The sequence below is a fragment of the Balaenoptera musculus genome, chromosome 2, assembly GCF_009873245.2.
Source record: "Balaenoptera musculus isolate JJ_BM4_2016_0621 chromosome 2, mBalMus1.pri.v3, whole genome shotgun sequence".
Lineage (NCBI taxonomy): Eukaryota > Metazoa > Chordata > Mammalia > Artiodactyla > Balaenopteridae > Balaenoptera > Balaenoptera musculus.
This window is the reverse complement of record NC_045786.1, coordinates 82,020,899-82,150,242: the sequence shown is the minus strand read 5'-3', so window position 1 is coordinate 82,150,242 and position 129,344 is coordinate 82,020,899. Positions and strand designations below refer to the sequence as shown.

Here is a 129,344-nt window from a genome sequence, read left to right as displayed (position 1 = left end):
CAATTGGACAAGTATTGACATATTTATACACCCATGAAATCGTCACACTCAAGACAGTGAACGTATTCATTATCTCACACTTTCCTTCTGCCCTTTATAATTCTTCCATCCTGTCCCTCCCCATCTCCATCCCTTAGCAACTACTGATCTGTTTTCAGTCACTATAGATTAGTTTGCATATTCTAAAGTTTTATGTAGTGGAATTATACCATATGTACTTTTTTGGGGAAAGGGAGAGGAGGTCTGGCTTCTTTCACTCAGCATAGCTATAACCTTGTAAACCTTTTAAAACACAATTCACTGAAGTAGGATCTTGTCTTCAACAAAACGGATCCACCCATTTTCCCTAACAAGCTTTAGCCATACTTGTGAACAATCTTCAATTACAGACATACCCTGGAGATATTTCAAGTTCCATTTTAGACCACTGCAATAAAGTGAATATTGCACTAAACTGTGTCACATAAATGTTTTGGTTTCCCACTGCATATAAAAGTTATGTTTACACTATACTGAGGTCTGTTAAGTGTACAAGAGCATTATGTCTAAAAAAAACTACATACCTTAATTTAAAAATACTTTATTGCTTTAAGAATAGTATCTTTGAAGAGCAATAAAGTGAAGTGCAATAAAACAAGGTACGCCTGTATTGTATATTCCTTCCCCATCTGGCAGGTCCAGCAAGACCAAGGTTAAAAAAATGGGTTTTTTTGTTTTCTTTTTTTTTATTTTTGGCGGTATTGGGTCTTTGTTGCTGAGCGCAGGCTTTTCTCTAATTATGGAGAGTGGGGGCTACTCTTTGCTGCCGTACGTGGGCTTCTCATTGCAGTGGCTTCACTTGTTGCGGAGCACAGGCTCTAGGCACTCAGGCTTCAGTAGTTGTGGCACGCAGGCTCAGTAGTTGTGGCGCCCTTAGTTGCTCCGCGGCATGTGGGATCTTCCCGGACCAGGGGTTGAACCCGTGTCCCCTGCATTGGCAGGCGGATTCTTAACCACTGCGCCACCAGGGAAGTCCTAAAAAAATGTTTTAAAACACGTGTCATACCCTTTCTACTAGATTCAGCCCCTTGGGGCAGGGATCTAAATGTTTATTTTCTAGATGTCAGCTGGGCCTACGCACTTCCTGCCTTTAGGGAGTTTATAATCTAGAAAGTGGAAACAAACCAGAAAATCAGAATAAAATGAGATAAGAGTGCTTTGTTCTCCTTGGTCTTTGTGTCTCTGGCCTTTTTGTACCCACAAGTCCCCTTGCTTGCATGGTGTAGAAAGGAAACAAGAATAGCTCCATGATAGTTGGTCTCCAGAAATTTTTGGTAAATTGGAGCATTTAGTTTAGAGTTAGAAATGTTGCTTGCCATTTCAGTAAACAGCAAATGTTGCCCATGATCAAGCCATCAGCCACTACCACTTTGTGCTCTGAGGGGAATTCAGGATAGAGAAAGACAAGATACTGGCTCTAGATAGTTAAGATGCATATCAAAGGAATAATTTCAGTGAGCCCAGACCCTTATTTATTTACTTATTTGGCTGCATCGGGTCTTAGTTGCAGCATGCGGGATCTTTCGTTGCGGCACACAGGCTTCTCTCTAGTTGCGGCGCTCAGGCTCAGTAGTTGTGTCATGTGGGCTCTAGAGCGCTCAGGCTTAGTTGCCCTGCGGCATGTGGGATCTTATTCCCCCGCCAGGGATTGAACTGGCATCTCCTGCATTGGAAGGCGGATTCTCAACCACTGGACCACCAGGGAAGTTCCTCAATGAGCCCAGACTCTTGCATCTTCCCATACATAGAAAAGCCCTAACATCATTAACTTGAGATGTCTGTTTTTTTGTAATCAGCAGTAATGTTTTGATGTTCGACTACATGTCTTTTTCTAGCAAAAACTCCTACATAATCTGGCTCCTCCCTTACCTCTTTGAAACAGTTTCTCAAAGCTATCTGAGACTCTGTTTCCAGGCTATAGTACTCAGTAATGTTCTTGAATAAAACATAATTCTCAACTTTTAGGTTGTGCATTTTTTCCCACTGACACCTTAATTGAACTACTGAAAATAAATTCTTTAATTTACAGGTGATCAGACAGCCCTGAAGTTCACATATGCCGACGTTCAGTGAGCAATCAATTCTGGAGGATGAATATATTCATTCAAAAAAAAGTGTTGGGACTTCCCTTGTGGTCCAGTGGGTAAGACTCCGCGTTCCCAATGCAGGGGATCCGGGTTCGATCCCTGGTGGGGGAATTAGACCCCACATGCATGCCGCAACTAAGACTCGCCACAGCCAAAGTAAATAAATATTTTTTAAAAAGACACTCAAACAGCCTCTGAAGAGGTACATGTGGCAAGGGGCTGAGACCTCCCAACAGCCAATACCAAGTTACTGGCAAGAAAGTGGAGCAACAGGAACTCTCATTCATTGCTTGTGGGAATACAAAATAGTACTGACACTTTGGAAGATAGTACGACAAAAACTAAACATACTCTTTTGATAGGATCCAGCAAGTGTGCTCTTTGGTATTTACCCAAATGAGGTAAAAACTTTTGTCCACATAAAAACGTGCAAACGGCTGTTAATAGCAGCCTTATTTATAATTGCCAAATATTCAGAGCAATCAAGATGTCCTTCAGTAAGTGGATAGATAAACAACTGTGGTACATCCACAGAATGGAAGATTATTCTGTGATAAAAGAAATGAATTATCATGCCATGAAAAGACATGTAGGAAACTTAAATAAATATTTCTAAGTGAAAGAAGCCAATCTGAAAGGCTACAAACTGTATGATTCCAACTATGTGACACTCTGGAAAAGGCAAAACTATGGAGACATTTAAAAGATCCGTGGTTGCCAGAGGTTTGAGAGGAGGGAGGAAGGGAGGGATGTATAGGTAGAGGACAGGGCGTTTTTAGGGCAGTGAAACTACACTGTATGACACTGTAATGTGGATACATGTCATTATACATTTGTCAAAACCTGTAGAATGTACAACGCAAAGAGTGAATCCCAATGTAAATTATGAACTTTAACTAATAATAAGGTATCAATATTTGCTTATCAATTGTAACTAATGTACCACACTAATGCAAGATGTTAATAATAGGGGAAACTGGGGGGAGGGGGGAGGGTTGTGAAAGGGGTATACGAGAACTTTCTATACTTTCTCACTCAATTTTTCTGTAAATATAAAACTGCTCTAAAAATAAAGTGTATTAATTTTTAAAAAAGCATATGGGCAAAGTAGAATAGAAACACAAGTTAAGGACAAAAAAAGAATAATGCAAAATTTCCTATTCTTGAGAAGTTTACCTTTCTTAAATGAAATGATGGGTATCAAATCATATTTAAAATCTAAGTGATAAAATTTACATTTTAAAATCTCTAAATTTTTAATATTCTCTTAATTACATTTATTGCAAATATTATAAATTATGATAAAATATACAAGAGTTACATAGTGTTTTTTACATTGATACATATTTTATTGAGATATAATTGACATATTAGTTTTAGGTGTACATCATAATGATTTAATATATGTATATATTGCAGAATGTTCACCAAAATAAGTCTGGTTAATATCCATCCATCCATAGTAGTTTCTCAAAATTATTTTAAGTGCTTTGTAAACAAAAATATTTGAAGACCATCACTCCAAGTCTCTTTCATTATTTTGGAAGAAGATAGATACAGCCATAGTGTTTTAGACTTCAAGTTTCATAAGGACATTTAAAAAAGTAAGATTAAGAACCATGAGAAAAGAAATGGATTATATAACTCCCAAACTGTAGAGAGGAGAAATGGATTAAAACAAAAACAAAAACTCAGTCAATCTAAAAAATGTCAGTGATTAGCCCACAATTTCCTCTTGGTTTTTGTAATTTAAATTTGTTAAGAAAAATATACAATACTTGGTGTTGTATTTACATTTAGAATGTTTCAGAAGCACATTTTGCTGTTTTAAACACATCAACAGCTGCGGTAGGGATGTGTCAATTATAAAACAACCATTTTAAACATTAGCAGATTCTTTGTGGTTTTAGGGTATTTAATAATAAAGAGGCTAAATTTTAACCTAGGAAAAGTATTTTTAGAATGCTGCAAGTTTATTGTAATTTATATCTAAAGTGACCAATAAGTAGTACAGTTTATGAGTGATGACTATCTCTGACACTAGCCAAGTTTTATGACTTCCCACAATTATTTAAAACATGTTTCACCTTGATGCCCACACAAATGTGTATAGAGGTTTACATTCAGGTAAGTAAAAGCAGGTTCCATAGTAAAACAGTTGGAAAGCATCAGAGTCCTTACTTCCTAACACTGAAGAGCAAGCATTTATTGAATGGTTTCTCCCTGCCAGGTATTATTCTAGTCACTCAACATGTATTAACTTAAGTCCTCTGAACTCTATGAGCTACATACTATTATTATCATCCCTATTGTACAGAGGAGGAAACTGAGGCACAGGGCAGAACCATGGTTTCAACCAAGGCAGCCTAATTCCAGAGTTTATGGCCTTAACCCTTCTGCTATATTACCTCTTGTGACAGTAAAACACACTGAGAAAGCTGTCACTAATAATAGAGAACAGATTATATGATTCAGCCTTTCACAAAATCTTTTCTTCAAACTATTTAATCAGCTAATCAAGATTCTTTATTTACTTCACTAGGTCCAAATATTTGGCTTATATGATTGTTTTCACATTAATCATGCTCTAACTTCTCCCTAAACGGATTTGCCACCAGCGTTAAGTCCCTGAGCAACCTGAGAAGGGGACACTGTGTCTCAAAACTGAAGAACACTGGCAACATTAAAACAATTAAAATTGATTAAAGCATCAAAACAATTAAAAAGAGAGCCAATATATGAAGTATCTGTTTTATGTACAATTTCCCTGTCACTTAAAATTAGACCCTCATAAATGTTTGGCAAATCCTTTGTTTGTATAAGCAGAGCGATTAAACCAGTTCCAAGAAATTTTGCAGTAATTTGGATTGAGGATTAATGGATTTTCTTTCTTAGGCATTCTTTCAAAAGAATTAACCTGTTTTGTAAGAGGAAAGCTAATAAAATGGCACCAAAAATACCTGGAATGTTTCAAATATATTTTTTTAATTAATTTATTTAGTTTTGGCTGCGTTGGGTCTTCGTTGCTGCGCGCAGGCTTTCTCTAGCTGGCGGTGAGCTGGGGCTACTCTTCGCCGTGGTATGCGGGCTTCTCATTGCGGTGGCTTCTCTTGTTGCAGAGCACGGGCTCTAGGGCACGTGGGCTCAGTAGTTGTGGCACACTGGCTTAGTTGCTCCGCGGCACGTGGGATCTTCCCAGACCAGGGCTCGAACCCGTGTCCCTTGCATTGGCAGGCGGATTTGTAACCACTGCGCCACCAGGGAAGACCCTGAACTATTAACCTCTAACCCCAATAGTTTAGTACAGTGCCTGGCATATCATAGGTATTCAATAAATAGTTCTTGAATGCTTGAGAGGATGAAAATCAGGCTTCTTGAATTAGAGTGTATGCAAATATGTTACTTATTTATGCAATATACAAGTAATAAACATTTTTTATAACTGTTTTCTTTGGCCCTAGTTTATTTTTAAAGGAAAAAAATTTCTTCCTAAAGTTTTAAAACTCTACTCCAAGTGACTAGATTTGGGTAAACGCTGGAACAAATTACCAGTAAACATAGAGAGAAATTTCCCTTTGAATTTAGCAAAACCTTTGTGTTGATAAAGAATGTTATTTTGGGGACTACAAGAACTTCTCTGAAGCATATGTGAGTGTACAATGAATGGATTACTTTGGTTGAACAGGAAATTTAAAGGGGTCTAAGACTAAATGCATTAAACTGTGATAAACAATGATAATTTCCTAAAACTAATTTAGATGGTGTAGTTAGCCCTAAATCATTTGACTCCACTTCCCCAGAAAGTGGAAAAAAAAAATAATGAAGTTTATGTAAAAAACTAATCTTTAAATTTCAGTCTGAGGCAGAGACTTAAGCACATGAAACTGGGGGATGAACAATTAAGTTGTACATAAAAGTGATTTTGAATCTTAGGGATCATGAGTCTGTGCTATATATTTTAATTTTCATGCTCAGTTTTTAAATTATTAATTGATGGTTCTAGTTGTGAATTCTTATTCATTTCCACTGGTACATCAATATTTTTAAGCAAATTCAGGTAAGATACATAAAAAGGTAAGTCTGTTTAAAGTTGATTATCTAGGGACTTCCCTGGTGGTCCAGTGGGTAAGACTCCAAGCTCCCAGTGCAGCGGCCTGAGTTCAATCCCTGGTTGGGGAACTAGATCCCACATGCTGCAATTAACAAGTCTTCATGCCACAACTAAAGACCTTGCCTGCTGCAAGGAAGATCCCGTGGGCCACAACTAAGACACAGTGCAACCAAAATAAATAAATAAATATAGTTTTTTAAAAAACTTGATTATCTAGTTTGACACTTAAGCTGTTTGCTTTGATAATTATTTTGGATCGCAAAAAACAAAGTTTTCTTTAAATAGGATATTGGTAACAGTTGAAAAAAGGGATCTCAAAAAAGATCTGATTTTCTGATACTGGATACCATTATTTCTACTATGTATTAGCATTGCTAATATGTATCTCCTAACTTAATACTGATTTATTAACATTTTAACATTATAAGGTTATCTAAGGAAGATCCTAAAATGCAAGTTAAATGGCATTAAAATGGAATTACTATAAGTATATATATTTTTTATGTGTATGAGTATGTATATACTTGCCTCACAATTAAGAGATTTTCATCTTGTTTCATGAAGATCTCAAAGGGGTAACTTTCAGGTAGCTAATCTTAACCTAATATACTTTAAGATCATAAAAGCCAATTACAGTATACCTAACACTCTGAGGAAAACTAAAACGTGTAAACATAAAATAACCAAGCAACCAGGTATTAATTGGATTAATTGGCTCTGTGCTTTGAATACTATTGAAATACAATATAGGTGCTTAACACCAAATTATTACAAATATATAGCTGAAGAAAAGAGTTTAAACATAAGGAGAGCTGCACGTGAAAGGTGATGAATTAACACTCATCTAATTTGGCTCCCTTGTGAAAAACTCCATAAAACAACATTTTTCAAAGATATTTAATTAACGCTTTCATACATATACAAGAGTAGAAACAAGCACCCACCCCCTAGATTCAGTGATTATCAAGATTTTACTGCAATTTACTTTATCTGGTTTTCTTTTGAATTTTATTTTATTTATTTTTTTACACAGCAGGTCCTTATTAGTCATCAATTTTATACACATCAGTGTATACATGTCAATCCCAATCGCCCAATTCATCACACCACCACCCCCAACACCCGTCACTTCCCCCCCTTGGTGTCCATACGTTTGTTCTCTACATCTGTGTCTCAATTTCTGCCCTGCAAACCGGTTCATCTGTACCAATTTTCTAGATTCCACATACATGCGTTAATATACGATATTTGTTTTTCTCTTTCTGACATAGTTCACTCTGTATGACAGTCTCTAGATGCATCCACGTCTCAACAAATGACTCATTTTCGTTCCTTTTTATGGCTGAGTAATATTCCATTGTATATATGTACCACATCTTTATCCATTCATCTGTCGATGTGCATTTAGGTTGCTTCCATGACCTGGCTATTGTAAATAGTGCCGCAATGAACATTGGGGTGAATGTGTCTTTTTGAATTATGGTTTTCTCTGGGTATATGCCCAGTAGTGGGATTGCTGGACCATATGGTAATTCTATTTTTAGTTTTTTAAGGAACCTCCATACTGTTCTCCATAGTGGCTGTATCAATTTACATTCCCACCAACAGTGCAAGGGGGTTCCCTTTTCTCCACACCCTCTCCAGCATTTGTTGTTTGTACATTTTCTGATGATGCCCATTCTAATTGGTGTGAGGTGATACCTCATTGTAGTTTTGATTTGCTTTTCTCTAATAATTAGTGATGTTGAGCAGCTTTTCATGTGCTTCTTGGCCATCTGTATGTCTTCTTTGGAGAAATGTCTATTTAAGTCTTCTGCCCATTTTTGGATTGGGTTGTTTGTTTCTTTAATATTGAGCTGCATGAGCTGTTTATATATTTTGTAGACTAATCCTTTGTCTATTGATTTGTTTGCAAATATTTTCTCCCATTCTGAGGGTTGTCTTTTCGTCTTGTTTCTGGTTTCCTTTGCTGTGCAAAAGCTTTGAAGTTTCATTAGGTCCCATTTGTTTATTTTTGTTTTTATTTCCATTACTCTAGGAGGTGGATCAAAAAACATCTTGCTGTGATTTATGTCAAAGAGTGTTCTTCCTATGTTTTCCTCTAGGAGTTTTATAGTGTCCGGTCTTATATTTAGGTCTCGAATCCATTTTGAGTTTATTTTTGTGTATGGTATTAGGGAGTGTTCTAATTTCATTCTTTTACATGTAGCTGTCCAGTTTTCCCAGCACCATTTATTGAGGAGACTGTCTTTTCTCCATTGTATATCCTTGCCTACTTTGTCATAGATTAGTTGACAATAAGTGCGTAGGTTTATCTCTGGGCTTTCTATCTTGTTCCATTGATCTATGTTTCTGTTTTTGAGCCAGTACCATATTGTCTTGATTACTGTAGCTTTGTAGTATAGTGTGAAGTCAGGAAGTCTGATTCCTCCAGCTCCGTTTTTTTCCCCTCAAGACTGCTTTGACTATTCGGGGTCTTTTGTGTCTCCATAAAAATTTTAAGATTTTTTGTTCTAGTTCTGTAAAAAATGCCATTGGTAATTTGATAGGGATTGCATTGAATCTGTAGATTGCTTTGGGTAGTATCGTCATTTTCACAATATTGATCCTTCCAATCCAGGAACATGGTATATCTCTCCATCTGTTGGTATCATTTTTAATTTCTTTCATCAGTGTCTTATAGTTTTCTGCATACAGTTCTTTTGTCTCCCTAGGTAGGTTTATTCCTAGGTATTTTATTCTTTTTGTTGCAATGGTAAATGGGAATGTTTCCGTAATTTCTCTTTCAGATTTTTCATCATTAGTGTACAGGAATGCAAGAGATTTCTGTGCATTAATTTTGTATCCTGCAACTTTACCAAATTCATTGATTAGCTCTAGTAGTTTTCTGGTGGCATTTTTAGGATTCTCTATGTATAGTATGATGTCATCTGCAAACAATGACAGTTTTACTTCTTCTTTTCCAATTTGTATTCCTTTTATTTCTTTTTCTTCTCTGATTGCCGTGGCTAGGACTTCCAAAACTATGTTGAATAATAGTGGTGCGAGAGGACATCCTTGTTTTGTTCCTGATCTTCGAGGAAATGCTTTCAGTTTTTCACCATTGAGAATGATGTTTGCTGTGGGTTTGTCGTATATGGCCTTTATTATGTTGAGGTAGGTTCCCTCTATGCCCACTTTCTGGAGAGTTTTTATCATAAATGGGTGTTGAATTTTGTCAAAAGCTTTTTCTGCATCTATTGAGATGATCATATGGTTTTTATTCTTCAATTTGTTAATATGGTGTATCACATTGATTGATTTGCGTATATTGAAGAATCCTTGCATCCCTGGGATAAATCCCACTTAATCGTGGTGTATGATCCTTTTAATGTGTTGTTGGATTCTGTTTGCTAGTATTTTGTTCAGCATTTTTGCATCTATGTTCATCAGTTATAAGTCTGTAATTTTCTTTTTTTGTAGTATGTTTGTCTGGTTTTGGCATCAGGGTGATGGTGGCCTCATAGAATGAGTTTGGGAGTGTTTCTTCCTCTGCAGTTTTTTGGAAGAGTTTGAGAAGGATGGGTGTTAGCTCTTCGCTAAATGTTTGATAGAATTCACCTGTGAAGCCATCTGGTCCTGGACTTTTGTTTGTTGGAAGATTTTTAATCACAGTTTCAATTTCATTACTTGTGGTTGGTCTGTTCATATTTTCTATTTCTTCCTCGTTCAGTCTTGGAAGGTTATACCTTTGTAAGAATTTGTCCATTTCTTCCAGGTTGTCCATTTTATTGGCATAGAGTTGCTTGTAGTAGTCTCTTAGGATGCTTTGTATTTCTGCAGCGTCTGTTGTAACTTCTTTTTCATTTCTAATTTTATTGATTTGAGTCCTCTCCCTCTTTTTCTTGATGAGTTTGGCTAATGGTTTATCAATTTTGTTTATCTTCTCAAAGAACCAGCTTTTAGTTTTATTGATCTTTGCTATTGTTTTCTTTTTTTCTATTTCATTTTTTTCTGCTCTGATCTTTATGATATGATTTCTTTCCTTCTGCTAACTTTGGGTTTTGTTTGTTCTTCTTTCTCTAGTTCCTTTAGGTGTAAGGTTAGATTGTTTACTTGAGATTTTTGTTGTTTCTTGAGGTAGGCTTGTATAGCTATAAACTTCCCTCTTAGAACTGCTTTTGCTGCATCCCATAAGTTTGGATTGTTGTGTTTTCATTGTCATTTGTCTCTAGGTATTTTTTGAATTCCTCTTTGATTTCTTCAGTGATCTCTTGGTTATTTAGTAACGTATTGTTTAGCCTCCATGTGTTTGTGTTTTTTATGTTTTTTTCCCTGTAATTCATTTCTAATCTCTCATAGCGTTGTGGTGAGAAAAGATGCTTGATATGACTTCAATTTTCTTAAATTTAGTGAGGATTTGTGACCCAAGATGTGATCTATCCTGGAGAATGTTCCGTGTGCACTTGAGAAGAAAGTGTAATTTGCTGTGTTTGGATGGAATGTCCTATAAATATCAATTAAATCTATGTGCTCTATTGTGTCATTTAAAGCTTCTGTTTCCTTATTTATTTTCATTTTGGATGATCTGTCCATTGGTGTAAGTGAGGTGTTAAAGTCCCCCCCTATTATTGTGTTACTGTCGATTTCCTCTTTTATAGCTGTTAGCAGTTGCCTTATGTATTGATGTGCTCCTATGTTGGGTGCATATATATTTATAATTGTTACATCTTCTTCTTGGATTGATCCTTTGGTCATTATGTAGTCTCCTTCCTTGTCTTTTGTAACATTCTTTATTTTAAAGTCTATTTTATCAGATATGAGTGTAGCTACTGCAGCTTTCTTTTGATTTCCATTTGCATGGAATATCTTTTTGCATCCCCTCACTTTCAGTCTGTATGTGTCCCTAGGTCTGAAGTGGGTCTCTTGTAGACAGCATATATATGGGTCTTTTTTTTGTATCCATTCAGCAAGCCTGTGTCTTTTGGTTGGAGCATTTAATCCATTCACGTTTAAGGTAATTATCAATATGTATGTTCCTATGACCATTTTCTTAATTGTTTTGGGTTTGTTTTTGTAGGTCCTTTTCTTCTCTTGTGTTTCCCACTTAGAGAAGTTCCTTCAGCATTTGTTGTAGAGCTGGTTTGGAGGTGCTGAATTCTCTTAGCTTTTGTTTGTCTGTATAGCTTTTGATTTCTCCATTGAGTCTGAATGAGATCCTTGCCGGGTAGAGTAATCTTGGTTGTAGGTTCTTCCCTTTCATCACTTTAGGTATATCATGGCTTGTAGATTTTCTGCTGAGAAATCATCTGTTAACCTTATGGGAGTTTCCTTGTATGTTATTTGTCGTTTTTCCCTTGGTGCTTTCAATAATTTTTCTTTGTCTTTAATTTTTCCCAATTTGATTACTATGTGTCTCGGTGTGTTTCTCCTTGGCTTTATCCTGTATGGGACTCGCTGTGCTTCCTGGACTTGGGTGGCTACTTCCTTTCCCATGTTAGGGAAGTTTTTGACTATAATCTCTTCAAATATTTTCTCGGGTCCTTTCTCTCTTCTCCTTCTGCGACCCCTATAATGCCAATGTTGTTGCGTTTAATGTTGTCCCAGAGTTCTCTTAGGCTGTCTTCATTTCTTCTCATTCTTTTTTCTTTATTCTGTTCCGCAGCAGTGAATTCCACCATTCTGTCTTCCAGGTCACTTATCCGTTCTTCTGCCTCAGTTATTCTGCTATTGATTCCTTCTAGTGTAGTTTTCATTTCAGTTAGTGTATTGTTCATCTCTGTTTGTTTGTTCTTTAATTCTTCTAGGTCTTTGTTAATCATTTCTTGCATCTTCTCGATCTTTGCCTCCATTCTTTTTCTGAGGTCCTGGATCATCTTCACTATCATTCTTCTGAATTCTTTTCTGGGAAGGTTACCTATCTCCACTTCATTTAGTTGTTTTTCTGGGGTTTTATCTTGTTCCTTCATCTGGTACATAGCCCTCTGCCTTTTCATCTTGTCTATCTTTCTGTGAATGTGTTTTTTGTTCCACAGGCTGCAGGATTGTAGTTCTTCTTGCTTCTGCTGTCTGCTCTCTCCTTATCTGTTTTTTTCCTTTTTTCTTATTTTCTTAGCTGAGGATGATTTATTTTAACATAAATAATAGGGCTTCCCTGGTGGCACGGTGGTTAAGAATCTGCCTGCCAGTGCTGGTCAGGGAAGATCCCACATGCTGCAGAGCAACTAAGCCTGTGAGCCACATACTGAGCCCGCGTGCCACAAGTACTGAAACCCGCATGCCTAGAGCCGGTGCTCTACAGCAAGAGAAGCCACCACAATGAGAAGCCTGCGCATCACAACAAAGAGTAACCCCTGTTCGCCGCAACTAGGGAAAGCCCATGCCCAGCAATGAAGACCCAACGCAGCCAAAAATAAATAAATAAAATTAATAAAATTATTTTAAAAATAAAATAAAATAAAATAAGTCATAGACATCATGTCATTTTGCTTCTCTATACTTCAAAATACATCTGTTTAAAAAAATGGACATGATGCCGTTATCACATCTAAAAAAAACAATAATTATTTGGTATTGTTTTATATCTGATTCATAACCAAATTTTCCCAGTTGGCTCACAAATATCTTGTTTAATTGGATTATTATATTGGGATCCAAACAGCGTCCACGCAAGTGATTTGGATGTCATGTCACAAAAGAGTCTTTTAATTTAGAGCAGCCCTTCCTTCCACACTTTTTCCCCCTATGGTATTGATTTATTACAAGAACCAATTTAGCTGTCTTTGAGAATGTTGCATATTCTGCATTTGTAATTTTGCTCCCTTGAGTGTCATTTAACTTCTCCCTTCATCCTCTATATTTCTCATAGTTGGAAGTTTGTGCTGTAGATTTGATTAGATTACAGGTTATCTTTTTTTTGAAGAATACTTCATGGTGCTTTGTGCTTCATACTATACCATGTTGAAAGGCCTACAATGTCTGGTTGTCCCACACTTAATAATGCTAAGATTAATCAATGATTTCAGGTGCTGACAGATTAAGCCCTCCTCTCATCTAATGGTTTTATACACTGATGATCATTGCCTAAACCAATTATTTCGTTTGGGATTACAAAATTGTTATTTTCTAATCCTATCATTCATGAAGAGCCACACATCTCCTCTTATACTTCATGTAGCTGGGCAAATTTTTTTCCCTGACTCTGGCAGAAAACTGGAGCTTTGTTCTTTGGAGAGAGTAAAACAGGGGTTTTACTGGCTGGGATGTTGCCAGTTACAATCGAGGGTGTGCATGGGTAACAGACTGAAAATTGTGTTTGAGTGAATGTTTGCATGTAGAATGCTGAGACCCTCAACACTTTCCCAACCACATGACTCCAAGAGATTGGGAGACATTTTTCTGAGGAATCTGATCAGCCCAAGAGAAAACATTTTAATATACTGGTATTGGGGTTTCCCAGCAGCAAAACCAGATCATCCTACAATGTACCTCACATTTAATAAGCCCATTTATGTGCTCAGAGTGTCCAACTGTATTTTTAGCCTCTCACTCTTAAACATGAGCAGAAATCTAAAGATTACCTTCTCTCTGAAGAAAGCTTCTAAGAAATAACACACAAAAATGGAATTGGAAGAAAACGGTGGTTATACACAGAGGACAATTTCAAAAACAAGCAAACAGAAACACTATGATTAATATTTTCAGAGTGTTAAGAGAATATATGGCATCAATGAAACAGCAATAGGATACAATAAAAAATAAAGTGTTAGAGAGCAAAAAGAGCTCTTGGAAAGTTTTAAATGTTAGCAGAAATAAATTCAATAAAAGGATTAGATAATGTTAAGGAAATCTTCCAGATAATGGGCAAAAAGACAAGAGGTGGAATATTTGAGAAAACAGGTAAGACAGGAGGTACAACATCAATATATTAGGGATTCCAGAAATAAAGAACAGAGAAAATGAAGGGGAGGAAATAACCAAATAATTTAAGAAAATATCCCAAAATTGAAGGACAGAGGTTACTAGGCTGAAGGGTCCCATTGTAAGATCAGCATAATGGATGAAAATAAACCCATTCTAAGTATACTTTGGAACATACTTATACTAAGAAGTATCCGTTGTCTATCTAAAATCCAAATTTAAATGGGCATCCTGTATTTGATCTGGGAAACCTTCATTGACCTTATCATTACCAGTAATGGCAATTCCTCATAATTTCCATTTCTAACAATCATCTTGGACCACCACTTTCCATCTATTGAACTTTTTCTACTATTCCAAACCCAACAATCATTCAATTCTATAGGTATCTATAATGCATTTATCCTAACACCTTTTCACTATCATTTACTGCCCCCCCCAAACCCTCATGTTCTTCTTTACCTAGATTAAATTTCATGGTTAATAAGTTATGTTCACTCCTTCACACACATCCTAAATTCCCTTGCTCCTCTTTTGCTTTTGAATTTGCTTGGCTAAGTCACAGCCCTGGTTCAAATCAATATTATACCTGTATAACTGAATGTGGCTGGGGAAACACACACATACATACACACACAAACAGAAAGTCCAATTTAAATTTAAGACCACGGACCTCATGATATGCCCCTGATGCAACTATATCATACTATATTTCCTTAGACCAGTAGTTTTCAAAGTGTGGTCTGCTGGCCAGCAGTACCAACTTCACTTGGGAACTTGTTAGAAATGGAAATTCTTGGTTGGGTCCCACCCCAGACTTGAATTAGAAAATCTGAGACTGGGACCCAGCTCCCTGTGGTTCAATAAGCCTTCCAAGTGAGTCTGATATGCCTGGTCTCAAATTTTAGCTTGTAAATGAATCACTTGTAAAGTTTGTTAAAAACCAGATTGCTGTACCCCACCCTTGGAGTTTCTGATTCAGGTCTGGGTGGGGACCAAAATTTTGCATATTTAACCAAGTGATGCAGTTGCTGAGCCAGGGACCACACTTTGAGAACCTGTCCCTATACCAATCATTCTTACTTTTGAAAGATTAACTTTTTTCTTTCTCTTCAAACTTCCTGCATCTGTTCCTGAAACTGACTCAGCTGATGACCCTGATTAGCACTTCATTGTCAGAATATAAAAGCAATCAGAATAGAACTTCCCATGCTCACACCTATCACATCTACCTCCCTATTATGCATTTATACTTACACTACCTTATCTCCAGTTACTCCATAACTGCTCCATATTTCTATTTAATGCAAGCCCTTCCACTTGGGCACTAGATCCCATCACCTCTGGCCTACTCAAGGAAATAAATTTAGTTAATTCTCCAATCTCTTTCCAACATCATCAAAATATCTCCTTTTATTGGATCTCCATTAACATTCAAAAATGCTGTTATTTCTTCCCTTGTCAATACCCTACCCCCATTCCAAACTTCTTTCTTTTTTAAAAAAATTTTTAATTTTTTTAAACTTTTAATTTTATATTGGAGTATAGTTGGTTAACAATGTTGTGACAGTTTCAGGTGTACAGCAAAGTGATTCAGTTATACATGTACATGTATCTATTCTTTTTCAAATTCTTTTCCCATTTACCAAACTTATTTCTTGAGCCCATTTCTCGTCTTCCTTTTTAATAAAACTCCATAAAGGAATTGTATTTGTTCTTTCCACATTTATCTCTTCCCATTCCAAACAGTGATACCTAAACTGAGATTTGAAGGGTCTATAGGGGATGGCTGGGTGTGGGAGGTGGGACTGTGTGCAGAAGAGCTTCCTAGGAAGAGTGTAAGGGGGCAGGAATGAAGGAGAGGAAAATAATGGGAGATTAAGTTGGAAAGAAACAGGGACTAGAAAAACCACATTAAGGTATCTAGACTATTCTTAAACAAATTTGGTGCTATTAAAGGTTTTTTTAAAGTGCTTGAATTGCATGATCAGATTTTCATCTTGGAAAGATCACTGGCTATGATATGGAAGGAGGATTGATAGTAAAATTAATATTTGGAAGACCAATTAAAAGTCTGTTACAGTACAGATGAATTAAATTGAGTTAGTGGCAGTGGGGATGGTGAGTACCAGGATTCTTTGAGAGACGTTTGGAAGAGTATGGAGAGGACTTGGCACTTGCATTTGTCTATTTTATTTCTCTGCACTGAAAGGGGCTGGAGTAGATTTTATAGAAAAAAATAATAATACGTGAGGCTTCAGTGTTCCAAACACATATAATAAATTTTTGGATGAAGCACTCTTCATTTGTAAAAAATTACTTGGCTTTCTATAGCTAGCAGAGCCTATTAACACGTAACTATTAATTAGAATCCAATTGATACCTTTCCCACTTATCTAAAGAAGTGACCCTATGATCTAAATTGGAAGGTTGTTTTTAACATAATGACATGCCAAACCATAGACTTTTATTTACAGCTAAGGTTAAGAACTATTTACAGTAAACTTTCAAGTTGTGAACTTTCAAAGATGCAAACCTGTGTTCACATGTCCAATCACGTAAGTTAGTTCACATGTCTGGCGTACATTGTCACGTGCATGCATTCTCTACACGTGGTTGTGCTTTTGTGTACTTACTTTGTGTAGCTTACTAATGAAGACCTGATGGAATTGGAGGCCCAGAGAAAGGACGAAGAGAGACAAGAGGAAGAAGTAACTGAATAACTAAAGAGATTCACTATGCAGGAAATGGCAAGGGGATTGTCTTTACTTGAGGAGGCACTATTAGTTCTTTTTTGTTTTTGTTTTTGTTTTAATTTATTTTTGGCTGTGTCGGGTCTTAGTTGCCGCACGTGGTATCTTTTGTTGCGGCACATGGGCTTCTCCCTAGTTGTGGTGCATGGGCTCAGTAGTTGTGGCGTGCCTGCTTAGTTGCCCTGCAACATGTGGGATCTTAGTTCCCTGACCAGGGATCGAACTCGCATCCCCTGCATTGGAAGGCAGATTCTCAACCACTGGACCACCAGGGAAGTCCCGAGGCACTGTTAGTTTTTGAGGCACAGGACCAGAACATAGAATGGTACACGAAGTTTGCAGCAGCCGTTCAGAATGCAATCCAGTGCTACTGTGTCATCTATGACGAGAAAAAATGAGCTACTACCCAGACATCACTGGGTCGTTTTTTCAAGAGGGTAGATAGAATTGAATCCAGCAAGGAAACAGAACCTGTGCCATCAACGTCAGGCATGAGTGAAATTGCAGCTTGCCCTCCTTGTCTCCTATTGCTGACGATCCTTCAGCTCTACCATCTCCCATCTCCTCTCTCTCCTCCAGTCAGTAACTCTTCTTGTCTGTTCACTCGATGCCAGCCCCTGTATGCCAGCTGTTGTGTTATACTACTGTACTTTTCAAGGTACTGTACTGTAAGATTAAAAATGTTTTATTTTTTGTGTTTGGTTTTTTAAAATGTATTATTTGTGTGAAAAGTATTATAAACCTATTACCCTATATAGCCGATAGTGTTAGTTGGGTACCTAGGCTTTGTTGGACTTACGAACAAATTGGACCTACGAACACGGTCTCAGAATGGAACTCATTCGTATGTAGGGGGCTTACTGTACCCATAACCTCCTAAGAGAGCTGTTAAGAATTAGTGCCTTACTGCAGTTTACAGAGCTCTCTCTCCAGAATTCTGCCGAGTCTGGCTATTGCTGCAAGTGCAAAGTGTCTATTCTAAGAGCTCGTATGCAGGTAGTTGAAATTTCCAAAACTTTTAGGAAGGATACTTTGTTATCATTAGTGTTGCCTGGAATTGGACATTGTTTTCCATTGTCAATGCTTTTCAGTGATTCATTATTTTTACTTTTGCCTTTTTTTTGGCCATGCCACACAGCTTGTGGGATCTTAGATCCTGGACCAGGGACTGAACCCTGGCTCCGGCAGTGAAAGCACTGTGTCCTAACCACTAGACCGCCAGGGAATTCCCACTTTTGCTTTATTTTTAATTTGTTGTGGGTCATTTGGTTAAGGGCCACAAAGAAATATTAAGTTGAGAACTTCTGATCTCAATTCTAGAGTCTTCATGGGATTATAGAAATGGGAATGAGCTTATAAAATTTAGTTCTACTCTTATTTTCTAGCAAAAAATGAATTTCAAGCTAATAAATTTGTACAGAACATAAATTTTAAGACAAAAAACATGACAAGTGGTTAAATATTTCTCCCTTTACTCCCACTATACATATTAGACTGTTTCCAAGGCTTACTATCTTAAGGAAAATATATGAGTAATTTATTAGTTAACCATCTGTTAGTATGAATACCTATTAAGAGGAAAATAATTCAATAGATTTTTATGATTTGTATTTTGAATCTTAATAGAAGTATATGATAGAAAATGTAAAAGGTACAAGAGTATACAGTGAAAAATAAGTCTCCCTCTCACTCCTGTGCTCAACCCATCTTATTCCCTCTCTTCTTAAAGAGAGCCTCTCTTTCCAGTTTCTTATGCATCTTTTCAGGTATATGGGCCTGTGGGATGAAACAAGGCTCCTCTGAACAGGACTCCTCAACATATGGTCAAGACAAAACCACTACAGAGGGGCTTCCCTGGTGGCGCAGTGGTTGAGAGTTTGCCTGCTAATGCAGGGGACACGGGTTCGAGCCCTGGTCTGGGAAGATCCCACATGCCGCGGAGCAACTAGGCCCGTGAGCCACAACTACTGAGCCTGCGCGTCTGGAGCCTGTGCTCCGCAACAAGAGAGGCCGCGATAGTGAGAGGCCCGCGCACCGCGATGAAGAGTGGCCCCCCCTTACCACAACTAGAGAAAGCCCTCGCACAGAAACGAAGACACAACACAGCCAAAAAAAAAAAAAAAAAATACATAAATAAACAGTAATTATCTTTAAAAAAAAAAAAAAAAAAAACCACTACAGATACATATCTGGGTCATCCACATCTAAGTTAAAAACAAAAAATTACCCCGTACAATGGCAGCAGGGATCTTAGTAATTTGTGAGAACATAAGCAAAGCTGCAAATGTCAGGGATGCTCATTACAACAGGTAGGATAGTTTCTTGGTAAAAAAAGTCTATAGATATATCAATTCAATAAATATTTATTAAGAGCTATTATGTATCAATATAAATTTCCAGTAAATGACACTTATGGAGTCTAGGTTTTATGGATAATTTGTCAGATTTAAAATAGCCACACAATTTCATAAGTGATTATTATCATTTTCACCTTATGTGAACATGATCTAGTAGCTTTTAGTTCATTTTCAATTATTTTTCACCATTCAAAATAAAACAAACTCAAATTTTATTTTAAAATAGAATTTATTGAATACCATAGTGAATTCAATACATTAAAAAAACCTGTTTTTCTTGTCAGTATTGGCACATAATGAAGAGTTTTAAAGCACTGCCAAATTAACACTTCAAAAAATTTTAAATCATGTTCTATAAAAAAATAAAGCCTAGTAGTGCTATAAAAGTACTAATTTACACTAACATATCAAAGTGTTAAAAGAAAAGAATTTCACACTCAAACCTCCATCTAAGAAGTAAAAATTCAATCATGTACTTTAAAAAAGGTTCTCATATGATCAAAAGACAACAGAAGGTATAAAACAAGCAAAACCCACCTAATTTACATTGACTTGTCTGATTGGGAAATCTCAAGGCTAACCAGATAAACTTTAGACACTGAAAAAAAATCCATATTCCAAAGGAAAATAAGTTGTTTACTTTTTATGCCTAACCAAAGAAACAAATAATGACATTAAATATTTCACATTTTTTTCTTTTAGTTGCCCCTTAATTGCAAATAATGTAGGACTATTCTAAAAAATTTAGCTAAAAAAATTTTCCCCAATGAACATTTTCTTAGATACAAAAGCTGTCCTTATGGAAACATTAAACAAGAAAATTTACATATATGATTTTCACTGTAATATGGCCTGAATATTACTCTTATAAATCATTTTGTTTACTCTGAAAATTCAGTAATCCAAATTGTGAGTACTACATAATTTCTTTCAAATTCCAAAAGGTTAAGTCATTTGATTCAGATCTCTTGAATTTATAGAGTATCTTTCTTCCAGAAAGCATAAACTGATTTTTATTCTGTATTTTGATTTTATTTTCATTACCCTCCCCTACCTCCTTTAGAACTACCTCTGAGGTAAATAGAGCACTGAAAATAAATTTTTTAAACTGTAAAACGGGTTGTTTGGCATAACAACTTTTTTCCTTGTTAATGGGAAAATATAAAGCCTTTCAAACTAGTACAATCCACTAGTCTGAAAAGCAATTCCTGTTTGTGAAGCCTCATTAGCTGAGATCAAGTTGACATTTTAGAGACCAAACTTAAATAAATTAGTTTTTGCTTATATCTAAGGCAGAAATTAAAAAAACAAAGGAAAACTGGAAAGCTCATTTGTATTTACTCTAAATGTACCATTTCATCAAAATCTCTATGAACATGTAACTAAAATCAATAAATGCCAACAGCAGATGGGTTAAAATTTTCTTCCTTCAAAAGAGAAATAAATTGCCGAGTCTACTAATAAGGTATTGCCAATCTAAAAAAAAAATCTACAAGCTAGAAGGAAACATAATGTAGTAAAATATCAAAGTCCTTTCCCACAAACCTCATATTTATCTTTGTCGAACTAAACTGAAGTAAAAATCATTGACTTTACAATTTGAGGTATTTAATAATTTCTGTTTGATAAACTACAAAAATGTACATAGGGAATTTCTCAGACTTTTTTTTTTTTTTGCAGTAAGTAATCTCCTACAATATATCTTATTGTTTTAAAGACATGTTTAGGAAATAAACAAACTTCTCTTCCCCTTAAAGTTATTGGTGATGGGAGGGCAAGAGAGGACGAAATGATACAGTCTTCTAAAGCCAAATTTCCATCTCCACTATCTTTTGCTTATATTTTGATTCCCCAAATAAAATATTTCTGCACTTTATTGTAATTTCTATAAATATTTTCAGTTCAGTTGCTAGAAGGACTAAGTATATAATATAAAGTTGATATTGAAGATGGAGAAACTTAAGAAGTTTCACTTTTTATGTTATTTCTATTTAATCTGTAAGATTTAAATAGCAAACTAGAACAAGGTTTTACCTTCTTGATAACTAACGGTTGGATAAAGTAGAATTTGCATCAAAGAATTAAGATTCCAGATTTCTAGATGTAAAATTTTCTCTTAACATTCTTCATAAAATGTGGTTGAGGCTTTTGAATATTCTAAAGCTGGGATAAGAGTGCAGATAATTTTACTTAAAAGAGCTGTATTTTGGCAAACATTTTATTGATATTATAAATGAAAATATAGTTGGAGCTTTAACATGGCACTTAATCTGTTCTCTCTATCAGAGTCTGCCAAATAAATTAAATTCTTTGGAAAAAATTCAAACTTTATATTATAGAGGCAAAATTAACATGAACTCTTACTTGTCAGATACTTATTTGTCATTTGCCATAAACCAAATGACCCATAAGTGCATTAAGTAGAAAGAAGGGCTGACTGTCAAGGGAGCTTCTACATCTATAAATTACTCAGCAACTTAACAATTAATCAAAAGCATCTAATTCCCTCAAATACTAAATTTAGTTCAAACATCAAAGGTCTGATCCATTTTTAAAGGCATTAGCTTTATCTTTTAATCAGTTAAACTGGCCTTAGGATGAAAAATCATGGATTTGTTCACATATCTTGTACATTACTCACAGAGAAATACAAAATCCTGCTGTCTTTGCAATCACTTTTCATTTGGGAATTTCTTAGAGAAAATAAAAGAAAATGGAAAGATAATGTGACCTATGACTCCCAGGATAATGTTCAAGTCCACATCTGAGATTTAGCAAAGAATGAGAAAGATTTTTTCAAGCTGGAAGATACCAAAGTGATTAGTTGGTCTAACATACTCATTTTGCAGATGAGAAAGCTGAGATACAGTTTTATTGAGCTAATAAAATTTACTCAAACTCTTGTAATTAAATTGAGACTAACACCCAGTCTCCTGTCTTCTGTCTCCAATTCTTTTCTCTGAAGCACACTTTGTATATTAGTAAACCATTCTCCATCCAAATTTTAAAAAGTTAACAGTGGTTTCCTATGGGGAAAGGAGTAGGGATCAGGGGAAAAAAAGGTAGGGGAGGGGATTATTAGGGATGTTAACACTCAAACAATGAGTCATATGTATTAATACATAATTTAATAAGAAAAATAATTTTTACAAAATATTATGTCTTAACATTAGCAGAACCAAACTTCAGAGATCAGAAATACCATAGTGGAATTAAATGTTAGTTTAGAAATTTAAGCTACATCTTCAAGGAAACAGCAGAACTGAAAACTGTGGATTTCAGTTTTTGTTTCCTTTTAATGACTAGTTCTATATATTATGTTTCTCTATATCTGGAAAAATATTCTAATATAATACATATGCAGTCTGAAGTAATTTAGGTTCTCAAGTTTAAAAAAGGATTGGGATTTTTTTAAACTTATGCTACAAAAATACACATTTATATATATTCCCAAATTATATATTTCTAACCTCTGCAGTGATAAAAGGTCTAAAATTCCATTGCTGAACTGCCTTCTTACATGGTCTTAAACAGTTATTTCTATAGAGCATAAAATTTGCATAATTCTTTACAGTAAAATCTGTTCAGAAACTCACTTTGACAAATACTTTTAACTATCATTAAAGTTGAAAGAAAGAGATTTCATAAGAAAAGTACAGGGGTGGATGAAGACTTTTTTTTTTAGAAAAATATACTGTATATATTACATCCTGAAAATTACACAGACCATATGCTTTTATTTAATGTGAAGGCACAACTTTAACAAAGTTAAAAGCAAATGTATTTTAATTACTTATCATGTAGTCGTCAGTACCAGCTCTTAAAAATACATATTTGCAAGCACATCATTGAAGTTTCTTTCAGATTGTCAATTCAAAAGCCAATTTAAAACGGCCAACTCTATTTGTAGAAAATCAATTGACACATTATTGCAAGTCCACATAATATTATTATTGGACAATCTGTTCACCAGCAGTCACAGGGTTTTCTTCATTTGTTGCATAGTCCAGATGGTCCATCATCTAGGCATAAATAAAAGATGTTAGGAAATGCAAATTTTCAACTTGCCCCCAGTATTCACTAATTTGGCAAAAGGAGTCCCAGTTTTTAAGAGACACAGAGTGCTCCATGGAACCGAGCACTCCTTTTGGAGCAATGTACTGTTTCAACATCCACACTCCTAAGGAAGGACATGCTCAGGGTGACAATGACTCTTTCAGGAAGCTTAATCATTAGACTAGGGCCAATCTGATAAGTGCTTTCTCTGGATCTTCCACTATTTCCGTCTCCCAATATGAATACTGCCCTGCATGGCAGTGGAAATATCCATCACAAGATATTCCTGATGCTTATTCCAGGACACTATTCCAAGCAGTGTCCACTCCTACAGGTGGAAAAACTAAAAATGGCACCACAAATCACTGTGAGAATACCTGCTGGTTCAGGGACAGTATAAACTGGTTGACACCTTGAATTGACCTTAGGATAATTTTTAAATGATACATGAAATATTAAAAAGACTGTATGACAAAAATTTCTACTAAGGGCAAAGAAATTAAAGGTACTTAAAAGTCAAATGATATCTGAAAACAAAAACAAGAATATACTTTCCATAGACTATTTTAGGGGAATTACCATGAACTTCTCTCAAATGATCACTTCAGTTCCTCCCATATTCTCATAAAAATCTTTGCATGTTTGGGAATGAAGGAAGAAACACTTAAATGTTTTCAGTGTTTTTACCCTGTTCTTCAGATAAAACTAATTAAAATTAGGAAAAAAGGGACTTCCCTGGTGATGCAGTGGTTAAAAATCCACCTGCCAACGCAGGGGACATGGGTTCGAGCCCCGGTCCATGATGATCCCACATGCCACGGAGCAACTAAGCCCGTGCACCACAAATACTGAGCCTGCGCTCTAGAGCCCATGAGCCACAACTACTGAGCCCATGTGCCGCAACTACTGTGCCTGTGCTCTAGAGCCTGCGAGCCACAACTACTGAGCCCACGAGCCGCAACTACTGAAGCCTGTGCACCAAGAGCCGGTGCTCCACAACAAAGAGAAGCCACCACAATGAGAAGCCCGCACACCACAACGAAGAGTAGCCCCTGCTCGCCGCAACTAGAGAAAGCCCACGTGCAGCAACAACCCAATGCAGCCAAAAATAAATAAATTAATTAATTTAAAAAAGTAAAGTGTGACCTATAAAAAAAATAGGAAAAGAAAAAGTACTTAATGTCTTTCTGAAGACTGTCAAAGATTTTTAGATTGGTGATTAAATTTAAGTATTGTGATGTAGTTTTTCCCTTCTCCTTTACTAAGAAGTAGAAGACAAGCAAGATAAATGTTCCCATTTTTATAAACTGATTCTAAAAGCTTTAGTGGTTTTTGGAAGAGGAAGCAGAGAGAGGAATAATTTCCAGATGGGGTCTCTGGACGTGCCAGACAAAGAAGACTATAAACATGAGCTGAGGCTTTCAGCTGACAACTGTCTCAAGTGATGGAGACAGCTTATAAAACCCAAACCTGCTGATACTCTATGAGTCATTTCAAGCCCCTAAACAATCAGTTTTGAGGTCCTCTATTTGCCAAAGATATCCCCTGGATTAATGTAGTTGCATATTTATAGCACTTCTGTGGCAGGTGGGGGGTGGCGCATAAATGCCAAATCAAGATAGGTAACACAAAAGACGAAGTTGTTGAAGAGCTGATTTTAGTCACAATTTAAATGAGAGAGGGAAAGAAGAAGCACGTAAGATATATTTAGCCCCCCTTTTTTTCTAGCAATTTATAGACACTCCGGTGTAAGAGGCTGGAGCTGTGGGGACAGAGAACTGCAAAATGGATGTTGGGGAAAAACCCTCTTTCTTCCCCAAGACCTGCTGACCCTGGTAACTGTAACCTAATGAAATAATAGCCTACATAACTCTAAGTTATAATGTGCCTCTTCTTTCCTAATCCTCTGGTACCTCATTGGCACTGTAATCTAATCTCTAAATATAGAAATATATTAGTTAAAAAGAAAAAAACTTGCAAAATCAACTTATTGAGAAATGACATCTCTACTCTGTATTTACTTTTCTTTACTGACTTTTCAAAAAAAACCACACAAAAATAAAGAGCACACTTGAAATAGGATTTTAAAAACACAACAAAAATTAACATAGATAATAAAATTAACCAGAAAATTCATGTAAATTTTTTTCTTAATATTTGTAAATAGGCAAGCTCAATTTAGAAAAGATGTTCTCTGAAACTGGGTCGACTAACCTGGCATTTATTGATAGCTCTGAACCAATCGCCAGAAACAGCCTAATAAAATGCTCATTAAAGTGCAGTAACTGGAGAGTTGTTGATACTACAGCAGAGTTGTTCTAAGTATCTCTGTATTCTGACTTGTCAGTTACAGCTTGTGACTTCTAAAAATAATTAGAAGCACTAGTGACATTTAACAGAGACAAACCCACTGTTTACTGGATATTAACAAATTGAAAACTTACTTCCCACCCAGAGTAAAACAGCCCATTGGAGGTTGCTGCATAAATCTAACTCCACTGATTTAGGATTAGAAGCAAAAAATTCTCCCCAAAGGATGATTTCTATTAATTGTTCTATATGCCAAAGTAATTATGCCACCACTTAATTTTTCTCCTTAGAGAAAAAACACCTTAACTTTCTCTACACTCATTATAAAATAAGGGAAACTGAATATTGTAGCTCTTAAAGCACTCCAGAAAAATAGTTCATAAAAAATATAGTGTAAGTAGCTTTGAGCTATAGAAAATATACAATTAAGATTTCCAAACTGTATCATTTAATGAAATCCTATAGAAAACTTTACTTTTTTGATTAGAGAAATTCATGGAAGGGCTGAATGACTCCAAGTAAAACACTAAAGTATTTCTATGAAGTCTCTAAGTTTCAGCAAAAAACAAGGTATAATTTGCCCTTTGAAAACAGTATAAAAAGGCTATCAGGGCTACCCATGACTTCTAAAAATCTCCAGTGGAAAAGTCCTGCTTTCTACTACGCTTACACTCAATGCTAATATCAGGCATTAGAATGAATCAAATGATAACAGCATAAACAAATGTGCTGTTAGATTCTGATTTTAATTTATATTACTTGCTTTACATTTGATTTTTTTTCAAAACTGTAGCAAAAACTTTTGGCACTTGCAAAAAATGGTTATATATAAAGACTGTAGAGATATGTCTAGTTTAATGTTTCAAAAGTGCCACACTTTTACAATACCTTATTAACATTTTTGGTAATTTTATGAAGGCTGCTAAAACACAACTCAGAAGCTTACACACACACACACAAAAGTGATTAAAGGTCAGTGCCTTAAGGACTGAACATTAAAGGTCAGTGCCTTAAGGACTGAACATTATAACTGCTTTGCATGAAGAATTTCAATAACATAGACTGAGAATTTACAGTGTATAAAACACTCTTATCAGCACTGTGGGTTCCTAACACCTAGGAGCTAATAACTTAAGTGAGGGAAGCATACACAATATCTACACTACAAGGCAGGTGTCAATAAGTATTTAAAGTCAAAGTCTAAAAAAAATATGGGGAAAGGTGAACCTGATTTCAACTGGAGAACTCTTGGATATCTGCTTGGAGAAGGCAGATTTTGAGTTGGGAGTTATATAAGGGATATTCTGGAAACAGATAATGGAGGTAGGGGGAGAAGAGGGAAAGGATTATTATACTGTTAGCCAAAGAGATGAACCAGTAATGGCCTGAGGGTTGTCTTCAGGGCTGATTCTCAGGCCTCTCCTATACTAAGTCCATACCTAGTCTCCCTTTATTTTCCCAGGCTTGTTGAGGTTCCCTGTTCTACTTCCAAAGCCTCTGCTAGCCTTATCTGATTTCAACATCCACTTGCCTCACTAAGCTTTGGGCTAACCTACCTCTATAGATTAGATTCTCCTACCTCCCTGTAAATCCAACCTCATTTTATGAACGAGGAGTCTTCAGAGATTAAATAATTTGCCAGAACTGATGCCAAAGCTATAATATACTGTCTTCCACAAATGACAACATTTGAGCTAAATTAAGTTGGACTTTAAAGGTTGGACAAAAGGAATGAGAGATTTTCTTTTTCACATTAACAGAAGGCATTACATTCCACAAATGACAACATTTGAGCTAAATTAAGTTGGACTTTAAAGGTTGGACAAAAGGAATGAGAGATTTTCTTTTTCACATTAACAGAAGGCATTACATTCTATAATTTTTAAAAAGGCTAGTTTTATGGAAAAATAGACTCTCTCCTGGCAGCAGTTTATAATATTCTGCAACTAGCTTGCCTAAACTTTCAGGAAATGTCCATGCTTAATATTTTCTGTGAGAAAATGACCATGTTTAACAAAATCTTTTCTCTGAGGCTTGTGATGGCCTTTTACAAATAAGTTAAAAGGAAGCAGATTTAACAAAGACCCAAAGTTTTAATATCCAAACCAGGAAAGTAGAAATCAGTTAATGAATTGAAAAATAACCACCAAACCAACAAATAAACCAAAACAAAAAAACTCAAGTCCTACAAATAATAATAGCAAATACATTTATAGTGCTAACAACGTGCCAGGTACTGTACTAAGCAATTTGCATCTATTACAGCAACCTTCTGAAGTAGGCTGATTATTATCCCATCTTACACTGGAGGAAACTGAGGCACCGAGAAGCTAAGTAACTTGCCTAAGGTCACATGGCTAATAATTAACAAAATCAGAATTCAAACTTAGGCAGTCTGGCACCAGAATCCATGCTTTTTATTACTATGTGGTATTTTATATTCTGAATGTCTTATGTAATAAAATTATGATACCACACTACAAAAGTGAGAAGTGTATAACCAAAATTGTCCTATTTTTTGACACTTTAAAATGGATTTTCCTACAATCAACTGTCTTATTTAGCGTCTATGTCTTATAGTGAAGGCCCTGGAGTCCATCCTTCTGTAACTATTTACTATGGCTTTGTGTCCAGCTGCAATGATCTTTAACTTTATATGTAGCTGTTGTGAATCAGAATCATCATTTCTTTCAAGGTCACAATTTTTAAGAATGAAACTTGAATGGTCCAGGGCAGAGCACTTATTCATAGGGAATATAAATGCATCCCTTGGTTGAAGTCCATTCTTACCTACCATCCCCATTCTCCTCAATAAAAAGCATGGAGAGAGAAAGGAGGAAAGGTGCTATAATAAACCACCCGACCCTTAAAGCTGCATTAAAGGGGAAGGAAAAATTTACAAGTAAAAATAAAATGCTGCTGATGAAAATAACAACAAACATACTTAATTCTGTAAGATAGTACCACGTGCTCTCATTAACTGTCCCAAATTTAAACTCTAACCCTAAACAAAGTTTCCCCATGTTGCTCATCCTCTTTGTCCTGATTTGCCTCATAATCAGTTAATAAGATAAGTGCCCCTAAAAGGAGAAACCTCTTGGTCACAGTTCTGTCCTGAGCCTTTTCTTCTCCCTCTACATTCTCACTCACGGAGTATGCTAGTGACACTCCCAAATTTCTGTCTCTAGCTAGGCCTGTCTCCTGCATATCAGGAGATGTTTATTCAACTGCTTACTTCTCTTTTCCTGGTAGTCCCATAGGTATTCTGAAATGTTCAACATTGAATTCATCATCTTGTCTCTCAAATCTGTTGCCCTTCTTAATCTCAGTGAGTGGTGTCACCATCCACCCACTCAGCTACCCAAGCCAAAAATCTTGGACTCCACTTCCTCTCCCTACACTGAATCTATCACCAGATCACATTAATTATGTGAAATTAGGTCAATTTCTCTTGACCTTGTTCACTTCTCTCAATCTCACTACCTTTCTAATTCTGGCTACCACTGCTTCTAATTGTAATAGCTGCCTCAAGTTTTGCTCCCTCCTCCAATCCATTTTCTAGATTTCTTAAAACTCTTAAAATGGTCTCCAATATTCTTAGGATAGAGTCCAAGCTCTTGAACATGGCTTACAAGACCCTACAGACTCTTTCCCTTGCTTCCTTCTCCAGTTTTCATCTCCTACTGCTCCCCTATTCTTACTCAATAGGATAGCCATCCTAAACTTCATTTCGTTCCTAAATCTGTCAATGCTCTTCCCTCCAAGCCTTTGAAGTTATGGTCCTCTCAATATGGAACACATGGCTCAGTCTTAAAAGTCTCAACATAAACTTAACATTCTTTTTTTTTTCTTTTTGGCTGCGTTGGGTCTTTGTTGCTGTGCACGGGATTTCTCTAGTTGCGGCGAGCGGGGGCTACTCTTCATTGCGGTGCGCAGCCTTCTCATTGTGGTGGCTTCTCTTGTTGCAGAGCACAGGCTCTAGGCGTGCGGGAGTCAGTAGTTGCAGCACGCGGACTCAGTAGTTGTGGCTCGCAGGCTCTAGAGCGCAGGCTCAGTAGTCGTGGCGCACAGGCTTAGTTGCTCCGTGGCATGTGGCATCTTCCCAGACCAGGGCTCGAACCCCTGTCCCCTGCATTGGCAGGCGGATTCTTAACCACTGCGCCACCAGGGAAGTCCCATAAACTTAACATTCTTTAAGAAGCTTCCCTTCCCCAAATCACCTTTGACTGTCTCAAAACCATAAGCACTGGGTGTCCCACTTCTAGTTTTCATGGCACCTGCCATAACTCACATTCATCACACTTTATTGTTAGTGACTCTATTTGTATCCTCCACTAGACTGTAACTTTCAAGAGGCCATGAGAGTAGGCCTGCTTCTAACTTGTTCATCTTTTATCAACAGCACCTACAACAGTACCTGGCTCAATAGAACTGCTCAATAAACATTTGCTAAGTGAAGAAATAGAAAACTATTTTTAAAAAATGATGACAAAGAGCACTTCTTGGGATGTGACTTTCAAAAACTAGTATTAGGGACTCCCCTGGTGGCACAGTGGTTAAGGCTCCATGCTCCCAACGCAGGGGGCCCAGGTTCGATCCCTGGTCAGGGAACGAGATCTCACATGCACGCCACAACTAAGAGTTTGCATGCCACAACTAAGGAGCCCACGAGCCACAACTAAGGAGCCCACCTGTTGCAACTAAGGAACCTGCCTGCCACAACTAAGACCTGGCGCAACCAACCAAATAAATAAATAAATATTAAAAACAAAACAAAATGAAACAAGTATTAGAGTGTGTGTTGTAGGACATACCTTAACTTTTCAAAATCTATAAAACATTCCATGTGGGTGTCCTCTTCATGGAAGTTACAAGCTGTCTTACTAGTTTAGTCAAGGACCTTGTGGCCATAAACTAATTCTATGTGTGTAAATACAAGTTGAGACAATGGCATTGTGAGGTAGGAAAGGCAAGTATTTATCCTAATCTTAAAGAAATTATAAGACTTACCCCAAAGAATTCTAAGCTGGTGCTTTTTTCAATTATAGTAGTCTAACTTAATGTGCTAATCACCTCTTGTTAAATAAAGATGACACTACAACCACCCACAAGGTGGATATGAACTTTGAACTGTTTATCTACTAACAGAATTGCAGCCATCTACCCAAAGTGTCTCTATTTTTGTTCATGTGATCACTGACATGCATGCATGAGGGTGGATGACAGAGGGTAGTTTGTTGTAATAGGGCAAAGAAGAGCTAACTGCCTCATGAAGGGATCAATGCCATGACCATGACCTCAACAGGCAAGGGTTTCCCAACCCTCTTTAATTTTGAAGCGAACAAACAAACTTTACAGGAATACCAAGAACATTTAGGAAAAGAAGAAAGGGGTTTAACTTCAATGAAGAAATAATTCAAACATGATAGATTCTGGTATCTGATATTCTCTGTTCTAGGAATTTTACAGAAAGGTTAATCTTGATCCATTTAAATCTGAAATGAGTGCCCTCTTTCATTTCGTTAGGCCCATTTATATGCTGGAGAGAGTATTTTTTATCTGCAAAATCTCAGGACTCTTACTATAAATAGCTAATGTCAGTATCAAAATCTAGTACTTAAACAAGGGTTTTATCTTTCATGAAGGCGACTTTTGTGTGGATTTTGAAAACTCATGTTGAAATGCCGTTTTGATTTTCCCTGATGCCCTCCCATGCTTCTTGGTAGTTTTATCTTGAGTCACCAGAATTTTGGCATCAGATTGCAGTGGGGATGAGAACTGATGATGCAGCAGGTGAATAGTAAGAGGGTAGTAGTGGAAAAAACTTAGGACATCCTGACAAATTCAAGGCAACTTTTTGGCATGTAAAAGCTTTGATATATACAAGCAGTTCCCATCCAAAGTTAGGCAATGTCATAAGATAACTTGGTAACCAAGATATAAGCACATACCTGATAGCCATTACCTTTCCAGAACTTTTTCATTTCCTTACGTCTCCAAGCAACAACTGAGGCAGTAATAAGTGTGCAAGGTACTAAATAGAGGAGAGCAGGTTGCCCCTTTTTCATCAGCACCAGAACAACAAAGGTAAGTATCATACCGATGGCATAGGCTGCAAGAAGAATATCAAGTATCAGCAATTTCTATATGCTATCAAAGGTGGATTTTAACTCTGTCACTAAAGTACTGGTTTTCAAATATTTCTAAGGACATTTTTGCCCTATGACTTCTTTTCATAATTTCATTATTTTCCTAGACAGTAGTTAGGAGAGACATTCTACAGAGCTTTTGAAAACTTTGGAAACTGGTTAGTATTTTCATTATAATTACCCTAATCATTAATCATTGATAAAGATAATAATTCAAGGAAGCCTCAATTATCTGCCACTATTAAGGATGCTGAGTTGTTCCACATTTTAGGTAACTAAAATCTGTGCCTGTAGGTACTAAAGGTTGCTTTGAAAAATCTTCCTAATATTGATTATATACTTCCTGGTCTTCTTCAACAAGCACATACCAAATGTCATTTGATCTTTTATTAATGATTCAGGGTCTCATTATGAACACAGGATCTCAGAATATTGGAGCTAGAAGGGCCTTTATGGACAATGCAGTCCACCTTCTTGCTTTAGAGATGAGATAATGGAGGACCAGTGAAGTTAAGTGAGTTGCCCAAAGTTACACAGCAGAGTTTACAGTCCTATTATCTGTCTTTTCATTGAGTTATTTTATTCTATCACACTGATTGGTGCTGGACTCTAATATGTTAATGCCTTTTGGGAGTACTATACTTAATGGCCTCAGACTGCTTTTCTTATTTCTTTATAATTTCCCCTTTTTCATCCTTTCACTTACTTAGCTGTTCTTTCTTACTGTCAGGGTAACTATTTCTAGCAACACCGTGTTCTACCACTAATGTACACTTTTAATTTACTAGATTCAATTCCACTGTGGAATTGAAAACCTTGCTAGAACAGTATCTAAATGGCTCTAGTGCAGGCCATTTACCTAAGAATAAAGAACTTTGGTGTACAGACTTTGAGATATCTATTTGATATGTTCAGAAGCAGAAAAGTATTTTTTGGCTTACAGCCTGTTTCTGTCTGTTTTCGATAATAGAAATAAAAGGATGAGTGACAACTACCGCTGCTGTCCCAGGTGAAATGTTATTGTGCCATAAATTTATTTATATTAATATGTAATTATTATACCGTATTTTTAAAGATTTATTATTTATTTATTTAATTTATTTTTGGCTGCATCGGATCTCAGTTGGGGCACGTGGGATCTTTGTTGAGGCACGCAGGATCTTTCGTTGCAGCGTACGGGCTTCTCTCTAGCTGTGGTGTACAGGTTCTCTCTCTCTAGTTGTGGCACACATGCTCCAGAGTACATGGGCTCTGTAGTTGTGGCGTGTGGGCTCTGTACTTTGCTGTATGCAGGCTCTCTAGCTGAGGTGAGTGAGCTCAGTAGTTGTGGCACGCGGGCTTAGTTGCCCCACAGCATGTGGGATCTTAGTTCCCTGATCAGGGATCGGACCCATGTCCCCTGCATTGGAAGGTGGATTCTTTAACAGTATAGGGACCACCAGGGAAGTCCCTATACTGTATTTTTTAAAAATCTAGTATTATAGAATTTATTGACTACTTACATGCCATGTACTTTAATAAGCATTTTATGTGTAGAACCTAAAGTTTTTCTTTCACATATAATTTCCTTTTTAAACCTCAAAAACCTTGTGATATAAGTAGTAAAGTATAATTATCTTTTTGATGGAAAAAAACATGTCTGATTCATTAATGGTGAAGAATTAGAATCCAGGACTCCTTATTTTTAGACCTTTTCCTACAGACAGTACAATTCAATATAATAAAAAGAAAAAACAAAAACTTACCAACTGTGGAGGAAACATAGTATATAGAAGAACCAGCCTGAACATCAAATCTTCTACAGTATGCAATCAACAGGCCTAAAAAAACACTCTACATTATTTTCTTAAAACAACAACAGCAACACAAATTCAACTGTTAACTATGGCAATAGAACATGTTGTATTGTATCTAACCTTCATTTTTGCATCATTAGAACATTAAACTACCTCAAATTCTAGACAAAATTTTACATGCTGATGTTTTTAAACTTAATACCATATATTAAACATTTTCCTAAGCCATTAAACAGTCTTTAAAGATATGATTTTTATTAGCTGCTTAATATTCCATGTCATGGAGAAATTTTTCTAATATTTCTGTGGTATCAGTTGTAATGTCTCTTCTTTCACTTATAACTTTATTGATTTGGACCCTCTCTCTTTTTTTCTTGGTTAGTCTAGCTAAAGGTTTGTCAATGTTGTTTATCTTTTTAAAGATTCAACTCTTAGTTATGTTAATCTTTCCTATTATTTTCCTGTTCTCTATTTATTTTTGCTCTAATCTTTATTATTTTCTTCATTCTGCTAACTTTGGGCTTAGTTTGTTCTTCTTTTTCTAGTTCTTGTAGGTGTAAAGAAAGGTTGTTTATTTGAGATCTTTCTATTTTCTTGATGTATATGCTTATCAGTATAAACTTCTTAGAACTGCTTTTGCTGCATCCCGTAAGTTTTGAAATGTTGTGCTTCTCTTTTCATTTGTCTCACAACACATTTTTACTTCTCTTTTAATATTTTCTTTGATCCACTGGTTGTTCAGGAGTGTGTGTTAATATCTATGTGTTTGTGAATTTTCCAGTTATCCTCCTGTTACTGATTTCTAGTTTCATACCACTGTGGTCAGAAAATATACTTGGTATGATTTCAATCTTCTTAAATTTGCTAAGATTTGTTCTGTGGCCTAACATATGATCTATCCTAGAAAACGTTCCCTGTGTGCTTCGGAAATATGTGTATTCTGCTGTTGTTGGATGGAATATTCTGTATATGTCTCTAGTCTATTTGGTCTCTAGTGTTGACAAAAATTTTTACATGTATCATCAAAAAAAAATGTATTGAAAGAGCATCAAGGAAGACAATTTCAAATTGTGAGCAAAGAATCTCTTTTCCAAGGAGAATAAAATAATTTGGAATTTTAATACAGAGAGTTCAAATGGCAATGAAATATAAGCTCTAATTTGTAAGCATGCAAGTATACAGGAAAAAAAACATTTTATTACCTATTTAAGAAATGTGTTGAACCTCTCCAAAGAAGAAATCTCAGACTGTATTTACTTGCTAAACACTATTATGAAACAGTAAGAATGACATTCAACTGCTTAAAAAAAATCAGAAAATAATTTTACTATCTTTATTAGTTGTTTCCGTTAATTAGTTTTGGTCCTTACATAATTAATCAAATACGTTTCTTGGTAGTTCCTTGTTATTTTTTACTGTATTTGCTGTTTAATCAACATTTCCATACATTAAAAACAGTGATACCCATCCCCCCAAATTAGAATTTAGCTTTTAGAATTAAGTCACATATTATCAAAAACTCTGTTTTTTGGGGAAATATTTGTTAGTGACCTTTGACATTTACTTCAAGAATGCAGTATTTACATACGATCACACTATTTTCACCAATTCTATGCTATGTGCTTTTTATAGCACATGGTGTGGGACTGGTAAAGTTGGGGATAAGTTTAAAGATATTCAAGAAACCTTAAGTTTACTCAACAGAATGCTTTCCCTACTTTATCAATTATGTGAACGGAGACTCACTGAGCTAAGAGAGCGGCTACACTTGTCTTTGCCATCCAGCTCACACGGCAACACTTTTTGCTTATCTCTCTATCCAGCTTTACTATGTCAATGAAAGGGCTTTTTCAGAAGAGCCAGTACCCTTTACCCAGCCACAGGCAGTTAGTACATAAGGAGACTATAAGAAAAGTGAGGAAGGAAAAACTCTCAGCTGATTGAGAAACATTATTAATTATTTCTACACTATATTATTCCTGGGCTGGGATTAACTTTATTCTACAGGTAGCCCAGTGAGGAAAATAATGCAGAACTGCAATAACTGTCAGAGAAGACATGCTAGGAGAAGGTGATCAATTTCCACCACATGCTGTATTTTTTTTGCATTATAGGGCCCTACAAGCTGTTGTTGTTCTACTATGTTTTCCTCTTGGTCATGACCTTGCTTAGTATTCCTAAACCACTTTTCCTAGAATATAACTATTATTTTATTATGATACATTTGGTAATATTAAATTCAACTTTTAAAAGGGGATTTGTTATATACTTTCTTGGGAAAGAAGGTCAAACTGATACTAGTTACTTCTTCTAAGACACTTTTTGAGCCATGGAAAATATACTTTTGTTGTTACTATTTGGGCTTTATCTTCTACCCCCCAGAACACTTTTTCTCAGTCTCTGTCTCTGTGGCTGATCCCAGCTCTAGCTATAGCCAGAAATACTTAATACAGAGTAGGTAACTTTTAACATTTGACATTTGATACTATAGATTTGACAATGTTAAACCATCGGTATATTTCCACTCAAATTGTTACAATCACTTACCTGGTACAATAATGTCTCCAAAACCCAATATTGAAACTGGCATGAGGCACACACTCATTACTGAGAAATAGGCCAGCTTTGGTACTCTGATGACTACTGGTAACTGTAATTACAAAAAAAAAAAAAAGAGGCCACCAATAAACCTCTTAGGAATCTTTACCCATATCTTTAGAAATGGAAGGATTGATATTAGAATAATTGTTTTAACATTTGAGAATTAACATTTTAGAAAAGCTTAGAATCAGAGAACATAAATTAGGCATAAATATACTCTGAATTTATAGAAAGCTTGAAAGAAATAGATATGTAGTTTTGGAAAAACAAAACCCAACACACATGTAGGGTTAACAGTATTAATCCAGTATCCCCATATCTAACCTTTTTCTCTTTCCTTTTTACCAAAAATAGGACTCAGGCCTTGAAACTTTTTTTTTTTTTTTTTTGGCAATCTGGATTTTTTTTCCCCCAAAGAAGAGTCTTGTCTCAGAGGGTATGATTTAAAGTCCAATGAACATATCTGAAATACAATCCTTACTTTCTCATGGGGAGCTGAGGGTTGAGCAGTGGCTTCCACCAAGTTTCCATCATTCTAGGATGAAACCCAAGTCAATAGGTATTTAATAATTTAGAATAACTAATAAAAGGGCTATATTTTGTGAGAAATAAAGTTTTACAATACCTTAACATGCACTACGTGACCAATGAATTACACAAGAAGGCAAAATTATTAACTGGACACACACACATACACTGGCAGCCATTTGTATTTAATTGCCATCCCTACCTTTTCATTATTTCCAAAAGGTCCGGCTGCGAGTTCAACCATGATACTCTCACCATTCTAAAATTGAGAAGAAAGGTGAAAGAAATTGTTCAATCACTTAAAGGGAACAATCTGCCAGTGTTCAAGAAAGATTTGACCCCATGGCTTATGGCCTACTGTAAGCTGATGAAAAATGGGTTGTAGACTGATTTTTTCCTAAAACGGTCTCTGTAGATAGCAAAAATTGGAGTCATCTAAAACAAATTTCATCTAGCATGCTGTTCCACTTTATCAGAGCTCAACAATTATCAGAAACTTACAGATAAGCCACACAAAGATTATTCAATTTAGTTTAGCACTGATTTATGCTGACAACTAATATCTAGCATTTCTAATGGTCTATACATTTTAAGTGCTTTTAATTACATGACGTCATATACTATGTGCCCTTAGTCATTCTTAGCAATAACAATGAACAGAGACACAAGAAATATTGCAATTTTTTATATTTAGATTTGTAATAAATATTGGTAACTTTATTTACATTGGACCTTCCGACTACTCACCACAATAACAATGAAGCCAAACTTGAAAAGACCCAGCCCTAAAGAACTTGAGAACATTTCTCTATCCTGACTCCTGTCCAGTTTCGGCCCTGCCTACTTTTTATGCACCAATCAAAACATTAACCTTAGCCGAAGTTTTTCTTTGTGTATGCCTAAGGTCTTTTTATGTGGGCTGTCTTTATTAAAAAGTTATTTCCTGACAGCCAAATCTACTGGGGGGAGGGAAAACATTTAGATGTAGCTAAGACTGCATGAGCACCCATCTTACACTTCACATTATGATAAATACATGCCCCAAATAGGTAGTGGGAAGATAAATAAATGCTGAATTTTAGGAAAATTTGATTGATTAGCTATACTATTTGCCATGTGGGTGGGGTGCATAGGAGAAATTACTTGAGTATTTTTAAGAAGACTTAAAAACATTTTTAAGACTCACTGATACCTGAGCTGAGTAGAAAGAAGGATAAAATCCTTAGCTATAGAAATCTTTTCCTCATGTTAAGCTTCGGGTTACAGAAGGGTTAAATCACAGGAGTTTATGAAAATAAACTAATATTAAATAGAGTTCTTTACAGCAAACTCCCATGATATGATTCAATTTCCAGATAGAGTTCACGCTGGTTCATTTTTGAATTGTTATTTAAAACATTTAACTGAAGACCATTATTGACATCCTCTTATACATTCAAAGATATCTATCTGAGTAACTACTATTTGCAAGATACTATACCTAGTATGGTGGTAGATGAAAAAAAAAATGAAGACAGGCTCTTATTACCTGTACTCCTATGGCTACCTGCCCTGCCAACTCATTAGCAGTCTACTAATACCAGGGTCAAGAACATGTTTAGAATGTCTAATATTTAATCCTTGAAATTTTCAGTGAAAACCACAAAAATCAGAAATCACGTATCTAATTTTCATTTTGAGTTGCCTAACAAACAAACCAGACTGAGAAGAAGGTGTTAAGGTAAATCTACAACAGTGAACGCTAAAGAGCACTTCAATCTTTTCCAGTGGATCAGATTACTAGAAATCACATTCCTAGTCACTGGGAACAAAGAAGGAAAAAAAGAAGATGGAAAATTCCCTAAGCACAGAAGAAAGAAGACTCAAAGACATCTTTATTATTACCATATACCTTTTTTTTTAATGGATGTTTGCAGTTTTTTTTTTTAACATCTTTATTGGAGTATAATTGCTTTACAATGGTGTGTTAGTTTCTGCTTTATAACAAAGTGAATCAGTTATACATATACATATGTTCCCATATCTCTTCCCTCTTGCATCTCCCTCCCTCCTACCCTCCCTATCCCACCCCTCTAGGTGGTCACAAAGCACCGAGCTGATCTCCCTGTGCTATGCGGCTGCTTCCCACTAGCTATCTATTTTACATTTGGTAGTGTATATATGTCCATGCCACTCTCTCACTTTGTCACAGCTTACCCTTCCCCCTCCCCATATCCTCAAGTCCATTCTCTAGTAGGTCTGTGTCTTTATTCCCGTCTTGCCCCTAGGTTCTTCATGACCTTTTTTTTTTTTTCTTAGATTCCATATATATGTGTTAGCATATGGTATTTGTTTTTCTCTTTCTGACTTACTTCACTCTGTATGACAGACTCTAGGTCCATCCACCTCACTACAAATAACTCAATTTCGTTTCTTTTTATGGCTGAGTAATATTCCATTATATATGTGCCACATCTTCTTTATCCATTCATCTGCTGATGGACACTTAGGTTGAACAGTATGGAGGTTCATTAAAAAACTAAAAATAGAACTACCATACGACCCAGCAATCCCACTACTGGGCATATACCCTGAGAAAACCAGAACTCAAAAAGAGTCATGTACCAAAATGTTCATTGCAGCTCTATTTACAATAGCCAGGACATGGAACCATATACCCTTAAAATACTAAAACTTTTTATGTGTAGCGAATGGACATAGTTTGCTGGCAGACATGTTTGGCATTTATAAAGTGATACTAGTGTTAAAACAGAATGGAAAAATTATTTGTTAAAGAGTTTAGTTAGGGGCTTCCCTGGTGATGCAGTGGTTAAGAATCTGCCTGCCAATGCAGGGGACACGGGTTCGAGCCTTGGTCCGGGAAGATCCCACATGCCATGGAGCAACTAAGCCTGTGTGCCACAACTACTGAGCCTGCGCTCTAGAGCCTGCGCGCCACAACTAGTAAGCCCACGTGCTGCAACTACTGAGCCCATGTGCCGCATCTACTGAAGCCTGCACGCTCTAGAGCCTGTGCTCTCCAACAAGAGAAGATACCGCAATAAGAAGCCCGTGCACCGCAATGAACAGTAGCCCCCACTCGCCGCATCTACAGAAAGCCCGCGCACAGCAACGAAGACCCAATGCAGCCAAAAATAAATAAAGAGAGAGTTTAGTTATAGTTTATAGCTATGTCCACTGTGCAATATATGTATCATATGGTATGACTACGCGTTGACTTATGGAAATGGCTTTGTAGAGAGAGTGCTTTACTTTCATTATGACATCTCTGATGGAGTGACTTATAGAAACATTTTTTTTTAAACCAAATAAATTGACACAAGCTAGAACAGCTTTGGATAGAACTTTAAAATATGCGTTAGTAAATTAACAATTTTTGTTATAATCCATAATACTAGTGCTATGCTTTTTTAGGTTACTATTGCAAATGAAGTCAGTGAGCCAGATGGCTCATCATTAAAGCATGGAAATGTGCTAATGTTTTGGGACAGTTAACTACATTCGTTACCTAGTTGCAATTTTAGCTCCCCAATGGAGCACATGTTTGTCTTATGCCATTATAGCAAATATCAGAAATGCAGAGATTTCACAGATAGTAGGGGCTAAAGAATAAAGAACTACTAGGGAAAAAAGCAGTGATTATAATATCAAACACTAAATATATGAGAGTGACAAAGGATAATGAAATGATATAAAGTTACAAAGCAAGACTCAAAGTGGGGAAAGTGGAAGAATTAAGCAATAATTAATAATATGTTCATGAGACAGGAATAGGCACAAGGTAGAAAAACTGGGCAACGAAGGACTACCACACTCATCCAACACCTCTCCCTTATTCTAAGAACAGCACCAGGATTTTATTGAGGAGCTAGTGGTAAAGCTGGGAAGAGATGACCTATTATTTTTTTTAATTTACTTTCATTTATTCCAAGGATATTTATTGATCACTTATGAGGGTCAAAACACATGAGAAAAGTAAAAATACAAATATGAGGACAAATATAATTTATAAGTGAAGGGACTATTATTTGTGTTACAATAATTACTTTCAAATTCATTCATAGCAGAATTCATTAAGATTTAAAACGTGACAAGTGATTCCAGATTTTTGATCAGTCAACATTCGACAGATATTTGAGTGCTATGATTCTAACCTCATGGGAAAAGCCAGTCTGAGACAATGAACAGATGGACAGAAGCAGAAAGGAAGAGCATGTGCCCCTGAGTCTAGTTTCTCCTGAGGCCAGGCCCACCCTGGCCTTTGCACATGTCCTGGGTAGATGGGACCTCTTTCATATAGAAAGGTTAGGTCACATGTCCTGGGTAGATGGGACCTCTTTCATATAGAAAGGTTAGGTTGGGTTCTGGTGGTGGCAACCAAAAGAATCCTACTGATGGAAAGAGAGGATGGAATGCTAGCAATACTCCCTCACCTAACTGATTAGGAAACTGAGGGCTAAGTGACTAGCAGCCCAGGGTTATAAAGTTACAGACCTACACTTTAGGTCTTCAGACTTTCAGTGTGGTGCTCTTTCTTAGTCTCACACTAGGGTTACAGAAATGAAAGTAGCAATGACACTTTTTTATTCTTTTTGCTGTCTGTATTCTCTATAGCACATATTTATTGGTTTACAATAAGAAGAAAAGTTACTTTAAAATGGGTAGGAAGAAAATTTATAGATATTCTCATGTTTACATCAATCAGGACAGATTTTGTTATTTAGCAGAATGGCTTAAAGGCTTAAAAATATCCTCTATTAAAAGGCTAATTTCAATGATAATTCTCTTAAGAGAATTAAAACTCAGTCAGTGGTAAACATCTGCAAAATCAATACGCTAAGAGCATGTTTAAGACTCTCATCTTTTAGCATGTTTCTCATGGATTTCAAAAATATCATACCTTTGTGATGAATGGTGTTATGAAAACAAAAAATACATCATAGAGGAGAAGAAGGCTTAGAAGTATCACACATGACTGTTGAAGAAAGAAACAAATTTAAAGGTCAAACTTCCCATATCTAAATTAAGAGATATTATTTTACAAATACAAATAAACATGTAACATACACTTGAACACTTTTTAAAGGCATTTAATGTTATTACTATTTGTAGTTTTATTCTACAAATCACATTCAAACTTTTATCTGCTTTAAGTCATTCTTTAAAAAAAAATCACTGAAGGACTTCCCTGGTGGTCCAGTGGTTAAGACTCCGCTCCCAATGCAGCGGGCCTGGGTTCAACCCCTGGTCAGGGAACTAGATCCCACATGCATGCCGCAACTAAGAGTTTGCATGCCACAACTAAGGAGCTGGTGAGCCGCAGCTAAGGAGCCCGCCGGCCGCAACTAAGGAGCACACATGCCGCAACCAAGGAGCAGGCAAGCTGCAACTAAGGAGCCCATGAGCTGCAACTAAGGAGCTGCCTGCCGCAACTAAGGAGCCCACACACAAAAAAAATCACTGAATCGAAGAAATGTTCTTCTGTGATATTTAGTCTTGCACAGATTATATGAATTTGGCATATTATATGAATGATTAAAAATATTTTAGCTAGCAAATCAGTGGTTGCTTGGGGTTGGGGATTAGGATTGACTGCTAAAGGGCATGATAGAGCTTTTGAAAAGATAAGGAATATTCTCTAATTGATTGGGATGGTGGTTACAAAGTTACATATTTGTAAAATTTCAACAATCTGTACACTTGAAATGGGTGCATTTAATTATATGTAAATTATACCTTAATAAAGTTGTTTTAAAAAGAAAAAAATTATTTTAGCTAGCAAAGTAGTATACTTTACCTTGAAGTTGGGTAACTTCAGTGTTTTAATTAAATTCAGACAGAAAGCAATCCCTAAGATATCCTGTAAAATCCAAGCCCACCTAAAATCAAAAGAAATTACTCTATTATTTTACTCAGTTATTTTTAAATGGAACATTTCAAAAGAAACAGATCACTAAAGTAATACTGTTCAATTGCTATGATATGAGTATTCAATTATTAAGCAGCAATTATAACAACAGAAAAACCTCTTATATTCTCCATATTTAGTAATTTACTGTCCTAGTAGAATAATGAATACTACTACTACACTAAGAAAAAGTTGAAAGGCTACCTCAGAAGAATGTATATCAGACATAAGTGCATATTTATCCTTAATCTTTGAATTTATACATGTCTCTTTTAAGAAAGGTAGCTCATAACAAAGGACATTGATGCTAATATACATCCAGATAGCTAAAACATAAAGGAAATGAGAGCTATATAACATACTCTAGCAGAAACTGACAACTGACATGAATAATTATCAATTGATTATCATATCTGAAGCTGCTTAAAATTGTATGAGCTTTGCTCTCAAACTTTAGGCTGTTAAATCCTTTTGGGTATTAATAATTTTATTAATAAACTGTTAAATTTTTTTTTCTGGTTATTCTTCCTGCAAATGGACAGATACCTGTATATTTTCTGATATTTCATTTCTCACATGAAAGGCAGCATACTCTAGATATTCTTTCATATTTTGCTTTTTTCACTTAAAAATATATCCTGGAAATCACTGCATATTAATTCAGAGAGATCTTCATTCTTTACAGCTGCATTGCACTCCATTGTGTGGCTATACCATAATTAAGTACATTTTTGAAGCGTATTTCAGCTTAGATGTTTAAATCCTAATTCATTATTTCCTTCTCTAGACAACCTCAAATCCATTAGCACAAGATCTGTTTATTTAAGAATATATTTAGCATGTTTCAAGACTATGATGTTCTGGGATAAAAGCCAAAAAAATCCATAATAATCATAATGAACAATTATCAAGGCAAGATATAAAATAATCCATCCTTAGACTAATCTAAAAGCAAAACAATGAGTATTCATACCTATCTTCATTTCGAAATACAGCCCAAACAACAGCTATTGCTATGCACAGTCCAGAGAGAAAAATAAGTCTCACTTCAATGCTTTTGCCATGACACATAATCCTAAAAGAGAGATTGAAATAGGTTAATTTACCCTGTAGATGAAACACAATGTTCAGTTAATGTGACAAATCAATGTTAGCCACAGTGACAAGAAAACTTTTTAAATATCAATTTAAAAGTCTTGATTTTAAGTACAACAAATGATACATAATAAAATATTTATCAGTTCAGTAGAACTATGATGATGAAAATGCTTTATATCTGTGCTGTCCAATACTGTAGCCACTAGCAACATGTGGTTATTTAGCACTTGAAATGTGGATAATGGGCAACTGAATTTTTAATTTTATTATTTTAATTATTTTAAATTAAAATAGCGACATGCATATTGGACTGCACAGGTTTAAAATAACGCTCCTATTTTTCCTTGCATTATTTTAAATTACAAAAACCAACATTATAGGCTTCCTCATAAGAGATACATACATGCATTGTCCACATGGTATCTTCTGAATTAGTGCAGCAAGACAGTTGTACAGACTCATTGCTGATGCTATGCAGAAAATTGCTATCATAACATAAACTAGAAAAAAAAAGACACTAAATTATATGAGAACAGAAAGAAACATGATAAGAAAATATTTATACAATCAATATTAATTCTTTAGCTTTTTTACTGGATCATAATACTTTCAATGCAGAGACCATACCATAATCTGAATTGGTTACTAAACTGAAAATATTTAGATCTTGAGCTTTAAGGGTGGGTATTTTATGTGTTGTTTTAGTTCCATTACACACAGGTAGGATTTCTTTAGGGGCTGAAGCTGGCTCCACATTTTCTTTCTTTTTTAAAAAATTTACTATTTTTTTTTTTTATTGAACTATAGTTGATTTACAATATTGTATTAGTTTCAGGTGTACAGCTTCAGATTCTTTTCCATTATAGGTTATTACAAGATATTAAATATAGTTCCCTGTGCTATACAGTAAATCCTTGTTTATCTTTTTAATATATAGTGGTGTGTATCTGTTAATCCCATACTCCTAATTTATCCCTCCCCCTTCCCTTTCCCCTTTGGTAACCATAAGTTTCTTTTCTATGTCTGTGAGCCTGTTTCTGATTTGTAAATAAGTTGATTTGTATTATGCTTTAGATTCCACATATGTGATATCATATAATATTAGTCTTTCTGTCTGACTTACTTCACTTAGCATGACAATCTCTAGGTCCATCCATGTTACTGCAAATGGCATTATTTCATTCTTTTTAATGGCTGAATAATATTACACTGTGTGTGTGTGTGTGTGTGTGTGTGTGTGTGTGTGTGTGTGTGTATACATATATATACCACATCTTCTTTATCTATTCATCTATAGATGGGTACTTAGGTTGCTTTCATAATTTGGCTATCGTAAATAATGCTGCAATGAACATAGGGGTGCATATATCTTTTCTAATTAGGTTTTTGTTTTCTTAGAATAAATACCCAGAAGTGGAATTGCTGGATCATATGGTAGCTCTAATTTTAGTTTTTAAGGAACCTCCATACTGTTTTCATAGTGGCTGCACCAATTTACATTCCCACCAACAGTGTAGGAGGGTTTCCTTTTCTCCACACCCTCTCCAACATTTATTTATAGACTTTTTGAAGATGGCCACTCTGACAGGTATGAGATGAAACCTCATTGTAGTTTTGATTTGCATTTTTCTAATAATTAGCGATGTTGAGCATCTTCTCAAGTGCCTATTGACCATCTGTATGTCTTCTTTGGAGAAATGTCTATTTAGGTCTTCTGCCCATTTTTGGATTGGGTTGTCTGTTTTTTTGATATTGAGTTGTATGAGCTGTTTGTGTATTTTGGATATTAACCCCTTGTTGGTTGCATCTTTTGCAAATATTTTCTCCCAGTCCATAGGTTGTCTTTTCATTTTGTTTATGGTTTCCTTTGCTGTGCAAAAGCTTGTAAGTTTGATTAGGTCCCATTTGTTTATTTTTGCTTTTATTTCTTTTGCGCTCGGAGACTGATTTAAGAAAATATTGCTACGATTTATGTCAGTGGCTCTGCATTTTCTATCATTCAATGATTCAAACTCACATGTTTGTTAAAGACGTCTATAAAGTGAGCTGTAGACATTTGTGAGTATTTAATTTAAATGTAACAAATGGAGCAATTAATAAAACATTATAAATGCTTTTTAAATTGCAGCTTAAGGATGAGAACTGACACCTACCTTAGATGTTAATCATGATGTCTATATTTTCCTATGGTGGAATTTATCTCTAACAACTTTATATGTGGTAAAACTAAATCCACTTAAACAAACCTCTTTGTCTAGATACCATACTAAGGTAGTTAAAATTCACAAATGTTTTTTTATATTAGCTATACTTATTTGAGAATTATTTAAAATTAAAAACATTTGATCTCACTATTGTTAAAAAGGGGGAGAAATTATTGTACTCTAAAAGTGTTCGTTTTCTGAACTTTCTCAAAATTTCACAATGGAAATACAAATTTTAACTGAATTTTGCAAATTCCACTAGATTTCAGAAAACTATAACTCTGTTTTGTATGTGAGAAAAGAGAGTAAACTAGACAGTAAATAAGGGATAGACACTTTCTAATTGGTGATCTTGGACAAATTATTTTTTCGTTTCCTTATTATTCGTTATTGTTATTATTGGATATATATGGTAATCTGAGTAGTAAGATTGACAGTCAAAGATTGCCAAGTTGAGTTTGGTTAGTCATCCACCAAAGGTCTCCAACCCAACATTTAAAACTCTGGTGGAAATCATGCTCTGGAGGCCCTAAGAGAGTTTTAAGGTGTCGCATTCAATGTCATACTATACCTAAGAAAATGATTTGACATGAGAAAGAATTTGGTTAATATAACTATCTTTAGTTACTTTCTTGAGTATGACAACATAAAATGGTAAGGAGAACCTTAGCAATTTAGTACATTGAACATATTAAGAAATGGCAGCAATTTTAGCCATAACAAACCATTTGAAAGTATATTAAATCTTGCAATATCACACACCCTTGTCAGAGTCATAATTAAATCCCATGTCCTAGGATAACCATGAGGTTAAATTGATCTTCCTCCTACATTGAAAATTACAGTTATAAGCAGGGTTAACTTTTTAAATAAGGATGAGTTTAAGGAAATTCCTTACCAAAAATGAACACATGCTTTAGGGTAAGGTAGAAAAATCTCTTTTTTCTGTCATAGACCACTATATATATCAACTGAGGGTCAGACACAAACAATTGAAAGCTGAGAATTAAATCAGAAAAATTAGCTGTACAATGACGACCTAATACAAATATCACCCTGGTATCCACTCTCCCAGCAACATATTGAAATATGAGTGATAGTCAAAGAAAAAATTTTCTAATTGGAAATATATGTCCTAAGTATAGTTTTAAAACTGCTGCCATAGGACAGGAGAAATTGAACAATAAGCTGAAACTAACCTTGGGGCCTCAGTTTTCTAGTCCAGAAACTTATACTAATATTCTCTAAATAAGCATTGTAGCCTGTGGTGGTTTTTACAAAGGTTTTAAATTCTCATCAGGCACACTCTCTTTTTCCCTGGGCTCCCTCCTCTTTTTGCTATATGTTGGCCACAAATAGCAAATTTCCATCCTATCAGACCACTAAGAAGACTGGCCAGGGGATGGGCAAGCCATTATCCTACCTTCTTAAAGGAAAAAGTATAATTTATTCTCTAGACCACAGGCAAGTACCTGTGTGTTTTTAGATGTAGTATGATCTTAAATGTTTATATAAGTAAAACAAAATTGGAGCAATACAACATCTTGGTTTGCAAAATGACAAAAAGAACAAACCACACTTTGGGGGTAAGCACAAGCAATAAATTCGTAATTTGAATAATCTTCTATTTCATATAACTATGTATAGCCACCAAGAAATCCTTAGTCTGCTGCTTAGATACTGGCCTATTATGCTTTAACTGCAGAGAGGGAAACTTAGGGGCCATAGCAATTCTTTCAAGTCATCCATGAAGAAGTGTTCTTATTTCAAGACACAGTATATTTTTTTCCTTTTTTTTTTTTTTAAATTGGGGTATAGTTGCTTTACAATGTTGTGCTAGCTTCTGCTGTACAGTGAAGTGAATCGGCTATACGTATACATACATCCCCTCTTTTTTGGATTTCTTTCCTATCTAGGTCACCACAGAGCATTAGTAGAGTTCTCTGTGCTATACAGTAGGTTCTCATTAGTTATCTATTTTATACATATTAGTGTATATATGTCAATCCCAATCTCCCAATTCATCCCATCCTCCCTTCCCACCTTGGTGTCCATACGTTTGTTCTCTACATCTGTAGGACACACTACTTTTTAATTTTTACTATTTAAAAATTGTTTTCTTTTTTAAAAAATTTTTTTATTGGGGTATAGTTGTTTTAAAATGTTGTGTTAGTTTCTACTGTACAGCAAAGTGAGGTAGAGTTCCCTGTGCTATACAGCAGGTTCTTATTAGTCATCTATTTTATACATACTAGTGCATATATGTCAATCCCAATCTCCCAATTCACCCCATCCTCCCTTCCCACCTTGGTGTCCATACGTTTGTTCTCTACATCTGTAGGACACACTATTTTTAAATTTTCACTATTTTTAAAATTTTTTTCTTTTCTTTTTTTAAAATTTTTTTATTGGGGTATAGTTGTTTTAAAATGTTGTGTTAGTTTCTACTGCACAGCAAAGTGAAGTAGAGTTCCCTGTGCTATACAGCAGGTTCTTACTAGTTATCTATTTTATACATATTAGTGCATATATGTCAATCCCAATCTACCAATTCATCCCATCCTCCCTTCCCACCTTGGTGTCCATACGTTTGTTCTCTACATCTGTAGGACACACTATTTTTTAATTTTTACTATTTAAAAATTTTTTTTCTTTTCTTTTTTTAAAATTTTTTTATTGGGGTATAGTTGTTTTAAAATGTTGTGTTAGTTTCTACTGCACAGCAAAGTGAAGTAGAGTTCCCTGTGCTATACAGCAGGTTCTTATTAGTCATCTATTTTATACATAGTAGTGCATACATGTCAATCCCAACCTCCCAGTTCATCCCACCACTACCCCCACACCGGACACAGTATTTTTTTAATTGGAATATATTTTTCTTATCCCAAAGTAATAGGGGCCTAACACTTCTGACAGTTTAAAAAGTTCATATCACTCTTTAACTATTTACTTAAGTTCTCCATGTAGAATGCCTTAAAGGAAAAGATGAATCTGGCAAAGTAAATAAAAAGATGTATGCTAAAAGTAGCAAATATAAAATATGATTTCTTACCCAACCATTTGTAGAAGAAATAAAGTAAGACCATCATAATACAGCAGATGACCACAAATATTACAACTGTTAGAGGACTAAAAGTAAAATATTCTTCCTTCTTTTTCCTCATTTCTCTATCTTCAGTGTTTGTCACTGCCTTCATGCTTTCCCTGCATAAACATAAACAGGAACTTCAGCAAATCTCTGCCAAGTACAGCTATTTTAAAAATCTATCTCTAACACCAACTTAGATTTGTTTCTGATTACAAAGTAATATACTTAAAAATTACACACCGAAAAGAAATATTTAATCTAGAAAGTAAAAACTCCCTATAATTCTACCCTCAAGAGTTGATCTGTTATTAACCACTAACTTTTGAAATAAAATTTTTTTCTGGAGGCATAATTGTTGAAACAGATGACATTTATTACATAAACAAATTAATGTTTATATTATCTAATTTGGAAACTACATTGACATAATAAGTTTCAAATGATAACCAATTCTTTTTATACACTTAATATTACCAACTTGTAGATAGGAAAGTACTTTTAAAATTAGCTTCTCTTCAATGTAAAACACTAAATTCTTCCCTCAGTCAACTCAGTATTTTCTATATGTCTGTTCAGTGCTCACTGACATATTATGAAGGATTCAAAAGGAGTTCAAGACATAGCTTTGTCCTACCTTGATATAAGATAGCAAAATAGTTTCTAATTCCCCCAACAACCTTGCTGGGTCACACAGCTAATAAAAGGCAGACACAGGAGTTGAAGAGGAAAGGGTCACAAGCTTCTTCTGTTGAGCAGTCAGTCTCTGTTCTGTCACCTAATTGTCTCTTCCCAGTTATATGGAACCCACTACGTACTTTTCCAGCTCCAGTTCCTTCAACTCTGGTCTACTAAATTCTGTTCCCTTTTCGTATATCCTGACCCTTTTCATCAGGTCCGGGCTCAATACAAACTTTAGGTTAAAAAAAGATTTATCTCTATGAAACTGTACATTTGCCAAACTGCTTATTTACCAGCATGCCACTTTCTTATTAGAAAACTGTAGATTGGGATGGTTACTATTCTAAGCATCTGTGACTCTAGGGAGGCTGCCTGGGAAAAGAGCTGGGAGAGGGTTTGGGGAGAGACACACAGTACCTCCCTGAAACTGTAGAGCTGGATGACAGGGTATTAACAAAAGTTTCAATGAAAGCAGTATCTGAGTGGGAAAACATGCCAACCTTTGGTATCTATCATTGCAAACAGATTCATTTAAAGACATTTCTATCACAGAACATATATAAGCCATAATAATCAAAGAGTCATATATTCATATTCAGTGTACTAAAAAGCACCAGGCAATTTCTTGAAGGAAAACATATACTAGATTTATATCATGTTAAAATAATACAATTCATCTTTTTAAAAAATTGTACTCTTAAATCAGCTCAAGAGCCACATGCAATGGGAAGCTAAGCTTTCTTTCCTGCCATCTTGAGTTTATGATGAGAACCAGTTATAAGAAGGACTCATTATAATAGACTTTAACTCTCTACTGAAAAGTCTTTATACAGAATCAAGGCATTTTTCCCTTTTGCAAAAAGTACCTCTTTCATTTGGCAGGGTAATTCTGGGTTATGAGATCCTGTTCTGATAAATTTTCCATTCCCTAAGCCTTATTCTCTTTTCCCTTTTCTTTCAGGCTAACTCTCTTTACTTGCTAAATAACAGTCCTTGTGTTATTTTTTAAATTAAGATATAATTGACATAACATCGTATTAGTTTCAGATGTATGACACGATTTGATATTTGTATACATTGCAAAATGATCACCACATTAAGTCTAGTTCACATCCATCACCACACAGTTAAAACATTTTTTTTTCTTGTGATGAGAACTTTTAAGAACTACTTTCTTAGTAACTTTCAAATATGCAGTACAGTATTATTAACTATAGTCACCATGCTGTACATTACATCCCCAGGACTTATTTATTTTATAACTGGATGTTTGTACCTTTTAAGCACCTTCACCCATTTTGCCCCCTCCCCACCTCCCCACCTCTGGTAACCACCAATCTGTTCTCTGCTCTATGAGTTCTTTTTTTTTTTTTTTAAGATTCCACACATAAATGAGATCATTCGGTATTTCTTTGTCTGACTTATTTCACTTAGCATAATGCCATCAAAATCCAGCCATGTTGTTGCGAACAGTCCTTATGTCCTCAATAATTCTACTTTTTAAGAAACTTTCTCCATTTTATTACTGATTCATACTCTCTTTCTCTATACTGTCACCCCACCACCACCAACACACACACTTAGTTCTTTCTATCTTTATCCTGCTCTTAGAATCAGTCTCCTCAATTTCACAATCCATAATCCTGCAGGTAAAGGACATCTCCTCTCCCAACCTGGCTACTGAAGGCAACACATTCTTTGTTTTTGCCCATCATGTTTTATGAATAAAACAACTTATACGTGCTGCTCTCCCACCTCCAATTTTCTTGAGGAGGAACCTGCCCTGACATGTATATGAAGCTTGCCTTGTTAACTCAAAGTGTGGTCCATGGGCCAGTTTGTCAAAAATGCAGAGTCTCAGCACGCATCCCAAGCCTACTAAATCTGAATTTTTAAAAATTTTAATGAGCTCTGAAGACAGTTTGTATGCACATTACAGTTTGAGAAGCACTACTCTAGAGAAGAAACAATTTACATAATAATGTAAGTATAGTGAAGATGTATATTAAATGGAAAAACATTTTCAATGAATCAGTAGCTTTTGGGAAATTATTTATAAAGTTTCACCATATGATCTAGAAAATGATTTTGGAGATCTTACATACTATGCTTTATAAAGATTAATAATGAAGAAAAATAATGCTTACTCATGTGAAATCATGTGACTAATACATGCTGAAATGTGTTTTCCAAATATGTAAAATATTTTAAGCTCAATACTCTAGGAATCTACACTTGTTAAACCCTAGACTTCTCTCTTGATGACAGTCAATCAAATTTTAGTACTTTAAGAAATTACAAATAAGCTTATTAGCTTCGGCTAGCATCAAGTAAGCCCTTTTTAATGGAATCTATAGATCAATTCACAAGTGAATATATTGTCCTTTATGCATAAAATAATATGCTCCGAGCACAATTTTTTACTCAGAGTTATAAATATGAACTGATCCTTCTAAACTACATTGCTGGGACTTTCCTGGTGGTCCAGTGGTAAAGAATCTGCCTTATAATGCAGGGAATGCGGGTTCGATCCCTGGTCAGGGAACTAAGATCCCAAATGCCGCGGGGCAACTAAGCCTGTGTGCCACAACTACTGAGCTCACGCACCACAACTAGAGCCCGCATGCCGCAAACTACGGAGCCCATGTGCTCTGGAGCCTCTGTGCCACAACTAGAGAGAAGCCTGTGCCCCAACAAGAGATCCCGCATGGCTCAACGAAGATCCCGCGTGCCACAACTAAGACCCGATGCAGCCAAAAAAAAATTAAATAAATAAATAATAAATCTTTAAAAAAATAAACTACATTGCTTGTTTTAGTCTATAGCCAAAGGTACGTAACTGTAAGAAGACTGGGCCTAGGTTGTTATTAAATAGAGAAATCTAAATTTCACATACATTTGGCATTTCTGTATTTAAATTAAAATATGGACATGTTTAATTAATATCCTTAGAATTCCTAAAGCATTAAATAGAATGATGAGGTCACATTGTAATGACTCAACTCAGGAGGAGCTGAAAAACTTCCCACCTTCTCTGTTTATTTTCTTCCAGTCTAAATAAATAGGCACATTAGAATGTTAACTATCTCCACCTTTTCTGGGAGAGGTAATTAAACATTTTAATTTAAGAGTCTTTGGTGAAATTTCAATGTTTCCTTGCCAGCAGAAGAACAAGAGGAACCTATGACTCCCTTCTTCTCAGTGAAAAGTTAAAGACCTGTATGAGGACAAACCTGCAATCTAATCGTCAGCACTATATTCTAAGAACAAGCAGAACTTTAAGTGTTGTTACACGATAAAATGATTAACAAACAATTTTTAACCATTTATCTTAAAAACAATGAAGTTTAATTAAGCTTACAATTCAATTAGCCCACTCCAGTATCCTCCTAATGCCACAGTGAACACAGCAATTACAAAAATAACCACCATAGTATAGTCAAAGTTAGGCCACGATGGAGAATACATTTTCACAGTAATGTTATCTCCGAGAGTCTGAAAGGCAAAATAACAGTTAATACACTGGAATTAGTTTTCTTTTTACTATAGCATATGGCAGCAATATTCCAATTTCATTCTGGAATGGACACTATAAATAAGATAGCCAAGAATAACAGAACTGTTTTGACAACATGATATATAGTCTCTTGTCAAAATTATGAGGCTATGCTTTGGTTTATTAAATCTTGAAAGTGCAATGTTCTACACAATCACATTTTGTTCAAGGATTTAAAGTTAAATGATACAACACAAAGATTTTTAAAGAGGTCAAAGTAAAGAAATATCCCTTCTAAAGTCAGGACTCTGAAACACCTTGTGCTCAATGGGGGGTGAATACTTTCCAAATAAAAACTTGATAGGCCTTTACAACTTCTTGTTAGCAAATGGAACATATATAATAATTTAAATTAAATATCATGGTTAAAAGTAAAAAGTTGTACTATTTATAAACTTTATCTAATATATAATTACTAATTTACCTGCTTCATATCTTTAAAGTCTTTGTGGTTTATAAATGCAATCAGTATTTTCACATCATGAAATTCAGATTTGTTCCCTGAGGGAGGAAACTAAAAGAAAAAAACATACTGTGAAGACTTATGAACTACTAGTGTATTTACAGAATAAAATACAAGTTATTCATTAAATACAAACATTACATCTTTTTAAAGTTATAAAACGAAGTTTCATGTGTTCTTAATGTTATAGTAAGAGTTCTCAAACTGGAATCCTTTTAGCATAAACTTAAACTGATACTTTACACACACACATACACACACACATTCCTAACATAGTCTTGTCTACTTTAGGAATGGAAAAGAAACAAAATTTTCCAATTGAACACCTATCATAACCAGAATGTTTATTTAAAAAGAATCCTACCATCAGATTATTCAAAACTCAGCCCCTATACCACACACAAAGAAGATAGTTCAATTCCTGTGAAATTTGATATCATGAACTCAAAAGAAGTTATTATAGTTTTATAACTTACGAGGACACTGTTATTGGCAACCAACAATGCTTCAGCACCTCCTGTTTGTGCAATTCTGGCTTTTTCAAGAAAATGGCAGGTTCCCCACTGTACCACAACTGCTTTGTTCTTTATTCCATCAGGAGGAATATCAGAAAGGTTGCACAGTGGTGTGGTAGTCAGATTCATCAAACTAATGGAAGTCTGGAAAGAGGAAATGTCTTTAATATTATAAATATCATATTTCCCCCTAAAAGCATTCAATGGCAAAGTGTCAACATTGGTTTAATACAAGGTTCTTTTTTTTTTTTTAATTTTATTTATTTATTTATTTTTGGCTGTGTTGGGTCTTCATTGCTGCAAGCGGGCTTTCTCTAGTTGTGGTGAGCGGGGGCTACTCTTCATTGCGGTGCGTGGGCTTCTCATTATGGTGGCTTCTCTTGTTGCGGAGCACGGGCTCTAGTCACGCGGGCTTCAGTAGTTGTGGCACGTGGGCTCAGTAGTTGTGGCTCGCGTGGCTCGCGGGCTCTAGAGCGCAGGCTCAGTAGTTGTGGAGCACAGGCTTAGGTGCTCCGTGGCATGCAGGATCTTCCCAGACCAGGGCTCGAACCCGTGTCCTCTGCATTGGCAGGTGGATTCTTAACCACTGTGCCACCAGGGAAGTCCCAAGGTTCTTTTAAGTTAGAAATATTTGATGACAATCAGGCTTTGAGGCAAGTATTTTTAAATTCTCTAACTTGCTTTTCTCACAGAGAGAAATACTTAAGCAAAAGCAATAAATATTTATTAATCATAATATAACTAGTTTACATGCTAAAACATAATAATCACTCATTCTTACCATTCAATATTTTTATGTTTATAAATAAATAGAAGCTGTGATTTACTTACTGCATTTTCTAGGGTACTTGGAAGAGCTGTCCAATAAGGGTTATATAGCATGCAGTAGTCCTTAGATGGTGAAGGCATGTCATTTCCAGATGCATGCAGGATTGCTTCCTGAGCAGCTGTCTAGGACACAAACAATAATTTTCACGGTGGCAATAATTCGGCTTGCCAAGAACTAAGGATTTTAATAAAGCTATTTATATACAGGTTTGACCACATTTCCTTAAGGGGGAAGGTCCTCCAATAAATTGATTTCTTCTTGTTTGAGGAAATGGTAAAACTGTACATGGTTGCCCAGAACACATTCTTTAAGGAAGGTAAGTCACTTTCTTACAGGCCCTTGTTATAAGGGCCATATTCCAGGGAGGAATCTTGTTATGATTTTATAAGTTCAATACTCCCTTTACAGTCTGAAACTTTATTTCCCAATCTCTTATGAGTTATTATTCCATTGTTCATATTCTATAAAAGAAAATGCACTTGAAGTCCCTCAACCTATATTACCTTCCATATTCTACGAGTAACTAGAGCAAAAAAAAGAAGGTATCATTATTTCTAAGTTCTATCTTTGGAAGAGAACCAGAGAAACTGGAAATCTCAAGTTTTCAAGACCCTGCAACTGCCTATTCCAAAAGAACAGTCTAGAGTTTAGAGTGGAAAAAGAAGATATAGAAAAATGTTCTTTCCTTTTGCCTCATTTCTCACTACCTAGAAAAGAGAGACAAGAGGTAAGAAGTGACTAAAAGGAATATCCATTGTACATGGGGGTGGGGAGTGGGAGTGGAGCCTATGATATGAAGAAACAGCCTAAGATAACTAGAATACCACTCCACATCCCAATTCCCTTCAAACTTCGATCAGTCCAGATCCTTCCTCTCTCCTCCTTTGAGAAAATCTTACTCCACAACATAAGGGAGAAAAATAATTGTTTGGCAGATAAAGATGTTGTTCTACTAAGTCTCTGCCACTAAAGCATGCATTAGATCGAGCTACAGGAAACTGCTGATATTTGACCATTTTTGATCTATAAAATTGTTTATTACCTAGAAGTCAATCTAAATGTCTAAGAAGTACAGAAATGCTCTAATCCATGCTCTCCTACAAGAAATCTCCCTTGAACATTCGAGATTAGAAAACTTTCTAGCATACTTGGGACTTTATTAGCTTATGGATCTAAGCAAGTATAGGGAATTCTTGAAACATGCCATCAGATATTTACATAAAGTAATTACATAAGGAAACTACTTCTGGAAAAAAGAAATGTAGTTTTCATTCAGCTATATACTTGATGGCTATGAATGGATTCTGACAGGAGAGGTAAACTGATATGTTAAATTCTTACTGTACACAAACTATTTTTAGGTTGTAAACAAACTACACAAATTCAACAAAGTATATTTAGGTTATTGTCATACATTTACTTGATTCAGTGTCACTGTTTTATAAATGATGGCTCTGAGACTCAGAGTAGTTACTAACAACCTACGTAAGGTCACAGTAACATCATCTACAGTTCTAACTATTGCTGGTAATTCTACAGATAATCATAAGGGTTGATTAGACTTAGGTTAAACATTTTTTAAAGAATACTATGTAAGTGAATTGGGTACTTCTTATTGCACCCAACAAAATGGGTACTTCTTATTGCACCCAACAAAATGGCGCATGATATCAGGATGTCCCGCCATTAGCAATGCTGAGTTTGATTATTTGGTTAACATAGTAACTGCAGGGTTTCTCCAGTGTAAAGTTAAATATTTTTTTCCCCTTGTGATTAGTAAGTAATCTGTAGCACAATGTGAACAGTTCAGCAACTTCTCACCTAGTGTTTTAGCCTCCATGCCTGATTTAATTTTACATATTATGTTTGGGGTTGTGAAATGGTGAATGTCAATCCTCTACATTTATTAGCTTGTACTCTTCTTTTTTTTTAAATAAATTTATTTATTTTATTTATTTATTTTTGGCTGCGTTGGGGTCTTCATTGCTGTGCGCGGGTTTTCTCTAGTTGCGGCGAGCGGGGGCTACTCTTCGTTGCGGTGCGTGGGCTTCTCATTGCAGCGGCTTCTCTTGTTGCAGAGCACGGGCTCTAGGCACGTAGGCTTCAGGAGTTGTGGCACACGGGCTCTAGAGCACAGGCTCAGTAGTTGTGGCACGTGTCCTCAGTAGTTGTGGCTCGCAGGCTCAGTAGTTGTGGCACGCGGGCCCTAGAGTACAGGCTCAGTAGTTGTGGAGCACGGGCTTAGTTGCTCTGCGGCATGTGGGATCATCCCGGACCAGGGCTCAAACCCGTGCCCCTGCATTGGCAGGCGGATTCTTAACCACTGCACCACCACGGAAGCCCTTGTACTCTTCTTTTCTAAAAAAAAAAAGAGCTTTACTCTCTCTCTCTACCACCTTTTGCTTACTATCACTAGAGATTAATTGATTTTTTAAAATTCAATGTAGTGCAATTACAATTATTCGTTTGATGTTCAAATTATCCCAAATTTGGCCAATAGAGCCTCTTCCACCTTGCTCTTTGTATCCTTTTGGCAAGACCCCATTAGTCTTTGAGGACTTCCTTGTTTTAGGCTGACTTTATCCTTTACCTGCCATAGATTGGAACCAGTCATTCTATTAAGCTCCTTTTAGAGAGAACTGTATTTAAATTAGGATTTGGGTTTTAACAATGTACACTGCTGAAGTGGTATAACATTTACAATAGACAATTGGCAATATCAATCAAACTTTTTTAATACTTATAATTCTCTGATTCATATCCTACAGATGTATTACATAATGCACAAAGATTATACAAAGATAAATGTACAAGGATATTCACTGCAATATGTTATAGCAAAAACAAAAAACATCTTCCACAGATAAGAATCCATTACATTATGGTATGCATAGTACACAGCTATTAAAAAGAAAGAACTAGAGGACTTCCCAGGTGGCACAGTGGTTAAGAGTCTGCCTGCCAATGCAGGGGACACAGGTCCGAGCCCTGGTCTGGGAATATCCCACATGCCGCGGAGCAACTAAGCCCGTGCACCACAACTACTGAGGCTGAGCTCTAGAGCCCGCATGCCACAACTACTGAAGCCTGAGCACCTAGAGTCCATGCTCCACAGCAAAGAGAAGTCACCGCAATGAGAAGCCCACGCACCGCAACAAAAAGTAGCCCCACTCGCCGCAACTAGAGAAAGCCAGTGTGCAGCAATGAAGACCCAACACAGCCAAAAATAAATAAATGAATAAATATATTAAAAAATTAAAAAATTAAAAAAAAAAGAAATAACTAGATCTACCTGTAGAAATAGATGTCCATGGTGAGAAAAGCAAGTTCCAGAAAGATATTTATAGTGTTTTCTATTTTTATAAAAATGACCCCCCCTCAGAGCTCCCTATATGTATTTGTACTGTTATGTGAACTTAAAGAATGATGTGGAGAGAGACCAGGCTATTAAAAAAAAGGAGAGGAAAACAAAAGCAAAGATGAGGGTGTAAAAAGATTGGAAGGAGAAAATTTAAAAAGGAAAAAACAATCAAAACAAAAAAGGTATGAAGTCCCTCTCCTCTCATCCTGGTTCTCACAGTCACCCCTTAGGGGCTTCTTTTATGTCTTTCCAGATACTATCTATGAATATTTAAGATAGATAGATATTGGGTTGGCCAAAAAGTTCCTTCAGTTTTTAAGTAAAAATAAAAGACACATTTTTCATTTTCACCAAGAACTTCATTGAACAACGTATTCACCCTTTTGTTCCACTACCTTCTGACATTTTTCAGGCAACTTCATAATTCCCTCTTCCCAAAATTTTTTCTATTTTTGAGCAAAGAACTGTTCCAGGTGCCTTTTACAGTCTTCCAGGGAATGGAAATGTTTTCCATTAAGAGAATTTTGTAAAGACCAAAATAAATGGAAATCCAAAGGTGCAATGTCTGGTGAATATGGCAGATGAATCAGAACTTCCCAGCCAAGCTGTACAATTTTTGCCTGGTCATCAAAGAAACATGAGGTCTTGCATTACCCTGATGGAAGATTATGCATTTTCTCTTGACTGATTCCAGACACTTTTCATCAAGTGCTGCTTTCAGTTGGTCTAACTGGGAGCAGTACTTGTTGGGATTAATCGTTTGGTTTTCTGGAAGGAGCTCATCATAGAGGACTCCTTTCCAATCCCACCATATACACAACATCACCTTCTTTGGTTGAAGACCGGCCTTTGGTGTGGTTGGTGGTGGTTCATTTCACTTGCCCCACTATCTCATCTATACCACATTATTGTACAGCATTCACTTTTCATCACCCATTACAATTTGTTTTAAAAATAGAAACTTCATTACATTTCAGTAGAGAATCGCGTGCGGAAATATGGTCAAGGAGGTTTTTCTCACTTAACTTATGTGGAACCCAACTTCAAAGTGATTAACATAACCAAGCTATTGCAAATGATTTTCAACGTTTGACTTGGATATTTTGAGTATGTGGGCTATCTCCTGCACAGTATAACGTTGATTGTTCTCAATTAATGTCTCGGTTTGATCGCTATCAACTTCAACTGGTCTACCCGACCATGGAGCATCATCCAGTGAGAAATCTCCAGCATGAAACTTTGCAAACCACTTTTGACATGTTCGATCAGTCACAGAACCTTCTCCATACACTGCACAACTCTCTTTTTGCGTTTCAGTTGCATTTTTACCTTTCTTGAAATAATAAAGCATAATATGCCGAAAATGTTGCTTTTTTCTTCCATCTTCAATTTAATAACGGCTACACAAAAATTCACCAATTTTGATTTTTTTTTTTAATGCACGCTGATATGACAGCTGTCACATTACAATCTAACAAAATTGTTTTGAATGAAGTTAAAGACAACTAAGTCCTACCAGAGCCATCTTATGGAAAAACCGAATAAACCTTTTGGCCAACCCGACAGATGATAGATAGATAGGTAGATAGATAGATAGACAGACAGACAGACAGATAGATCTCAAACATATACATTGTTGTCTGTTTTACACATATGGGATCATACTATATATACTACTGTGTAGCTTTTCTAAAATTTTATTTTTTAAAGTTTATTTCTTTGAAGTATAATCAATTTACAATGTTAGTTTCTACTGTATAGCAAAGTGATTCGGTCATATATATATTCTTTTCCATTATGGTTTATTACAGGATATTGAATATAGTTCCCTGTGCTATACAATAGGACCTTGTAGTCCATCCTATATATAATAGTTTGCATCTGCTAATCCCAAACTCCCAATCCTTCCCTCCCCCACGTCCCTCCCCCTTGGCAACCACAAGTCTGTTCTCTATGTCTGTGAGTCTGTTTCTGTTTCACAGATAAGTTCGTGTCATATTTTAGATTCCACATATAAGTGATATCATATGGTATTTGTCTCTTTCTGACTTACTTCACTTAGTATGATAATCTCTAGGTCCGTCCATGTTGCTGCAAATGGCATTATTTCATTCTTTTTTATGGCTGAGTAGTATTCTATTGTATATGTGTACCACATCTTCTTTATCCATTCATCTGTTGATGGACATTTAGGCTGCTTCTATGTCTCTGCTACTGTAAATAGTGTTACTATGAACACTGGGGTGCATGTAACTTCTTGCATTATAGTTTTCTCTGGATATACGCCCAGAAGTGGGATTGCAGGATCATATGGCAACTCTATTTTTAGCTTTTTGAGGAACCTCCATACTGTTTTCCATAGTGGCTGCATCAATTTACATTCCCACCAACAGTGTAGGAGGTTTTCCTTTTCTCCACACCCTCTCCAGTATTTGTTATTTGTAGTCTTTTTAATGCTGGCCATTCTGACTGGTGTGAGGTGGTACCTCATTATAATTTTGATTTGCATTCCTCTAATAATTAGCGATGTTGAACATCTTTTCATGTGCCTGCTGGCCATCTGTATGTCTTTTTGGAGAAATGTCTATTTAGCTCATTTGCCCATTTTTCAATTGGGTTGTTTTTTTGTTGTTGACTTGTATGAGCTGTTTGAATATTTTGGAAATTAAGCCCTTGTGGGTTGCCTCATTTGCAAATACTTTCTCCCAGTCTGTAGGTTTGTCTTTTCATTTTGTTTATGATTTCCTTTGCTGTACAAAAGCTTGTAAGTTTGATTAGGTCCCATTTGTTTATTTTTGCTTTTATTTCTATTGCGCTGGGAGACTGAACAAAGAAAACACTGGTATGATTTATGTCAGAGAATGTTTTGCCTACGTTCTCTTGTAAGAGTATTATGGTGTCATGTCTTATATTTAAGTCTTTAAGCCCTAAAATTTAAATTTTATACGTTAGATTTTCCATATTGATACATATACACTACCTCCTTTTACACAACTATATAATAGTCAGTGTTACTTTTATAATTACAAAAGCTAACGGATTTTTTAAAAAGCTTAAATGTACAAGGAAGTACAAAGATATCCAACTATGAGTAACATTTATTGCTATAGACAGATTACAGTCTTTTCCACAGTGGTAGAAAATTTATCATTGATATAAGCAAAATTCATTGATATGGGAATTACTAAGGCAAAACACAAATTTTAGTGGAAGATTACTATGAGAGAGGAAAGTATAACCATACATAATTGTAGAATAGTTTGTATTGGATGTGGAACATGCAGCAAATTTCATGAGCAAGCTAACAAAGCCAAATAACTTAAGCATTTCCACTACATTTTAATATCTTAGTAAAATTTCTCATAGAGATTATATAGCTTTGAAAATTCAGTTTATCAACAATAGATATCGTATGTTCTGGAACTAGAGACCTGGGACAGAATGGCAGTTTCACCATTTATTGGCTATGTTACAAGTCATTTAAACTGTTTAAGCGTCAACATCTTATTTTTTGTTTGTTTGTTTTTGACCCCGCCTCGAGGCTTGCAGGATCTTAGTTCCCCAACCAGGGATTAAACCTGGGCCCTGGCAGTGAAAGCACAGAGTCCTAACCACTGGACCTCCAGGGGATTCCCTCCTCAGCTTCGAGATGACAAAAAATGTCCAGACCTCACAGAGCTGTCATGATGATTAAGTTAGATGATGCAAATGTTTACCCATATTAAGCTCTTAATAAATGGTAACTATTATTATTAATAATACATCTAGCACCTTGCCAAGTACTTGCACCATGCAGAAGAAATACAAGATGATTAGTGGTTGCTTAGGGTTTGGTAGGATGTAGGGATGGGGGTGATAGCTACAGAATATGAGGTTTCTTTCTTTCTTTTTTTAAAATGGACTTTATGTTTTAGATCACCTTTAGGGTCAGAGCAAAACTGAGCATGAAGTACAGTGTTCCTACATATTCCCTTACCACACACACGCATAGCCTCCCTCCAACCTCCATTATTAACATTTGTTACCATCTATGAACCTACACTGACAATTCATTACCACCCAAAGTCCACAGTTTACATTTAGGGTCTCTCCTGGTGTTTTACATTCTATAGGTTTTGACAAATATGTAATGACATGTATCCACCATTACAGTATCATATGGAATATGAAGTAGTTTTATTGCCCTAAAAATCCTCTGTGCTCTACCTATTTGGTTTCTTTTTGAGGTGATGTAGATGTTTTAAAATTGACTATAGTAACGGTTGTACATATCTGTAAATATACTAAAAGCCACTGAATTGTACACTTTAAATGGGTGAATTTTATGGTATATGAACTATATCTCAATAAAGCTGCCCCCACCAAGAAACACTAAACAAGAAATTATAGTCTTACTGGGAAGATTAAAAAGAAACCTGAAAAAGATAATCACAAACAGAATGTGATTTAAGTCAGTCTCTAGTAAAAGCTTTAGTAGTTCTTAGGGTGTTGGAAATGCAAATTCTTGGACCCTATTCCCGACCTACTGAATCAGAAACTCTGAGAAGTTTATTTTTAACAAGGCCTTATGGAGATTTTGATGCTTGTTAAGGTTTGAGTACCATAGCTATAGGAGCAGTGTTTCTCAAGATTTAACGTGCATACAAATCACTTAGTGATCATATTAAAACGGAGATTTTGATTCAGTTGGCCTGGGTGGAATGTGGGATTCTGCATGTCTAACAAGCTCCCAGGTGATCCTGATGCTGCTGCTCTACGGGCCCAACCTTGAGCAGCAAAAGCTATGCAGGAACAAGAGCACAGTCACCCCTCGGGATCTGAGGGAGACTGGTTCCAGGACAGATAACAAAATCCAGGTATGCTCAAATCCCATAGATTTGATTCCACACAAATTCAACAAACTGTAGATCATAAACAAAGTGTATGTATCGAAAAAAATCCAAGTATAAGTGGACCCGCGCAGTTTAAACCCATGTTGTTCAAGGGCCAACTGTAGTAGAAACCACATCACTGTGGGCCAGTTAGATTGGGAAGCACAGAGGCCTGAAGCTCAGTGTCCCTTCAAACATTACAAGTACCAAATCAGGTGAGACTTGTGGTCTACCTGTGTTAGTATTAGATCATCTGACAAAGACCCCATGGTGGAAGGACAGGATATCTTCCTTTACATTTTTCAAGTTAGAAACATGCTTCAAGACATCTGAATTTTCCTCTGTAATCAACTGTGGTCTGGCCTTCTATGACTTTACTCAACCCTTAAAAAATATCTGTTTATATTTTCAACCAATAATGAAAATATTCTCTTAGTAAAAAGCTTAGTATCAAGAGCTTGAAGGGATTTAGGGATAACATAATCTAGTCCCTTCATTTCATAGCTCAAACAGGTCCAAAATGATCAAAATGAAGTCTCAGGGGCCAGATTAGAATTGAGCTCTCTAAAACCCAGACCAGTGGTCTTTCAGCTCTGCTATCACTTCAAGTTCCCTTATGCAGCTAGATCTGCCAGCACCTCTTAGTACCCAATCATCACTCTCCAGTTTTAATACTGGTCATATATATCTCTGCATTAGCTGTTAACTCCCTCTCTGCTGTGATTCTGGGCATGGGTCTCCTACCACCACTCAAATTCCTCTAATACCCAATTAGTTCCTCCCACACCCTAAACATCCCAAACTCTAACTCCTTTCCTTATACTCTTCCAAGTACCCCCACTTCTAGGACTCTAGAGTTTCATGGAATTCCTTTCCCTATGACAAGTGCTCCTTACTGCTCACCCCAAATCCTGCCTCTTAATGGCAGTTCCTACAACCACTGGCGGTGGAATCAAGTGTTCTTCATGGCCATCAAATCATGAATCTCACACCCGTGTCTTTATATTCCACATCTTGCTTGATCCTCACACGCAAGGGAAGCAAGTTTACCAGCCCACAGTGTGAAGTAGTACTTCCTGTTTTTCTGATTCAAATTTACCTCCCATAAAACTTCATCGGATGCCTGTTGTTTGTGAACATTTCCAAATTTACTTTACCCAGATCACTTGACTTCAGTCTTATTCCATGTCATCTTCTTTTTAAATCAATGTTTAAGTCTATCTTAATGTCAGAGTTGCCTATTCTTTTGATCATTTTTCTCCTAAATAATTTTTGGTATGATAAGTGCCAAATGATTACTCAAAGTCTAAAAACACCTCAACTGTAATGGAGTACACTATACTCACATCCTTGCAAGTGTCCTATTTCCTCATTTTCCCAGACCAATCAGACCTTAAACAATGGGACATATATAAGGAGCTGTATTTCATCAGTGTACTTACACTGAGTCAGTCTTGCACTGACCTTCACGTCCCTATCTCTTGAGGCTATATCTATGCTTTATACTCCAGTCTCTTGGTAGTCCCAAGCATGGGCATTTGTATTCCTGGCCTCTGTTCAAACGGCCTCCTGATGCTGACTCACCAGCCCAATATTAACCTAGGAAACAGGCCTTTCTACTCCTGTTCAAGCTAATAGCACAGTTCGATTCTTCTGTGACTTTGTTTCACAGGTTTAGTTTGCCTTCTACTCTTCTTTCTCCTTCAAAAGGTATCTACCAGCACTGGATCTACTTTCCAAATTTAAGTCTTCACACATTCCTTTTGAAAATAAAAATTATTTAGCTAAAAATTTATCTAATATACTACCCCCTACCCTGAATCCACGCCATACTTTGGGTCTGCCAGGACTCTGTATCTTGGCCCATTTTCACCTGATCACTATGGAGCTCTGACTAATACAATGCTAACTTTTACCCATGTATATACTTAATTCCCTTTAAAAGCCTTAACAGATTAGTCAAGCATGGTTCTTCTTTTTTCTTAGAGATTATGGTGGGTAATCTGGGCAACAATTTCTTACCCTTTATTATAGATCAGTGCTTCTTGAATTTAATGTTCTGTTAAAATCAGATTCTGATCCAGCAGGCCTTAGGAGGAGCCCATGATTATACATTTCTAACCAGTTTCCAAGTGATGCTCTGATGTTGGGCTGCAGAGTACATGGTTATAGACTTCATCATGAATAGCAGTGAAACTCATCAGATTTCCAGACATTACTGGGGTTCTCCTAGGAATTTTCTTAAGAGGTGAAAGTCACACTGTACCTGCAGTATGCTGGTATAGCCAACGTTCATGTATTGGCCAGCAGTTCCCCCATTTCACCCATAAGTTCACTCAAAACTCTTCAGCATTTGTATCACTGGGTCCCAGCTTCCCCACCCACCTCCACAGTCTGTCAATTAAACCTGGTTCACATTATTCGTATTGTTATCCATTAGATATACTTAATCCTTTGGTTTCAAGGGACAATGTGTGAATATGATGAACTCTCTCTCCAATTAACCCCCCCTGCAATCTTTCTTCATAAAATCTACAAATTAAACTACTCCTCTATCTTTAGATACCGAATATGAGGGCTGGGGGTTTGGGGTAAGTTTTGCTAATAAACAGAATTTATTTAAAATGAGAACTAGCAATTAAAAAAAAAAATCTTTGTTTCTAAACCAGAAGATAAAAAGTTAAAATGTAATCACTGAGTGCTAAATGCCAAAGAGTAATAGTCATCTACCCATTACCCTTATATCATAGCAATGTAGGAGATATCCTTTCCTTTACAAACATCTTTCTCTTCACACAGATTGAGTTTTAAGTCAATAGCAATACATTAAGAGTTGAAAGCAGCCTCTACAGGAAAGGCAGAATTGGGGTTATATATCTGAATGACGCATGTTCCAAAGTCAGGTCTAAATAACTTCCTGATTCACTATTCACTATTATATTTTCTATGCCTCTTTCCTCACTAATAAGTTATATAATCAAGACAATCTATGTTCTTTCTACTCCTACTTCCAATATTCAAGGTTTATGGAAACCATGCACTGAAACTGACTAGACTCAGACCCTCAGAGATGAAGTGAAATCTTAATTACTTAATTAGTCGCTCAGTGGGAGCTAGGGCACCAAACAGGGATTTATAGAGAATCAGAGGAGTCTGTGGGACATGGGGAGAGTAGATCCCCAGGATCATTCCTTACACTTGGAGAATCTGGGGGCATGTAACAGGCTAAGATGTACTAGGGTGGAGGGAAGAGACAAGGTAACCACTGATTCATTCAATACTCTGCAAACTATGAGGTGCTAGAGGAGACAGCAGAGAATGAGTCAGGTAGCTTCTCCGTCATGGGGCTTATATTCTATGTTACCTAGATCCAGCCTTCTCCCTTGTTTTCCTTAAGTAATCTTACTATTTAACTATTATAGAATTTATGATTTACACTAGAATTCATAAACTCAAATGCCTAAAAGGCCAGGCAGGTAAATCAGAGTTGATTTAAGACCATAGGACATGGTAACATTTGGCAAATTCTGGCCTAAAGGCAATGAAATTTTTGAAAAAAAATTTAGTATCTTGGGGTAAGAGTCCATACCTGGAGACTTTATGGTCTAGATTTCTGTAAACAGATCCAATTTCAGGTAAATTTTTAACAAAGACAAATTATTAAATATATTATAAATATGACTTCTATCTTTAAAACTGTTTTCATGAAAATAAATTCACAAATTTATCCAATCAGTCTTGTGATCTATTTTTGATCCAAAAAAAAAAAAAAAACTTAGTGGTAAAGTATAAAGAAATGCCTAGAAACTCTGGGTTCTAGTCCTCTTTTTCATGACTTTCTATCTGGTCTAGGACAAACTGTAATCTTCCTGAGACTTCTCTCAGGATCATTTTGAGATTCTAAGGAGATGTATGTTTAGGTGTTGTATTTTGGGAAGGAGACAACACAGCAATTAGTGACTTAAAAATTGGACAACGGGATGCAGAATCCACAGAGACAGCTCTGATTGTGAAGAATCTGACAGTTAAAGGAGGAATGTGACATAACCAGCATGTCTAAGCTTGGGCTTAGACATGTACCACAGACTAGGTGGTTTAAACAACAGAAATTTATTTTTCACAGCCTGGAGCCTAGAAGTTTCAAGGTGCCAGCATGGTCCAGTTCTGGTAAGGGCTTTCTTCCTGGCTTGTAGATGGCCACCTTTTCACTGTGTCCTCACATGGTGGGGCGGGGGGAGAGAAAGAGAGCAAGGCAATAATCCCATTGTAAGGGTCTCACCCTGATAACCTTATCTAAACCTAATTATCCTCAAAGGCCCAATCAATCTCCAAATACCATCACACTGGGAGTTAGGGCTTCAACATGAGAATTTAGAGGCACACAATTCAGTCCACAGCATTTCTCCCCTGGCTCCCAAAATTCATATCCTTCTCACATGCAAAATATTTACATTCATTCCATCCCACAGCCCTAAAAGTCTTAATTCATTCCAGCATCAACTCTAAAAAGTCCAAAAGCTCATCTAAATGTCCTCTAAATCTGATATGGGTGAGACGCAAGATTCTTCATGAGGTAAGATTCCTCTCCAGCTGTGAACCTGTAAAACCAGACAAGTTATGTGCTTCCAAAATATAATGGTGGGACAGGCATAGGATAGACATTCCTATTCCAAAAGAAGAAATCAGAAGGAAGAAAGGGGTGAGGGGACCCAAGGAAGTCCAAAACCTAGTACGACATAGATCTTAAGGCTCAAGAAGTATCCTTTTTGGCTCTATGTCCCACTTTCCAGGCCCACTGGGGTGGAAGTGTCACCCCCATGGCTCTGTGGGGTAGCCTTTGGCTCTGTGGGATACCACCCCCCAAGGCTCCTGGTGGAAGCCAAAAGGCTTGTTGAAACTGAAGTTGTAGCCCTGATGATCTCTGAATCACCTTGGGGGTCATTTCTCCCTCTTCTTGAAGAATAATGCACGTTCACAGCCAAATAGCTCTATCATCCCATCCTGTCAGATCCAAAAAGTCCAACAGCCTTTCTTCATTTCATCCTGTCTCCTTCCCCCAGAGTTAAAAGTGGCAGTGCTTTTGCTCATAGAATCCCATAAGCTACTTATCAAGTGATTGTTCAGCCACACTCTTAGCGTTCTTTCCAGAACAAACTTTCTCTTTTTTTTTTTTTTTACAACATGGATAGGCTGAGAATTTTCCAAATCTTCAAATTCTGGTTCCTTTTAGCTTAACAATTCCTTCTTCAATTCCTCTCTCTTCTTTGCATTTCACTAAAAGCAGTTAGAAAGAACCAAGCTGCTCCACCAACACTTTGCTTAGAAATCTCCTCAGCTAAATATTTGATTTCACTGCTTACAATTCTTCCTTCCACACAACACTAGAACATAGTTCAGCCAAGTTCTTTACCATTTTATGACAAGAATTGCCTTTCCTCTAGTTTCCAATAAACTGTTCCTCATTTCCATCTGCGATCTCACCAGAATCACCTTTAATGTTCATATTTCTAGCCTCTACCCATTACCCAGTTACAAAGCTGCTTCCACATGTTTAGGTATTTGTTACCACAGAACCCCACTCCCGGTACCAAAATCTTAGTCAGCTTGGGCTGCCATAAAAAAATACGATAGGGAGAGGGGGAGGGGGCAGGGAGAGCAAGCTCTCTGTCTGGTGTCTTTTCTCATAAGGGTACCAATCCCATCACAAGGGACCTACTCTCTGACCTCATCTAAACCTAATTATCAATATCTCCCAAAGGCCCCATCTCCAAATACCATCAATACTGGGGGTTAGTGCTTCAAGATATGGATTTTGGGAGGACACGATTCAGTCCATAGTACAGTAGCTCAGCATGTCTCTGATAGGTTGGGTAGCAGAACACAACTAGTTTGCCCAGGAGGCTGAGGGAGGAGGGCAGAAGAGAAGGAATTAAAGAAGACTTTGAGTTGGTGTAGTATACCAAAGGAATGCAGATTTCAGCAAGAGATTTTTCTGTTGGGGATTCTGATCACCACTTCATTTTCATAAGCTCAAGATGTGGCTATATGACACTTCAAATTCTTTGAAGTAATGAAAACATGAATACAACTTTTATAAAAACATTATGAGAAAGACTCAGGATTCTTCAGAGAACTTTGAAGCAATTTTAGAAAACAGATCCAGGCTAAATTTCACTCATTCTCTTTGAAACAGAACCCTGTGACTGGGTCCGAATAACACTAAAATAAAAGTCTAACAGTTGGGGCTAGCGGTGGGAGTCGAACTAGGGAAGGACAAGTGTGATATGGAAATATGGCAAAGCCAAGAGAGAATAAATTACCTGCCAGGCACTCTTTTCATGTCTAGACTTAAATGTTTAATGGGTTTAGAAGTCATTAAAACAGCCAGATGTGCTGTAGCTTGTGTTCAAGATACACGGTAAGGTCACTCTGATGTGATGAGGACAAACAGAGTAGGGTAGGCTACATGATGTTGAAGGGGCTTTCCAATGTTAAATACTCTGCCTCTTCTACAAGGATGTGACACTTTCTGGAGATTAAATGCTGCTTCTAGATGAGGATGATGACCCTTTTTTTTTTTTTTTTTTTTTTTTTGGCTGCGTTGGGTCTTTGTTGCTGCTCGTGGGCTTTCTTTACTTGGGGCGAGTGGGGGCTACTCTTCGTTGCGGTGTGAGGGCTTCTCATTGCAGTAGTTTCTCTTTTTGTGGAGCACGGGCTCTAGGTGCGCGGGCTTCAGTAGTTGCAGCACGCAGGCTCAGCAGTTGTGGCTCACAGGCTCTAGACTGCAGGCTCAGTAGTTGTGGTGCACGGGCTTAGTTGCTCCGCGGCATGTGGGATATTACCGGACCAGGGCTCGAACGCTTGTCCCCTGCATTGGCAGGCGGATTCTTAACCACTGCACCACCAGGGAAGCCCATGATGGCCCTTTTCTAACATGACCAAGGGGAAAGAGGCTCAGTAGGGCCAGCTTCCAGAGACCAGAAAGAAGAAATGAAATGATTAAGCTGGCATCATTCATTCAAATGAACTCAGAGAGGCCACCTAGGGCTGTAAGAGTAGGGAAGAGGAGTAAACAAGGGCTTCAGGGAGAAAATGGTTAAAATTACAAAAAACTTAAAATAGTGGAGGAAAGGAACTAGGTATCTGGTAAAGAGAAGGAAAGAGAGAGCTCCTGCTGAGAAAAAGGATACCAGATTTATTTGAGTTCCTCAGAAAAGGGAAGGAATGAGAAAGAGACCCTTTCAGGAATTTAAAGGAAGAAAGAGTGGAGAAGAAAAAAATCCACTGAGAAATCACTAAGAAATAGAAAATCAATAATACTAGTTAGCACTGAAAAAGATCTTCCCAGTTTCAAAACATCTTGTCAGTGTATTCACAGTTACCCGCACAGCTCCTGGCACATAAGAGATAGCACACTAAATATTTGTGGAGTGAAAGACTGTTACTGAGTCCTCACAACAACCCTGCAAGCGGGGAATACAGAACTCAAGATTAACATGGTGAAATATGACAAAATATATATGTACAATATAAAAAGAATAAAATCTAGAATATGGGAGACAGACTAGCTACAATTTAGAACACGGACAAACTTTAGACTTGTGAAGCACTTGAAATTACATGAAACTTTTGCTTCCATTTTTCTAGTGAGAGGCTTCAGAGCTTTTATTAAGAATTTCAATATGAGTTTATGAGCAATTGATGTATTATTAGGTTAATTATTAACTTGTGTTGAGAAAGGACAGGTGGGAATTTATACACACATGTATATATTCTTACAATTAGCTTAAGAAGTTCAAATGAAAATGAGTGCAAAAACACTCAAAAATTTTCATACCTAGGTTATAGTTTTATGTGTATTTACATACTACCTGAATTATCTTTTGGACATGTCTGATTACAAGGTAAACAACACCTCAAAGATTCAGACCAACACTGCCACTTTGCTATTCTCTTTATATCCTACTCCTCCCCCTGACCCACCTCAAGCAATTTTTAGATACATTCTTCCTAATGCTGCCTAGCAAAGTTATGAATACAATAAAGGCACTTAACCACTTCAGGCTTTGAGTTTGGTTTCTCAATAAATGTTAAAAACACTTTCATATTGAATATATTCACTGGTAGTAATCCTTTAAACTGGAGAGTAAGCAAAATATACTCTTTCAGAGAAGTTACACATTCTAATGGAAAGAGCTAGACAGGCATACACCATACCAATTCTGTATAAAGCTCATAAAAGTTTCCAACCTGAAACTCCCTAAGTGAAATTTACAAGAAACAAAAAATGAAACACTGAACACTGGCGTCCTTACCACCCATTCACTGAAGCTTCTGCTTGGTGTTGGATTTTAAGACATTATTGCTTTTTTCTAATTACGAAAGCAAACTTGTGTACACATATTTGTTACTGTTACTTAACCGGCTCTCCTCCCCTTTAAACTAGGCAGAGAATTGAAACCCACTGAAACCCACTAAAAGAATTACACTTTGGTGTGTTCTTTAAAAAATTATTTTAAATTATTACTGTTACCAGAAAGCCCCAGAATGAAATCAAATGAGCCCTAAGGCGAAGCAGAAACTACAGCGGAGGAAGAAAAAAATCTGTATGAGAGCAATTAAACTAAAGCGCAGTCCTTGAACCGCTAAACATCCAGGGATCGGGTATACGTTTTTTCCTCCTTTCGGGGTTGGGGTTGGGGGGAGTGCGGGTTAAGCAGCGGTAAGAAAGGCTGTACAATAAAATTCACAGGTCAATTCAAAACGCCTGGAACAGTGAAAAACTATAGAGGAGAAGCACCGAAGTCCGAGTCGTATTAGGGGCTCGGCAGGTAGCTTTCTCGGGGGTAGGTACCGGGACTTCAAAGGACGGGAATGGGGGCTGGACGGAAAGGGAGTAGTGGGACAGGGAGGGGGATGAAAGCAAAAAACCAGAGCAGGCCGCGTAGGCGCGGGAGAGGGCAGGCCGGCAGGGAGCCCGGGGTGGGGGCGACGGGGGGAGCGGGGGGGGCGGCGGCGACGGAGGGGGGGGGGCCCGGCCCCGCCCCGGGGAGGCCCGAGAGCCCGCCCGTCCCCCTTACCAGAGGGAGCAGGAAGCCCCACAGCAGGGCGGCCGCGGCGGGGGTCAGCGGGTGCTGCAGTCCCATCGGACTGCCTGGTGAGCGCCCGGCGGCGCGGCGCGGCGCGGCGCGAGGCGGGGCGGGCTCCGGGTCCCCTCGCGGCGCTGCTTCGGTGGCTAGGCCGGACAGGGGCGGCCGGCAGGGTTAGGCTGGAGCCGCCGCGGCTGCTGGAGCCGCCACTGCAGCGCCGACTTCCTCTTCCGGCCCCGCCCGGAGGCCGCGGAAACCCCCACGGGGCACGTGGAGTCCGGGTCCGCGCGCGCCGCTCGCCGGGCTCTCTGAGGTTCCCGGCGCTGGCCGGCACCCGCAGCGGGTCTGGGCGTGTCTCTTTACAGCTGCGTGACCTGAACTGTTCCCGGGTCCGGGCAGGCGAAGGGACTTTTTCAAGGCCTTCTTCTTCCTAGAAGAGGCGGAGCGCCTGTTCAGTTCCCCACTAACCACCCAGGTGCTCGAGCCAAAAACCTACATGTTCTGAGTCTTAATTCACCTGCTCATCAGCAGTCCTAGGCTCTCTCACACGTATGTCCCCCAAACGCCCACCTTCTCCTAAACCGCAGTGACCACCCCCAGACCACTGTTGTTTTTCTCCTCCAAACTGGTTTCCGTTTCCACTCCCCACAGCCCATTATCCACACAGCTGTCCTGGAGAGATCTTTTTGAAAGTGTAAATCAGATCATGTCACTCCCAACCACACTTAGAATAAAATCAAAGATCTACTCTGGGACTTCCCTGGTGGCCCAGTGGTTAAAAATCCACCTGCCAATGCAGGGGACAGGGGTTCGAGCCCTGGTCCCAGAAGATCCCACATGCCATGGAGCAACTAAACCGTGTGCCACAACTACTGAAGCCCACGCGCCTAGAACCTGAGCTCTGCAACAAGAGAAGCCACCGCAATGAGAAGCCTGACACTGCAACGAAGACCCAACACAGCCATAAATAAATAAATTTATTTTTTTAAAAAACGGAAACACTCTACTCTGGAGGATAAAGTTTATATAACATGGTCCGTGCCTGCTTCTCTGACCCCATCTTCACTGTTTTCCCACGCTCGCTTCAAGCCACATGGGCCGCCTTCGGTTCTTCCGGCCTTTGTACTGGTAGTCCTCCCTGCTGGAATGCTCCTCTCTCTGAATACCTGGCACGCTGGCATTCACTTATCAGCTTAAATGTCACTTCCTCAGAGGGAACTTATTTATTTACTTTTTTAGTTAATTTATTTATTTTTGGCTGCATTGGGTCTTCGTTGCTGCATGTAGGCTTTCTCTAGTTGCGGTGAGCGGGGGTTACTCTTCGTTGTGGTGTGCGGGCTTCTCATTGCGGTGGCATCTCGTTGCGGAGCTCGGGCTCTAGCCGCGCGGGCTTCAGTAGTTGTGGCACGTGGACTCAGTAGTTGTGGCTCGCGGGCTCTAGAGCGCAGGCCCAGTAGTTGTGGCACACAGGATTAGTTGCTCCACAGCATGTGGGGTCTTCCAGGACCAGGGCTCGAACCCGTGCACCCTGCATTTGCAGGCGGATTCTCAACCACTGCACCACCAGGGAAGTCCCGAGGGAACTTATTGACATACCCAATCTAAAGTAGCCACCCAGTCACTTTCATATCACATGATTTATTTTAATTCTCTGCACAGCACTTTTCACTCTCATATTCTCTTACTTATTTATCTCATTGTTATTTATGATGTAGATTCCCACTTGATAGAAAGGTGTATCTTTGCTTTGGTCACTGCTGTATCCATTACAACATTTGGCTTAAAGTTGGTCCTCAAATATTTGTTGGATGAATATTCAATACCAAACACTGAATAGAATGCTGTCCCTGCCATCCCACAGCTCATGGTTTAGTGAAGGACATAGATGTGTGAGCAAACAGTTCAGGGTGAGTAGTGACCCTTTTGTTTGCATAAGATGCTATGGGAGTATCAAAGGGACATTTTAAAGGGGTGCCAGGAAAAATTTCAACCTAAGCTGAGTCTAGAAGGCTGAGTTAATTTTAGCCAGGCAATGGGTAGGAGAAGGGGGAGACTTCCAGGAAGAATGAACCATTAGTGTCAAAGCCAAAGGTGACATTGGAGGAACTGCAAAACTTGGGCTTGGCTGAAGTTTTGAGTGATGATAGATGAAATGAGAGAAGAAGGCAGAGGCCAAATCACAAATAGAGTGGGGCATCCTGCTTGGAACTTTAGGCTTAGTCTAGTTGGTGATGGAAAGCACAGTGACAGACAATTTTTGTTTTAGAAAGCTCTCTGTAATGGCAGGCAGGGTGGCAGATGGATTGAAACAGGGCAAGAGTAGAAGCCAGGAGACCTGTTGGACAACAGTAGTAACCTAACCCAGGCAGGGATAGTGAGGGCCTGAACTGAGACAGTGGCAGAAGAAATGGAAAGGAGGAGGAGGTGGTGGATCTGAAAATTCGTAGCAGAATTTGGTATAACTGAGGGTACATGAGAGATGAAGGAGAGGGATGATTTCCAGGATCCTTCCCTGGGCCCTTTATTGAGATGATCATCACAGGAGATGGAGGAGGTGCGGGATGGGTGAGGAAGAGGAAATAATTTTGGACTTGAGTTTGAAATGTTTGTGGGACATCCAATTGTAAATGTCTGTAGGTTGATGGCTAAGTGGGTTGGTCTGAAACTTAGTGGCACAATGAGGCCAGAACTCAGGTCTCCTGCCTGTCAATCCGAGACTCTTTTCACATTTTCTAGCTGCCTAGGGCAAGCCAGATTTCCCTTTTGTAAAATGACTGTGATTAGATGACTTCATCTCTAAATATTCCCTTCTGTCCATAATGGCCCTTTGCCTAGTGAATCTCCAAGGTGGCTCCTGAGGCTGAAGATCTCTGGTTTTCCAGTCTAGAGTTATGCCCATTTTTTCTTCCCCTCAGTAGGAGAAAATTTTGTACCTGCAGTCAAAGAACCTGTGTTATAGGCTAGTTCCTTGTGCAATCTCTCTTTGCCTGCTTTAGTTTTCTCAGCTGAAAAATATGGACAGTAACACCTGTTCTGCCTGTCTCAGATGAGTATTGTAAAAATTACATGACTTGTAATTTGGGTAAAATTACTCTGAAAATTTTTAAAAAAAGAAAAAGAGGGAGAGGAGAGGAAAAACAGAAGGCTGTGTTATTGTTGCAGTCCAGTGTCAGCACTCTTTGCCATAAATCTTCTGCCAGAATTTTTTCTTCTTGGTCAAAGTCCCTGCGCATGATGAAGGAAAATGGGAGGGTTAATGGAATATTGAAAAGATTCTTATTTCTTGACTTTACTGTTGGAATGGCTGTTAAAGGATATTTGGAGCATACCTCTATTACACATGAATTTCCCTGGAAGTATTAGGTAGGATAAAATTTGCCTGCATAATTTTTATTCAATATTTTTCTTCTCTAAATAAGCTATGTATAAAAACCCAATTATGGAAAATAACTATCATTAAAGATTGTTTTAGTTTCTAAATATATTTAGTTAATGGAATTTTTTTCCCCAATGATAAAAGATAGAATGTTATTGGTTGTCAGAACCTTTCTATAGTCTAAGAAATGGTCAGGAACTATTGGCTTCATTTTACAAATGTGCTAGATGACAGCAGAGGAGGAGGAGCTAAAACTCAGTCTCCTACCCTAGTACACTAACAGTAAGTAACCTGTGGTTTGCTGGTACTTCCACAGTGTTTTTTACTCAGAGGACATTGATGAAGTGTTGGTAATGAGCCCCAAAGACTTTCCTGGGCAATCTAGATCATTACTTTAGTATAGAGCAATGATTCTCAGTCTTGATTATTTATTAGAATCACATAGGAGAGCTTTAAAGGCTACTGATGCCTGGGTCCCACTACTCGCCTTTCCCAGTGCAGATCCTAAATTTAATTGGTCTGGATGTAGCCTGTGCATCATAATTTTTAAGGCTCCTCAGGTGATTCTAATATGCAACCGAGGTTGAGAAACTGGCTTAATCAGTGATTTTTAAAATGTGGCCTCATGGACCAGCAGTATTGACACCACCTGGGAACTGTGAGAAGTGCAAATTCCTCCAGACCTATAGAATCAGAAACTGGTTCTTCTGACTATAGAATCAGAAACAAAAGCAATTTGTGTTTTAATAAGCCCCCTAAGCAATTCTGATGCATGTTAAAGTTTGAGAACTATTGGTTTCAGAGCAACATTCCTTAATTCTGCCTGCATATTAGAATCAGATGCGAAGTTAAAATGAAAAGCAAACCCTTTGCTCCAACACTAATCAAACTGAAAGGAAAAATAGACAAATCCACAATTACAGTTAAAGATTTCAACTCTCCTCTTTCAATAATTGAAAGAATGAGTAGGCAGAAAATCAGTAAATACAGAAGACTTGATCAACATTATCAACCAATTTGACCTAATTGGCATTTATAGAACACACCACCCAACTTATGCATGATACACATGATTTTCAAGTGTACATGGGACCTTGACCAAAATAAACCATTTGGCCATAAAACAAGTCTCAATAAATTTAAAGTTTCCAAATCATACCAAGTATGTTCTTTGCCCGCAACATAATTCAATTAGAAATTAATAACAGAAGGATACCTTGAAGATCTTCAAATAATTAGAAACCCAACACACTTTTCTAAATTACCCATGAACCAAAGAAGTCACAGGAATTAAGAAAATATTTTGAATTGAAGGAAAATGCAAACATGACATGCCAAAAGTTGTGGGGTGCTTAAAAGAAATTTGTAGCACTTAACAATAGAAAGGTATAAACATTTAAAATCAATGACCGGGACTTCCCTGGTGGCACAGTGGTTAAGAACTCATCTGCCAATGCAGGGGACGCGGGTTCGAGCCCTGGTTGGGGAAGATCCCACATGCTGCAGAGCAACTAAGCCCGTGCGCCACAACTAATGAGCCTGTGCTCTAGAGCCCGTGAGCCACAACTACTGAGCCCACGTGCCACAACTACTGAAGCCCGCGAGCCTAGAGCCCATGCTCTGCAGCAAGAGAAGCCACTGCAATGAGAAGCCAGCACACCACAACAAAGAGTAGCCCCCACTCGCCACGACTAGAGAAAGCCTGCGAGCAGCAACGAAGACCCAGTGCAGCCAAAAATAAATAAATAAGTTTAAAAAATAAATAAATTTATAAATAAAATCAATGACCTAAGCTTCTATCTTAAGAAACTAGAAAAGAAGAGCAAATTAAATCCAAAGGTGAGCAGAAGGAAATTAAAATATCTGAGCAAAAATCAACAAAATAGAAAACAAACAAACAAAAAACAGTAGGAGAATTGGTGAAGCCGAAGAATGGCTTTTTGAGAAAATTGATAAGTGTTGGGAAAACTCTAGTCAAACTGATTAGAGGAAAAAGAGAAGATCCAAATTACTAATATCAGGAACAATAAAAGGAATATTACTAAACATCCTAAAGACATTAAAAGGATAACATGTAAGTATTATGAACAACTTTATGCCAGTAAATTTGACAACCTAAGTGAAATGAAGAAAGTCCTTGAAAGACAAACTACTCAAAAAGAAATAGATATTAGTGATAGATTATCTATTTAAAAATTTGAACTTGGGGAATTCCCTGGTGGTCCAGTGGTTAGGACTCCATGCTTTCACTGCTGAGGGCCTGGGTTCTATCCCTGGTTGGGGAACTAAACTCCCATAAGCTGCATGGTGCAGCAAAAAAAAAAAAAAAAAAAAATTAATTTGTCATCAAAAACCTTCCCACAGAGAAAACTCCAGGCTCATGTGGCTTCAAGAGTGAATTTTACCAAATATTTGAGGAAGAAATAATATCAATTCTACACAAACACTTTCAAAAACTTGAAGAGGGGGTAATACTTCCCAATTCATATTTTGAATCCAGCAAAATATAAAAATGATATATCAGTTCTAATTAAGATTCATCCAAAAAATGCAAGATTATTCAACATTTGTAAAGTAATCAATGTACCTCACTATCTCCACACTACAAGGTCAATAATAAAAGAATCAACTGTATTTCTCTACACTAGAAACAAACATTTGGAAATTGAAATAGAAAATACCATTTACTATAACATCAAATACTTAGGGATAAATTTGGCAAAGATGTGCAAGATTGAAACATCAAATACTACAAGACATTACTGTGATCTCTTGATTATTAAGTAGTGTATTGTTTAGCCTCCATGTGTTTGTATTTTTACAGATTTTTTCCTATGTTCATTGCAGCTCTGTTTACAATAGCTAGGACATGGAAGCAACCTAGGTGTCCATCAACAGATGAATGGATAAAGAAGATGTGGCACATATATACAAGGGAATATTACTCAGCCATAAAAAGAAGTGAAATTGAGTTATTTGTAGTGAGGTGAATGGACCTAGAGTCTGTCATACAGAGTGAAGTAGGTCAGAAAGAGAAAAACAAATACCGTATGCTAACACATATATATGGAATCTAAAAAAAAAAAAAAAGGTTATGAAGAACCTAGGGGCAGGACAGGAATAAAGACACAGACATAGAGAATGGACTTGAGGACACGGGGAGGGAGAAGGGTAAGCTGGGATGAAGTGAGAGAGTGGCATGGACTTATATATACTTCCAAATGTAAAATAGATAGCTAGTGGGAAGCAGCCGCATAGCACAGGGAGATCAGCTTGGTGCTTTGTGACCACCTAGAGGGGTGGGATAGGGAGGGTGGGAGGGAAATGCAAGAGAGAGGAGATATGGGAGAGAGGAGAGAGGAGCAATGAAGACCCAACACAGCCAAAAATAAATAAATAAATTTATTTTAAAAAAAAAGTCAGTTCTTTCTAAATTGATCTTTAGAAATAATGCAATTCCAATCAAAATCACAGCCAGATTTTTGTTGTTTTTGAAACTAGGATGCCACTTACAAATTTATATGGAAATATAGAAGAGCTAGAGTAGCGAAAATAATTTTGAGGATCAAAAAGAACCAAATTGAGGACTTAAATACATGATTTCAAGACTGTATAAAAGCTCGACAGTAATCGAGTGTGGTAGTGGATATATATATATATATATATATATATATATACAGACACACACATATACACATATAGATCAATGAAAGAGGATAGAGAGTCTGTAATTAGACCTACACATATATAGCCAATTGATTATTGATAAAGATGCTAAGGCAATTCAATGGGGTAAGGATAATCTTTTCAACAAATAACTGGGTTATTGGGTACATGCCTCCCAAAACAAAACTTCCCCCAAAATGAAACTCAGTTCTTACCTCATGACATATTCTAAATTTAACTTGAAATAGATCATAGACCTAAATGCAAAGGCTAAAACCAAAAAATTTCCAAGAGAAAACATAGGAGAAAATCTTTTTCTCTGCTACCTTTTGTTAGGCAAAGATTTCTTAAATAAAACACAAAAACCAGAAACTATAAAAGAATAAAAATTGATAAACTGGACTTCATCAAAATGAAAATTTTCTTTTCTTTGAAAGATAATGTTAAGAGAAGTAAAGGCTAGCCACAGACTGGGAGCAAATAGTTGCAAAACATCCAACAAAGACTTGTATCCAGGATATATAAGAAACTCTCATATCTCAATAATTAGAAGACAAAAAACTCAATTGAAAAAATGAAGAAAATATTTGAAAAATATAATCTTACAAATAGTCACCAAAAGCAGATTCATCGTTCCCTGGGGAGGGTGTGGATGGAGGGATGGGATACGAGAGTACGTAAAGAAATTTTGGAAGATGATAGAAATATTTGTTATCTTGATTGTGGTGACGGATTCACAAATGTATATTTACATCAAAACTCATCACACTTTCAATATGTACAGTTTATTGTAGCCATATATACCTCAAAAAAGATGTAAACACACACACACACACAAACACACACACACACACACACACACACACACACACACACACACACACTAATAAACGATACCAAAAAATATTCTATGCCCAAACCTCATCCCCAAGAAATTCTGATTTATTTGGTCTGGGGTAGGGCCAGTCGTCGGTATATTTTAAAAGCTCCCTAGGTGATTCTACTGTGCAGCCAGAGCTGGGAATTACTGGTACAGAGAAATCAACTCGTTATTACTAGTAAACTCAGACTTTCTAGGCGTTTCCAATCGAGGAGGCTATAGGCCAGATCTCATTACTTCCTTCTTCTCTAAGAGTGGGAAAAAGTATCCCACGAGTTTTCATTTAGTGTTTGTGTTGTTGAGGCTGGGTACATGTGTTGGTATCTATCTCTGAGCACAACTTATAGGAGACAATCTTTTTTTTTTTAATTTTTTTTTGTTTATTTATTTTTGGCTGCGTTGGGTCTTCGTTGCTGCGTGTGGGCTTTCTCTAGTTGTGGTGAGCGTGGGCTACTCTTCGTTGCGGTGCACAGGCTTCTCACTACGGTGGCTTCTCTTGTTGCAGAGCTCGGGCTCTAGGCACACGGGCTTCAGTAGTTGTGGTGCATGGGCTTCAGTAGTTGTGGCTCGAGGGCTCTAGAGCGCAGGCTCAGTAGTTGTGGTGCACGGGCTTAGTTGCTCCGGGGCATGTGGGATCTTCAGGACCAGGGTTCGAACCCCTGTCCCCTGCCTTGGCAGGTGGATTCTTAACCACTGCGCTACCAGGAAGCCCAATCTTTTTTTTTTTAAAACAGCTCTTTTGAGGTGTAATTGACATATAAGCATTGTATATGTTTAAGGTGTACAACTTAGTGCTTTGATACGTATACATTGTGAAATGATCACTACAACAAGCTAATTAATATATCTATCACCTCCACATAGTTACCATTTGTGTGTGTGTGTGTGTGTGTGTGTGATGAAAAAACTTCATTTAAGATCTACCCTCTTAGCAAATTTCAAGTATACAATACAGTGTTGTTAACTGTCATTACCATGCTGTATGTTAAATCTCAAGAATTTATTCTTCCTGCATAATTGAAACTTTGTACCCTTTGACCAACTTCACCCCATTTCCCCCTTCCCCCAGTCCCTGGCAACCACCATTCTATTTTCTGCTTCTATGAGTTTGACTAATTGGATTCACATATAAGTGAAAGCATGCAGTATTTGTCTTTCTGAGTCTGACTTATTTCACTTAATATAATGTCCTCTAGGTTCATCCATGTTTTTGCAAATGGCAGGATTTCCTTCCTTTTAAAGGCTAAATAATATTCCATTGCGTGTGTATCTATTTTATCTATCTACCTATCTATCTAAATGTGTATGTGTGTGTGTATCACATTTTAAAATCCATTCATTCATTGAAGGACATCTGAGTTACTTCCATGTCTTGGCTATCGTGAATAGTGCTGCAATGAACGTGGGAATGCAGGTATCTCTGTGAGATCCTGATTTCAATTTTTTTGGAAATATACCCAAAAGGGGATTGCTGGTACATATAGTAGTCCTAATTTTAATTTTTTTTCAAGAATCTCCATAGTGTTTTTCATAGTGGCTTCATCATTTTACATTCTCACTAACAGTGTGCAACTGTTCCAGTTTCTCCACACTTGTTATCTTTTGGGGTTTTTTGATAATGGCCATCCTAACAGATATAAAGTGATACATCAATGTGGTTTTGACTTGTATCTCCCTGATGATTAATGATGTTGAGCATCTTTTCATATACTTGTTGGCCATTTGTATGTCTTCTTTGGAGAAATGTCTGTTCAAGTCCTTTGCCCCTTTTTAAATTAGCTTTTTAACTATATAGAGTTTTAGAAGTTCTTTATACATTTTGGAGATTAACCCTTTATCAGATATATAGTTAGCAAATATTTTCTCCCATTCCATAGGTTGCTTTTCATCTCGTTGTTTGTTTCCTTTGCTGTGCAGAAATTTTTTAGTTTGATGTAGTCCCACTTGTTTGTTTTTGTTGCCTGTGCTTTTGGTGTCATTATCTACGAAATCATTACCAAGCCCGAAGTCGTGAAGTTTTTCCCCTATATTTTCTTCTAAGAGTTTTATAGTTTCAGGTCTTATGTTTAAGTCTTTAACCCATTTTGAGTTTATTTTTGTGCTTATAACACTTTGGTAGGAATAATCAGTGTTGCCACCTCAGCCTCAGTAATTATCCTGTCCGCAGATTAAAAAGCTGCTTAGTTTCCTGGTATTGTTTTTCTGTAGCAACTACATGGCTTTGGTTAAACACTTTCCTCCTCTAATACCTGTTTCTGAGGTATTTATCCTTGAGCAGAACATGTGATTTGAATGCTTCCTGGGTCATAGGAGGTGACTAGGAGCAGAGACGCAAGCTGACAGCTGTGGTTTCATCACCAGATCTTCTGTTTACCTGTGCAACATATATACTGTTCTTGACAGAGCTCCCTCTCAGTTGGAATTTTGTCAGTAAGTGAAACATAGTAGACACTTCCTACTGAGAGGCGAATTTACATATTAACTTGAATCTCAGGGCATGCAGAAGAGAAATATGCAACGGATGGAAATACTCTGAGAAAAAATTCATGAAGCTCACAGTTGTCGGGGAGCAGGTGACCCAAGGTGACAGGACCAAAATGCAGGCTCTGGTCACCTTCTCTTGGGAAATCTTTGTAAGCTCTTAGCAAGGGAACTTCTTGAATGCAAAGCTATGCAAAGTTTAATAATAATGTCTTATAAACTACTTTATTATCATTTTAAAGCTCCTATTTACTTCTGGGTTAGATGCTTTGTATACATTATCTAATTTAATTCATTTGAAGCAATTTTATGAGATAAATTATTGCTCCCATTTTACAGATGAGGAAATTTAGATATCAAATTATGCATATGAAATCTCCCAGCAAGATACGGAGCAGGAATTGAAACCCAATCAGAGAGGATTCTGGAAAGATAGCAGAGTAGGAAGCACCGGGAATCTACCAGTTGGATTCCTATGTGTATCATTGTAGGTGCTCAATAAATGTTTCCTAAATTAGTAAAATTTGTCAATAATTAAGAAGCCTGTATTCTGGTTTTGAATATTTTTGGGTTCAACTAAAGCATCATCTCAAGCTTACAGAAATCTAGTCTTTTGAGGAATAGCCAGATCTAATTTTTCAAACAAAATCAGTTCTTTGGATTTTGATTTGCCTGGAAAATCTGAAAGTCTCCTCACTGACTGGTAACAAGGAGGAAGAAACTTAAGTTGCATATTCAATATTAAGATGAATCATTTTGACCATTAAGACTTATTAAATCCCAGAAAATTTTTTAAAGTTTTGCAACTTTCTGAACAGTTTAAATATACCAAGTGAGTCCCTAATAATAGCTTTGATTTTTTTCCTTCCAGGACATATTTCCACACTAAAATGAAAAGATAACCTGATATATACATAAGATAATCTTAAAGATTATATATATTATATATATAATTTATTCATATAAAAGAATACCCATATGTGTATATATACTTTTGTACGTATTTGTATGAATGAATTTTTTAAAGTAAACTTTCTGAAAGTGATAACCTATTGTTTTGTAAACTAGAGTTATATTGTTCTTGGTGTTGAGGCATAACAAGAGGTGCTATTGTCTGTATAAATCAGTGTGAGGAGCAGTGGTTGATTTTAGATGTTTCTGGGAAAGGCAAAGCCTATCTCTTTTCCAAGCTTCCCAGGCAGAGCAGATTGACTCACATGTTGCTAAAATCCCCCTCTGGCTCCAGATGAATGAATGAATCGACAGGGTATTCTTGCTTGGGCACTACAGTATTATCTATTGACATGTTGAGACTACTCTGGGCTTTTAAAACCAAAGAAGCTTATTTGTAGGAGCCTCCAGATTAATAACCTATCACCCTCAGCAAGTAAATGCAACTAGATGCTCTTTGATACACAAGGATGCTTTCAAGCCTCTAAGGTGCCATACATTATACAAGAGAGTACTTTCCACATGACTTTTCTGGCTCTATTTTGCTGTGATTCTATGAACTATTACCTGCTCAGAAGAAAACAGACTCAGGACTTTTTGGCTAATAGTGCAATTCAACAACAAAACTGTATTCAGCCTCTATTATGTGCAAGATGAATAAGATATTTTTGGTCATAAACCAGTGCCCTCCCCACTGCCAGATAAAGGATGACACAAATTCACAAAAAGAAATTAACATTTTAAGTCAATGTTTTACCAACTGTCTGATTTAGTAGGAAGATTATTACATTCATCCCAATGTGTAGGCTGACCTCCATGAGTTATTTGCTGAAAATGCAAAGTATATAATTATATTTTCTCATTAACAAGCCTTGACAGTATTGAGCTTTCCCCCTGCCTTTCCTTGTTTTTCATTAACCTACACCTGGCATTCTGTGCCAGGTGTACATGCCAGAGATCCCGAAGATAGGGCCATGTGATATTGACAGCCCAGTCTAGGCATTAGTGTGCAACCCAGTCAGCAACTGCAGCTGGTCATTTCCAGCCACTTGGATCAGCTGAGATGAGAACATCAATTTAAATGAAAGTGTAATTAGGGTGGTGACCCACTGTCACGAGATACAGACTTAAGGCCAGGAGTTTACAATTCAATAACGAAAGGGTGGAGCACAGGAAATAGGAAAGAGTGAGAGAAGTATTTTACAACTTATGAAGATAAAAGAGCTCTCTATACATTTAAATTAACTTTTTCTTCAAGTACAATACACAGACAGGAAAGCGCACATATTGTAAGGGTACACCTCAGTTCTACACATCTGTGTATCCGGCACCTAATCAAGAAACTGAACATAACTAACTCCTGAGAAATCCCTGTTTTATTTCCTTCTAGCTAGTATTCGCTCCCAAGAGTAACTGCTTTCTGACTTCTTTATTTCCCCAGTGTTATTGAGATATAATTGACGTACAGCATTGTTTACCTTTAAGGTGTACAACATGACGGCTTGATATTTCTGTATATTGTGAAATAATTACCACAATAAGTTTAATTAACACATACATTTCCTTACATAGTTACCTTGGGGTTTTTTGTTTGTTTGTTTGTTTGTTGTTTTGGTGGTGAGAACATTTAAGATCTTCTCTCTTAGCAACTTTCAAGTATACAATACAATATTGTTAACTATAGTTACTATGCTGAATATTAAATCCCCAGAACGAATTCATTTTATAACGGGAGGTTTGAATCTTTTGACCAACATCACGTTTCCGCCACCCTCCAGCCTCTACTGTTTCTATGAGTTCAACTCTTTTAGATTCTACATATAAGTTAAATCATACAGTATATGTATTTCTCTGCCTGACTTATTTCACTTAACATAATGCCCTCAAAATTCATGTTATCACAAATGGCAGGATTTCCTTCTTTTCTTATGGTATTGTATCATATTCCATTGTATATATATGCCATATTTTCTTTATTCATTCATGTTTTTCTTTTTCTTTTTTCTTTTTGGCTGCGCTGGGTCTTCATTGCGGCACACAGGCTTATCTAGTCGTGGTGAGTGGGCTCCAGAGCGTGGGCTCAGTAGTTGGGGGGCTCGGGCTCTCTAGTTCTGGCACGCGGGCTACAGAGCACGCTGCTAGCATGGGCTTAGTTGCCCCGAGGCATGTGGGATCATAGTTCCCCGACCAGGAATTGAACCTGCGTCCCCTGCGTTGAAAGGTGGATTCTTAACCACTGGACCACCAGGGAAGTCCCTATTCATTCATTCATCTGTTGATGGACACTTAGATTGTTTCCATGTCTTGGCAATTGTGAATAGTGCTGCAGTGAACGTAGGAGTGCAGATATCTCTTCAAGATCCTGATTTCATTTTCTTCAGATATATATCTGTAAGTGGGATTGCTAGGTCATATGGTAGTTCAATTTTTAATTTTTTGATGACCCTCCATAATGGCTCTATGAATTTATATTCCCACCAGCAGTGCACAAGGGTTCCCTTTTTTCCACCTCCTTGCAAACAGTTGTGATCTTTTGGGGTTTTTTGGTAATAACCATGCTAACAAGTGTGAGATGATATTTCACTGTGGTTTTGATTTGCATTTCCCTGATGATTAGTGATGTTGTACACCTTTTCATGTACCTGTTGGAATTGCTTTCTGATTTCTATCACCCCATATTTAGTTTTGTCTCTTCTTAAACTTCAAATAATTGAAATCATACAATTTTTACTCTTTTGTGTTTTGCTTTTCTCTCAACATTGTTTGTGAAATTCATCCACCATAATGGCTCTATGAATTTATATTCCCACCAGCAGTGCACAAGGGTTCCCTTTTTTCCACATCCTTGCAAACAGTTGTGATCTTTTGGGGTTTTTTGGTAATAACCATGCTAACAAGTGTGAGGTGATATTTCACTGTGGTTTTGATTTGCATTTCCCTGATGATTAGTGATGTTGTACACCTTTTCACGTACCTGTTGGAATTGCTTTCTGATTTCTATCACCCCATATTTAGTTTTGTCTCTTCTTAAACTTCAAATAATTGAAATCATACAATTTTTACTCTTTTGTGTTTTGCTTTTCTCTCAACATTGTTTGTGAAATTCATCCACATTGTTGCATATGGTTGTAGTTCAGTCATTTGCGCTGCTGTATAGTATTCCATTTTATAAATGTACTACAATTTTTTATCCATTCTTTGCTCATGAGTATTTGGGTAGTTCTCTACATTTGGTTAATACAAAAAGGAAAAGTACATATCTTAAACAATGAAAAACGTGATTTTACAAGGGCCTGGTGACCTGGCCTGAACTCATTCCTCCAGCCTCAGGTCTTGTCATTTCCCTGGTCTCATTGAAGTTCCAGTTATACTGAACTTTCTGTTGTAGAATCCATCTCTTGCTCATTTCCTGGCCTTTGAACATTCGGTTCTCTCTTCCTGGAATACGTGTTTCCCACCACCTATGCCTTAACCTGGATAACACCCACTCCTCCATTGGGTCTCAGTTTGGATGCCTCTTCCTCTAGAAAACAACCACCTCCCTCTAAACGACTAATTAGGTTATTCTTCTGCATTGCCAGTTTACTCGAATGTGTCCCCAGGAGACTGCGGAGAGAGGCTGCCTTAGTCTCTGTGTATTCTATCTCTGGTGCTTAGTGTAGAGTGGGCACAGGTTTTGCTGAATACATTTATTTTTTACAATCTAATAAGTAATTAATCCAGTGATACACACTCATCATTTTAAGACCTCGTAAACTTTCATAGAAACAGGACATGATCTGGTTATTTTGTAATTTCTCCTCAGTTTTGATGAATACAGAAATTGAATATGCACATTTTCAAAAGGAAAATATGTTTCTTTTCAAAAATCATTCTTGAAACACAGCCTTCTACATATCCTGCTGTTTCAATGGTATTTTATACTTGTTGGTTAGAGAACTGGGACCATTGTGAAGCTAGATTCAAAACATGTCTGGAGTACTCTCAAGTCTCCACGTTCTCTGGAAAAAGTGGTGTGTTGAAGGGTTGTCAGGAGTTTTCCCAACCGAGTCTCTGTATTTCTGTTTGGATGATAGGCTGGTTTGTCCAAATTCTCTGGCCAAAGGCTAGTTTTCAGCTTTGGAGGGAATAACCTGAGTTGGAAGGTGAATGTGGATTGGGCTACCTTGACGATAAGAAGCACGTAGGGTATTTGTTAAAAATATAAATTCCTGGGACTTCCCCGGTGGTGCGGTGGTTAAGAATCAGCCTGCCAATGCAAGGGACATGAGATTGAGTCCTGGTCCAGGAAGATCCCACATGCTGCGGAGCAACTAACCACGCATGCCACAACTATGGAGCCCGAGTGCCTAGAGCCTGTGCTCTGCAACAAAGAGAAGCCGCCGCAAGGAGAAGGCTGCACACCGCAATGAAGAGTAGCCCCCACTCGCCGCAACTAGAGAAAGCCCGTGTGCAACAACGAAGACCCAAGGCAGCTTTCTCTTTGTTGCGGTGTGTGGGCTTCTCATTGCGGTGGCTTCTCTCTGTTGCAGAGCACAGGCTCTAGACACGTGGGCAAATTTATTTATTTATTTATTTTTGGCTGCATTGCATCTTCATTGCTGCGCACGGGCTTTCTCTAGTTGCGGCGAGTGGGGGCTACTCTTTGTTGCGGTGTGTGGGCTTCTCATTGTGGTGGCTTCTCTTTGTTGCAGAGCACAGGCTCTAGGCACATGGGCTTCAGTAGGTGTGGCACGCAGGCTAATTTATTTATTTATTTATTTTTGGCTGCATTGGGTCTTTGTCGCTGCGTGGGCTTTCTCTAGTTGCGGCGAGCGGGGGCTACTCTTTGTTGCGGTGTGCAGGCTTCTCATTGTGTGGCTTCTGTTTGTTGTGGAGCACAGGCTCCAGGCACACGTTCTCAGTAGTTGTGGCACGTGGGCTCAGTAGTTGTGGCACACGGGCTTAGTTGCTCCCTGGCATGTGGGATCTTCCTGCACCAGGGCTCGAACCTGTGTCCCCTGAATTGGTAGGTGGATTCTTAACCACTGAGCTACCAGGGAAGTCCTAAAATACTGACTCTTCAATTCCATTGACATATAATTCCATGATCAAATTAAATTTATATATATATATATATATAAACTCCCAATGTAAATTGATGCAAGCACTATGGAAAACAGTATGGAGGTTCCTTAAAAAACAAAAAATAGAGCTAGCATGATCCACTCCTGGGTATGTAGCCAGAAAAAAATGAAAACACTTTTTTGAAAAGATACATGTACCCCAGTGTTCATAGCAGCAGTGTTTAGAATAGCCAAGATATGGAAGCAACCCAAGTGCCCATCAACAGATGGTTGGATTAAGATATACACATATCTATCTATCTCTGTATACACAATGGGATATTGTACTTAGTGAAATAAGTCAGTCAGAGAAAGACAAATACTATATGATATCACTTACATGTGGAATCTAAAAATAAAATAGAAATGAATGTATATGCAAAGCATAAACAGACTCTTAGACATAGAAAACAAATGTGTGATTACCAAAGGGGAGAAGAAAGTGGAGGTGGGACAAATTAGGGGTATAGGATTAACAGATACAAACCACTACATATAAAATAGATAAGTAACAAAGATATACTGTTACAGCACAGGAAATTATACCCATGATCTTTTAAAAACCTATAATGGAGTGTAATCTGCAAAAATACTGAATCACTATGCTATACACCTGAAACTAACACAACTATACTTCAGTTTAAAAAATCAAATTCCCAGTTCCCATCAGCGCCTCTTAATCAGAATCCCCAGGGGAGGGGATTACCTAGGTTTTAGCCTGTTTTAAGAGCCCCTGGTAATTCTTATCAAGAGCAAAGTATAGGAAATGCTGTTTGAGAAATTCCAAGTGTTTTAGGAATTGTGGTATAGTTAGTAGTGTGCTGGAGCTGGCTTGATTTGCAAGCTGATTGTGCATATCTCTTCCCAGATCCACGTTGGGTAAATTCTTGTTTGTAAACTGAAATTGTACATAGTAGGAGTACTTATACCACAGAAATTGGCAAATGCTACAAATAAGGGCATTTCCCCCCCCCCCAAAGAGCCAGTTTTTAAACGTTTATGTGCATACCACTGACTACAGAAGTGAACAAAGGAAAATCGTTGCCCTCGTGGAACTCACATTCCATTCTAACTGGGGAGACGGACAAAATAAGTAAGTGAATTATGTTAGAAGTATGTTAGAAGGAGATAAACACTAAAGAGACAAAGTTGCAGAAAGAGATAAGGAGTATGCGAGATGATGGGCATTGCAATTCTAAATAAAGTGGTCAGGAAAGTCTTCACTGAGAACATAATATTTTAGCATTAATGTGAAGTAGAGGAGGGAGTAAGACATGCATATAGCTAAGAGAACAGTGGTTGGGACAGAAAGAAGCATCAGGGGAAGGCCCTGAAACAGGAATGCTGCAAGGGGCCCACTAGAGCTGGAGTTAAGTGAGGAAGGGGTAGAGTACTAGGAGCTGAGATCCTACAGGTAATGGATGAAGAAGCAGGAGAGGGGTGGAAGGCCAGAATATGAAGGGTCTAGAAGGCCATTACAAAGACTTGAGAGAAATTAATAGGAGCAATTGCAGATTTTTACAGAGTTAAAATATATTATCAAATGTTAACTTGTTAGATTCCCTGCTGAATTCAAAGGTGACTTCTAAATTGCTTTCTTTCTGCTGGTTTAACCTCTAGACTTGCCTTGGTAGCCACTAGTCACAGATAGCTATTTAAATTTAAATTAATTTAAACATTAATTATTAATTTAAATCTATTAATTTAAGTTAAATAAAATTAATTTAAATTATTTAAAATACAATAAAACTAAGAATTTAGTTCCTTGCTTGCAGTGGCCAAATTTCAAGTGTTCAACAGCCACAGGTGGTTAATAGCTACCATGTAGGACAGCACAGATGTAGAACATGCCCATCATTGCAGAAGGTTCCATTGGATGGGGCTGCTCTAGGCAGTAACCTTGGTGAGATTAACTATAGACTGGGCACTAAGAAGAACTACAATCCTGCAGCCTATGGAACAAAAACCACATTCACAGAAAGATAGACAAGATGAAAAGGCAGAGGGCTATGTACCAGATGAAGGAACAAGATAAAACCCCAGAAAAACAACTAAATGAAGTGGAGATAGGCAACCTTCCAGAAAAAGAATTCAGAATAATGATAGTGAAGATGATCCAGGACCTCAGAAAAAGAATGGAGGCAAAGATCGAGAAGATGCAAGAAATGATTAACAAAGACCTAGAAGAATTAAAGAACAAACAAACAAAGATGAACAATACAATAACTGAAATGAAAACTACACTAGAAGGAATCAATAGCAGAACAACTGAGGCAGAAGAACAGATGAGTGACCTGGAAGACAGAATGGTGGAATTCACTGCTGTGGAACAGAATAAAGAAAAAAGAATGAAAAGAAATGAAGACAGCCTAAGAGACCTCTGGGACAACATTAAACGCAACAACATTTGCATTATAGGGGTCCCAGGAGGAGAAGAGAGAGAGAAAGGACCTGAGAAAATATTTGAAGAGATTATAGTGAAAAACTGCCCTAACATGGGAAAGGAAATAGCCACCCAAGTCCAGGAAGCGCACAGAGTCCCATATAGGATAAACCCAAGGAGAAACACGCCAAGACACATAGTAATCAAATTGGCAAAAATTAAAGACAAAGAAAAATTATTGAAAGCAGCAAGGGAAAAATGACAAATAACATACAAGGGAACTCCCATAAGGTTAACAGCTGATTTCTCAGCAGAAACGCTACAAGCCAGAAGGGAGTGGCATGATATACTTAAAGTGATGAAAGGGAAGAACCTACAACCAAGATTACTCTACCCGGCAAGGATCTCATTCAGATTCGATGGAGAAATCAAAAGCTTTACAGACAAGCAAAAGCTAAGAGAATTCAGCACCACCAAGCCAGCTCTACAAAGGAACTTCTCTAAGTGGGAAACACAAGAGAAGAAAAGGACCTACAAAAACAAACCCAAAACAATTAAGAAAATGGTCATAGGAACATACATATCGACAATTACCTTAAACGTGAATGGATTAAATGCTCCAACCAAAAGACACAGGCTTACTGAATGGATACAAAAACAAGACCCATCTATATGCTGTCTACAAGAGACCCACTTCAAACCTAGGGACACATACAGACTGAAAGTGAGGGGATGGAAAAAGATATTCCATGCAAATGGAAATCAAAAGAAAGCTGCAGTAGCTACACTCATATCTGATAAAATAGACTTTAAAATAAAGAATGTTACAAGAGACAAGGAAGGACACTACATAATGATCAAAGGATCAATCCAAGAAGAAGATGTAACAATTATAAATATATATGCACCCAACATAGGAGCACCTCAATACATAAGGCAACTGCTAACAGCTATAAAAGAGGAAATTGACAGTAACACAATAATGGGGGGGGACTTTAACACCTCACTTACACCAATGGACAGATCATCCAAAATGAAAATAAATAAGGAAACAGAAGCTTTAAATGACACAATAGACCACATAGTTTTAATTGATATTTATATGACATTCCATCCAAAAACAGCAGATTACACTTTCTCCTCAAGTGCACACAGAACATTCTCCAGGATAAATCACATCTTGGGTCACAAATCAAGCCTCTCTCCAGAAAGTGGGCACAGACGGAACTTACCTCAACATAATGAAGGCCATATATGACACACCCACAGCAAACATCATTCTCAATGGTGAAAAACTGAAAGCATTTCCTCTAAGACCAGGAACAAGACAAAGATGTCCTCTCTCACCAGTATTATTCAACATAGTTTTGGAAGTCCTAGCCACAGCAATCAGAGAAGAAAATGAAATAAAAGGAATACAAATTGGAAAAGAAGAAGTAAAACTGTCACTGTTTGCAGATGACATGATACTATACGTAGAGAATCCTAAAAATGCCACCAGAAAACTACTAGAGCTAATCAATGAATTTGGTAAAGTTGCAGGATACAAAATTAATGCACAGAAATCTCTTGCATTCCTATACACTAATGATGAAAAATCTGAAAGAGAAATTAAGGAAACACTACCATTTACCACTGCAACAAAAAGAATAAGATACCTAGGAATAAACCTACTAGGGAGACAAAAGAACTGTACGCAGAAAACTGTAAGACACTGATGAAAGAAATTAAAGATGATACCAACAGATGGAGAGATATACCATGTTCTTGGATTGGAAGGATCAATATTGTGAAAATGACTATACTACCCAAAGCAATCTTCAGATTCAATGCAATTCCTATCAAATTACCAATGGCATGTTTTATGGAACTAGAACAAAAAAATCTTAAAATTTGTATGGAGACACAAAAGACCCCGAATAGTCAAAGCAGTCTTGAGGGAAAAAAATGGAGCTGGAGGAATCAGACTCCCTGACTTCACACTATACTACAAAGCTACAGTAATCAAGACAATATGGTACTGGCACAAAAACAGAAACATAGATCAATGGAACAAGATAGAAAGCCCAGAGATAAACCCATGCACCTATGGTCAACTAATCTATGACAAAGGAGGCAAGGATATACAGTGGAGAAAAGACAGTCTCTTCAATAAGTGGTGCTGTGAAAACTGGACAGCTACATGTAAAGGAATGAAATTAGAACACTCCCTAACACCATACACAAAAATAAACTCAAAATGGATTCGAGACCTAAATGTAAGACTGGACACTATAAAACTCTTAGAGGAAAACATAGGAAGAACACTCTTTGACATAAATCACAGCAAGATCTTTTTTGATCCAGCTCCTAGAGTAATGGAAATAAAAACAAAAATAAATAAATGGGACCTAATGAAACTTCAAAGCTTTTGCACAGCAAAGGGAACCATAAACAAGACAAAAAGACAACTCTCAGAATGGGAGAAAATATTTGCAAATGAATCAATGGACAAAGGATTAATCTACAAAATATATAAACAGCTCATGCAGCTCAATGAATGCATCTAGAGACTGTCATACAGAGTGAAGTAAGTCAGAAAGAGAAAAACAAATATCGTATATTAACGCACGTATGTGGAACCTAGAAAAATGGTACAGATGAACCAGTTTGCAGGGCAGAAGATGAGACACAGATGTAGAGAAGAAACGTATGGACAGCAAGGGGGGAAAGCCGTGGGGGGCTGGGGATGGTGGTGTGATGAATTGGGTGATTGGGATTGAAATGTATACACTGATGTGTATAAAATTGATGACTAATAAGAACCTGCTGTATAAATAAGTAAATAAAATAAAATTCAAAAATTAAGAAAAACAAACAAACAAACAAAAACTATAGGCTGGGCACTTGTTCTTAGCCTTTTCATGGATGGTACATTTTTTAAAAATTGAAATATAGTTGACATACAATGTTATATTAGTTTCAGGTGTACTACATAATGATTTGCCATTTGTATACATTATTAAATGATTACCATGGCAAATCTAGTAACTATCTGTCCTTATACAAAATTATTACAATATTATTGACCATATTCCTTATGTTGTATATTACATCCCTGTGACTTACTTGTTATATAACTAGAGGTTTGTACCTCTTAATCTCTTTCACCTATTTTGCCCACCCCTCACCCTTTCCTGCTGGCAATTGCCCATTTGTTTTCTGTATCTACAAATCTGTTTTTATTTTGTTTTGTTTGTTTGATAGCCTCTAGATCTAGCCATATTGTCATAAATAACAAAATTTCTTCTTTTTTATGGCTAATATTCCTGTGTGTGTGTGTGTGTGTGTGTGTGTATGTGTATATACATACATACATACCACAATTTCTTTGTCCATTCGTCCATCAATGGACACTTAGGTTGCTTTCATATCTTGGCTGTTGTAAATAATACTGCAATGAACATTGGAATGCACATATCTTTTTGAATTAGTGTTTCTGGGTAAATACCCAGAAGTGAAATTTCTGGATCATATGGCAGTTCTATTTTTAATTTTTTGAGGAACCTCCATACTGTTTTCCACAGAGGTTGCACCAATTTACAATCCCACTAACAGAGGGTTCCCTTTTCTCCATATTCTCACCAACACTTGTTATTTCTTGTCTTTTTGATGATAATCATTCTAACAGGTGTGAGGTGATATCTCATTGTGGTTTTGATTTGTATTTCCCTGATGATTAGTGGTGCTGTGCATTTTTCATATGTCTGTTGGCCATCTCTATGTCTTCTTTGGAAAATTGTCTATTCAGGTCCTCTGCCCATTTTTAATTTTTTATTTATTTATTTTTTTGGCTGCACCGCGTGGCTTGTGAAATCTTAGTTTCCCAACCAGGGATTGAACCCAGTCCCTTGGCAGTGAAAGTGTGGAGTCCTAACCACTGGACCACCAGGGAATTCCCTCTGCACATTTTTTAACTGAGTTTTTTTTTGATGTTGAGTTGTATGAGTTCTTTGTATATTTTGGATATTAACTGCTCATCAGATATATCATTTGCAAATATCTTCTCCCATTCAGTAGGCTGCCTTTTCATTTTGTTGATGGTTTCCTTCATTGTGCAAGAGCTTTTTTAGTTTGACATCGTTCCATTTGTTTATTTTTACTTTTGTTTCCCTTGACTGAGGTGACATATCCAAAAAAATATTGCTAAAACTGATGAACTGATTACTGTAGCTTTGTACTATAATTTGAAATCAGGGTGCATGATACCTCCAGCTTTGCTCTTCTTTCTCAAGATTTTTTTGGCTATTCAGGGTCTTTTGTGTTACAAATTTTAGAATTATTTGTTCTGTTTTGTGAAAAATGCCACCAGTATTTTGATAGGAATTGCACTGAATCTATAGATTGCCTTGGGTAGTATGGTTATTTTAAAAATATTAATTCTTCTAATCCATGAGCATGGTATATCTTTCCATTTGTTGTATTGTCTTCAGTTTCTTTCCTCAGCGTTATAGTTTCCCAAGTTCATGTCTTTTATCTTCTTGGTTAGGTTTACTCCCAGGTATTTTATTCTTTTTGATGCAATTGTACATGGGATTGTTTTCTTAATTTCTCTTTCTGATAGTTTGTTGTTAGTGTATAGAAATACAACAGATTTCTGTATATTAATTTTGCATCCTAAAATTTTACTGAATTCATTTATTATTTCTAATAGTTTTTTGGTGGCATCTTTAGGATTTTCTATACATAGTGTCATGTCATCTGCAAACAATGACAGTTTTACTTCTTCTTTTCTAATTTGGATTCCTTTTATTTCTTTTTATTGTTTGAATGCTGTGGCTAGGACTTCCAATACTATGTTAAATAAAGTGGCAAGAGTGGGCATCCTTGTCTTGTTCCTGATCTTAGAGGAAATGCTTTCAGCTTTTCACCACTGAGTATGATGTTGGCTGTGGCCTTTTTTATGTTGAGGTACATTGCATATATACTCACTTTGAATTTTTATCATAAATGGATGTTGAATTTTGTCAAAAGCCTTTTCTGCATCTATTGAGATAATCATGTGATTTTTATTCTTTGGTTTGTTAATATCATGTATCACATTAATTGATTTGTGAATACTGAGCCATCCTTAATTCCCTGGAATAGATCCCACTTGATCATGGTGTATGATCCTTTAATGTACTGTTCAATTTGGTTTGCTAATATTTTATTGAGGATTTTTGCATCTGTGTTCATCAGTGGAATTGGCCTGTAATTTTTTTGTGGTGTCTTTGCCTAGTTTTGGTATCAGGGTGATGTTGGCCTCATAGAATGAGTTCAGAAGTGTTTCTTCCTCTTCAGGTTTTTGGAATAGTTTGAGAAGAACACGTGTTAACTCTTCTTTAAATGTTTTGTAGAATTCACCTTCTAAGCTGTCTGGTCCTGGACTTTTGTTTGTTGGAAGTTTTTAAATTGCTTTGTTAATTTTCTTGCTGGTAATCAGTTTCTTTGTATTTTCTATTTCTTTCTGATTAAGTGTTGGGAGATTGTACATTTTAAGGAATTTATCCATTTCTTCTAGGCTGTCTATTTTATTGGCATGTAATTGTTTGTAGTAATCTCTTATAATCCTTTGTATTTCTGTGGTGTAGGTTGTAACTTCTCCTCTTTCATTTCTGATTTTACTGATTTAGGCCTCTCTCTTTTTTCCTTGATGAGTCTGGCTAAAAGCTTAGCAATTTTGTTTATCTCTTCAAAGAACCACCTCTTAGTTTCATTGACCTTTTCTATTTTTTTAGTCTTGTATTTATTTCTGCTCTGATATTTATTATGTCTTTCCTTCTACTAACTATGGGTTTTGTTTGTTCTTCTTTTTCTAGTTCCTTTAGATGTGACATTAGATTTTTTATTTAAAGTTTTTTTGTGTCCTGAGATAGTCTTGTATTGCTATAAACTTCCCTCTTGGAACTGCTTTTGCTGCATCCCATAGATTTTGGATTGTTGTGTTTCTATTTTCATTTTTCTGCAGGTATTTTTGATTTACTCTTTGATTTCTCCAGTGACTTATGGATGGTGTAGTTGCCCTAACAGAACTTTTGGCAAGGACAACTTAGTACAGGCATCCTGGAGCCATTTGATTTCTGCTCAGATTGTAAGTTTCTATTTCAGGACCTTATTTCTTAAAGCAGCTTCACATAAAACCTGTAATCTTCTCCAGAGACATCCTCCAGTTCATTTATGTATTCATAAAAAGTGAGTGGTCACTGGCTATTACCTGGCTTGTATAACCTGTTGTTGTGAAAAGCAAGGATGAGGTAGATGCAAATTACTGGTCAAAAATGGCCCAAATTATAGCCTAGAGACTTTAATTTATTCATTTATTTATTTTGTGGTTGTTTTCAATACTAAGGATTCATATTAAATAGTGATTAAATCTAAGATGTATATTGCTCAGAGTCAAGAAATGCAAAACAACTCTTTAAAAGAAAGGATGTTTTGGAGGGTTAACTCAGGGTTCTTCACCCCCTACTTCTCCAGTAGTTCCTGAATTGGGAATGGAACCATCAAAACTTGGTGGTCTGACCAGGGACTTTTCTCTAGCTGGTTCTGTGTGATGAAGGGAATGCAGTCTCTAAACTTCATAAAAATGGCAGTTATCTTGTGAGCATCTAAGCTGGCTTATTTGGAGCAAGGTGATTCATAAGCAGCTGGGAGCTCATCCTTTATATTCTGCTAGAGATGTGTCCCCTCAGGCTAGGTGAGCATAGACCCTTTGGGCCAATGAGGCTTGCCCGGCCCTTGTGGTTCCTTGTGGATATTTCTCTGAGTTAAGACTAGGTCTTATGGTCAGGGTCATCCTCAGACTTCTCCAGCTTCCCTCATGCAGTGTTCTTTCCCTTTTCCCTCAGCCAAATACAGTCCAGAATTCAATAGACTGGCTTTTCCTCTCCCTCCAAGCTTGCCCTCTGGGAAGAATCTGAAAGGTTTATTCATGTTAAACTATAAATTACTGGACTTCCCTGGTGGGGCAGTAATTAAGAATCTACCTGCCAACACAGGGGGACATGGGTTCGAGCTGTGGTCTGGGAAGATCCCACATTCCGTGGAGCAACTAAGCCCGTGTGCCACAACTACTGAGCCTGCACGCCACAACTACTGAGGCCCTCATGACCTAGAGCCCGCGTGCTGCAACTACTGAGCCCATGCATCACAACTACTGAAGCCTGCAAGGTCTAGGGCCCACGTGCCGCAACTACTGAGCCCACGTGCTGCAACTACTGAAGCCCACACGCCTTGAGCCCGTGCTCCTCAACAAGAGAAGCCACTGCAATGAGAAGCCTGTGCATATTAACGAAGACCCAATGCAACCAAAAAAAAAAAAGACAAAGAAATAAAGCTCTAATTGTGGAATTTCAGACATCAGCTGAGGATCTGTCTACTTCCTCAGAAATAACATCATGTTTACAATTAGAGGAATTATATACATCTGATTTGCTTGGGACAGTCCTGATTTATACCTATTACCCTTGTATATTTATTAACCAGTGTTCCCTTTCACTTTCAAAATATCTGGATGATAAATTAGTTACCTTATTTATATCCCTTTCTCTGCCTAAAGCCTGAAGAATAGGTGCAAGGCAGAATCTTCTCAAAGTTACTTCCTTGAGTTGGCCGCCCCTAATAATATCTAAGCCTTTCCCTCCTTTTTCAAATTTCATTCTCAAATTGGAAAGCACCAGGAAACAAATGACAGCATGTGGAGTATTACTTTTTTTCAGCAAGTGGTTAAATAACGTTAATAAGTCTTGGTCCTTGAATAAAATCCTAAAGGGGCACATCTTTTCAAGGCTGCTCATCAATTTAGTAATCTTGATTTCAAATATTTTCCTTTCTGCTTGTCTACGAAAACATGATTCCTCTGAGACTCCCTTTTTTGAATTATTTCCTCATATTGGCATTTTGATTGGATTGATTCCACTTTCTATTTCTAGAACTGCAGTGACTTTATTCACAGATTTTTGTCTGAAGTGTACACAATTAGAATTTGTTATAATCTTGCCTTTGGGCCCCACATCTTATCTGAGATAAGAGCTTGGAGTATCTGGCATTTGCAAAATTCATTACCAGCTAGACTAGCCTAGAGGCAAACTGGAACACCAGTTACTAGCATGAGTTACACCTGCATGCATATAAATGGCATTTTAAGAAGAAGAAAGCATAAAGCCACAAAGTCATAATGTTAATTTACAGCTGGACTGTACCTATAAAAATCATACCATGTAGGCACTTACATTTTTAGCTGTTCTAAGTTCTCCACTGGTTTTTATGAAAGTATATGTGTATTCATTTGGATTTTTATATCAAGGAAATAGTCTGACAGTTCTCTTTGCTTGTGCAGCTATTTTCCTTAAAAATTTCGTTATATATCTTACAACTTACCTTTATAAGCCAGGCCCAAAAGGATTTGTCTTGACACTTTCCTTAGCACTTTAGATTATAGAATTTCCAAATTCAAGCATGACCTAAGCATTTTCATAATTTTGCCCCTGTAACCCTCGGATTCCAATTAGTTAGAAATTAACCTATTTAATGTCCTTGGGAGCAAAGGGTTAAATCCTAGCATCAAAGTTAATTTAAAACAACAGTTGGCTTCTTGTGCAAATAGTCTCTTCCACTTAAGGACACACTCCCCCCCTTTTTTTTTTCCATTCCAAATGCCAGTTTACAATTCAGTGAGCTACTTTTCTATTTATAGTCTCCTCACCTTAAATGTAGTCCCTCAAATAGTATCAGGAGTTATTTCTAAAACACAAGAAAGGGATATCTATCTTCATACCAAAAAAAAAAAAATCTATGTTGGCCAGGAAAATTAGCTGTGGTAGTAATAGCAGAGACAATATGAAAACTATTAATGCAAATGAGAAGATATTAACAGTCTAACTCGTTCCATTAACCGAAGAACTTAGACAATGAAACAGTAACTGAGTAGAAATAAAAATGAACTTTCTATCTGAAGGAAAGGGAGGATGCATTCTAGCTAGACAGAAAGGTGATATCCAACTTTAATAATTAGAATCTCCAAACTTAAGGTTATAGTTAGAGAGATGTGCTGGTTGTGGACTAGGAAGGTGGATTACTCAGGGGAGCGGACTTTGATGGGTCTTTAGGCCTTGGCTCAGACTCAGCACAGGCCCTGAGACTCAGTTTTGTCAGGACATCTACAAGAAATCACAAGAAAGGGAATGAGCAAACAAGAATCTTCATGTGTTCATTTTTAACTTTTAATAATTTGTATCTATATATGTATATATAGATAACTATGTGTATGTGCTTGCCTGCAGGTGCTAAATTATTTATTTGGATCTCAGGTGCAGAAGGTTCAGTTAATGACATTCTTCAGTTACTGGCATGTTATCATTATCGGTCCCGCTGAGACCACTCTGTTCTATTTATATATCTATCTATCGATCCATTCATTTTTTTGATCATCATACTCTACTCCCATTCCCCATCCCCATAGGTAATTTAATGTATTTAATGTGTATCTTTTTATTTGAATGTGTTATACAAACTGTATATTATGTGCTTGTATTTTTAGTTTACATGAATAGTATTGCATTCTATATCTTTTGTCATTAAGTATTATATATTAAAGACCTATTCTTGTTGCTATATGGTACCTCTAATCCATTGCATTCAACCTGTTCACTCTCTCAGTGATGGCCACCCAGGTTACCTTCAACTCTCCAGAACCATAAACAAAGCTCTAATGAACACCCTCCTGTGCGTTCCCTAAGAGAACAGTCTAATTGATGTAAACTTGATGTCTCATTGTCTTTGTGAAATTTTGTTTAAAAATTTTCTCCCATATGGGGAGCCAGTTTTCCCAACATCTCCTAAACAACTTGTTCCTTTTACGGTGATTTGTGTTTCCACTTTTATTGCATAATAAGTTTCAATTTGGACATGGGTATGTCTCTGAGCTCTTCTCTCTGTCCAAGTGCAAGTATTTATTTCCAGTGGGAACTCTGTACTCTCAGAGAAACAATAATGCCTGTAGACTCACCAGGGGAGCTCCCTCTCCCTTCCTGGTTTCTGATTACTTGGCAGATCAAATGAAGAACCAGAAAATTTCCTGGTGAGCATGGAGTCAAGAGAAATCATTTTAAGGGATGTTTTTATGTGTACATCTAATCCAGCTGAACAATCTCTGCCCCATAGAAGAACAATTCTCTGCTGAGCCAAATCTTTGTGAATTGTGCTTATATGGCTCTTCATCTCTAGGCTCCAAACAAATCCATTCCCTTTTTTTATATAGCATACTCATTCTTCAGGCTGCCATGGTACAAGTAATCAAAGTTGAGCATGTTTAGAACAATGGCATTCCAGGTTTGCCTTCTGAGATGACTTTGGGTCACCTCAGCTACAGTTAATTCAACAGATGCAAAGTAGTATATAGCTTTGGATACAGATGGGTTGAATCTTGGTTATACTATTTCTTAGCTATGGCATACATGTTTAATGCCTTTCCCCACTTCCATTCCCCACTTACCTCCATGTCTTCCTTGCTAGATTTTCTTTTTTTTTTAAGCTGGCAATGTGTCCAGTCTCAGGGGGAATGAATTGTGTTTCTAGCCACATACAGATGTGACACTTGGAGCAGAGATGGCCATCTTGTGACCATGAGGAAATAGCCTAAGATAAAGAACTTATTTATGATGGCACATCAGATAGATGGAAAGAGTGTGTGTCCTGAAGGACATTGTAGAGCTGTTGAATCAATCCTGGAACTGCCTACCTCCAAACCTCTCACTAAGTAAACAATAAGTGTTTTTGTGGTTAAACACTTGCTATTCAGTGTATGGTCTCCAGACCAGCATTGGCATCACTTGGTTGCTTATTGAAAATGTAGAATCTCACCCTCAATTCCCAACCTACTAAATTAGAACCTGTAGTTTAACAAGATCCTAGGTGATTCTTATTCACATGAAAATCTGAGAGGCACTGGTATTAGCCACTCCTCATAAGTTTTTATTTCTTGCAGCCGAATTCATCCTAATTGACACACTGTGACATTGACCAAGTTCCCTAAAGCATCTAAACCTGTTTCTTTATCTGTAAAATAGGAGGGATAGTAATAATAATAGCACCTACCTTGTAAAAATGCTGCAATGAGTAAAGGAGTATGTAAAATGTGCTGCCCAATGTCTGGCATATAGTTCACACTCAGTGTTAGCTATCTCACTGGATTCTGCAAACATCCTTAGTGTAGATAATAAAGTTTGAGTGAAAATGCAATTCTCTGCCATTCTAGGATGGAAACTGGGTGCTTCCAGGACATCTGTAGGGCGAGGCTTTTACTGTCATTGTTGCTGCCAGGAGTATAGGACAGACTACTTCCAGTAGCTGCTTTCCTGAGAATTGACTATTGGCAACTTGTACCTACATGCAGCAGGTTTGATTTTATTTTTTAATTTCCTTAAGCTCAATAATAAAAGTCATTGTTTAGAAATGACTCGGTCTATTTAAATGCTTGGGTATGTGGTGACTGTGCAATAGGACGACTGGCTGGGACTTTAGTAAACTTGCGTATTAAGTCATCAAATGTTAAGCTGAGATCCCAGTAGACTTGATTTAGTGCAAAAAAATAATGTGTGCATGCCAAGCATGCCCTAAATGTAATGTAGTGTATCCATATCTCATAAAAATATAAGGCTCTAAAACCATTAACCTATTTACTATACTCTAAAATTAAAGTATATTTATCACAATATAAAGCATTCATTGAAATACTAAATGCCAATGGAAAAACAAAGGACCTGATGACACCTGAACTGTGCTAATCTCAGAACGTCCCTGTGAGGCTGCACTGCTTACTCTAGGCTGGAGAGGAATGTCAGGAGGATACTTTGCTCCAGACCCACCCATCCCAGGTGGTGAAAGGAAGGTGTGGGCCCAGCTGAATGTAAAGGCTCTGACAGCTCAGCAGGGCAAAGGTGCCTCAGTGAACTGCAGGAGAAATGGACAAAGTTTAAGCAAATGCTTGGTCTGCAGCTAGGTCATCAGGGCAGAGCAAGGTTTCCCAGCATAAGTTAAACTTATGACTAAGCAAAACTCAAGACTACAAACAGACAGAAAGCCAACTTACCATGCTCACCATGGTTAATCAACATGTAATGGCCTCTGGATTAGGGGGCATAGCTCTGGTGCAGGACCCAGCAAAAGCGAAGCAAGGTCTCATTCTTAGGAACTCCTGGGATATTAAGCTAAAAAATCCAAAAGCAGGACTAAGCTTTATAAACAGTGTTGGAACCCAGCCTCAGGAAGCAGTGCCCATTACCAGAACAGGGCACCTCGTGGGCATAAAGAACTGCAACTCCTTAGTTCTCCAGTGGCAGCACTGACCAAGTCCCATTCTAGATCTCAGTCAGGGAGGAAGTGGTGGAAAACACAGGAGCCAGGGGTCAGCACTACAAGAGGACCTGCTTCTTTCAAGTACTTACAGATTGGGGGGGATGACTGGTGTGTGCCAGGCTGCTTAAGTGCTTTTTATCCCAGCCCTGGATGGGTGAATATAAGGCTCTGAAGGTGATAAACAATCCAAAATCCCAATGCCTAACAGAATAATCATTTCTTATTAATCTCATAGTCCAATTTGATTGGTTGGGATGAAGTAAATGAAGTAAGTAGAAGTTTACTCCACAAGTCATTCAGGCACTCAAGCTCCAAGCACTTTTCATCTGGTGGCTCCAGCATCTTCTCAGGTATTGGCATCCTCCATTGGTTTCTCTGCATCCAACAGAAAGGACAAAAGGATAGGGAGGATCTCAAGGAAGGTATTTTATGGGCTCAGCTTGAAGGAAGATACATCATTTCTGCTTACTTTCCATTGGTGAGAATTAGTCACAAAGCACTGCCTAGTTGCAAGGGGAATGATAAATGTTTTCCAGAAGTATGTTATGGAAGAGGACACAATTTTAATAAATAGGTAGCCAGTCTGCCATGAGAGAAGAAAGCAGAGGTGGCAGCAGGAATGAGATGAGGCTTATAGGAAGTAGGTTCCCCTTTGAAAAAGTCAGTTTACTTATGGGGAAAGGCAAGAGATAATCATTTATTCATTAATTGATTTATTCATTGCTCTATTCATCCAATCAATAAAAAGTTATTAAAGATTGACTGTACTGAGCACATCAAGAAGAGTTTACTGGGCTTCCCTGGTGGTGCAGTGGTTGAGAATCTGCCTGCCAATGCAGGGGACACGGGTTCGAGCCCTGGTCTGGGAAGAGCCCACATGCCGCGGAGCAACTGGGCCCGTGAGCCACAACTACTGAGCCTGCGCGTCCTGTGCTCCGCAACAAGAGAGGCCGCAACAGTGAAAGGCCCACGCACTGCGATGAAGAGTGGCCCCCGCTTGCTGCAACTGGAGAAAGCCCTCGCACAGAAACGAAGACCCAACACAGCCAAAAATAAATAAATTAATAAATCAATTTAAAAAAAAGAAGAGTTTACTTAACAAATATTAGTAGAACACTTCTTATTGCCGAACAGTGTTCTAGGTGCTGGGAATAGAACTGCAAACAAAATCAGACAATGCCACTAACTTCTAGTTATTCATAGGTTAATGGGGAATATAGACATGGATGCAAAAAATATAATGGAAGACAGTTAATGTTATAATAGAGGTGCTATGGAAACCAAGAGGAAAATGCATCTGAATTTAACTGGGGTGGTGGAGGCCTGGAAATAATAATACAGCTAGCATTTTTCCTATGTGATAAACATTGCACTAAGGAATTTATACCCCTGATGTTATTTAATCTCACAAATATCCAATGAAGTTATTTTCCTCACTTTGTAGATGAGGAAACCAGAGCAGAGAAAGGTTAAATAACTTTTCTCAAGTTGCTTAGCTTTTAAGAGATGGAACCACATTTGAACCTGAGCCTAGCAAATTCTGAAACCCATACTCTTTCCTCTATATGTCATTCTGCATTTCATTAGGCACAAGAAGATACTGGGGCTGGATCCTGAAATAAACAGGAGCTGGCTTGATGGTTGAGGTGCCAGGACCTTTCATGTATTGTGAACAGCATGTGCAAAAGCATGAGGAGTGAAAGAACAGGTTTCATTTAAGGAAGTATTGTGAATTGGGACAGACTAAATTAAATTATTGTAAAAAACAACCCCCAAAGTTGCAGTGGTTTAAAACAACAAAAATTTATTTCTCTGACACACTGTTCCAGGCAGGTAGGCAGTGGGTTTTACTCCACATTGTTACTCAAGGATCCATGAGGCCCCTCGAGTCAGAGTGGAAAGAAGGAAATCTAGAGAATCAAGCACTGGCTTTTTTCTGCCTTGGCCTGGAAGTGACACACATCAGTTCCCCTCAAAGCCCATTGACCATATCTAGTCACATGGCTCCAACTACTTGCTATAAGCTGGGCAGAAATGGGAGAAAGTGTATGAGAGAAAATGAGTATTGTGTGAGTATTACTGTCTGCTGCATCTTGCATTTACTTAAAAAAATATTTTTTAGTTAATTTTTTAAAAATAATTAAGGTAGAATGCATCAAAGTGAAAAATTCTCATTCCCAACTTAGACCTTGGTCTGATTTTAACTTGTTTTAGGTAAATTCTCATTGGAGTATTTCTGGAGGGACTAGTTCAATTCTAGGCCAAACCAAGGTTTTGAATCTCTTTGAGCTGGTAGAGAGGTCCAAATTTTCAGATCGAACTTTCCTTATGTCCAGAACTGAACCACTATGCTCTGTGCAACACAGATTAACCTGGGCTGAACTAAACCTCTTAGCACTTGAACCAGATAAAAGTGTATTAAATTATAACTTCAGTGTATTTTATATAATTTCATTGAAAGCTTTTCTTAGAATATGACTGCATGATAAATCAGTTTTAAAATAAAAATAGCTGGATAAAAAAGAAAATAGAAATGATTTTTCAAATTTTAATGTTTATAAAATCTCTCAATAGGCTTTCTGTTTAACAGTAAACAATTGGAAAAAAATGCAAGCAATCCCATGATTATAGTTCCTTAATAATATGGAACATTAGTATATTTTGATAAAATATTTCATATTCCAAAATTGTGTGTATAAACTTTTAGTATTAGAAGGGTGAAGGGGTTAGTGAGAGGTTGGGGAGATTAATAAATTGATTATTTGTACTAAAATCTCCTGTTACCAGTCTTGTTTTTGTTTTTTTAAAAACATTTTTCTATTTATTTATTTATTTATTTTTGGCTGCGTTGGGTCTTCGTTGCTGCGCGTGGGTTTTCTCTAGTTGTGGCGAGCGGGGGTTACTCTTTGTTGTGGTGCCTGGGCTTATTGCAGTGGCTTCTCTTGTTGTGGAGCACAGGCTCTAGGTGCACAGGCCTCAGCAGTTGTGCTGCATGGGCTTAGTAGTTGTGGCTCACAGGCTCTAGAGCGCAGGCTCAGTAGTTGTGGCGCACGGGCTTAGTTGCTCCGCAGCATGTGGGATCTTCCCGGACCAGGGCTTGAACCCATGTCCCCCACATTGGCAGGTGGATTCTTAACCACTGCGCCACCAGGGAAGTCCCCTGTTACCAGTTTTGTGATTAATCCCTCAGGAGTTTTTAGATTGGTATACTTTATTCCAAATTTGTATCAAATTCTGGTTCTTAATCTTTTAACAACAGAGCACAAAACAGTTCCTAGGTATTCACCATTGGTCAGTGCTATTGTGTTCTTATTTTACAGATGAAGAAAGCAATCACCTGAAAAGTTAAATAATCTGGCCAAGGCATAGCTGGAATTTGTATCCAGGCTGACTGATGTCAGAGCCTATAGCTTTTTCCATGTTTACTTGTTCAGTAGACAAGGTGAGAGCAAGCAACAGGGTAATTGGCAAGAGGGTGAATGAAAAGTGCTCTTTATCCTATGGCCTATATTTAAACCTGGGCCATCAAGCAAATTTTCAAAGAAATGTTCTTTATTTTCCCAATCTGCTCATGCAAGAAATGTTCTTGCTGCATACCCTTGGGATCCTTTTTTAATTCCCTGAACCATTGTGGGTGGGCTGGACACATTAACAAGTCATAACATGAAATCAGCCGTGACAGGCCTTTATCTGCCCTGTCATCAGTTTCCCAAGTGTCAGAGAGGTGGCTCAATCTGAACTTCAGTTTATGTTGTCACCAACTAGAGAAAAAAAAAATGTACTGGGAATACTCTGTGCCAATCATTTCAAGATTAAACTCTAGTAATTTCTTTTTAATAACATAATTATCCCATTAGAGAAAGTACTTATAATTATAAGTTCAATTCAGTAATGGTGAATAGAATTTTTAATGGACTTTATTTTTTAGAGCAATTTTATGTTCACAGCAAAATTGAGTGGACAGTACAGAGAGTTCCCACATGCCTCATGCCTCCACACATGAATAGCCTTTCCTATTATCAACATTGCTCACCAGTGTCATACATTTGTTTTTTTTGTTTGTTTGGTTTTTTTTGGCCACATTTTGTGGCCTGTGGGATGATCAGGGATTGAACCCCGGGCCTATGGCAGTGAAAGCATGGAGTCCAAACCACTAGACCACCAGGGAATTCCCACCAGTCATACATTTGTGACAATTGATGAAACTACACTGACACATCATTATCACCCAAAGAATAGAATTTTTTTTAAATTAATTAATTAATTAATTAATTTTTGGCTGCATTGGGTCTTCGTTTCTGTGTGTGGGCTTTCTTTAGTTGCGGCAAGCGGGGGCTACTCTTCGTTGCGGTGCGCAGGCTTCTCATTGCGGTGGCTTCTCTTGTTGCAGAGCATGGGCTCTAGGTGCACGGGCTTCAGTAGTTGTGGCTCGTGGGCTCTAGAGCGCAGGCTCAGTAGCTGTGGCGCACGGGCTTAGTTGCTCTGTGGCATGTGGGATCTTCCCAGATCAGGGCTCGATCCCGTGTCCCCTGCATTGGCAGATGGATTCTTAACCACTGTGCCACCAGGGATGCCCCGAATTTTTTTACTTGAAAGATTTAGTCGTGTCATTTCAAATGACCCAACCACAGCTGATGAATTCATTGTGAATACTAAGACTAAGCATTATCAAATGTCACCTTTAGTTAGAAATACATATTTCCAGTATGATATTCAGAGATTTTCAGAAGATTTTTATTTTTTGTTTTGCAATGGCAATAGCTTTATAAATTTTTTGTTGCTGTTTTTCCTCCCTGGTTTTATTTTATTTAAAAAAATTTTTTTTGGCCATGCAGCTTGCGGGGTTTCAGTTCCCCTACCAGGAATTGAACCCAGGCCATGGCAGTGAAAGCCCGGAATTCTAACCACTAGGCCACCAGGGAACTCCCCTCCTCACTGGTTTTAAGTCCCTAGGGGCAGGAGAGAATGTATTGGCAGGACACCCAGAAAACAAGGTCTGCGTGCAGACTGACTCTAACACTGACTAACCCTGAGCCGTTCTCATTCTCATTATCATAAGGTAATCACAGTGAGAGGAAGCACTGTCTTTTCTGCTCTAATACAAGTTGGAAGAACAGAAATTCAAAGTTTTGTTTGGAACCAGCAGAAAATGTGTTAGAAATAATAACATGAAAAGTTAATAGTATTTATTGATTAAATAGCATTTATACTATGTGCCAGACACTGTGCTTAGTCCTTTGCATATGTTATCTCATTTAATTCTCACAAGCATTCTATAAGATAGGTATTATTATTATTTCCATCATAAAAATGGGTAAATAAAGGCTAAGTACCACACAGAAAGTCACACTAGACTGGTGGATTATAGTGCTGGATTTTAATCTCAAGTGTATTAGGGTAGGGTAACTGGTTTAGCAATCCCAAAATCATAGTAACGTAACACAATAAAATGTGTTTCTTGCTGGGGCAAAGTGCAGCGTGGATGGTCCTCGTCAGGTGGCTCTCTTAGGCAGCTCACCTCTAAGCAGTGACTCATGTACACAGGCCTCTTCCATTTTATGGCTTAAGCATATTGTAGCTTCAAGATCTCCCCATCATCAATCAGCCTGGAGTGACGGAAAGAGAGCATGGAAGACTGAATAGGATGTTTTAAGGTCAGACCTGGAAGTAGTGACATCACTTCTGCCCACATTCCATTGGCTAGAACTCAGTCACGTGGGAATCTAGGATGCAAGGGAACCTGCGAAATGTGATTTAGCTCCATGTTCTGGAAGGTGAGGCAACCTGTATATTGGTGAGCCCAAGAAATCTCTCCACAGCAGGTTTGTCTGACTCAGGACCCTTAACCACTAGACTCTGCTGTAACTCTAATCTCCACCCCTACTCTTTGACCAGAGGGAAAGTATCAAGTCTCTCTGAGACTTAACACTACATGAAATAAATCCATTTGGGAGTTTAAACAGCAACAAGAAATGGCATAGTGCAGCCATTATGAGCCTAGGAACTAATGCTAAATCTGATGACCTGTTTATTAACTAGGTGATCTTGGGCACATTTCTGAATTTCTGCTTTCCCTTATCTATAAATTGAAAATAATATTTTCCTTTGCATGTCTTGCAGATTGCTGTGAGAGTCAAAGGGAATAGTTTGTGTAAAAATACTTAGTAAAAGGTAAAATGATACACAAAACACAAATGTCAGAGGTTGTTGGTGTTATTATTGTTACTTCCTAAGTGTCAATATGATTGATATAGATAATAATCACTCTGTAATATCGGAGAAGAAATCACTGTGAGTTGGGCTGGTCAGGGAATGCTTTATAGGAGAGTGGAATTTGAATCTGATCTAGAAAGATGAATAAGATTTACGTAGTAGAGGAGTAAGGAAAGGGCATTCAAGGCAGGGAGTATTGGACCACCAAAGAAGTGGAAGCCAGAATGAGCAGAGTGCTCCTGAAACACTGAAAAAACTGTTTGCTCTTGGAGGCTTCTGAGATGGGGTTGGGCAGGAGCAAGTGAACTTCAGGCTGCTGCCACCTCTGCTTCACTACAGCCGTCTGTTGAGACATTTCTCCGTGGGTCACTGCCATTTCTGCAAGTCCTGTAAATGAGGCACCAACTGCACTTTGTTGCAGACTACCTTTTCAAGAATGTTTGATGGCAACAGTGTGTCCTTCTGGAGTAAATGGTAGGCATGTTTACTGCCCATTATAAAAGATTCAGGGGAGGTAGAAGCCGTCTCCAACCCAGCATCATGACTGTTCTCAGACACCTTATGAAGCCCAAAGTGATCAAAGAGAAGACCAGGAAGTTCATCCAGCACCAGTCAGGCTGATATGTCAAAATTAAGTGTAACTGGCAGAAACCCAGAGGCATTGACAACAGGGTATAGAGAAGATTCAAGTGCCAGATCTTGATGCCCAATATTGGTCATGGCAGCAACAAGAAAATGAAGCACATGCTGCCTAGTGGCTTCTAGAAGTTTCTGGTCTACAACATCAAAAAGCTGGAAGTGCTGCTGATGTTCAACAAATCTTACTGTGCTGAAATGGCTCTCATTTCCTCCAAGAACCTCAAAGGCATTGTGGAAAGAGCAGCCCAGCTGGCTGTGAGTCACTGATCGCAATGCCAGGCTGCACAGTGAAGAAAATGAACAGTTCATGTGCAAGTTTTATTTGTGTTAAATAAAACCATAAAAATTCTGCAAAGTAAGACAAAGATTTTGGCTCCCTAAGCTCAGAGTTCTTCATGTACAGGTGTTAACTGGCCCTATTCCCATTGCCCTCTGGAAACTAGGTCTCGGGGAACTGACTTAAAAAAGGCAGATGCTCTAGCTACTACTATTGCTATGAGTAATAAACCATTTTTGACTCTGACCCAGGAGTCTCATGTCTTCTACCAGCATCCATGAAACTATGACAGGCTAACTTGTTAACTTGCAAGTAGGGTAAAACTCAGATCCTTTACAGTTCTTGACAGAATCTATCTCTAGGAGGGATTTCACTGAACAGTACTACATACCAGGTGGGGTACTAAGTGCTGGGGATACAGAACCAAAAGGCACAGTTCTTGCCTGCAAGGAGCCTCCAGTGTACAAATTAGGAGCTTACTGAGCTTGGTACTAATAGAGTTTCAGAGTAGTTAAATCGCTAAGCTAGTGAATACACACAGAAAAAGGTCAAACTCAGACTAATAAAATTCTAGCCATGATTGTGACTATATCCCAACAACAGGGTGGAAACCATATGGTTTTTCAGTCCTCTGAGAACAGGTGTATTCTCTATAGATGGCAGAAGCTGAGAAACACAGAGGTACATGGAGCCTTACAGAAGGCTTTAAAACAATACCCTTCAGTCCTCAGTGCCAAGAAAGAAGGTTGCTTTTAGATGTACTCGGCCTTTCTATAACTCTTCCCTAAATAAATTGTCCTGAAGGGTGACAGTAGAAGCATCACTTTCTGGCCCAGAGATCAAAGGGTATCTCTCGTGTGGATACCTGGTGGTGTTGGTAAGGGAATTTCTAACTTTGGGATTGTATCTAGGATGGGAGAGAAGGCAGGTACTATGTTAAATGAAGGGCAGGAAAGTTGCATATAGATGGAGAAGGATCTAGAACCCTAAGGCTGTGGTCTCTGAAACAACTGGTTTCACATACAGGGCCAAAGAAACCCTGGATTTATGATAGGGGCTCTGTCAGAAAAGTGGGATTAGGACTTATGACAGGAAGGGAGTGAGGAAAACTGGCCGGCGAAGTACTTAGTTGTCTGTACATAACAGACAGTGCTAAAGGTGCTAAAGCAATTTAATAAATAAACAGGGTATTCTAGGCTCATCTGACACATTAGATACAAAGAAGTATTATATGGCATTTGGCAAAAATGAGTGCCTGACACTGACACCTAATATGTGACAGCACAAAACCAGGAGCTTTACACAATGTGGCAGGTGGGAGTTTGGTCCTTGGCACTGGAAGCAAGAATCCATTCACTCAACAAAGTGTATTGTCACTGTTCTAGGTGCTAGGGATAAAGCAGTGGACAAGATAGAGAAAAATCAGTGCCCCTATTTTGTTCTAAATGAAGTTAAATCTGGCTCTGAGCCACCTAGGTCAAAGGAGATGAGAAATTCAGGATTTGTCATGTTTACTTTAGGGGGAAGAAAATTTATTAGGGGTTTCTATACCATCCCAGGGTCCTACACATTCCATAATATTCTGAGATGGGCTCTCTGTTCTTCAGACCACATTAGCTACCACTGTTGGTTGTTCATGATCCAAGTCTTTATGGTCCCTTTTCCAGGCCACCCCAAATATTTACAGGGCCTAGGACAAGAATACAAATAGAGGTTCATATACCATATGTTAAATATCTTAAAATTATAAATCCAGCCAAAAAACTGTTAAAGAAAATAGGTTCTATCATTCTATCTTGACACATACAATATTGTTACAAGCTGGCCACCATCAGAGGCCCTGGATCCTGCTACTATGTGGGAGTACAGCACATGTCCCTGACTCTCTTGAAATCCATAAATGCATCCCCTCTAAACATGGGGAGGTGTTTCCCAAATAGTTTACTCTCTAGTGTTGGTCCACTTCTTCTCCCAACCCTTAATGTCTCCTGCCACCTGCAACAATCCAGCTGGATCACCTTCAAGACTAGACCAAAGGTTATGCTCTGAGTGTCAGACAACTTTTAATTTTGGCCCTGCAACATTAAAGCCATTAACTACTCCTGGAGGTAGACATGGTTGCTTTCCTTGGATCGGGGAGGCAGAAATACTTATAGCAGCCTGAACAAGATATAAATTAACATCTCAAACAGCTGCCCCACCAACTACATATTATCTCATTCATTTCTTTATAACAGTCTTATTAAGGAAATAAAACTGAAGCTCAGGAAGATTAAACAACTTGCTGAATGCCATAAAAGGAAAAGAACAAGAATTCAGTCTCAGAGTTGTCACCATCCACACTTCCATCTACCACACCTAAGAGCTTTGAAGAAATTCAGAAACAAATTTGTGAAACTGCCTGCCAAGGTGTACAATCTTGTGTAACTGTTCCATTCACTAGAATAGATCCTGAGATTTGTTTTTGAGACTCCAGAGTACAGTAGTCCCCCTTATCCGTAGGGATATCTTCCAAGACCCGCAGTGGATACCTGAAACCTCAGATAGTACCAAACCCTAGGTATGCTATGTTTTTTCCTATACTAACCAGTGGGTAGTGTATACTCCATGGATATGCTGGACAAAGGGATGGTTTGTGTCCCAGGTGGATGGAGCAGGATGGCACAAGATTCATCACGCTACTCAGAATGGTGCCCAATTTAAAAGTTATGAATTGTTTATTTCTGGAATTTTCCATTTAATATTTTCCTACAGTGGTTAACCACAGGTAAAATAAACCATTGATAAGGAAAGACTACTACATTATAAGGGATGCAGTGAGAGAGAAATCAGAGCCTATTAGAGGATGCATTTCTGTTATGTGATCTTGCAGCATTTTATCAAAATATCGATCAACTCATTTTGCACTACAGTTTTAGTTCCAAAAAAGCCACTAAGAAGCTCAGCAAAGAAGCCAGACATTGTCAAAAATAAAATTAGATAACTATCACTTGTAAATAAAATAAAATCGATTGTGAAATGCTGTTTGGTCAGTTCTTATTGTTTGCTGTTCTTTTGTTCCCTTATTCCTATTATCCTGCTCAGGGCAGAATGTGTCCTAAAGGGCAGGGCAGAAAGACTCCCTAGTCTTGGTTTTGTTGATGGTTTTATATTGCTCATTATGAGTTTCAAGAATATATACCCAGGGTGAAGAATAAACGTTTAAATCTTGGAAGACAAAACTTTTTTTCCCATTATTTTTATGCAAAAACTCAAGACACTATCAAATTCAGATCCTAACTGTCTCAAAGACGCCCTTTTTTAAGGGTGTAGAGGGAGTAGGATAGGGATGGGGGAAATGAAGCAAGCACAGTGCCGGTGCCGTTTCATGAAGCCCTGGCCTTGGCCTGATCCTGTGAGGAGCTCTGGAGCATAAATTATACCTCAGGGTTTATCCAGCCTTGAGGCAAAGGTTGTGGGCTTTCTATTCAGGCACCAATCAATCAATGGCTATGGTTCCCCCAGAGCAATTCTGAATTTCTGCAAATACTGACAAAGCATCTTCTTTGGAAGCAAAGCAAACATAAGTTAAGAGATAGACCCCAGAATTGATCAAAAGTGATCAAAGGGTCTGTGAGTGATACACCAACAGCGTCAGCTATGCCAGTGACCGTCTATTCTGCAGTTTGTAATTCTTTCACTATAGGTTTGACTCTTCTGATCAACAGACAAAGGGTCCATTAACAATCAGTAAGTGGTGGAGAAAGAATTCTAAGTGATTTGAATTGTTAGAGCAGCAAAGGATTTTTTTTTTAAAGTTCTGCAACAATTTATATATTTTATTTTTTTGGCCGTGCCAAGCTCTTGTGGGATCTTAGTTCCCCAACCAGGGATTGAACCCAGCCCTGGGCAGTGAGAGTCCAGAGTCCTAACCACTGGACTGCCAGGGAATTCCTGAAGGAAGTTTTTAAAATCCCCTACTCAGAATTCTAGGGGAGTCAGATTGGCAGGAATATGGTCATATATCCTTGTACAGTGCAAAAAAAAAAAAATCCCTTTAGGCAATTGATCACTAAGTATATACCACATCACCAGCCCTGTAGGGAAGGCAAATTTATCTGACTCAGTCCTTATCTTGAGATGCTTCCACTATAGTTGGGTAGATGAGGTTCACATGCATGAAACAAGTATAAGCAACATCAACACTATATAATTAAAGACTGTTGGATTCTGAGAAAAGAGAAATAGGCTTCCCTTGGCTACATTTCTTTTCAGATACTCACCGTAGGAGTGGTGAATAAGGTCAGATCAAGCCCATGCATGCATTGATTCCATCAATCTAAGTGACCTCTTTGTGCCAGATGATAAGCATGTTAGGCCTGGGGAGAGAGATGGTAAGATACTGTGATAAATACAATAATAAAGGGTGTACTTTGGGGGATTATTTGGGTGCTATTAGTATTTTTTAGTAGAAAGCTCAATTACTCTATTTCATTGAATTTAAGATGCCATGAATTTTAAGATGTGCCATTATTTTATTTAGCATTAAGAAAGAAAAAACTCTGCTAGTTAAGCAGTGTAAGACATATCCCTATTGCAGAGGTGTTATAATGTGAAATAAATGTTCACTTTAGAATTGACAAGAGACATGACTTGGCTTAATCCTCTTCCCTGACTATCCTTTGCTTTCAGAGGACAGACAGAAAAGTGCCTGCTTTTCCCTTCCTATAGTTCTTAGTGTTGTCAGTCTCTGCATTTCCTAATGAAAGAGGGAAAATGATAACAGCAAGACCTTTGATTTCTTTCTCTTACTTCTAATTAGAAATACCTCGATAGTGTAATGGAGGCCAACAACAGTATTTGAAATAGCAGCTAATATTGATCAGGTGCTTAATATGGATCCAGGACTGGGCTAATTGCTTTTTACCCATTACTTAATTCTTACTTAATCCATTGGGAAAAGGTATTAATATCTCTATTTTACTGATAGGTAAAGTGAGATTAAAAGATGGTAAGCGGCGCCTTTCCGGCTCTGCACGCGGTACCGGGGGAGAACCCTGGGGGCGCTGTGCTGCAGCCTCTTGGTCCCCGTTACCTGTTCGAGCCCTGCACTCAGGGGTCCGTCCCTTGCCGCCCCGGTACCCTTACGTCTCTCAGCCCCCGACTTTTTGCTCTGAGAGGCCCTGACCGGGCGCCGAGAGGGGGGCAGTGTCGTGTGCTACCGCCCCTCTCCCCCGAAGGCAGCGTCCTGTGCTAAAGAAAGGACTTGAGAGGAAGAACCACCGTAGGATGGTGAGCTGAAAGTGAGAACCTATAGGCAAAGTGAAAAGGGCAGCTTCCCAAGTTTATTGCTCCCTTGTATCTCCAGAGCAATTAAAACACTGGAGGTGAACTGGAAAGATCTGGAAAGACCTAGATCCCACCACCTCAGATCAGAAGAAATGTCAGCAGCAACCCCTGCTCACCAGAAGGAATCAAGAAAGGACTGCTCTCCTGCTCAAATATTTATCCTGCTCTTTTTACCATCCCAGTCATCATTGCACAGAGTTTATGTTTAGTACCAAATGCTTGTAGGGCTACCAGGTCCCATCTCTTTTTAAATTGTAATCTATTTGTATCTTTAAAGTGCTTCTCTTATAGACAATACAGGTATGCCCTGCTTTTGAAAGTTTGCTTTACCTCCTTCACTTTGATGAAAGACCTACATTGGTACCTGTTGTCGCTAAACGAAAGAAATCTGAAGAGGATTTTCACTTTTACGAAAAAAGGTGAAAACTGAAAATAGCTTTCAGTGTTTGTTTTGCAGTGAGCTGTTATAGAGGCGGTGCAAACCCTGAGCATCAAGAGTGGCACCTCAAAGCTCCTTCCCTGGGAACTACACTCAGCATCCCAGCATTAAGCCGCTATAGCTTTGAGCATCTGTGCTTTATCTTGATTTATTTTGTGCATCTATTAACAAGATGTGTCCTAAGGTAATTGCTTTTTTGCTTTACGCCATTTTGGCTTACAAAAGGTTTCACAGGAATCCTCCGCTTTTGGATAGTGGGGGAGGCCTGTATATGGTTGAGTATTGCTTTTTCATACAAATTAACAAGCTGTATCTTTTAACTGGAGTCCATTTACACTTAATGTAATTACTGATATGGTTGGATTTAAATATGTCATCTTGGTATTTGTTTTCTAATTGTTCCATCTGATCTTTAGTTTCTCCTTCTTCCTTTCCTGCCTTCTTTTGGGTGAATAGAATATTTTTAGCTATGCTTCTTTGTGTTATTTCAAATAAAAGTACTACTTATCCATAAAAAAAATAAAAAAGTAAAAAAATAAAATAAAATAAAAGATGGTAAGCAATTTGCCTGAGGTCACAAAGCTACTAAGTATCTGAGCTGAGATTGGAATGCAGGTTTGCCTACCATGCAAGTTTAAGTTTTTAACCACTATGCCTGTAGGTGACTTGATAAGACCTGATTTCCTGCAAAGGAAAAGAATTAAGACAGTTTCAGTCAGCGTTTACCAGAAACATCTTCTCTCAAGGATCTTTTAGAAAGCAAAACATGGTTATACAGACTAAAAGAAGACTGAGTGACCGATCTTAAACTATGACTATATTTCTGATGTCACTATTGTATAACTAGTCTTTATACAGTCTTTGCGAATTATACTGCTGGATAATGAATTTTAAATTGTATATCTAAGTAGAATAAGAACTCTATAATTAGTGGGTTATATTTAAGTGACCACAAAATAGATAAGGTGCACAATTAAAGAGTACATTTCTTCCAAACCCCTAATTTGTGTTAGAATATTCAACTGCCATCCTCTATGTGCAGGCATGAATTTTGATCCAGTAGCAATAAAGTCAGGCCCAGAAGTTTGCAGATTCAGAATTATTTATCAGCAAGTAGTATTACTTAACCCACATTTGACAAAACTGTTTATGTTCACAGACAATTTTGGGTTTTATCTGAATTTAGAAGAGGTTGGAGATTAGCCTGATTAACCTGAGCTAATGGGTAAAATTTTAGGAGAGAAATGTCATTTTGCAAGCATCTTAATGGGTTTGTCTGATCACCCTATAAACTGGACCAGCAATTCTCAAAATTTTGGGTCTTGGGACAACTTTACACTCTTAAAAATATTGAGAACCCCAAAGTTTTTGTTTGTGTAGATTTTATCTATCACTATTTTCCATATTAGAAATTAGAGAAAATATTAAAATACTTACTAATTCATTTAAAATTATAATAATAATTCTATTACATGTTAATGTAACAGGGAAGAGCCAAATCTGACTACATGTTAGATCTGTTTCTTTTATTTAACCTTTGCTTCCCGTTGCTTTTCTTCACTAAAAGAAGAAAAGCAACGGGAAGCTTGCTTATGTATTATGTCTCGGGGAACCCTGCTCCTCTGCCTGAATGTTAAACCAAAGTGCTGTTGTTTAGGGAAACATCTGGACCCTGTCCACCTGTGGATGGCTGTGAAAAAGAAGAAATTAACACATCCCCTCCCCGAGGCTGGCCATTCCAGGGGATATTTGCAAAACTCATGGCCTTTTTACTTTACTTCCTCATCTCCTCCCCCTCTCTGTGCTATAAAAGAAACTGGCATCCAAACCCCATAAGATGGTTTTTCGGAGACACTAGTCTGCCATCTTCTCAGTCTGCTGGCTTTCCGAATAAAGTTGTATTCCTTGCCTCAGCACCTCCTCTCTGATTCATTGGCCTGTCATGTGGTGAGCAGAGAGAGCTTGGACTCAGTAACATTAACATAAATAATATATTTTATGAAAATAACTATATTTTCCGAGACAAATTTGTCAGACAAAAAAATGTCTGACTTAATAAAAGAGAGTAGAATTCTCCTTGCTGCTTCTGAATTCAGTCTTTTGTGATAACGTATGTCATATGACCTTTGCAGAACTCCAGTATTTACTCATGAGAGAATGAAGGTAAAAAAACACAAATAACATCTTCTAATTGCTATGAAAATAATTTTGACTTTACGAGTTTCCTGTAAAGGTATTGGTGACCTCCAAGGGTCCCCAGATCACACTTTAAGAACCACTGAACTGGGAAAATGGGTTATTCAAAGTTCAGAGCTACAAAATAAAGAGCTAAAACAATATCAGATACTTTCTAATGACCAATATTCTTTAAAAATTTTTGTCAACATTTTTTCTTTTTTTATTGTGGTAAAATATATATTACATAAAGTTTATCATTCTAACCATTTCTAAGTATATAGTTCAGTGGTTTTACATACATTTTCATTATTGTGAACCATCACCACCATCCATCTCCAGAATTTTCTCATCTTCCCAAACTGAAACTTTGTACTCATTAAACAATAACGCCTCACTTTCCCTTTTCCCCAGACCCTGGCAACCACGGTTCTACTTTCTGTCTCTAAATTTGACTATTTCTAGGTACCTCGTTTAAGTAGAATCATACATTATTTGTCTTTTTGTGACTAGCTTATTTCACTTTCACTTAGCACCGTGTTTTCAAGGTTGACCCATATTAAAGCATGTGTCAGAATTTCGGGTTTTTTTTTAGTATTTATTTATTTGGCTGCATCGGGTCTTAGTTGCAGCATGTGGAATCTTTAGTTGTGGCATATGGGATCTTTTAGTTATGGCATGTGAACTCTTAGTTGTGGCATGTGGGTTCTAGTTCCCTGACCCAGGGATCGCACCTGGGCCCTCTGCATTGGGAGTGCAGAGTCTTAACCACTGGACCACCAGGGAAGTCCCAGAATTTCATTTCTTTTTAAAGCTGAATAATATTCCATTGCATGTATATACCACATTAAAAAAAATCCATTCATTTGTTGATAGACATTATGGGTTGCTTTCACCTTTTAGCTATTGTGGATAATGCTGTTGTTACAGGGAAGAACAAAATCTGGCTACATGTCAGATCTGTTTCTTTTACTTTAACCTTTGCTTCCCGTTGCTTTTGTTCACTAGAAGGATACTGTCTATACATAATGGCCTGCCTCGGGGAACCCTGCCCCTCTGCCTGAATGTTAAACCAAAGTGCCTATGTTCAGGGAAACATCCAGACCCTGTCCACCTGTGAATGGCTACAAGAAAGAAGAAATTAACACATCCCTTCCCTGAGGCTGGCCATTCCAGGAGATATTTGCAAGACTTATGGCCTTTTTACTTTACTTCCTCACCTCCTCCACCTCTCTGTTCTATGAAAGGAACTGGCATCCAGACCCCGATAAAATGTTTTTTTGTTTTTTTGTTTTGTTTTGTTTTTTTTTAATGTTTCTTCTGATTTTTTTTTAATTTTATTTTTAATTAATTAATTTATTTATTTTTTATTTTATGGCTGTGTTGGGTCTTCGTTTCTGTGCGAGGGCTTTCTCTAGTTGTGGCAAGCGGGGGCCACTCTTCATCACGGTGCGCGGGCCTCTCACTATCGCGGCCTCTCTTGTTGCGGAGCACAGGCTCCAGATGCGCAGGCTCAGTAATTGTGGCTCACGGGCCCAGTTGCTCCACGGCATGTGGGATCTTCCCAGACCAGGGCTCGAACCCGTGTCCCCTGCATTGGCAGGCAGATTCTCAACCACTGCGCCACCAGGGAAGCCCTGTTTTTTTTTTTTATAAGTTTATTTATTTGTTTTTATTTTTGGCTGTGTTGGGTCTTCGTTGCTGCACGCGGGCTTTCTCTAGCTGCAGCGAGCGGGGGCTACTCTTCGTTGCGGTATGCAGGTTTCTCATTGTGGTGGCTTCTCTTGTTGCGGAGCACGGGCTCTAGGCACGTGGGCTCAGTAGTTGTGGCTTGCAGGCTCTAGAGCGCAGGCTCAGTAGTTGTGGTGCACGGGCTTAGTTGCTACGCGGCATGTGGGATCTTCCCAGATCAGGGATCGAACCCGTGTCCCCTGCATTGGCAGGCGGATTCTTAACCACTGGTCCACCAGGGAAGCCCAAGATAGTCTTTTTGAGACACTAGTCTGCCATCTTCTCACAGTCTGCCGGCTTTCCGAATAAAGTCGTTATTCCTTGCCTCAACATCTCGTTTCCCGATTTATTGGCCTATCGTGCAGCAAGCAGAGTGAGATTGGACTTGGTAACACTGCTGTGAACACTGATGTACAAAGGTCTATTCACGTCTCTGCTTTCAGTTCTGTTGGGTATATACCCAGAAGTGGAATTGCTGGATCATATGGTTGTTCTATATTTAATTTTTTGAGGAACCACTATATAGTTTTCTCACATCAATATTTTTAACACTACTTATTTCTTGCTAAAACTTTTAAAATACATTATTTGTAGTACAGAAATATTTTTTATTTTCATTGGATTTTGTCCAATAACTAACATTCAATGGATTTTATATACATTGTAAAGAATGATGAATTCTCTGGAAGATAGCTTTCCCATAGCTCTAGCTTTCCAGGAACTCTCAAACTACATTTAGAACATGTAAATTAAATTCCACTAGTAAAAGAATAAATATAAGAGAAGAAATAATATTTACTGGGCACTGAGAATATTCCAAATACAGTTCTAAGTATTGGGGATACAAGCAGTGAACATGACGCGAGTCCTTCCCTCAAAGGTGAGCTAGAGTTTATCGCAAATGTTCTGGAACAGTGACCCTCAGACCACAAGTGATCAATGTACCTTCAGGTGGTCTGGGAGCTGTCAGAAAAATCAACAGTAAATCATCACGACAGTGTGTATCCTTCACCAGTGGTGCAACACTGGGCAACCTTGAGAAACAGTCCCAGTAGCATAAATCCCTGTCCACCAAGAATTCAGGGAGAGATAACCATGAAATGCTAAATATCTATGCTTGCCAACACCCAGAACTCCAAGGGTCAGAGAAGTTTTTAGAAGCTTTTCTAGAAAATGCAGAGGAACAGGAGAGGATAAAGAAAAGAGAAAACTTGTCAGAGGGAAGGAGTGGGCAGTAGTTCTAGATGTGTTTGTGCTCCCTCTACCTTGAAGCTCTAAGTCTGGTGGTCCTTAGGTGAGCCTAAGCTGTGACTTCTCTCCAAGATCTGGGCAGCTGGGGAATAGAGTGGGCTCAAATGACTGTCCACCTATCCTATCCTTCAAGGAGTTCGGCTACGGCTAAGTAGCAATGGCGTTCACAGCAGAAATGGTGTCTTTATCTGGTAATTGTGGTAAGAGGAGAAGGTGTTAAAAGTATCCACATATATCTTCCTCTTTCCGTCCCATTTTTCTTCTCTTACTAGCTTTCTTGTCCCCTCAAGTTATCAGTTGCTAATGTGAAATTGCATATTTGAGTGCGATGACTTTTTGTGCATATATTCTGCTATAATTACTCATGTCAAAATATCCTAGTTCAGGACAGATTTGCCACAGAAGAACTTTAGAGTAAAAAATATCAATAAGATTGATTTATATTTGTATGTTTCAAGTGCAAAGTCAACAGGATTATGTGAATTCCAGGAAGGTGAAGAAACAGTCAAGTATGAAAACTATGACTTCTGATTTGGTATCCTTCTGAACAGGTGAGAAGCAGATCCCAGCACTCAATAGATTCTGTACTGTGAAAAGTTATCACTATAAAACAATGAAGCACTGCCTTAACTGTGACAGTTTATATACTCTAATGAAGTTCATTCAGTCTTGAACCTGAACACAAGGAATACATTGGAATGATACAAAAACCTCCCACACTAAAAATACACATTAAAAAAATCCATAAAATAAGCCCTTGATTGCTTATTTTTTCTCCTGGAAGATACGCTAATGTTACACAGAATAAGAAGGAGGTACCATTGATAGTAATAAATGATGCAAATCACACTGCAGGAAAAAAAAAAGAGTACTGTATTTTAATACAATTAAGGTAAAGAACACCACAGAAAATATTTTGAAATACATTCTATAAGATCAATAAGATTCATGGCTGACAATGTAGAATGTGAGCACTTCACAGGTTATTGTCAGAGACTGTGCATTTCATTTTTTTCCATATCTCCCTTAATACAGAGGCTGATGCTTCTAAGTTTCTGGTCTATTTTGGCTATTCAGGGTCAGGCTATAACTGATGGCTATTCTGCTGGCCATAATGTCCACGACCATGATAGGAGAAGCGATTCTCAAAGAAAACAGTAGAAAATCAGTTCAAACAATTTAGTGTTAGAATCAATTGTGCCTTAACAAAACCCATGTGAGTTGGGTTATTGGTAGCAGTGAGCATTCATTCATTCATTCATCCATTCTTTCAACATTTATTGGGCGCCTGCTATGGGCCAAGCACTGTGGTAAGCACTGGGTATAGAGTGGTGAGCAAAATAAACCTTGACCCTGTCCTTAGATCTGTTTCTTGCTGTTCCAAATTTATTTATTAATTCTCTAATGATATTGTTTTGGCCCGTGTGCCAGTTTACAAATATCATCTCTCACCTCCATACCCACCCTTCATTTCTCCTGGTTTGTGATGCTGGAGCTGGGACCATGCAAACCACATTTCTCCTTTGCCAGTTTCCCTCTGTTAGGTGCTTCTAATAGGAAGTGTCAGAGAGAGACTTAAAAGCTGGAGGAGGGAGGAGGGATTTCCTCCTTTCTTGTTTTCCTGCTCTTTTCAGTGGCACCTCAGCCTCATTTCTTTACTAGGGTAGTGTTGCTTTGATCCAGGAGAAGCATAGTCAGTTACAAAGTCCAATTTACAGTCACTGTTTGTTTAACACTTGCAGAACCAGCCTCATCACAGCCCCTCAAAGACCTCAGCACCTCTTCCTTACAGGTCTGGGTCACAGTTCTATTGAGCTCCTCTTCTAAGAGTCCCCAGAACCAGCTAAGCAACACTCCCTTCTCAGAAGCCTGGTACTCAGTTCATTGGGGACCCTCCTCAAAGTTGCAATATATCTATATCTATATATATATATCTATCTTTATTTATCTATAATCTTATTGTTCTTTTCTTCCCTTTCAATTTTTCAGTACTTAGTTAACAATTCTTCAACTCCCTTGGTTAAAATAGCTAGTATGGTTTCTGGCTCCTGATTGGATCCTGACTAAAACAGTCTTAATTTGTTTCCTAAATTCTATGATCTCTCTTGTACAAATCTCATTTTGTTGTTTTATGATTTTATAAGTTCTTATTTTGTCATAAACATGCCAGCAGAAAGAACTCTTACATTTTTTCCATACTTTGTGTTGTTTTCCAGACTGCATGTGGTGTGCCATGTTCCTTTCCTCGTTACTGGGTTGTTTTTTTGTTTTGTTTTATGAGTATATTTACATAGTTGCTATGTGTTTTCTTTCATCTTGCCCATGCATAACATGGGCAACTCTTTTCTAGACATGTTTTGCTCTGATACAAAACAGGTAAATCTCTCTTGACAGCCTTTCTTCCTACCTGACAAGTGTTTGTCTTTTCTTATAGCTGCGGTTTGAGAATTTGTATCAGGAAGAGATTAAGACCTATGAAATGAGAAATAAATACACCATATTTTCTTATTATAGAATCTCAGTAATTGTTACATAATGAAATCACTCCCTGCTGGGCTATCACCTTTTCTAATTTCAGAAGTCACTCTGCAAATATGAATCATGCTGAACAGAGTATGGTCATGTTTTTATTGTATTTTAAAAATGGACAATTAAGGGCAACTTGTATTAAGTGTATAACTAAGTAATGTTCATTAAGAAACTTTTAATTTTGGCTTTCAGGTTGCAAAAATAATGTAACCTCAAGATTAAAGGAAAAAAAGCATATCATACAACCTTGCTATCCTTGCTGCTATCAACTGGACTAGGGCTGTGGACATCAGATCCTGGTCAGAGATCTACAATGTGGTCTTGTGTAAGAGCTCTGCTGAACAAAGACCCCCCCTCACACCCAATATCACATAGCAAATGTCAAAAACAAACAGATACTCTTTTTGAGGGCATTTGAACTTGAGACATAAGAGAAATAGTTTGGTAGTAGTAGGAATAGTAGAAGTAAAGTTACAGAGTATCCAAATCTCCTTAAAAGCAGAGTACCAGAGTTGGGACTGAGAGGTTAACATTGTTTAATGATGACAATACAACTTAATGTCTTATACTTTAAGACTTTCCACTTCTGGAACTGTGATGTTCCTATAAGCCATGCTATTATCTTTCAATAAATCACCATTATTTAACATGGCTTGAAACTTAAAAGAGTATAACTTATAATTTGTTTCTAGTTTTTCACTCTTCTATATAAACAGCTTCATGCACATAATTTTAATCTTCGGTTAAATTATTTCCATAGTATAAACTCCCAGATGTGGTCTTAATGGTTTCAAGAAATAAACATTATGGTTTTTGCTACCTGTGTTGCCATATTACTTTCCAAAACTATTGTAGGAATTTATCAGCAAGATTTGAATACAGTCTTAGGTATTGATTTTGTATTTATGCTAATTTTATAGGTATACAATTGTACCTCAAAACTTTCTTAGTTTGTATTTCTTTGATTTATATCCAATATTGTTGAGAAAATTTTGATGAACTTTGTGCAGACCCCGAAAGACTTGATTAAATATAGACCACAATGTGAGATTGACAGGCTTCTGCTTGGACTAGACATGATCTCATCATCAGTGCTTCAACAAAAGACCACTATTCATTGCATTAATTTTGATATGAGGATTGGCTTTTATTCTCTTTCCTTTTGGTCTTAACTAACAGGAATAATCAAAATGAAATGACTGATCTCAAAAATTTTTGGGTCCCCAGATTGATTTTCCACTTGAACTCATGTATAATTGCCAAACCAATGCTTTCATATACTTCTACTATCATATAGCTGTCACTTTTAATAGGATGTCTTCAGATTTCATTGTGGTCCTGAAATTACCTGCTCTGAATAAAGAAAAACTCTTCTGATTTTGTTTTGATGGTTTTGATAACTAAGAACTTCCAGCATGGAAGGGCAAACAGACAGAAAGCACCAGTTAATACCTGCTTTTGGATCCACTCTCTGGTTTCTCAAGATAATCTGTACCAAAGTAAAAGAGGTAATGTGGAGGGATTCAGCCAAGATGGTGAACTGAGTAGAATCGTTTTACCCCATTCAACATACAGAAATGCTAGATTAAAAAATAATTTTAAAAAATTTATACCCAAGTTCAAAATTGGGAAAAAAAATTCTCCAGAAACATATAGACATAGAGGGGAGAAGGAGTTGACACTTTGCTGCCCGTAGGAGGAACCAAACTGACCTATGCCTTTGGGTTGGACAAATCTAGGCATGGAAGCTGAGGTTGCTGGTCCTGCACCTGCAGGGAGCAGTGAAATTACTACACTGTCCAAGAATGGGGACCAGGAAAGCCCAAGGCCCAGAGTTCTTGCAAATGTGAGCCAGCTAGCCATGGATGAAAACAGGATGACATGCAAGTGATGGAGACCTCAGGGACTACTCAGAGTGAGAGTGACCCTAAATTTGGACTGCCCAAATCAAGAAACAAACATAAAAATGTGTGAAAACCATAGTACTCAGGCATAAGTTAACAGTGAAACCATCCCATAGGGAGGCTTCCATTACCCTGGTACTCATGGGACACCCTATAATTCTAGCTGAAGAGAAACTCTCAGGCAAAAAATAAAAATTTGAAAAGAGCACATTGATGTTTGAGCTGGATTTAAAAAACAAATTAATACTCAGATATCTGTTATTGAACAGACTTTTTCATATATACAAATACTAAGAGAGTTTATTATCCATAGACACTTGATGAAAGAACTACCAAAGAATGTACTTCAGCAAGGAGAATGAATACAGAAGGAGGAGTGGACCTGGAGAAGCACTGAACTTGGGAAAAATCACAACTGAATTTTAAAAAGTGTGTAACTTTCAATTTTGCCTTGGGAAATACATTTCTATTCAATGTCAAATATAATGTTGAAAGAAAAATTCTTGCTTCTGCAAATTTTTCCAGTAGACACTGAAGTTATAGCTGTCATCAGATGGATTTGGTTTTCTTAACATAATGCCCAGACTTGTACCACAAGTATCACAAACTCTTAAAAATGAAAATTATACATTCACCAGTCATAATTAACCCTATAGCTTGGGGCTGAGAAAAAAAAAAGGGTCAGCTTTTAATTTGGACTTAACTGTTATAAATTCCAGTAAGTGTTAATACCTAAAGTGAGACGGAATCCCTAGTATTAATCAAGAATAAATGACATCAATCTTTAAACATCCTAAACGTGGTCTGAGGTGAGTCTATCCTTTGACTTTTTGTAACCTTTCAACTTCTTTCTTGAATTAAAGGGTTTGAAGAAGACTACAATACTTATTACTGTAAACCTATATTTCTGTGGTTGTAACGGGCATATTAGCAGTTCTGAGGTTGACCTCAACTTTTAAATACCTTATCATTTGATATCTCATTTTGAACATGTTATTTTCTACTTGCTTCTGCCATTAGTATTTTTCTTTGTATGAGGTCAGGTGAGTTACTTCAAGGTGAAAAGAGTTGCTCAAATGAATTTTAGCCATTTCATGTGAGGCATGGAGCATTTATTCATATAGTTTAGTAAATTTTAGTTGAGTTAAGAAACATAGTGTCCTATTTGCCTGGTGCTGCAGTTTTTAATCATGACATTTCCCAGGATGTTGATGAGGAGGTATGAGTGTAAGACATGGTACCTATATATTTGGAATATACAATCTGCTGGGGAGATGAGAAGTGGGAAACTGAATGAGGCCAGTTTACAGGTTTCTCTACTGACAGACTTCAGCAGTTGGATTTGATCTGATAGGGAATGGAGACCTGTTGACTTTCCAGAGTAAGCAAGTGATGTGCCAAAAATAATGTTTCAGAATGATATAAGTATAAATCCAAACATTATTTTATGATCTTCACAATTAATGCCAGTTTTTTATGATCCATATCAAGGTCATCTACCTATTGTGAGAATTAACTTCAGTAGATATTTAGACTAAAAACTGGAATCAGCCTGTCATTCAGCATGATTGTGGTCTGCCTTCCCTACCATCTGTTAACATGCCCTTTGGAATGCAAATTTTAACATTTGCTTATCTAAAACATAATTAGATAGATAACATTGCTGTCAAATTATAAAATCTAATATAAATTTCTGCTATAGTCATCTTTTTTGGCTAAAAGCTACATTTTTGGCATCATAAACACTATTTATGGCTTCTTCATGACACAACACCATCCTGTTTTTCTTTTTTAATTATAAAAATAATACCAGGAAAATATCATTGTGATCTAGTTGTGAGGAAGGACTTTTTAAACAAGATACACCAAGTGCAATCCACAAGGCAGAAAATCAGGGCTATGTATGGCTGTATATATTATTCACTGCACAACTCCAGGGGGACCATGTACACAGATCTTCATGTGAATTCCTCTCCCAGAGTTGTATAATGTGGTAGTCAGGTGAAAAATGGATGAATTTCTTGAAAGAAACTATAAACAAACTTAAGATGGAGGACAGAGTGAGAGACAATATTTTCGATGTTTAAAACCAAGTAAGAATTAATATCTAGAAGAGCACATCCAATAGTAATATAATATGAGCCACGAATGTGAGCCACTTATGTAATTTTAATTTTTCTAACAGCCACATTACAAAAAGTAAAAATGAACAGGTAAAATTAATTTTAACAATATATTTTGTTTAACACAGTTTATCTAATATACTTTTATTTCAACATATAATCAATACAAAATTATTAATGAGATATTTTACATTGTTTTTGTATGAGTCTGAAATTTGGTGTGTATTTTACACTTACATTGCATGTCAATTTTTGCGCTTATAGCAACATAATGTGGTGAGAGAAAAAAATAACACGAGGAGCTCTACAGCATAATACCGTTTATTTACATTCAAACACACAATTCCACAAAACCCCACATATTTTACAGGAATATATACATATTTAAGAAAATACGATTAGAGTGGATGTCTGGGGTAGAGGGAGAAACTGGGATCAGGAATAAAAATGGAAAAATGTAATACTGTTCACAGTAAAAAGTTCACAATACAAAAGTTCTCACTCTAAATTCCCAAAACCTCTTCTACTGATTCCTTTTTTGGGGGGTTCTCTTTCTTTCTTACAGTTTGGAGGAGAGTTTTCACCATTTCTGCTCACCATTTTATTCTCTAAGAGAGCCTGATCTGACTTCAGTTGTCTTCTCTATGCCAAATCCTCCTACATCTATATCTCCAACCAAATCCTCTTGTACTACCTAGTCTTCTCACTTCCTACTGCACATTTTCACCATCAGCTAAACTCAACGCCATGAGCATTATCTTCACCTCCAACCTAGACACTGCTCTTTCTAAGATTTCTTGCTTCTACCACCATCATTCCTTCACTCTCTAACGGAACATTTATAGTCATCTTTGACTCTCTCCTCTCCTTTTCCTTAATATCTAGTCAGTTATCAAGACTTACTGCTTTTACTTGGAACATCATTGCTATCTTATTCTCATTGCCACCCTCTAAACCTGGAGAACTCACCAACAGTCATTAGATTTTTTTTGAAGATGATTTTTTAAGAGTAGTTTTAGGTTCACAGCAAAATTGCGAGGAAGATACAGAGATTTCCCATATACCCTCTGCTTCCACATATACATAGCCTCCCCCATTATCAACATCCCCTACCAGAGTGGTATGTTTTTTATAATTGATGAACCTATAATGACACATCATAATCACTTAAA

The 129,344-nt window shown here is 37.5% G+C and overlaps 1 protein-coding gene and 1 pseudogene across 3 annotated transcripts; one reads left to right on the top strand and one right to left on the bottom strand.

The window, feature by feature from the left end:
* Positions 1–20,871: 20,871 nt before the first annotated feature.
* Positions 20,872–72,578, bottom strand: SPPL2A (signal peptide peptidase like 2A). Of its 3 annotated transcripts, none has more exons than XM_036843101.1 (16): positions 72,338–72,578; positions 55,028–55,147; positions 54,158–54,340; positions 53,643–53,732; positions 53,024–53,157; positions 48,949–49,100; positions 44,096–44,192; positions 43,568–43,669; positions 42,484–42,565; positions 41,587–41,661; positions 36,889–36,945; positions 36,640–36,693; positions 36,105–36,207; positions 33,507–33,581; positions 31,578–31,724; positions 20,872–23,268 (listed from the first exon to the last, which is right to left on the bottom strand). In XM_036843101.1, the coding sequence occupies exons 1-16, from the start codon at positions 72,401–72,403 to the stop codon at positions 23,237–23,239; spliced, it is 1,569 nt and encodes a 522-aa protein (XP_036698996.1). In that variant the 5' UTR covers positions 72,404–72,578; the 3' UTR covers positions 20,872–23,236. The 3 variants fall into 3 exon arrangements, with proteins under 3 accessions (XP_036698996.1, XP_036698994.1, XP_036698995.1); XM_036843099.1 differs by having other exon boundaries at positions 31,564–31,724; positions 72,338–72,577; XM_036843100.1 differs by lacking the exon at positions 36,640–36,693 and having other exon boundaries at positions 31,564–31,724; positions 72,338–72,576.
* Positions 72,579–110,316: 37,738 nt separating this feature from the next.
* LOC118889842 lies at positions 110,317–115,858 on the top strand (annotated as a pseudogene).
* Positions 115,859–129,344: the final 13,486 nt, after the last annotated feature.

What these genes read in the sequence shown, in the direction of transcription:
- SPPL2A (XM_036843099.1), bottom strand. Translation starts at nt 72,403, where the DNA reads ATGGGACTGCAGCACCCGCTGACCCCCGCCGCGGCCGCCCTGCTGTGG. An exon ending in GGGGCTTCCTGCTCCCTCTG is followed by an intron (nt 55,148 to 72,337) that starts GTAAGGGGGACG and finishes TTTGTGTCCTAG; the next exon opens with ACAGCTGCTCAGGAAGCAAT. An exon ending in ACTTTAAAGATATGAAGCAG is followed by an intron (nt 53,158 to 53,642) that starts GTAAATTAGTAA and finishes TTTGCCTTTCAG; the next exon opens with ACTCTCGGAGATAACATTAC.